This window comes from Lutra lutra, chromosome 11 (assembly GCF_902655055.1).
Source record: "Lutra lutra chromosome 11, mLutLut1.2, whole genome shotgun sequence".
Lineage (NCBI taxonomy): Eukaryota > Metazoa > Chordata > Mammalia > Carnivora > Mustelidae > Lutra > Lutra lutra.
This window is the reverse complement of record NC_062288.1, coordinates 97389558-97513127: the sequence shown is the minus strand read 5'-3', so window position 1 is coordinate 97513127 and position 123570 is coordinate 97389558. Positions and strand designations below refer to the sequence as shown.

Below are 123570 nucleotides of genomic sequence, written 5' to 3'. Positions count from 1 at the left end.
GGCAAGGGATGTGAAAAACTGGAATGCGTGGACTGTCCTGGAAATGTATCTACAGGTACTGGGCAAGAGAGATGTGGATGGGGAGACCCCACTGTGGGGGACCGTCAGCACATCTCATTAGAGGACACCCTACTGACCCCAAAGTGGACTTGTCTCAGCTGCACCCTCACAACATAATTTTGAGAAGATTATGAAAACACCAAGACAGAGGCAAAGAGAGTACTGTAAAGCCAGACATACCTGAGACTGAAGCCAACCATGTCATGGAATAGCGATCTCACTCCAAACATCCTGCCCATTCCCCCCACGACCCCACACACACCGTTATGGCATGGGACCCATTGTTTCCCTTAGAAACTGCCTGAGTTTCTCCCTCAGAAGCAATCCAAGATGCCTCACTTTTCTCCACATTAGGTTTGCCTCTGCCTTTGAATGAATGTCCGGCACCCCAGTTCCCTCACCCCAGTCCCTAGAGCAGCTCCCAGGCCACCATGCAGAGTCTCACCACCTGGATTCTGGAAACTCACTCTCCAGCTGGGTTCTTCCACCTGCCCAAATACCTCTCTGTGTATACCCACTGCCCTGGGAATGAGAGTGAACTGCCTGGAGGCTCTAAGCTCCTCACTGGGGCCGTTTCACCCCAGGGACAAAAGCTGCTCACCTGTGAAATCCAGCTAAGGGCGTTTCAGAGAACTGCTAGTGTCGTCCTAACTGTAAGGAGCCATAACCGGGCCTCACATGGGCTATTCCCTGTGGCCTCAGGACAGCTGTTTTTTCCTAAAATCTGTCTTACTTAACTTCATTCCATCCACCTAGACTGTACATCGTCTTGTGTTTCTACCGAACTCACATTTTTTTTCCGAGAGGCCACACCAGTAGCCTCACAGATTGGCACAGACCTGTGACTGATGCAGGTTATGTCAGGGTAAGGGAGAGAGGGACAGTTCCCCAGTTTGGGGGGTTTAACGTTGCAGCTGTGAAAGATACAAGGATTTTTTTTCACTTTGGCCAGCTTTAAATCCTTGTGTGCTACCCTGCCGACACTTTGACGATGGAGTGAGCTACATGAATAATGACATAGGTGGTAATACTGAGAATAATCCTAACAGGTATTTCCGCAGCCATCCTTTCTTGCGGTCTGCTCTGGGCTGAGCACCGTGCTTATCAGACGCCCTACTGAGATAAGGCAGAGCGAGTAGCCCATGAGGCCAGCAGCGAGAACTGCAGAGATGGCCACTGACAGAAATAAAGCCAGTGCTTTAGGGGTTAAATACATTATATTAGTTGATTACAGTGTTTGTTGGGACTTCCTTCTGTGGATTAATGTCTTTTTATGCTGCTGCTTTCTCTCCCCAGCTACAGGAGGCCTTTGGTGGGAGCCATTCATCCGTCTCTTCACTGAGTATAGGAACCAGACCACTTGCCCACAGACAACGTGGACAAAAATGAATCTATGGGTGAAGATGTTCTCCCACCAAGTGCAGAAGAATCTGGCTCCGTTCTTTGAGGCCTGGGCCTGGCCTATCCAGAAGGAAGTGGCTACCAGCCTGGCCTATCTGCCTGAATGGAAGGAAAATATAATGAATATACCTCCTCACACAGATGTAAGGAGTGCCCAGCGAGGTGGCAGGTAGAGAGGTTTGGGGAGGTAGGCAGAGATGGGGATTCACTCCTCGACCTCTGTCTCTTAGGGTTCTAGCCTTGCCCTCATGGCTCATTGCCCCCATAATCTTAATACCTAGAGGTATAGCTCCATCTCTAGAAAGTGGGTTAAGAACACAGCCAAAATGGGGAATCAGAATTTCTTAGGAGACAGAACTTCTGTTTATGAGTCTCGTTCCTCTGCTCTCAGCTATCAGATTCCCTCCTGGCCCCATACTGGCCTGGTTCTGAGAGCTTTGGCATCTGCTTCTATGCCAGCCCTTGGTTCACCACTGTGGGCCATGGCCCTTGGGGGTGGTACTCATTCTGACCTGCCGAGGACTTTTGTTTTTTGACAAGTTTTTCCAAAAATCTGACCATAGAATCCACTGAAACACAAATTTACCAGGATACTCAGACAGTTCCTTGATATTCTGTGTCTTGGGCAGTACTCAAAGAGCTTGAAAAGCAGTCTGGTATAGTAGAAAGAGCCCATAGCTAGCATTAGCTCTTGGGAAAGTCATTGTTATCTCTACTCACATTTCTTTCTCTGTGAGATGAGGACAAAAATGCCTTCCTCTCAGGGTTGTCCTGAAGACTCAGACTGATAGTTCTGAAGAGGATTGTGAATGGAGGGGATTCTTCTATGTTCTGCTGGTCCATGGAGTAGTGAGCTGTGTACAACCCTTCTCTCGCCATAGCTAGGAGGTTAGGACCATCATCCTCTCATAGTGGATTCCCTGCATCCAAAGCCTGGTTCTTCCATCTCTTGTCACATGATTCTGGACAAAATCCTTATCAAATGGGATCTATTTCATAGAATTATTGTGAGGATTAAATTTTAGTCCCTGTAAAAGAAATCAGAACAGTACCTAGCAGTTGTTGGTATTGAGAAAATGCCGTCTGCTGTTATTACTAATTAACATTAATCAATCATTTCAGAGCTAGACTGTCCCTTTAGATGGCATTACAGATGCAATGTGATCCATTCCATCCTACACTTTATACACCAGCCTCTGAAAGGATTGGGGTCTGTTGCTTTATAAGCTCTAGGATCGACAGGATCCACAGGCACTAAAATCATAATGGGGCTCTTAATAGCTTCTTGGAGTTTGGTCTCTTTCTTCAATTCCATCTTTCAGGCAGAATTCCTTCTTTGATTAAATCATGAGTGGGAGTCACTTGAAAAATCAGAACAAATCCAGGAGAGCATTTGTCTTAGAAACAATGGGCATCCGGCTTAGGCGGGGTGTTTATGTTTCCGTGGTGACACAGACTCCTAACACTGCCCAGAGTTTCTCTCCAGTTTGGCAGATGAGGTCTCACACACAGAGAGAAATCTTGACTTCTGAACCAAATAACTGGATAAAACTGACCCAAATTTTATTTGATTACAATGCAAAATACTATACTCGTTCTTTCATATAGATTGTTTCATTTAATCTTCACAATAATCTTATGAGATGGAAATTTATTGCTTCCGTTTTAGGAATAAGTAAACTGAGTTTTATGGAGATCAAGTACTTTGCCTAAGTCTACACTGCTAATAAATGGTAGACCTGGTATTTGAACCTGGGCACTCTGATTACAGAATGGGTGTTTGTAACTACAGTACTCTGCATGTGCAATGAATGAGTCAATGGAGAAACCAGCCAGCAAACACAAGGATCTTTATGTCCCTACTTGCCAGCTCTTTGCCTGCTTGTACTCACCCCTCATGTAGTTTTACCAGAACAGAAAGTCCCTTGATTCTCCCAAATGCCAGTTCAAAGAAAGAACTTGAGGTAGGCTCCTAAGGTACTTTGCAAAGACAGAGACCACTTTAGCATCATGAGGTCTTTTAGATTCCAGTTTCGTCAGGTTTCATTTATCATCACCAGTGCACCATGAAAGCATCTAGTAGTGCACTGGGATTTGAATGATGGGTCATTTTGGTAAAGCACCTGACTCCCAGAACAGACATTGCATATTCTCAGCAAGGAAATCAGATTCTTAGTGCTCTAGAATAATATTTGTATCCATCCTGGTCCTCTTTAGTTCATTCTTAGCATTATGGCCCCTGGGACCTTTTTAAAATAGGAAGCTATTCATGTCACTCCCCTGTTTGACAGCTTCAAATGAGACTTTGAATATAAGATGATGAACTGAGCGTATAAGTTTACCTCCCCTCCCTTCCCAGGCCCCACTGAAATTGAAGTCAAGAAATGCAAAAGAGAAGTGAAAACATCTCGGCAAAGAAAACTGAACAGATTTGATTATAAGTGAAGAACACCTCAACACATTTCTGGAAGAGGGAAAGTGGATGAAGCATGACAATGAATGAAAGACTAAAGGTATCTTTCAGACAGAAGAGAAGCTGATCTGAGCAACATAACCCCAAAGCAATATGAGCACCTGAAAAGTCTATAAAGAGTTATACTAGTTGTAAAGTGAAACCCATCCTACCCTGCCCCAACCATTGTGCTTAGAACACAGGCAGACCATTATTGGTACCCATTAAAAATCTACTGTTCTTGTTATTGTTTGTATAGAAATTGAATAAGCTGCCTGAGGAGAGGTAGGAGTTGGTGTCCCAGAATAAAATTTCTCTTTTTGTCGAAATAAGTGACCCTCTAGCCTATCAGCTAATTCTCTGACTATAGAAACCCCTTTCTCAAGTGACCCAAGTGCTTCTAGTCCTAGAAGAGGCTTATTGGAGAAACAGACCCAACCATACACTGCCAACCCCCGGTAACAGTTAACAGTTACTTGATTCTTAAATGCAAATAGTCAGCTAGGAATCCCAAGTCTCTGGGCATCGGGGGTTGAAGGGAGAGGACACGGGAGGAGCAGGTAAGAAAAATTACCAGTTAGAATTTGGAGACTGGAGAAGTACAACAAACACTAGAGGAAACAAAGTGAACGTGGAAAGAATAACTTTAAAATCTGTATCTTCAGAGAGATTGCAGGTATAATTGTAAGACGAGTTCAGAATGCTACAAACAAAGGAGAAACTGAGCATAAAAGAGGCCTTGAAAGTGAAATTAAACTGTCAAAAATATCCAATAGGCAGGCTGGAAAATAAAGTTGAAGGAAGCCCTTTAGATATAGAACAAAAAGAAATAGCAGAGAAGATGAGGAAAGGAAAAGATCTAGACAATCAATATCTAAGCATTAGGACTATCTGGAAAAAAGAACACACAAAATATAGGTGAAGAAGTAAAATGGACAAAAAATGAAGAACAGAAAGAACCAAGTCTCCAGATTGAGGGGTCCCAATGAAACCTATATCTTGACAGAATCTTGTGAACTTTTGGAATATTAAGTCCACAGGGAACATATTAAAAGTGTCCACAGAGAAAATAAAGTTAAGTCATCACCATTATCTCAACCCAAAAAGGAATAAGAAATAGACTGGCATCAGACTTTTCATTAGCTACACTGAATGCTAGAAGCCAGTGGAGCAACTTCTTCGCTTATGGAAGATTTTTGTACTTGGAATACTATTGCAAGCCAAACTGTCACAGGTAGTGTCAAAATAAAGACATTTTCTGACATGCAACTTTTCAGTCGACCGACTTCGAATCCTTTCTGTGGAAGTACATTGACGAAGTTCTCTGACAAAATGAAAAGGAAACCCAAGGAAAGAGGAAAATATAGAACCCAGAAAACAATGGATCTCACCCAGGATGTCTCACTCTAGAGTGACAGTTGTCCAGCAGGATGTGTCATTCTAGCAGACCCATTGAGATGAGGGTACACCGTCTCAGCCTCTTTGGAGAAAGTATGCATTCTGTTCCATAGTTTCCTTGAGAAGCTGGAATGTTTGAGAGTATGGAGACATACATTCTTTACTCAGCAAAAAGAAAACGGAAATGTGTCAAGACGTTCAGGTCCAATTGTGAAACAACAAAAACTCATGGGATGTAAGAAGAGCCTCAGTTGGACATTGGCGGTAGGTACCTCTCCTTACAAGTAGCACAGGCTTCATGAACACTGAATATGTATGGGAGAAAATGTCTCTCCCATATGTTTCTACTCAGCTCTCAGGAAACACGATGTACTTAGCCAAAGTAATGCAGTGGCTATTTGTTGGTATTCAGTGTTCTGATCAGCCTAGAGACGAAACATGAATGGCTTACTGTTTTGTTCAGAACTGAAATGGAAAATAATTAATCCTGACAAGTTAAGAAACAAGAGAGCAGAAAGAGGTTGAGAATTGGTTGGGGAAGGGAAGTGGCAGCAAGACTGGGGCTACTTAGATAGTCACAGTAGGAATGAGAAGATAAAGTCTGCAGTTAATGGGACAAGAACTGGAGGATAGTATACTGTCCAAAGTTATAAATTAAATCAACAGAAGTCTTAAAATGACATATCTATCAAAAATTTGGGAAAGGATAGGCAAAGGAAAGCCAGGGGTAGTGTCAGTTAAATCCTTATCTTTTGTAATGGGAAATTATTAAAGATTGTCTAAAGTTAATCAAGAATTATGGTTCAGACATATTATTTAATGTTAGCAAGTTAGTCAACAGAAGATCTAAAAATAGAAATTGTTAATGCATTGCCTCTAGGGAATGGGTCTAGGGTTAAAAGGGGTAGGGTGGGAAACAGTGTTTTCCATTTCAAGTCCTTCTGTACTATTTAATTTTTTTACCTTGTGCATGTATTCGAAAACTTTTTAATAAACTCAAATAAAAATTCTCCAGTGACCTTATTTGTCTAAGATATGCCCCAACCAAAACATTTAAAGTGGCTTATCATAAGCCATTGATATCATTGATATCTGATTGCTATCTTAAGCCCTCTGATACTGGGATCCACCTGTGTATGTCCAGGATCATCCTATCTCCCCATTACTCTCTGGTTCTAGCCATACTAAATATCTCCCAGCTATTCACACTTCACCCTCTCAGTTCTACCGGTGTTCCACAAAAAGCAAAGCCTGCCTCTGATCTCACCATGTACCTGAGATTAAGCTTACTCTCTGGCAGATTTTCACTATTTTTGAGTGAAGGAACACTGAAAGGGTGCTGCCTGAAGTTGGCCGACCACTGTTCTTTCCCAAAAAGGTATATGATAGTTGTCCCTATTCCAGGAAGCATTTCAAGATCATAATGGGTTTGTATGTTTGCCTGCATTCTTATTCATTTACAATTTTAGAAAGTTTCAGTTCTATATAAGACCAGATGGTGTCCGAAGATTTATATCCATTTGTCAGTCTCCTTGTTATGTTCTTGCCACTTTGCCTGAATGTCATAATCTGCTTTCTGCTATTTAGCCCCTCCTCTCCGACCATATTTTGGATAAACAGTCAACTATCCAGGGGAAATCTTCAGGCTCCTAGATTCCTTGTTTCTTGCTATTCGTAGCCTCTTGGTGGCTCTTCCTTCTCCATCTGTTTACTTTCTTCCATTGTCTAACCCCCAAGGCCAGATAGAACTCCCTGAGGAAGAATGGCCTTATGTTCTTACCTTTTGGCCTTACAGATCACTCTGATATATTTAGTCCCTAAACCAATGTCCCCACCTGGTGTCCCAACCTCTCCTAATGTATATGTTTAGCAAGCCAACCAGTAACCAGATAATGTCTTAGATACTGACTATTTTTGCTGACAGAAGTAACACATGCTATCCCTTCTTTGAACACTACACATATCTATGCTCTTTATTCCTTTAAAGATTTTGGTCCTCCACTCAGCTTCCACTTTTGAAAAGGATTTCTTTCTTTGACATTTGTCATTGAAGTCAGTCTTCCAAGGGTGGTAGAGAAGGAGTGCTGGGTGATCCTCTACTTTTCAGACACCTTCTCCACACACACACACCAACAGACTGCACATCTAATTCAAGAGAGCTATAGAAATTCTATTTATGCATTTGGATTCTTGTAGACTTGAACACTATAGAAGCATTTCTTTGTGACAAATGGTAGTGTAGAGTAAGTTATTGTCAATGTTCTATTGTCATGTTGGTGGTTAGTTTTGTAGGTATTCAGTATATTAGGAAAAATAGAAAAAATGAATGAGTAAACTAAGAAGAAATTATTTTTAATAATTTAATCATTTATTTAATTAATAATTTAATAATACCTAGTTTTATAGGTATTCAGATTATTAGGAAAAATAGATTAAATGAATGAGTAAATTAAAAGGAAATAAATTAAAAATAAACCATGCATTGACCAATGATGACAGTACCAGGAGCCAAGGATTATGGTAATACAAATATGTGTACATGAGGGCTCTTAAATGTTACTTCTATTCATCTGAACTCTAAAAGAATTCAAACATACATAATTAAGAAATACACATAAGTACCAAAAATTTCTTTGCATGAACGGCCTAAATTTTAACATAAAATTCACTTTCACAGAGTACCAAAATTATTTAGTATAATTTGAGATCTAAAATAGTATAGGTGGGAGGCAGACAGTAAAGGTGGGAGCCAGGAGGGCAAAATGATCAAAGGTACAACATAAATACAATGAAATCACGCAGTCCAGAAGAGACCGCAAAGCAGACATCCCTCCCTTGCTCAACACAACTTGTAATCCAGGGCCAAGTACATGTAATGGGCTAAACCAATGCCTCGTCCTGTTATCTACAAAGTGTCTGGGTTTAGGTAGGGGCCAAGTACCTGACAGAGTTCATAAACTCTTCCCTTAGCCTCCATCAGATATGGAGACAGAGGCAACGCCAACTTTTTGTTTTTTAACATCGAGTTTCTCCTTTTGTTCTCACTGTCAGAGCAGCCTTGAGACCAAACTGGTACCCAGGAAACAATACTAAGCCTCAACCAAGGCTTTGGACATTCATTCACAAGAACCTGTGGCACTGTGAGTTTGACCACTGGTAGCGAACAATCAAAATGCAGAGCGGACTTAAATCTCATCCTCATAGGAAACTGAAATGAAACTATAAAAAGGCAAGAAGCTGACTTGTGTCAGTACTGTTGGAGCAACCATCGGATAACACCTGGTGGATCTCTGGTACTGGATAAAGAAGAGCGTCTAATGGGATGGGGAGGAGAGAATGTCCTCAGGTATAACAGATGATGGAATTCCTGCCCTCCAGCCAGAGCCCACCAGCAACACAGCTATAGTTCAACAGGTTAGATTGCAGTGAGGGTTAAACACAGCAGGAACTGGGCATCTCAGTAAAAGGGTGTAAAAAGAAACTACTAGAGAATTGGGGCTTTGGCTGGATAATGTGGAGGAGAGTCTAAGGAAGCAAAAAGCAATTCTACGATCATCTCAGTAAATCTCATCTGTTGGTGGGGCTAACTGAAGTGCCCATAAAGCTATAATTGCTTCCTGAAAAAAGTAGCAGGTCCTCATTTCAGCCAAGAAAGAGGGATTTGGTCTTGTGTGGTTGCCCAGGGATTTTGCTCGTCTTGCTTCATCCTGGTATCAAGAGTGCTCTTGTTTGAGGTGGATGTTCTATGAAATTGTTAATGCACAAGGGATTGAATAACAGTGCCTCGCTGTGAGTGTGTCAGACAAGCTCTTGCATGTCCACAGCTGCTTCTGTTTTCTTTCTCACCCCAAAAGAATGGATGAAGAGCCCCTGTTCCTCCTACACGATATGAAATATGCATTGCTCTTGATTGAACACAGGGATAAATTAGGGAAAAATTAATCTCACACAAGGTACCCAAGAGTGACCCCTGAAAAGGATGACTCCCTAATGCTCCCCTAGACCAGATGGAAGCCTTGGTTGCAATTCAAGATGAAGTTGGGACCACAAGTCAATACTGATGGGTCACTTACTTACTGTCTGAAACATCCCCCCGTGGGACAAGCAGATTCCCTGAGCCCTTCCCAGGAGGAACAGAAAGTAGGCACGAGGGCAACAGTTTGCTTTTACCTAGCAGGAATAACGCAACAACAATATACCTTCACAGTTTGTTTAAATGCACTTGCTAATTGAGCCTTACAAGGGGGAAAAAAAAAAACAACTGGAATTTAAAACAGAAACTAGGGGGCGCCTGGGTGGCTCAGTGGGTTAAGCCGCTGCCTTCGGCTCAGGTCATGGTCTCAGGGTCCTGGGATCGAGTCCCACATCGGGCTCTCTGCTCAGCAAGAAGCCTGCTTCCCTCTCTCTCTCTCTCTCTGCCTGCCTCTCCGTCTACTTGTGATCTCTCTCTGTCAAATGAATAAATAAAATCTTTAAAAAAAAATAAAATAAAACAGAAACTAAAGATGCCTGTACATTCGATACATAATGCTTCGATAAAAGGGGTATCGGAAACCATTTTCTCCACTGTTCAAATTCCCCCTTTGCATTTACAGTCTCTGTGAGACAGGGAGTAAGGTAATAAAGATCTGTGGCCTCACGGAATTTTAAATATTTTTTAACACTAAAAACTAGCTGAAGCCACTAGGAAAATACTTTTCCAAGTTAAATTAAAATCCCTTATGTTTTATCTGCCCTCTTTTAAGAAATGATCATGGAAAAGTCACCTAAACATTCATAAAATCACCATAAAATTTTTATAAAATTCGTAAGATATATGTCACACATTGGGCATCCTTTTCCAAGCAGGTCATTGGGTCACCTATAAATTCATTCAATCAACATTTATTGAGCACATACTACAATGCTAGTTCCAATTATAGAGTCTGGAAATACACAATAAACATAATAAGACATCTGCCTTCATAGTGCTTATTTCCACTTTGAACATTAAAATGAAAAAAAAATAGAGGCTCCTGGGTGGCCCGCTGATCAAGCATTTGACTGAGGTCATGATATAAGGGTCATGAGATCGAACCCCGTGATGGTCTCTGTGCTGGGCATGGAGCCTGCACTTTACAGGAGATTTTCCCTGTGGAATTTAGGAGTAAGAAGAGCTCATCTCAGCAGTTGCTGTGCCCTCTACCAAAGGTATTGAATGAAGATGTTCCTCGAAGTTCTGGCCCCACTTGATGGCCTGATGGATCCAGTAACAAGTGGAATCTGGAAGCACATTCATATGGAGAAAATTGATGTGGAAACAACTGACTAAATTTGTACAGCAATGGGGGTCTCAGACTTACATATGGCTGTCCATTACTACAAATGTGCAGGGAGTCATGAGAAACAGCTTCAGGAATCCTTGACTTCTTACTCCATTTTCCCTCTTCCCTCATTAAGCTACATAATTCAACGTCAATCAAATTTAAAGACACTTGGATCACAAGTCTCAGCATAAAATGAAAAACCTCGAGAAGGAAGACCTTGATGTTATATAACTCTGAAATAATCCATTTGGAAATAATTGTCTACATTATAGAAAAACATAAAAAATAATGATGCTGGTCCCACAGGACTAGGAGCTTTGAGACTCTGTAAGAATTTTGTTGTTGAGAGATTGGCCTTTACTCACTCCCAACTCCCAACACGAGCCCCTCTGACATCCTGACAACATGTGTGGGTTTGTGTGTGAAGACATCTAAACTACACTGGTGTGCGTGCAATTGTACAAACTGGGTCTGTTGTGTGCCTACCCAGTGGCTCTGATATTTCAGAGCCAGAGGAAAAACATCCACACTCAGCCTTGGACTAAGTTAGCTCCCCTGGCTCCCAGACAACTGAACTCTACTTTCAAAAACCAACTTTATGTCTGACCTGGAAATGGGACAAGTTTGGAAACAAGAAAACTCCTTGCTTTTTTTTTTTTTTGCAAAATTACCCACTCCTACCATATGTGTTCCAAACACTTTTGATCCAAAAAGAAACAGAGTTCCAGGTTAATTCCAAAAATATACCAAAGGAGAATATGAAAGCCTTCCTGAGTCTGATTAAGCGCTGGCCACCAGTCAAGAGCGGCAGCGATCTATAGCTCCATTGCTTTAGGTAAACAGGCAGGCCGGAACTTGCCCAGGGGAAAGACCATGTTGTAATTTGAACAAAGGTTATCATAAATGTACCAAAGAATGAAAATGTAGTGGGTGAGGCTTCTCTAAGTGCTCTCAAGGGAATGACATTCCTCTTCACTGCCATTATAGCACAAATTTAATACATGCACTTGAGCACGTGAACTTCAGGAGATATAATTGTGACACTATATGTGTCAGCCTGGACCCTCCAAGGAGCAGACGCCACGATGAGATCAGATGTGCAAGAGCTTTATTAAGGGAAACATCCCTGAGAGAAAACAGAGAGGGACCAGAGGAGGCTGAGAGGGCCAAGAGACACTGAGGTAGTTGTACCTCTCATGAAGGACGCAGTGAGGGAAGGAAAGGCTCACACTGCAGGCCAGGTCTCAGAAAGTCTCGTCAAGGCCAGTGGGAGGGAGTCCCTCAGCCACAGTCTCCCATCAGAAGAGTCCCGTCTCTCCCACAAATGGGCCTGCTTCCTCCCCTTAGTCCCTTAATCACCAGCCAGGAGAAGCCAGGAGAGGCCCAGCATGGCCCCAGCACCAGGATGCAGAGGCACCAGCTGGGGCTGTCTGTCAAGTACATACCCGCTCCCCGCAGTTGGAGATCTGAGCGGAGCATTCTCATGGCCACCACAGTACTTACTCTTAAGACAGCTGTAGGCACCTGTTCTGGGTCATCTTAGTGACTTAGTAAACCTCTCCAGTGACTCATCCCAGCAAATGCACATAGGTAGATGCCACCCACCCCGATTCCTAAATTAGACGCTGGCTAATCCCTTCCAGATTCTTGGGGCCCTTCAGGGAAAGGATATGTGGGACCACATTAAGTTTAACTCATAACTAAAAATAACTGAAGAAAGCCCGTGACTCTTAATGCTAGCCCATAATCAGAAAGCTTATGTATGAAGTTACCCCCGCATTTGGCTTAGTGAGAAAGTGGAATTACTGCAAGCATTTTCGTCTGCTTGAAGAAAATGGGCTGATGTACCACGGGTTAATAGGAACAGTTGTGATTTGTGTATGCCTCTTGCTGAGGCCCGACAATTAAGTATCATATTGTTCGTGCTTATTTATTTTGTATGACCCAGAAAGAGCCAGTCATGGCAGTACGGAGGAGAGAGACTGGCATGCTTGGCTTCAGCTAATACATACCTACCCTTGCAACTGGATCTCGTAAGGGTCAGGTAGATTATCTGAACAAAACTGGGATCTGCTTAGAAAGGGCAGTAGAGGTGAGGAAGGGAATAGATGCTGAAGAGGGAAACTCAGTGTTTACTACCTGGCATTTCTTAAAAAGTTCCCTCCAGACTACAAACTCCAATCCAACCTCCTGGGATGTCATCCAAATTCGCTCCTACAAGCACTGTTACCAAGTTTCGGTCACAATGAACATTTGCATGTTTTTCTCAAATCAAGCTTCACACTGACATCTCCATGCTGTGGTCTCATGGTGTAACGCCCTCCACTTTTATCTGCCCGCACACAACATTCATGATTTTCCAAAGCTAAATGTTAGCGCCCCCTTCCCTGTAAGTTCATCTCTGATGACTAGAAACCACTCCTTCTTTCCCTCTCTTCCCTGGAACTTATTTTGCAGCTCATTTTCACACCTACATAAATCCTAGTGGTATTACAGTTCTATCACGTCTACTGTCTCCTGAGAATGACTGACTGCAGGACCATTTGCATCTCCCAGAGCACCTCACAGAACTCCTGCCCGATGAGAATATGCTGACCTTCATGGAGGAGTCTCTGTTTTCTCCAGGTTGTAGCAAGGGTCTGAGGGCTGCACCTACACACCCTTCAGTCAGACCCATGCCAGCCAGCATCTATGATTTGCCACATCTTAAATGGACCTTTAAGAAAATAGCAGCCATGTCCACAATAGCCAAAATATGGAAAGAGCCCGGATGTCCATTGACAGATGAATGGATAAAGAAGATGTGGTTTGACTCAGTCATCAATAAGAATGAAATCTTGTCATTTGCAATGATGTGGATGGAACCAGAAGGTATCATGCTAGGCAAAATAAGTCAGTCAGAGAAAGATAAATGCCATATGAGTTCTCTCATATGTGGAATTTAAGAAACAAAATAGTCGAACACGGGGGATGGGAAGGAAAAATAAAATGAGATAAAGACAGAGAGGGAGGCAAACCATAGAAGTGTAGGAAACAAACTGAGGGTCGCTCGAGGGGAAGTGGGTGTGGGGGGGGATGGGGCTACTGGGCATTGGGCATTAAGGAGGGCACGCGATGGAATGAGCACTGGCTGTCATACACAACACCGAATCACTGAATTCTACCTCTGAAAATAATAATACACTCCATGCTAACTAAAGTGAATTTAAATAGAAAAGCCCTTTCTTCTATTAGATCAACACCAAAATACTCTCAGGAGTCCTTCTAGAAGAGTGCTACTTTACCATAAAACAGTGATGTAGGGAGAGTGTGGTTAAAACCATAGAGGCCCTCCCTAAAGTCAGCATTTGACATGGCACTGTCCTGACACACTCCCCCAGCATCCCACTCCACTTTCCTTCCCAAAGGCTTGTTTCCTGGTCTGAAACCTAAGAATTCAACTAACCTCAGCTCACACTGGGCTTCTACCTGGCCAAACAGATTTCCCCTTGGGCTCCAAAGACTCGGTTATTTACTAATTCAGCAGACATCTCCTGAACATTCTCCAGATGCTTATTCATTTATCCAACCACACATGTTTACGTATTAAGCAACCACAGCCTACTACATGACAGAAATGAAACTAGCCATGGTGGACACAGCGGGGACAGACGCTACACTCTCGACAAGAGAGCCTATGAGAGAAACCGACGTAATCGGAGCTCGAACAAGTAAGTGTGGCGTCGTAACCTGGGGAAGAATCAGAAACAGGGTATTTGATGTCGTCGGGTGGAGGATTTGGAATAGTCTGGAGGTTCTGAAATTCTTTTCTAGGCCAGTGATGGCTGAGTCGCTTTCTAGGAGAAGGAAATCTCACCCTGATAGGAAGCAGTGTTGCGTTGAATAAACTTGAAGAAAACCCCTGTGGCACCGATTTCTATTATGCTCGCAGACCCAGTCCTGTAGCTTGAGTTCCCAGGACAGCTTCCAATCTCGGTCTATGGGCAGGTGTTGACCACCAGGGAACAGCCCTACAATGCAGTAGCCCCTGTTCTCAGAGGCTGCACCCCATGACCAGAGTCGGGGGCGCCCAATTCCCCGTGATGAGACTTTGGCTGCGCGTTATGTTGGGGTTGGGCATTGTTTACCTTGAATCTGTTTTACCAGGAACTTGGCATTTGCTTTCCGCATCAACTGTGAAAAAGCAACTTTGCAAACTTCGGTCTACTACCCCAGAACTCTAGGATGGCCCGAGAGCCAATCTGGGTCCCAACCCCATCACACTGGGGAATCCCGCCTTCTGGGAGGACCAGCCACCAACCCCAATGGAGCCCGGCAAGCCCAGATACCACCCCAAGAACATTGGGTTCGGGGGGTCTCTCCAGGGCTTCTCCTTGTGAGTATCACCCCCGCCCCGACTGCACCCTCAGCACCCTTTGCCCTGCCTGGTGCTCCCTGCTGGTCCTAACAGCACAGCGCCAGGTCCTCCTGGGCTCTGGAACTCCTGCCTGCGCCGCAGCCCTGGATTGCCCCAATCCCATGATACTCCGCTTCGCCCGCCCCCTCTACCAGGTCTCCAGACCCCCAGCTGCACCACTGCAGAAGTCCACAGAGCCCAGAGCCAGTGCGGCACAACCAACTACTGATCATGAGTTTGCCGATCCCAGAGTATTGCGGTTGGGGCGGGGACCCAGCACCTGGGCACACGAGTGCGTCTCGAGGTGTCAGAAGCATGTCCAAATACCTGTCCTCAGACCGTGTGTTTCTTTCTTCTTAGGTGCAGGGTTTCGTTTCCTTTAGCCAATCTGGTGCTGTTTGCTCTTTGTCTCAAAACACCTTTCTTTGCCTCTTTGAACTTGTGAGTCAGGAATCTGATGGATGTGAGCGTGTCTGCGTGCTCGCCCACACCTATTTCTAGAGAGTTGTGGTCAGAGTCGGGGGAACTGTTATTCATCTCCTGGGTTTTGTTTTGTTTGTTTGTTTTGATGGTTTTGCTGTTAAACTGAAGAGATCAGATGAGTGGAAGATTTCTCTTTCAAAAGTAGTTACCATGATCCTGACCTCAAGCGTCCTGACCTCTTTCACTGCTTTTCCCCACGGCTGCACCAGAAGGCCGAGATCACCCACCAGCGCCACGATGCTCCATGTGGGTATTGGTTCTCTTTTGTGAGTTCCCTTTCCTGGGAGCATTACTGAGAAGCAAGCGGCTGGATGGGAAAGGAAGTTAGGGAATGGAAAGGAGCTGTCCTTGTACAGGAAATATGGGGGATGCTCAGGGATGCCAAGCCCGCTAGAGGTTTGCGGAGAATGCAGCAGGAAAAACATCTGGAAAACGGCGGAGAGCCCAGACCCTGGATCCAGAGTGAGGCACTCAGCTTTTACCTTATGGGGAGAGGATGAAATTGGACGGTTATTACGAAGAGGAGTGGGTAAGGTGGCTTGAGGAAGAGTGTGGATGAGAATCCATCCTGGCACTAAAGCCAGATCCACTTAGTCTAGATGCGACTACAGGCTGAAGGCACTGATGTTTGAGAGACCCCGGCGACAGACGATGCAAAGTGAGGTAGGCGGCTGGCTGCGTATGGAAACAGGAGAGAGGCAGGAAGGAACCAAAGGTAGAGGAGAGCTTTGATGTTTCAGTTGAGTTTCTTCCCCCAAAGTGAGGCCTGCTACAGGGACTTGAGTCGGGTGGTTTGTTTGGGAAGTGGGCCCAGAATGCCAGAGTGAGGAGGTGGGGAGGGAGGAACAGGAAGGAGGGAAAGGCAGTGAAGCGTGCATGGCTGAGCCTTTTACCACTGCGGGCAGCTGGATCTCAGCTTCTCCTGTGAGGAACTCCAGAACGCACCTGAGGTCCACCACCATGGCGTGTGTCCCCGACACCCCCCACTTCCCCCGGGTGTCAGCTCCTCACCACTTCAGAGCTGCCCCTGTGCACCTGCACCAGGGTGGAGCCATCTGAGCGCTCAGGAAATTCCTTCATGGCGACTGCTGAAGTTAGAAGTCAGGTGACCGGAAGCAACAGGGGACCCAGGACATGGCCCTTGTCACTTGGGGAAGCTAGAAAGGTCAACATAGGGGCAGCCCCATGTGTTTCTTCCACACTCACTGTGTACTCACAACAGGGTGTTTTTCTATGCATTCTCTTAATCTTCAAAAACAATCCTCCCAGGGGTGTACGATTCTCTTTTTATAAATGGGGAAACTGAGGCTTAAGTCATTTATCCAAGAGGAGCTGCTTTAAGGGAACAATAAGCTCAATTTTAGGCACACTGAATTTTAAAAGACCTCTGGAAACCACAGAATGCTACCCACATACAGGTTAGGGCACACATGATAAATCGGGAGGTGTTTCAACTCCCCAAAATGCAGTTTCTGAAAGGTCGCCTGATCTTTCTGTCCACAGAGATGCAGTACAGTATTAAGTCAACTTCGGCACACCAGTTCTGCAGCCCTGCAGCCCTGAAGGACCCAGCCCCTCCGTCAGCCACTCAGGTCCTGCCCGGTGCTTCCCACCCTGTCTGGTGCTCTCCTACCACCCTGCTTGGTGCCCTGAACCCCGCCCTGTGCTCTCTGGGTGCCCTGCGAAGTGCTCTGGGTGCTCTCTGCCCTGACTGGCACTCTCCACCCACACAGCTCGTTGTCCTTCACCCTGCCCGGTTCTCCCCGGCCGCCCAGCCCCGTGCCTCTTTGGACTGGGTGTGTTCTTCTGAAGCATATCAGTTCTCAGCTGAAATGTTATTTCAAGCTTCATGGTCACGTCCTCATCTAGGCGTTCCTGTCCCCCAATCTATATTCTCTTCTGCCTGATAACATATCGCTGGTTTATTTTCATCATAAAAGTTACTAATTGCTGCATTTCATTTATCTGTTTATCTTCCTATTTACACATTGTCCTTCCCCTTCTGAAATATCAGACTCAAGAGAGTGGGGCTCTTATCTGCGGTGTTCCTTGCTGCAACCCCAGTGGTTGGCACAGGGTCGGAAACCGATAAATGGTTTTCGTTTGCATGCTTTTAGTTGTGTTTCCACTCAGTCCTTCATCAGTTCTGACCAAGCTGAGTCTTTGATTTTCTCTGCAGCAGCTAGTTGAACCATGGCAACAACTCCGGCCAGTTCTTTCGAGGCCCTCATGAAAGGAGTGACCAGCTGGAATGTCCCTAAAGATGCCATCCCGTGTGAACTGCTTCTTACTGGGGAGGCTGCCTTCCCAGTGATGGTGAATGACAAGGGCCAGGTCCTCATTGCTGCCTCCTCCTATGGCCAAGGCCGCCTGGTGGTGGTGTCCCATGAGGGCTACCTGCTGGATGCTGGCTTCGCTCCATTTCTTCGTAATGCGGTGGGCTGGCTCTGTCCCTCACCTGCGGCTCCCGCTGGAGTGCACCCCTCTCTGCCATCACTAGTAAGTATCCTGCAAGCCTCTGGGGTTCCGGCACAAGTTCAGCCAGAAGTGGGGGCCCCCGTGGGAGTTTACTGCATCAGTGCCTACGTTGACACGATGACTGCAGAGCTGATCCAGTTTGTGAAGAGTGGAGGCGGCTTGCTCATCGGGGGCCAAGCCTGGTATTGGGCCAGTGAGCACGGTTCTGACAGAGTGCTGTCCCGGTTTCCCGGGAATGAGGTGACAAGTTTGGCCGGAGTATACTTCACCGACATCTATGGGGACATAGACCACTTCAAGGTCTCTAAGAAGATACCCAAGATCCCACTCTACACCAGGTGAGTGCTATTTCCCAACAGAGAGTCTGACACATATTAACAATAGATTCAATCTCCCTCTTGAATGTCCTATTTTTTCTTTTTTTTTTTAATGTTCCATTCCCAGTGTGGAGCCCAACACAGGGCTGGAACTCAAGACCCTGAGATCAAAACCTGAGCTGAGATTAAGAATCAGACACTCGGGCGCCTGGGTTGCTCAGTGGTTTAAGCTGCTGCCTTCGGCTCAGGTCATGATCTCAGGGTCCTGGGATCGAGTCCCACATCGGGCTCTCTGCTCAGCAGGGAGCCTGCTTCCCTCCATCTCTCTGCCTGCCTCTCTGTCTACTTGTGATCTCTCTCTGTCAAATAAATAAATAAAATCTTTAAAAAAAAAAAAAAGAATCAGACACTCAGGGGGGTGCCTGGGTGGCTCAGTGGGTTAAGACTCTGCTTTCGGCTCAGGTCATGATTTCAGGGTCTTGGGATCGAGCCCCACATCAGGCTCTCTGCTCAGCAGGGAGCCTGCTTACCACCTCCCACTGCCTACCTCTCTGACTACTTTTGATCTCTGTCTGTCAAATAAATAAATGAAATCTTAAAAAAAAAAAAGAGTCGGAATCTCAGGGGACCCTGGGTGTCTCAGTCAGTTGACTGGCCATTTATTGGTTTTGGCTCAGGTCGTGATCGCAGGGTCGTGGGATCAAGCCTGGCATTGGGCTCTGCACTCAGCATGGAATCTGCTTGGCTCTCTCAATCATACGCTCAACTAACTGAGCAACCCAGGCACCCGTCAGGGTTCATTTCTTTTCTTTTCTTTTCTTTTTTTTTTTAAGATTTTATTTATTTCTTTGACACAGAGAGAGAGATCACAAGTAGGCAGAGCAGCACAGAGAGAGAGCATGGGGGGGGGGGGAAGCAGACTCCCCGCTGAGCAGAGAGCCATGTGGGGCTTGATCCCAGGACCCTGAGATCATGACCCGATCTGAAGGCAGAGGCTTAACCCACTGAGCCATCCAGGCACCCCCAGGGTCCATTTCAATACACATACTTCTCCACTCTGTTTTGGAACCACCACAAGCCAAAAATGGGACTCTTAAAATGCACTGAGGCCCAAAGAGGGCTGAGTTCTGACTGCTACTCTGTCCTGCAGCCAAATAGAAGACCTTAAGTCTCATTGACCTCTCTGTCTCCCGGGTCCAGTGCCTGGGTTGGTGAGAGTGTGTATCTGTGTCTCTCAAACAGATGAAAGAACACTGATTTATCTGTGTGAGCACTACCCTGGGCCTGGCCCCATTCAGTGGGCCAAGCCCTACTACCTGCTCATTTATACTCCAGTGGAGAGTTAGGCAACTGAGGAAACCAATAAATAGAAAATCTAGCAGGTGTTGATAGGAGCTACAAGGAAAGCACAGCAGAATAAGTGGTAAGAGTAACAGGGAAGGGAGTGGAGGGTATTTAGGTCATCAGGAAAGGCTTATCTGTCACACAGTCAGGACTAGCTGGTGTTCCAGAGGGACTTAGTACAGGAAACTAACTAAGCATGATTCAAGGACTGAAAACCCTTAGGAGAGACAGAAGGGTACCCAAAGGCTTAGCAATAGCGCCACCTGCAGAGGAAGGTGGTAGTGTCACTGGAGCCCAGGAGCCGAGTCACCTGGTGGACACTGGTGCCTTGCTAGGACACTGCCTAGGACCTGGGGTCCAGGCAGAGGAGGAGTGATCGTCCAGAGGAGACATAGTGATCGTCAGAAACACAGCCTGAAGGTTGAGACAGAGACCTCGACTCCTTCTCTCTGCCTGCCTGTCTTCAGGCTTCTACCCATAGGATGGGACACAATGTCTATTTCTCTCACTGTGATATTAGCAGTCATTAATCATCATTGCCTAGCCCTAGATCTGTTGATTCATTAGTGGATATAACATGGTAGGTTTAAAGTTCTAGCATTTTTTCATTTAGTATTTAGAATGCTTCTATAAAAATGAACTTCCCTGGGATGCCTGGGTGGCTCAGTTGGCTAAGCACCTGCCTTTGTTCAGGTCATGATCCCAGAGGCCTGGGATCTAGTCTCACATCAGGCTTCTTGCTCAGCAGGGAGCTTACTTCTCCCTCTGCCTGCCACACCCCAGCTTCTGCTCTGTCTCTCTGACAAATAAATAAAATCTTTAAACAAAAAATGAACTTCCCTTCTTCCACTATTAGCTTGCCCTGGGGTACAGTCTGTATAGGGAAGGCACAATTAAATGCTGGATTCTCCCTCTTCTCCCCTTTTTAACCAGTGTTTTCAAAACACTGGTTGCAGTGGATCCCTAGAATCTTCCAGAGGTCTCCACTGTGAAAGCATGGATTGAAACACTCACATAATAAATGTGTTTCATTTATTTTTATCAGTGCTACTGATGAAGTAGCTTTGTCGGTCATCTAATGTTTGGCCATTGTGAGCCGAGTCACAAAAAGGCTCCCGAACTCCTGAAATTTTTGACCCAACCCTAATGGACTTCCTTGTTTAGGTCTCACCTTACACATTCCTGCCCCAGACCCAAGATCAGCCATTTCTCCAAGGAGCCTGCCCTTCTTTGAGTGGGAAATGGTGTTTAGGAGCCAAAGTCTGCTGAGGTGCTCACTGCTCCTGGGTTGATCATTGCTCTCAGGGCTTTTGAGAGATTTGTATGTCATATAAATTAATGAATACATAAGTGAGTACACATCCAAAACCATAAAACCATAAAAAAGAAGGGGTGGCTCAGTATACAGTGTTAACCCCACAGTTAACTTCATGTTAAGGAATGTTTTGCCAGGAGAGCTCAGCCAAGAACTGAGCTGGAGCTGGTAGACCGGATCAGCTCAAAGTCTAAGAAGGCCCAATTACTTTAAGCCCAGGCCCTCAGCTTACATCCATTCTTCTGCTACCTGGCCTCCCCGCAGGGGTTTCGTTTTGTTTTATGAGTTTATGTTTTATTTTGCTTTAAGATTTTATTCTTTATCTGATAGACGAGTACAAGTAGGCAGAGTGGCAGGCAGAAGAGGAGGAGAAGCAGGCTCTCCGCTGAGCAGGAAGCCTGATGTGGGGCTCGATCCCAGGGCCCTAGGATCGTGACCTGAGCCAAAGGCAGCCAGTTAACTGACTGAGCCTCCCAGGCACAATCCCTTAGAGGTTTTGGGGGAACGTTCCTGCCAGCAAATCTTGGTCAATGTTCCTGGACTGACGCAGGTGGTTTGCTGAGTTCAGATTCCTGCTGGAGACAGGAAATACACTGTCTGCCAAGGGGAGGGGCATTACTAAAAGCCAACAGAAGATACTCTCCCTGTCCTGTCCCCAAGGGCAAGAGCTGACTGCACACCTATGCTTATAAAGCTGAGGAGGACTCGGCACTTGCTTTAGGATGCAAAGTCAGATCCAAAGGCTCTCAGACGCAGCATACCAAGACACAGAAGAGTCTAGCAAAAACACCACTCCTAGAAGAACGCCTCAATACATTTACATGTGGCGTAACCTATAAGGTGGAGAATATGTTAGGAACTGCTTACAAAGCAGCAAACAGCCGCCGGCAGCTTACGCGTCTCTTGAAGAGTTCCTGTTCAGTCACGTGATCCTCACCACAGTCCCAAAGAGTCTCCACGTTGTGTGAAGTGAGGCTGGACCCTGGAGTTGCCGTCTCCACCAATCTGACCAATGAATGAACAATGCTGAGTAAAGAGCTGAAGGTGGCAGTTGTGGGGCTGACAGGTACATGGCAGGTATGCAGCATCGCCTGACCCCACCCCCACCCCAGAGGCGAGAAAGAAGTGGAAACCACAAATCCTAGAACTATCATTAATGTCTTCTCATGTTCTAGAAGAATGAACACATTGGGTGAGATTCCACACAAGCACAAAAGCAGCAAAGCTACTTCAGGATTTGGTGGAAGCCGAAAAGGATGCTGGAGCTGCCATCTTCCCCGCACGGTGGTGGCTGGAACTCCTCTCAGGCGTGCTCCACCCCTGGTGGGTGGAGTAGGTCTACCTCGGGTCCCCAAAGAGTGGAGGGACTAGCCCCCAGCGAGCACAGCAGCGGGCCCAGGTGACCTTTGTCCTTCAGTTCATGCTACAACCCTCAGGCCACAAGGAAGTGGAAAGCAGAAACACATCAACCTCCATGTTATCTGGGAAGATGGATGGATGCGGGGTGTGCGTACAAACACACGGGTCCTGAGCAAGTTAGAAAGCACAGGAAGGAAAAACTTCCGGCAGAATGTGGAAAAGGGGGGCGCCTGGGTGGCTCAGTGGGTTAAGCCTCTGCCTTCGGCTCAGGTCATGATCCCAGGGTCCTGGGATCGAGCCCCACATCGGGCCCTCTGCTCAGCAGGGAGCCTGCTTCCTCCTCTCTCTCTGCCTGCCTCTCTGCCTACTTGTGATCTCTCTCTGTCAAATAAATAAATAAAATCTTTAAAAAAAAAAAAAAGAATGTGGAAAAGGTCTGCTGACGCGAATCAGGGAGAAAAAATCCATACACTGACTCTATAAATAAACACTGCAATAAATTTAAAAGGGAAGCAGAAGAGAGACAGAAATTTAGTATGGAAAGACAACAGAATCAGTCATGCCTGAAGAAACACGTGACCCAGTGAGCAGAAGCAGATTCCCTGAATGTTCCGTTTAGAACTTTCTAAAACTAAATGTTAAATAAAACAAGTGGCAGAATAAGATGACAAGGAGGATTTTAGAGCAAAGAAAATAAATTAAGAAACAAACACTTCAGGAAAAATAAGCCAGTTAGGCAACATGAGGAATAGAATAGACAAGGCCAAGGCATGGTGAAGGGGATGGTGACTCACTTCCCACCGAGCCTTCTTGTCATAGCTGCCATGACTGGGAGAGCTCTTAAGCTGCATTCACAAAGCCATTCCCTGTATCACCTGCTTGTTCAGGTGTGCTCTGGTATCTTTTCTGAACACCACTGCCTCTCTCTTCCCTTCTCTTCCAGTGGCTCCTGCACTGTCCGCTTTGAAGGGACATTTATGTTTTCGTTTCCATAAATACTGTATTACTTGCACCTTCGTACCTATTATTTTAAAAATTTATTTATTTATTGGGGGTGCAGAGGGAGAGAATCCTCAAGCAGACTCCCTGCTGAGCATGGAGCCCAATGCAGGGCTCAATCCCAGGACCCTGAGGTCATGACTTGAGCCAAAATTCATAGCCAGACACTCAACCTACTGAGCCACCCAGGCACCCCAACCTTCACAACTATTTAAGGCCTCCTTTGCACAAACTGCATGTGTTGCCTGCCATATACCCACTTGTGGGCTTACTCCAAAGACTCAGTTGAAGGAGACTTTCTGCTGTGTGGACAACATTGGCTTTAAAGGCAAACCACCCTGGATTTGCTTCCTGTTCCCACCAAGTATGAGCTAAGAACCATGGACGAAGCTGCCCAACTTTTCTAAGCCTCGTTTGTAAAGCAAGAACAACATATTTCAGGTTTATCATGATTAAGAGAGAGAATCCATATGTGTAAGTGCCTACCATGTATCAAGAGCCTTATTAAGTAATAGCTACTCTCATTATTTTTCAGACCTCAATATTGCAAACAGATAGTATACAAGGTTTTAAATATTGGTAAATAAATATCTAAGATCACTAATACTGCCCTCATAACATTGTCAATCGGTTGAAAATTACTTGGTGTTTCATCTACTATGCTCTGCTATGCTTGTCCTTCCTTCCTTCATTTTTCTTTTGAGAAACATCCCGTTTTTTTTACAAAAGTATTTCTAAAGGAATGCAAGGCTTTCAGAGAAAACATACAGTCAATGGAGAAATATATAGAGAAGAATGGCAGGTTGTCTTCCATCCCACACCACCATCCCATTCTCATGCCACTGGATTATTGGTAGCTACCACTCTGAGAAGCTTGATACAGATCATCTAATCTGCTCTTCTGTGCATGTGTGTGAGCTGAAAATTGACATTTTACTTAATGTATCATGTTTGAGAAAGTTTTTTTCCCCCATATATTTATGCCACAAATTGGTGAAATACAGCATTATGACTCTCTGTTGCCATCAGAGTCTGGGAGCTGTTGCACCATTGTCCTTTGGTTGTAATCAAATTATTTCTCATTCTGCTCCATCACGTCTACACCCCCACTCTTTTTAATATAACTGACCCATTGGATGCTGAGACAGCCATTACCTTCCCAAACACAATTATGAGTTCATCAAATTTTAATTTGCTTTTTAGTAGTTTTTGCTTTCAGCACTTTGTTTTGATGAAAATGATATCTTTGGTAAAGTGTGACTTTTACCCATGGAAAATATTCATCCTTGTGTATTTTAATTCTTTCCTCCTCGAATTCAGTTGCATCTCATATTAATACTGGCACCTCTGCTTTCTTTTTGCTGTGTTTTCAGATACAGTTCTATTGATATGTAGATTACCTCATTTTCAGTCCATCTGTGTCAGTTTCAAGTCTGTTTTCACAGGCAGCTTATACCTAGATGATCTTAGCCCAGTCCAGGAGCCTCTATCTTTTCATATAGAAATTTAACCCATTCATATAGAGTGATAACTTCAGTTTATCTCTTACTCTTGCCTTCTTTCTTATTTTCTGTTTTTATGCTTTCTTTCTGCATTCTTTCTGGACTGAGTTTTCTCTACTCCTTTAATTCCCCAACACATCTGTAGATCATACATTCTATTTCTCGTTTTGAAGCAGTTATATTTTAATGTTTTAAATTTAATTTTTAATTACCTGAAAAATTATATTCATATATGATCCTTATTTAAAAAGAAAAAAAAACCAACCAATGAGGTATAAGCCCCTTTGACTATCTCTTTCAATACCAATAATCTCTATCCCACAGTCTAAAAGTTAATTGTGGTTTAACCTGACAGTCTTGACATTTACACTAACATATATTAACTTTGGTTATTTTTGTCTCACATAAACTGCATCATGAAGTTCTGCTATTTTAGAAATCTTTTTGCTCTGTAGAATGTTCTGGACACCTGTCTGTAGTAATTCAAATGGATCTACCTGTCATTTTTAACCAATAAGTAGTAAGCCACGGTCTGACTAATGCCTGTTTTTTACTTGCTCCCTTTTATGCTGAAGAGAAATTAAGGAGAAACTGTACAAGAGGTACTTTTTCCATTAATGTTTGCTACTTGAATGAACTATTTTTAAGAATATTTGGTTTTTATTATGAGACAATCAAGTTTTATAAAGTTAATTAAAATAGCCTATAATCTCAGTAGCCAAGAGGGTCACTGAAGGCATTTTGATAAACATGCTTTAGATTCTGCTTCTATGTCAGGTTTCTGTGTTTTCTATTTTTTTGTTTTTGTTTTTGGTGGTTTGTCTCACCAACTGTGGTTTATTTAAGGTACAGTATCTTGGAATCTGATTTTTAAATTTTTTCCATTAAGCTTTTTCCAATATTATATTAAAATTACATTAATTACCATATGGTATGCCATCTATAGTTAACCTGTAACTTATTTAAGCAATCTCATGTTGTTTGACATATAGAGGATCAACAAATTGGATGGAGAGGAGAAGGGAGTTGAGGGAAATTGGAAGGGGAGGTGAACCATGAGAGACTCTGGACTCTGAAAAACAATCTGAGGGTTTTGAAGCGGCAGGGGGTGGGAGGTTGGGGGAACCAGGTGGTGGGTATTGTAGAGGGCACGGATTGCATGGAGCACTGGGTGTGGTGCAAAAACAATGAATACTGTTACTCTGAAAAGAAATAAAATATTAAAAAATAAAATAAAATAAAAATAAAATTGAATAAATAAATAAATATATAAAATAAAATTTAGCCCTAACAATTGCAAAAAACAAAACAAAACAAAACAAATTGGCTTTATTTAAAAAAATTTGAAATACAAAACTTTTTCTCAATTTCTTACATTTAGACCATTTCTCAATAAAAAGTGGTAAATATTCTTATCACATTTAAGTGACCATTTTAAAAGAGTGTGTATTTGCATACATGTTTAAGTGTAGTATTAAACAATTTACTTCATTTCTAGCTCAGAGCTAGCAATTTGATGTTTTTACACTTTTTTTTTTTTTTTTGCCAAAATTAGCTCTGAGAAATGTAGAACTACTTTCTCTAGGAATGGACTATTTTTTTTCTGACTTACTTATATGGGTATTTACTTAAAAAGACATAAAAGTCAAGTCAGAATATCCACCACTCAGTTGACTACCATACGAAGAATTCCTGAAAAGGGTTGACGACTTGGAGAACATGGATTTTAAGATTTGCACGTAAGGCCACTACCACACTCCTCAGTAGCCCATCAAGTCTGTGACCTGGTCAGTTATAAGAAGCACCGTATTCTTATGTGTCACAAAGTAAGAGCAAACACTGTCAATTAGACAGGCGTACGCCATCAGTCAGTTGTTAAACAGTGAAAAAATCTGCCTTAGACGAAATAAGTCAATCAGAGAAAGACAATTTCCATATGATCTCCCTGATGTGAGGAATTTGAGAGGCAAAGTCGGGGGTTTGGGGGGTAGGGCAGGAAAAAATGAAACCAGATGGGATCGGGAGGGAGACAAACCATAAGAGACTCTTAATTTCACAAAAGAAACGGAGGGTTGCTGGGTGGAGGAGGGTATGGAGAGGGGGGTGGGGTTATGGACATCGGGGAGGGTATGTGCTATGGTGAGTGCTGTGAAGTGTGTAAACCTGGCGATTCACAGACCTGTACCCCTGGGGCAAATGACATACAGTGTATGTTAATTTTAAAAAATTTAAAAAGATGTTCCTTAGACTCGATAAAGTAAATGGCATCACATACTCCAACCCTGGCAGTTATTAGTGAGAACGAGGAGATGGGTATGAACAAGGTCATCTTTGCACCCCCACACAGATTTCCCCAACCAGTGAGCTTGCTTCAGTGCTTCTCCGACTTGACTGTAGCCCCTCTGTCCCCTGTCACTTTGCAGATGTGGGGAGGATCTCAGGCAGGATCAGCAGCAGCTCCTGGAAGGGATCTCAGAGCTGGACTTCAACACGGATGCAGTCCCCTCCCAGCTGCTGGTTCACGGGGCCCTCGCCTTCCCGCTGGGGTTAGATGCCTCACTCGGCTGCTTCCTGGCAGCTGCCCGCTATGGCCGGGGCCGGGTGGTCCTGGCTGCCCATGAGTCCATCCTCTGTTATCCCAAGCTGGGGCCCTTTCTGCTCAATGCTGTGCGCTGGCTGGCCAGAGGTCAGACAGGTAAACTTGGGGTGACCACAGGTCTAGAAACCCTGTGTGCCCTCCTGTCGGAGCATGGCCTAGAGTGCAGTCTGCAGCCCCATCTGACGCAGGACTTGCGTGTCTACTGCTGCACGGCGTACAGTGACAAGGAGGCTAAGCAGCTGCAGGAGTTTGTGGCCGAGGGTGGGGGCTTGCTGATCGGGGGCCATGCCTGGTGGTGGGCCAGCCAGAATCCAGGCCGCTCTGCTTTGGCTCATTTCCCCGGTAACATCATCCTCAACTGCTTTGGCCTCAGCATCCTAGCTCAGACTCTCCACGCAGGCTGTTTCCCTGTCCCCACTCCCGAGATGCAGAGCTACCACTTCCGCAAGGCGCTGTCTGAATTCCAGGCTGCACTGAGCCATGGGGCTAGGAACTTGGAAAAGCAATGGCTGGCAAAGCTGGGAGCAGATGGTGCAGCCTTCCTACAGATCCCAGCAAATGGAGTCCCTGCTTACAAATCTGTGCACCGACACATGAGGAAGATACTGCGTCTGTCCGGCCTCCCAGCTGTGAGCCGGGAGCACCCTGTGGCTGGCGACTCCTTTGAGGCTGCAGTGCTCTGCCTGGCCACAGAGCTGGCACGCTCTGGGACTGACTGCTCCCAGCTGGCACTGGAACTTGGAATCTGCACCTGCAGCTCAGGACACCCCATCACTGTGGAGATCGATGGGAACAACCCAGGTACAGAGTGGGGAGTGCATACAGAGCACCAGAACCTGGGGGAAGGTGGGGTCCCGGGCTCACAGGACACTGCAGGTACTGAAGCTCCGGTGGGCCAGCTTCATTGTCTATGGTGCACTTTGGGGAAGACAGGGTTGAGGTTCTGCTGAGGGTTTTCGAGGGACGTGTGCCCAAAGCGTGGATGAGCTGAGGTAGGCAGGGCAGGGGCTGTGCCTCGGGGAGGGGCTCTGAGGCTCCAGGAGCAGCAGAGGCAGGTGAGTAAAGAACTCAGCCTTTCCTATGGCTTTTGTCAGGCCACTGTGATGCCTGGGTGAGCACGGGGCTCTACCTCCAACGTGGAGAGAGTGCAAAAGTCTCGCTGTCTGAAGCTGCAGCCTCTGCCGGCCTGAAGGTAAGGCCAGAAACCCCGCTGCTGACACCCCAGACCACACAGCCACTTCCTTTTCCTCAGCCCTCAGCAGTGCTACCAGGAGGCCAGGAAGGGACTATTCGCCCATTTCAGATTTCATAGACAAAGCAGCTCAAGTTGTCCTCCCGTACCTCTGAGGGTCACTTCCTATTACAGGGTACCTTCCATGTCAGCCCCCTGTCTGGTGCTCGCTTACATTAAACCTAAGAAAAGCAACCTCAGGACTCCAGACAAAACAGCCCTCAACCCATCTGACCAGGAAGGGGAGTCCTCGACAAAGGCAGAAGCAGGAATCAGTCCCCCCAACTCAGGCCAGATCCTGCCGCCTCTGGATGGGTGGTCTCCTGTCTGTGCACAAATGGTGACCAGGATCCCCTCTGGCTCATCCTGCCTTTGGAATCAGCACACTGGCATCGGCCCTGCCACAAGAGCCTGGATTCCACCCAGTACAGGGGCTTTGTGGGGCCCTAGTAGGTAACAGCCTCAGGGTTATCCTGTCTGGTCTGTCGACAGTTCTTTGCGGAGCCATTTAAATCCCTGGTTCCATATGCTTTTCAGTCCCGATGACTTTCAGAGTACTAAAATTTCATAGGTTTCCATGCACAGCTCATCGAGGAAGAGAGCTGGTATTCTTCTAGTACCTACCATTCACCCAGCACAACACAGCCACCGACCCCACACACAGAGCCCGCCGCCCTCACACAGCATCCCACACATGTACCCCCCCCACACACACACACACCATAGGGACCTAGTTCCTCCTACATATGGTGGAATCTCCTCCCCAGGTACAGGTTGGCTGCCACACAGATGACTTGACCAAGGCCAGCAAGCTGTCTCGAGCCCCTGTGGTGACTCATCAGTGCTATCTGGACAGGACCAAACAATCCATCTGCAGCCTCTGGGGTGGCCTTCTCTATGTCATTGTGCCAAAGGGCAGCAAACTGGGCCCCGTATCTGTCACCATCAAAAGGATTGTGCCTGCCCCTTACTACAAGCTGGGTGAGTGGCCTGAAGGAATATTTTGAAGGAACATTTCTGTTTCTCCTTGAAACAAGGAAGAGATAGCTCATTGCTATCTGTGAACTCCTAGTAGCACTATTTTAATATCATTCTACCATCCTGTGAAATCTTACCTTGTAGATATATAAATGATCCACCTTTTCATATGGGAACATCTTTGCACCCCCATCAAGGTCTACGTCTGTTACGTCTCTATGTCATCGTGCCAATGCTGAGGGAATGTTCAGGGAAGAGGATGCACTGGGGATGCCACCATAGTTATGGGTTCAGTGGCTAAAGAAGGGTGGGGTAGAGACTGGCAGACAGAAGGGGAAGAACTGTTCAAGATGTAAGCAGAGGCAGCAGCTGTGGAGTACCATGTCCGTGGAGACTTCGGGCAGAACTGCGGGGAGGTCTGGAGGCCTGTGCTTCACTTCATAGAATAAGAACCCACATGTTAATAGTTCATTATTTCAGTGTCCTCCTCCTGGAGTTCAAGGTAAGTTGGGGAAAAGCGAGATAAGCCCGTGATATTTATTCCCAGGTAAAACATCTCTGAAGGCGTGGAAAAAGTGTATCCAGAGGAGCCAGGTTCCCTGGGGAGAGCTGGCAACAGACAATATCATCTTGACGGTGCCGACGGCAAACCTGCGAGACCTGGAGGACCCCGAGCCTGTACTCCGCCTCTGGGATGAGATGATGCACGCTATAGCCCAGCTAGCAGGCCGGCCTTTCCCCTTCTGCTGTCCCGAGAGGATTGTTGCTGATGTGCAGATCTCAGCTGGTGGGTGCTCCTAGTCAGCGGACGCTATTTATTCACTCTTTTGTCTTTTTTAATGCCCCATACGTGAAAGGCATAATCTTACCAGTAAAGGAAAAAGACGTAACAGACGTAGACCTTGATGGGGGTGCAAAGATGTTCCCATATGAAAAGGTGAATCGTTTATATCTACAAGGTAAGATTTCACAGGATGGTAGAATGATATTAAAATAGTGCTACTAGGAGTTCATAGACAGCAACGAGCCATCTCTTGTTTCAAGGAGAAACAGAAATATTCCTTCAGATGGAAGTCAGAGCTGGCAATGGAAGGAAAGACGTTTATGTTAAGTATTGATGGGTTTACATGAAAAAAACAAAAACAAAAACAAACAGAAACATAGTTCTGACCTAGAGAACATTGCGTTGGACCTCAATTTTTTTCTCTTTAAAAAAGGAGATTATCTGTGCTAAAGAGCATAAATCTGTACAACAGTGGCTAACATGGGAGAAGAAGAACTGACATTGCTCTAGCCTCAGGGGTCTCAAACCCAGACACAGGACATAGTGTCACAGACTCGCATGAAGCAAAATCACAGAAAATGAAGCCCTGAACTGTAGTGAGAGTAAGTGTATTCATCTTGCTCAGGGCCAGAGCAAGGAGGAGGGCATAACCCTGACATGAAAGGCTGGGAAGGGGCCTGGGGACCATTCAGTTCCTGACTAAGCAGAGCAAGCCATCTCCTTTCCAATCAGCATGGAGATTCTGGCATTGCTGGGGGCACCCAGGATGGTGAGGAAAAGTGACTCAGTAGAGAGGCATGAAGGAAGATGGTTTGTGTCCCCTCCACCTCTGCCATGCCTCATCTCTAACTTCTGCATTCCCAGGCTGGATGCACTCAGGATACCCCATCATGTGCCACCTGGAGTCGGTGCAAGAGCTCATCAGTGAGGCACACATGAGGAGCAATGGTCTGTGGGGACCCATCCATGAGCTGGGTCACAACCAGCAGCGAGAAGAGTGGGAGTTCCCGCCACACACCACTGAGGCCACCTGCAACCTCTGGTCTGTCTATGTGCATGAAACGGTCCTGGACATCCCCAGGGCTAAGGCTCACCCTGATCTAAGTCCTCCAGAACGAGAGAAGAGAATCAAAACGTACCTGGAAAAGGGAGCCCCCCTGAATGACTGGAATGTGTGGACAGCTCTGGAAACATACCTACAGGTACGGAGCAGAAAGGCAGGGAGGTGAGGGCCAGCAGACCCCTCCATTGTGTTGCATCCTGGACCCCATTCGCCACCCCCTCCAACCTGGGCACGGTGGGCCTGACTGCATGGTAGAACATCCATAAGTTGGAGGAAATAACACCTGTCTCACTGGCTCCTGTACTTTGTGTTGTTAAGTAAGAGGAAATAAAAAGTACCTAGAAAACAAGTAGAGAAAATACAGCCTACTGGTCCACCCGTCATGAACGGAAGTTCCGAGTTAGTCTTTCCTGAGGCTGGAGCCCAGCACTTCCACTCACCAGTCTTGACCATGGCCACCTAATAAGTGCTTCAGAAGTGGGTGTTGTTTTGTTGTGCTTTGTTTCTCTTCACCTTAGTTCTGTGATCAAGTGAGTGTTGCATCCCTTCATCCCTTCCTAACAGTGGTGTGTCTCTGGGACAACTAGATTACAAGAAGCTTTTTAGGAGATAACTGTAGTCAGGGTTTTCTGAATTCAGTTACCCTACATGACCCTGAAATATTTTTAGAGCGAGTAAACAAATAACCAACCAACCCAATGGGAGAATACCAAGGTTCTGAACCATGCGGGCTTCCTGGGAAATATGCACAAAGCCCTGGCCCCTCCCCCAACCTATTATGACATTAATGTTTCTGAGTTGGCAAAGCTGTTCCTCAATTAGGATCTCCTGTGCGGTCTACCACAGCCCTGTAGGAGAATGGTGTGGCCCACTTTTCACAGAGGCAAATGCCAGATTAAGGATTTTCAGCAGCCTGTCCCATATCACTCATTTAAATGATGGACCCAGACCCTAAAATCAGGAATTAATGACAAGTCTTGGGCTTTGGCACAGCCACACCATCTCAGTATTGTTCTTTCTGGTATTTTCTAAGAGGGAACGGAGACAGCCCCAATCAATGAGATGACTTTGCATTGTCTCAGTTCTGTATGCCTAAGGAGACAGTCGGAGGGTCCACTGGAAAACAGACTGTAAATGGCAGCTTGCCACTGAAGTGTAGGTGAAAGCCACAATTGTGCCCTCCTTACTTACTCACTCACTCACTCACCAGGGAGCCCTGAAGATCATTTTGCAGAAGCTGTGGAGAGACCCATCATCCTGGAGTCTGAGAGTCCGTCTCAGGACAGGCAGACACCTTCTGACCCTCCACCTGATCCCCACCCTACCTCCCTCTGTTGCCTTCACGCAGGTTCTCACTGCCCTTCTCTCTCTTGGGGAGAAACTCCTAGTTGTTCCAGCATCTTGCCTCAAACCCCTACTGTCCATCTTCCACTTTAATTCCAAAAGAATCTTATGATTCCATGTCCAGAACTCTAAAAGTGGTCTCTTCCACATACAGAGTGAAGTCAAAGCCACCTGGCAGGGTGTAAAAGGCCCTACATGGCAGGTTGCACCAGCTCCAGCTCCCATTCCCGGTCCTCCCTAGTTAACCTTCCCTGCTTCCTGCCATGACACATCCTCTGCCTCACGTCTTGTCCCCGATCCACCATGTTTCCTTCTGGTGGCTGAAGCATGCTGAAAGCAATGCCTGTCAAGTCGAGTCACCTGTCACAATTCAGCTCTATTGCCCTCTTCTCCTGACATCACATTCTTGATAAGCCTTCTTTTTTGGGAATTTATTTACACATCTGTCTCTCCCACTGACCCGTGGGCTCTGGAAAGACAGGAGCTCTAATCACTTTTGTTCAGTGCAACACCCTGCACTCTGTCGATATATAATGAATGTTGTGTGTGTAACAAGTGTTCGATGTGTTGATGTACTAATTAACAGTGATGCACAGGAGGACTGGCAGAGGCTGAGGCAGTGAGATCAGAGGGAGGCCTGACGGCAAGGTGTCAATTGTCCTTACGATTTAAACCACAAAGTCAGAATTCTCCTCCAAATACGGCGAGTGGTATGGGACACCCCAGGATCCCTGCTCATTCTGCACCTCTATTATCGTAGCTGACAAGGGCCTCCTGCTTGTGGCTTTCTGGTGGGCTATCCCTCCATGAACAAGAGACTCTCCTTCTGAGCCCCTTGTAGTGTGTCTGCTTCTTCCTGGTTTTGCCCCAAAGGGAATGTTCCACAGAACAAAATAGTAGCCTTGAAAACCATTACAGATCTGAGGTGGCTGTATAAAAACAGTGATTTTATTCTGTCTGAAATGTGTTGGACGTTCCCAGCCTTTAGGGTCCCAAAGACCAAACATGTGAGATATCAGGGTTTCCCATCTCAATCAGACTCAGACCCATCTGAAAACACTTCAGAAAACACTTGGAACCTGGGAATATAATTTTTTATGTTAGAGATAATTATAATAACTGTCATTTGCTGAGAATTTATGTCTATTCAGATATTCGCTTCCCTGTAAAGTCTCCTAACAAATTCAGGGGTACAGGTTCTGAGGTCAAGAGATGGATGGAATGAGCCAATGGGATTGTCTTGATGTGCAGGGGTAGAGTGGAGACACAGGGGCAAATCATAGGAGGGAAGCTCATGAATGATCAACGGGAAAGAATCACTATGACTGAAATACACTGGAAGTGCGTGTTGCAGGTACTTCCACAAACTGGTTCCTCATCCTGTCCCTTCTTTCTCTTCTCAGCTCCAGGAGGCCTTTGGGTGGGAGCCATTCACCCAGCTCTTTGCTGAGTACCAGACACTCTCTGGCATCCCCAAAGACAACACTGGCAAGATGAATCTGTGGGTGCAGAAGTTCTCGGAAAAGGTGCAGAAGAATCTGGCTCCATTCTTTGAGGCCTGGGGGTGGCCTGTCCAGAAGGAAGTGGCGACCAGCCTGGCCCGTCTGCCCGAGTGGCAGGAAAACCCCATGCTGGCGTACATGCATCGTTAGGAGGAAACGATGTGCAGCAAGGTGGTGGGGGGAGAGGCAGTTAAGTCATAAGACAAAGTGACACCAACATTCTCAGGAAAATCCCTTGTTACTGTTCCCCGGTTTATACTTTTGCTCTTACTGACTCGTTTCAGCACCCGAATCCTCCAGCAGAGGCTCTTACATCTGTGTGTCTTACGGTCCCGCGGGCTCTCGGCTCCTACTTTTTTTTTTTTTTTTAAAGATTTTATTTATGTATTTGACAGAGAGAGAGAGACCACAAGCAGGCAGAGAGGCAGGCAGAGAGAGAGGGAGAAGCAGGCTCCCCGCCGAGCGGATACCCCGATGCGGGGCTCGATCCCAGGACCCTGAGATCATGAACTGAGCCGAAGGCAGAGGCTTAACCCACTGAGCCACCCAGGCGCCCCTCGGATCCTACTTTTGACCAACAGTGTTGTTGTTGTTGTTGTTGTTGATGTTTTTTAAGATTTGATTTATTTGAGAGAGAGAGAGAGCACAGGAGAGCAAGCATGAACAGGGGGAAAGGCACAGGGAGAGAGAGAAGCTGACACCCCAAGAGCAGGGAGTCAGATCATGACCTGAGCCAAATGTAGATGCTTAACTGACCAAGCCACCCAGGCGCCCCCTGACCAACAGTTCTAAAGACTATGGCTTTACCTAATAATGTGATCTCACCCCTGCCAGCCCTAAACATGGCTATTAATTGCTGATGTTTGGGGAACTTTTCTAATAGCAAGAGAGACAGGCTGGTATAGAGAGCCCTGAACTTGGCTTTGGTTCTATGGAAAATCTCTTAAAGTCTCTGTGCTTCTGTTCTCATCCATGACATGAGAAGGGGATAAAAGTCTGCTGTTGGATAACGGTAAACGTGTTCGTCCACTGCAATATGCATACTCACGCAAGGGAATATTCTTTAGCTTTTGCCAGGGCCCGTGGTGGCCTGTCTGTGCGGACAGCCTGCAAACTGGATCCCATTTCAGAGTTGGCCCCCTGGAGGTGGGCACGCACTCTCTGTCTGTGTAAGAGTTTTAATGCATTATCAGTGTTCTTCCAATTATGACCGTTACTGAGATCCTAGCCTGTCTTGTGTCCCTTCTCCCACTCTGGAAGGATTCTTAGGTGAGACCTAACCCAAATAATTGTGTAAACTCAAAAGAGACGGTATGAAGAATACCTGGGTGGCTCAGTTGGGTAAGTGTCTAACTCTTGATTTCGACTTAGGTTTTGATCTCAGGGTCGAGAGATCAAGCCCCGCATCGGGCTCCACGCTCAGCACGGAGCCTGCTTCTCCCCTCAATCTGCTCCTCTCACTCGCCCTTTCTCTCTCTCTCAAATAGATAAAATCTTAAGAAAGAGAGAGACGCTATAAACTCAGACTGGATGGCACAAAGCCTCTTCATCTTCTCGCTTACTTCCATCTTCTAATACTTTTGTTTGAACCAAAAGTAAACGTCACAGTAGCAAAGCCTATCAAGTCCACCAACCTGTTTGTTCTTTGCACAGAAGAGGCGACTGACCCCTCTGGTCACCACAGAATCAAGGCAGTGTCTGGTGTTAAGAGCAGCCGAGATGAGAAGTCCGCCTGCACGACAGGCCTCACTCGGGACCAGGATTATTCTGGGTGCAGCAGACCAAATTAACTCACCATGCAGCCTCCCTGCGCTTTCACATTATCCATTCCAACCCATCCCAACTCTTTGCCTAGATGGAGTTCTCATTAGGGCTCTGTCTCCAGGATTATCCATGGGGTGTGACCATTTTTCTCTAGCTTGCTTTTAAACCATGTTTTTGTTCTGTTGACTATCACTTCATGAGCTGCATTCAGAGCAGAATAGCTCCTCCGAAGGAGAAATGACTTACAGAATGTCTTTCTGAATCCCTTCCTCCTCCTCTTGATTCTAGGATAATTTCCTTTTATTCCACTATTATCCTTTGCTGAGGGCTTTTCACATGAAAGGCGCTCAATAAACATGTGGATGGAAAGAACAGTGATGACACCGAGCATACAATGACAGTCAGTCCCAGGCATTGTGTGTGGTGTTTTCTATGCATTATCCCATGGAATCCTCACAACAGACCTTGGAAGTAGGTACTATTATTATCCCACATCACAGTTGAGGAGATGGATGTTAAGGGAAAGTAAATAACTTCGGAAGTAATGAAGCGAGTAAGAGGAAGAGTCAGGGCTTGAGTGAAAACCCCAGCAATTAGAAAAATCCTCCGTGAAGACTTCGAATTTAAAAAAAAATTTACCTAGAAAATGGAAGCTCACCAAACTTCTGATTTATCTCATGTTAACTACGGAATTTTTATTAAATATCAGGTTCAACCTCCAAAGATACTGGTACCTGATTTTGCTGGTTGTCTCAGCATATGATTAGCCTCCCTATAGGCAGAGGAAGGATTTGAGCCCAGGAAATTCAACTTCAGAACTGGAGCTCTTCACCAGGATGTTAAGGAGGATTGCATGGATGGATCAATCTGGGTTTAAGAGGTTGCCTTAGAGACATAGCCAAAAACCTGACTCCTCCCCACACTCTCTGTAGTGGAAACTGGAGCCTTCCCCTTCTTACAAGTGGTTCTACTGCCTGTTTCTAAGTTCACAGTTACTTGTCACTGTGACAATCTCAGGGCATTCTGTATTCCAGAGTATATTTGCTCACAAGGATGTGAATGTAGCCACAGTGAATTATCAATAAATGCTGTTTTCCATAAAATTAAAAAATAATTAATTTTTAAAAATAAATGCTGTTTACCAGGAACTGTTTTAAGTGTTTTTATTTATTTATTTATGCTCACAACAGTCCTACAGAATAAGTACTATTACTGTCTCCCCTTTGCAGAGAAGGAAGCACAGATACAAAGCTAAGTGGTGAAGCCAACCCTGTTCCCTGGGACTCCAGAGCCCACATTTTCTGCCAACACACTACACAGGCTTACCAAATCTGCTGCAACCTGAGCTCTACTTGCATGAATCTTACGTGTATATGGCTACTGACCACAAATGGCCAACCAGATTCAAACTGCTAAAAACCCAACATGGTATTGCTATTCACTCAAAAAGAAATTACTCAATGATAAGGGTCATTCATCCAAGGTACACACCCTTTAATACCACAATCCTGCCCTGCCTAGTCTGGAGGATTTTAAGATCCGATCTTCAAAGGCATAACTTGGTGCAGTCTTGTCTTAAACACAGGACTTGTATCCACGTGTCCTTTGTTCATTCTTAAGGATACCCCAGCTTCCATCATCACTTCTCAGAGTGTGGGGCAAGGAACCACAAATGCTCTTACACGTTATTAGATCCAATATCTGAAATACCCACGTTCCTAGAAAACTAGATAAATTCCAAAGGAAAGACATCACCCTGGGGTAATTTAGGGAAGTAGTAATGGCTGCCTTACAGTTTTAAAGGCAATAAGAAGGACTCTGCCTACATCTCCCCTCAGCACTACGTAGCCACACCTTATTAGAAGAATGGGCAATTAATTTCAAAACCACTGAAGCTCTAGTGGTTGGTCACACTGAATCACCATAAAGACTCCTACTTCTGGCAAATAGTGTTAAAATGAAATAACAAGCCCCGCTAAAGGGAATTAAAGTAATTTCTATCTCTTTTTTTTTTTTTTTTTTTTTTTTTTTTTTTTTTAAAGATTTTATTTATTTATTTAACAGAGAGAGATCACAAGTAGACGGAGAGGCAGGCAGAGAGAGAGAGAGAGAGAGGGAAGCAGGCTCCCTGCCGAGCAGAGAGCCCGACGCGGGACTCGATCCCAGGACCCCGAGATCATGACCTGAGCCGAAGGCAGCGGCTTAACCCACTGAGCCACCCAGGCGCCCAAAGTAATTTCTATCTTGAATGGACCTTGGGCAGTGCAGAGTCTGCGGTCACCTATGTTGCTCTTTGTCTCCTCCTTGTGGCTACGTAGGAGCATTACAACTACTATCCTTGTAGCGGCAAACTCTGTCCCTGCCCTAGTTCTGCTTTCAAAGAGCTATCCAGACTCCTCTTCCCATAAAGCAACTGACAGTCGATATGCTCTTCACCTTTTACAAAATATTCTATGAATTTTTTATAGTCAAGGAATGAAACTTTTAGAAGACGACAAATACACCAATTTCCTGAAGGTGTAATTGGAACCTACTATCCAAATCTTTCTTTAAGGCCTTTGAGGGTTTATCTTTATTACCAAGGCAAATGTCTCACCAAAAGACCCCATGGCTTCTGATCTTTGAATAGAGACACACAAAGGAAGTCATCTTTTGCTTGTCTTATCCATGAAAAATCTCCCAAATCCATTCACTCCTACTCAAAAGAAACAAATTCTTTCTACTGTTTAGCTGGGAATATTGTTAGAATGGGTTTAGATTCCTGGCATACAACAGAGTCACTGCCTTTATCAATTACACATACGAAATTTTAGTTAATACCTCTTAGCAAATCTATGACTTTCATAAAATAGATGATCATTAGAACAAGCCCAACAACCTTCCTAAAAGATACTATTTTGGCCATAAAGGCATCTAGACCACAGAGAAATATCTTTCCAAAGTAAACACTACCTTTGTCTCACTTAATCCCCCCCTCCTAAGAAAGAGGTTTAGAGATGAGTAGCCTTTTCAACTGATGGAGTTAATCCATTCGACATAGGGCAGGCTTCTTTAGCCTAATCATTTAGGACATATATGAAACAGCGACCACCCACTGGGGAAAAGAAACAATAAGATACTCTTCGGATCCCAGTATAGTCTGCCTTTCCACTTGGCTCATACCACACAGAGAAGGAAACTTGGCCACTTAGTTAAAAAATAAAATGCACAAAAGAATATCAAGTGGTACACACTACTTATCAAAAAACGAATAATGATACAATAGTCAGTCGCAAGATAGTTAAGACTAACAAGAGTCTGCCAAAAAAAAAAAAAAACTTTTGTAAAGGCATACTAGGAAACAAAACTCAATTTACCAGAGATTTCACCCATACCTGGGTCAAAATCACATCACCAAATGGGGCCGCAATCAGGGAATTCTGACTCTATCCTGAAAACCAGTCTCATGAATCTTTATTTCTTTTGAATCTCTGTTCTCAAGCTTCCTGTCAAGGATTCTGACCCTGCTGTAGGACTAAATGAGGGCTCTTAAAGGCAGCAACTATGTCAGGCCTGAAGATCTTGAAGGGCTCCAGGATAAAATATTTAGTGCACAGAGAACTCCTGAACCACTTCCAGTAACTTGGCCGGGGTCAAGCTCTGGGCCATGGGAACTGGTATACTGGATCCAAAGTAATACAGAGCAAATCAATCTGAAAACAACCGGCCAAATAACCGGATGGAGTAAAATTTTAGTCTCATATATTGATGACAACCGTGTGTGTGTGTGTGTGTGTGTGTGTGTGTGTGTGCACATGAGGGTTTTAAAGACTCTAAGCAGGGGCGCCTGGGTGGCTCAGTGGGTTAGGCCGCTGCCTTCGGCTCGGGTCATGATCTCAGGGTCCTGGGATCGAGTCCCGCGTCGGGCTCTCTGCTCGGCAGGAGGCCTGCTTCCTCCTCTCTCTCTCTCTCTCTGCCTGCCTCTCTACTTGTGATCTCTCTCTGTCAAATAAATAAATAAAAAATAAAATCTTAAAAAAAAAATAAAGACTCTAAGCAGAATTATTCAGTGCATACTTTAATTAGAGTTGCTGTCCCATTGGGAGCTCTAGCTACTCCTGTAATGGCAGGAAATTGGTTTATGAATGTGGATAGGTGGTTGCCCTTAAAGGATTAGGGCCAATGTATCCCTCTAATTACATCTAAATCCTACATTCAGCAGGGAAAAAAAAAGAAAAGAAAAACAGTGTTTGGGGAGATTCTACCCTATTTTTCTCTGAAAACACTTGAAGCAAGATTCCTTGGTGCAGGCACTTCCGAGTTGCAAGTAATAAGTGATTTAATTTAACGTGACTAGGATATTATGATTTTTCTGTCAAAAAGATTCCACCTTCCTGGACCCTTCCAGAAATAATGAGATCTGCGGTTGGAGTTGGGACACTGTCTTAAGGCTTTTAAAGATCGAATTAAAAGGAAACATGGATGTTGTCTGAATCCCTGCTAAACCCAGACAATTTGACAGAAGAAGCAACACGTTACAACTCAGAAGCAGGCAGAACTTTGAACTTTACTTGCCATAATCCATTTGTTATAATACAGACTTTAAAACTGAAAAAAGAAAGTCGTTTTAGGAACACCGTCATGTTATAATCTACATAGTTAGAATGTGCTCTAGTAACTGAAGTTGGGTCTTTTAGAGTCAGAAGATGCAACCCCACAACATTCTTGCTATTTTGGAATATGTCACGTTCACCAAAAAAAGGGCATAAGAGATATGTACAATTACATATGTAATGACTGTAAAGTGAACCTTCAGACTTAGCACCAGGCTAAGAAAGAGAGTATGTATCACCAGGAATTGAAGCCCCTCCCATGTCCTTCTAAGAACAAAACACCTCCTTTGCCTCAGGGTGGAACACTAACCTGACATCTGTGATCCTCCTTTGCTTTCCTTTATAGTTTTCCTGCCCTTTATGCACAACCTTCAACGATATAGTTTATTGGCACCTGGGTGGCTCTGTTAGTAAGTGTCTAACTCTTGCTTTGGGCTCAGGTCACGATCTCAGGGTATGAGATCAAGCCTGCCTCGGGTCAGTGCTCAGGGTGGAGACTGCTTAAGATTCTCCCTCTCAGGTGCCTGGGTGGGTTATTCTATTAAATATCTGCCTTCAGCTCAGGTCAGGATCCCAGGGTCCTGGGATAGAAGCCCTCAGTGTGCTCCTTGCTCAATAGGAAGCCTGCTTCTCCCTCTCTCATTCCACCTGCTTGTGTTCCCTCTCACTGTCTTTTTCTGTCAAATAAATAAATAAAATCTTAAAAAAAAGAAAGATTCTCTCTCTCCCTCTCACCCTACTCCTCCTCCATCCCCATACACACATTTGTGCACTCAAAAATATATATATTATACTTTAAATGATTTTGAAGTTTATGTAAATATAATAAGATTATATTTTATGTAACTTTTATGGCTTCCCTCTTTTATACAATATTATGTTTGTGAAATCCATCTGCACTGGTATCTGTAGCTGTAGTTTATTTTTATTTCTGCCTAATACTCTACTGTATGAATATAGTACACGAAACATAATCTGTTTTGCTGTTGATAGCTATTTGATTGGTTTTATTTGTGTCCATTTACTACTATGAACGTCTATGTGTCTCTACACATCTGAAAGGGTCTCTCTGGTATTCTGTAAGAATGGAACTGCCGTGCCATAGTATTTGCACAGGTTCAACTGTACTAGATGAAAACAAGTTACAAACAATGGCGAGTTCAAGTTGTACCACTCTGAATATAAGGGGAGTTTCCATTGCCCTAGATCCTGTGGACACTTACTAGCACCGCCCCCCCCCAATTTTTTGCCAAAATGAGGGTGCGTAATAGCGTATTAGAGTGGTTTTAATTTACGCTGTCCTTGTTACTAATGACGTTAGGCAGCTTTGCATAGATTAAATTCACATTTGGATTTTGTTTCTTCCTCTAGTGTATTTTTCTGTTGGATTTCCTGCATGTCATGATATTCTGTTTATATAACCATGGTCAGTTACAGGTGTACCGATAGCTTCTCTCACTCTGGGTTACCCTTTCTTCTTCTGGTATCATCTGATAAACATTACTTTTTCTGATAAACATTATAAGTCAAAGTTGTTAATCTCTTCCTTATGGTTAATGCTCCTAGTAACTGGAGTAAAAATTATTTTGTTTCTCCAAAGCCCGTGAAGTTATTTTTCTATATTATCTTCAAAGAGTTTGGCAATTTTCCTTTCAAGTTCACATGTTTTTTGGGTCACATGAAATAGAAACACAACTTTATTGTCTAAAAATATGGATTCCCAGTTATCATAGCACTGTTCATTGAAGTCTACTCTTTTCTTCTCATCTGCTGGGCCAAGTATCTATATACGGTGGGTCTTTTGGAGGGTCTCTGTTTTTTTCTATTGATTTATTTTTCTATCTCTGTGTCAGTGCTACAATATTGTAATATTTTTATATTTGTTCTTCCTTAATTTTCTTCTAGAACACTATTCATGGTTCTTTGTTGCTTCCATTTCCATTTTAAAGTCAGCGGTGTTCTACCGAAACAAAGAAGCAAACAACTACTACTACAGCAAACCTTGCTGTGATTTGATTCTAAGCATTTTTTAAAAATTAGATCAATTTGTGGGGAATTGACAACTTTTAAGAAATTAGTGTTCCAGTCTATGACCATGCTTTATCTCAGCATCTCCTTAGGTACCCCCAGGGATTCTCTGTATACTTTTCTAATTTTTCCCATAAAACTGTAGAACATTTTCTAGATATGTTACATCATTCTTGAATCCTTCATAATTTCTTTAAAGATTTTAATTATTTCTTTGACGGAGAAAGAAGCAGTGAGAGAGGGAACACAAATGGGGAGTGGGACAGGGAGAAGCAGGCTCCCCGCTGAGCCCCATGTGGGGCTCAGTTCCAAGACTGGGATCATGACCTGAGCAGGAGGCAGATGCTTCACGACTGAGCCACCCAGGTGCCCCTTGAATCCTTCATCATTTTTAGTGTAAGTGGATTTTTCCATTATTCCAAATGAATATTCATTTCGCAACTGGAATATTGATTCTATATAGGAATACAGTTAATGTGAATATGTTAACTTCAGCAATATCACAAAATATTAGTATTTGTGTTAACTCTGGCAACACTGCTAAACTCCATAGCTTTCAAAAATGAGAATTTTCCACATGCACACTCTTATGACCTGTTAGTACTAAACATTTTAAAAAGGTATTTCCAGTCCTCATAACACTTATTTGTCTCTTTCTTTATTATTTCTTTATATATTTTCACCTTAGGGGTCTGTACTGGCTAGGACTTTACTGTTGAAAAAAAATGGTACCAGTGCACATTCTTCTCTTGCTCTGATCTCAAAGGGAAATGTTTCAATATTTCATCACATAATCAATGTCTAACAATAGGTTTTGTACGTATCCATGATCAGTTTAGGAAAGTTTGTTTTCATTCCTTATTTTCTAAGACATTTTTACTGAATGAACTTGGAGTTTAATAAAAAGCATTTGTTCAACTACTAAAATGATGGTGTACCTTTTCTTTTTTCATCTGTTAACCTATGTGAGTTCATAAATTGAATTTCTAATGTTTAACCAATATGGGATCCTGGTATCAACCTAACTAGTCATGTCCATTAAGATAGGACATGGAGGTCCTTACTAACACGTGAAGAAAAATAGACAAACTGAAAAAGGAAGAAACAAAACAGTCACTATTTTCAGAAAATACAGCCTGCTATATTTTGGGGCTGAACTTAAAAGACTTGCCTGAGGAATCAGATGTGGCAGGGACAGGGAAGAGAGATCAAGCATGATACCTGGGCTCCTGGCTTGAGCCTTCTGTGTTCTTCATATCTTTAACTGTTATAGTGGGAAATGGGAGTATGGGATTAAGAAAAGTGTCAACTAGGCAGTCTGACAGAACAGAAGAGGTCAGGTCTGGAATATAAGTTTAGAACTCATCCGACTATGGATGGTACTCAGAGACTTAGACCACACTGAACTCCTTAAGAAAAACATTGAGAATGCTACCAGCCAACATTTTGAGACAAGCGGATGAGATTGGGAAGGACTAGCCTGGTAAGATAAGAGAAAAACCCAAACTTCTTCTAGTATCACAGACCTACAAGAAATTTAAAAAAAAATTTTTTTTAAGCAGAAAAAGAGGGAGACATCCACAGTTATGGGGTGTTGACTGCTCATGAAAAAGTTGTGTAAAAGGAGGGTGGAGAGGTGACTTTGGGATCAGTCCTGGTGGAGATGATCTTGTCAAGGGAGGTGGTGGCTGAGTCAGAAACCCAAATGTGGTAGCTTGAAGGAGTGGGAAGTGAAGAATTTGACCCCCTATATTCAAAATGCTCTTGATAAATTTTTCTTGATAAGGAAACAAAGAAAGAAGTGACAACTGGAGGGATAAAAGATTAAGCAAAGAGTTCTTTTGTTTGATTTCTTAGTACGGGTCACACACGATGTTGTATTGGTTTCAGGTGTACACCATAGTGGTTCAGCTTCTCTATACCATATGCGGTGCTCACCACAAGTGCAGGTGCCATCTGTCACCACACAACACAGTATCACCGACTGCATTGCTTATGCTGTGCTTTATTCCAGTGACTTATGCATTTCATACCTGGGAGCCTGTACCCCCCATTCCCCTTCACCCATTTCACCCATCACCCCTTTGCCCATCCCCTACCCCTCTCCCTCCAGCAAGCATCAGTTTGTTCTCTGTATTTGTAGGTTTGAGCCTGATTTTCATTTTGTTTATTTATTTGTTTGGATTTCTGGATTCCACATGTGAGTAAAAGCATGTGGTATATGGCTTCCCAGTCTCATTTATTTATTTAGCATAATACCCCCTGGGTCCATCCATATTGTTGCAAATGGCAAGATCTCATCCTTTTTATGGCTGAGTAATATTTCACTATATATAATAACAATAAACATAGGGCTGCATATATCTATCCAAATTAGTATTTCTGTTTTCTTTGGGTTAATACCCAGTAGTAAAATCACTACATCATATGATATTTCCATTTTTTTAGTTTTAGGAAAGCCCCATTCTGTTTTCTACGTGGCTACCCGCAATTTTTGTTCGTTCCCACCAAGAACACACGAGTGTTCCCATTTTTCCACATACTTGCCAACACTTGTTATTTCTTATCTTTTTTTTAATTTTAGCCATTGTGACAAGTACAAGGTGACATCTCACTGTGTTTTTGACTTGCATTTCCCTGATTATTAGTGATATGGAGTATCTTTTCATGTGTCTAAAGAGTTTTTTTTAAGACAATGCACTACTAGAGAATATTTGTATGAAGATGTCACTAATCCAGTACGGAGGGAGAAAGGCTGTCTTTAAAATTATGTATTTCAAAGGGGTGGGGAAATAAATTCATTTGGTTTTATATGAAATTATAAAGTAGTTTTCATATAAAGGGAAAGAGATTAGACAGAACTTGATCCACAGCACAGCCAAACTGATTTTCATCTTGACTGGACTTAAAATTTCTTACATGCTTGCTGCTCAGGAGACTAATGTCTAAAAGATATTTTTTCTTTCAAAGACATATAATTAGCTCAGATGATCTTCATGACAATAAACTATCTGGGGACATTCCCCCTAATAGTAGTAACACCTTACTTCTCAATGTATCCTTGGGTATCTAGGATGAAGCCATATTGACAATAGACTTACTAATTATTTCTACAGATGAAGAAGTGGAAACCTGACCAGATTCATACAGATTGACTATTATTCTCAACTCATTCAGTGCTGTTTAATTTTAAACAGACACAGGGAATGTTTAGTTGTTTGGGGGTTTCATTTTGTTCTGACTGATCAGCATTCGGATCCTGGTTCTGTCTGGGGTCCCCCTCAAACTGTCTATGTCTGAGTGGAGGATAAGGTCCTCCTTCACAGTACACTAGGTAAAAATGCCAAATACATATCTCTCTACCTCTCAACCCTGAAGCTAGAGTAGTCAGTCACGTCCACTGGGACATTGAATACCAAGTGGATGGCACCAGGGGAGGATAAAAGTATGGAATTAATTCTGTTGGTAGCATCCGGTGGCTAGTGGTCACAGCAGCTGCAACCTAAACAAACTTCCTGAGGTAGAAATTGTGCTGCAGTTCTGAACATCTAGCTCCTGGCTCTCCAAACGCACCATTAATTATGACAGCTGCCCAAATTACTTCCTCTGAATCCCCTTCCTCCAGGAATCAGCCAAGGTTTCCTTTCCATTGCCTTACAACAAGGATCCCTGAGTGCTACACTAGATACACTCCCAACTGTAGCATCCTCTAGACAGCGTGGCAGCCTCTTCCTCCAAGAATTCATACAGTTCTTGGAATCTCTGCCAGCCCAAATGTACTCACAGTTTCTCCTGTGCATTAGGTCTCATTCGGCTCACAAGGCCCTAAATCTTGGCCACCTAAGGTTGGTCTTGGAGTCACAGGAAAAAGACTAAATGTGTCAGTGTAAGAATACTTATATCCTGAGCACACATCTAAGAAAATAGAATTCATTTTTGTTTTACCTTTGTGTGCCATTTTCCTCAATGGATAACCAGTGCAATGCACATTGGTTTTCAGTGAGTAATTGTCAAATAAGTAAATCCAGGGAAAAAATCATAAAGCAGTAGAGAAGCATGAAGAATAAGCTGAAATAGGGTCAGGAAGTAATGCTTTCTCTTCCTTTCTCTATAATCTTGAGGTCCTCCCTCTGGCATCACTTTCCTTATTTGTAAAATGAGGAGACAAAGTAGCTGAGTATCTTTTAGACCAGGAACTCTTGGATTTGGGAATAAATATACTTAAGATTGGGTTCTAGGACTCAGAGCTCCGTTGTGCAAGTTTTTGTTTGTTTTACTTTAATCTTTCTTTAGTGAGAAAAAATGGGGTCTTATTTATTTTTTCTCAGCACTCAGCAGAATAAATGTAGGTTTTATTAATTAGGAAGATGGTAACTTCCAGTGTGGTCATGGTCGCTCACAGAGGTGTGAGTTCCCACAGGAAGGTGCCAAGAACCTGCCAGGAGCTGTACATCTATTGAAATGTTACCACCCTGGGGACCAGCACACCCATATTCCCACAGCACGTCCTTAGGCTAACCTGTCCTTCTCAGGGTTAAACTCACTGCCACAAATTGCCCAGCTGGGTTTTAATAAAGCTCTGCTCCCACTTTCCCTAGAGTTTTTCCATCATATATCCTTCTCTCCCCTCCTTCTCCTTAGTTACGTCTCTCCTTTCCCTTAACTCCATCCACATAGGCCCAGAATGAAGACAGCAAACAATAATGAGGCCCCAAGAACTGGCTGAAAGCCTGCTGTAGGGGCACCTGGGTGGCTCAGTGGGTTAAAGCCTCTGCCTTCGGCTAAGGTCATTGACCCAGGGTCCTGGAATCGACCCCCATATCGGGCTCTCTGCTCGGCTGGGAGTCTGCTTCCCCGCATCCTGCCTGCCTCTCTGTCTACTAGTGATCTCTGTCTGTCAAATAAATAGATAAAATCTTTAAAAAACAAAGAAGTCTGCTGTAAAGCTTTTTAAATTAAACCCTCGAAATTTTAAGGGTCAGAATTAGAATGCATGATTTGAAGTAAACTAACACAAAGCTGGCATAACCCTATGCCTGTGGGTCTGCCGGGCTCTGGGTGCTGAAGCCTGGCGAAGAACTATTTTCCACCATTGGCCATCCTGTCCTGAAAACGGGCAAAGTTTTCTTGAACCTTTTAGGAAGGGTCCCAAATTCTCCTCTTGTTGAACAGTTAGCATGTGCTTAATTTTCCATTACTGACATCAGTTGCTTTGATGACTGTCTATAGAGATAAGTCTTAGCATCTGTGAATATCCCCTCAAAAGATTCCTAGAATTGGAATTAGAGGTTGGAAGGGCAGAAATATATTAAGGACTCAATATAGAGGCCAAATTCCTTTCTTCTTACTCATTCATAGAAGCAAATATTGATTGAACATTTGTATTTCTCAGGAATTCCTCTGGGTGCTGGAGTACAGCTGTGAACAAGAGAGACAAGTCTCTGGTATTATGGAATGTCTGCTCGAGTAGTTAAGGAAGACAATAAACAAATAAGAAAAAAGTACATGATATAACTACAAATGATAGTAAGTGCCATAAACCTACATTAGGTGGGATGATGGAGAGTGAAGGTTGGGTTCTTCCCTTCTTTTATACCCCAATACAATTATCAGCAGATTTGGTCAGTTTTATCTCCTAGACAATCAATTCAAGCTCTCACACTACCTTCCTGCTACCTCCCTAATGCCAGTCATTACCACCTTTTGCCTGGACTTTCCCAATACCTTCCTTTGCCTCATTTTACCCCTCTATGTTTTGTTCTCCCTACAGCAGCCTGATTGAGTCTTTAAGGGATATGCCATAGGACTAGATAATATGCCTTTTGTTGTTCTTCACTTTTATCACTGACATAGATCAAGAATTAGTAGAGGAGAGGAGGAGTCAAAATGGCGGAGAAGTAGCAGGCTGAGATGACATCAGGTAGAAGGAGGTCAGCTAGATACCTTATCTAAACATTGCAAACACCTACCTACAAATCCAACAGGAGATTGAAGAGAAGAAGAACAGCAATTCTAGAAACAGAAAATCAACCACTTTCTGAAAGGTAGGACTGGCGGAGAACTGAATCAAAAGCGATGGGAAGATAGACTGTGGGGGGGAGGGGCCAGCTCCCCGCAAGCAGTGGAGCAACGGAGCACAAAATCGGGACTTTAAAAAGTCTGTTCCGCTGAGGGTCATCGCTCCAGAGGCTAAACCGGGGTGAAGCCCACGTGCCGTCAGTGTGGCCCCAGGTCCCACAGGGACACAGAAGGATCGGGAGTGTCTGAGTGTTGCAGAGCTTGCAGGTATTAGAATGGGGAAGCCGGCTACAGAGACAGAGCTGAGGAGTGAACTCTCAGCTCGGGGTTACCTTAAACCGGTCGCAGGCTCAGTTAGCTGGGAGCATGGCCAGAGGCCAGGGAGATGGGAGTGATTGGGCGCTATTCTCTGAGGGCGCACTGAGGAATGGTCCTGAGCTCTCAGCTCCTCTGGGCCGGAGACAGGGAGGCTGCCATCTTCATTCCCGTCCTCCAGAACTCTACGGAAGGCATTCAGGGGACAAAAGCTCCCAAAAGCAAACCCAAGCGGATTACTAAGCCCGGCCCCTGGTAAGGGCGGTGCAATTCCACCTGGGGCAAAGACACTTGAAAATCACTACAACAGGCCCCTCCCCCATAAGTTCAACAAGAAATCCAGCCAGGACCAAGTTCACCTACCAAGGAATGCAGGTTTAATACCAAGGAGAGCAGTGGAATTCTGGACGAGAAAGCAAAGCACAGAACTCATGGCTTTCTCCCCATGATTCTCTAGTCTCGCAGTTAACTTAATTTTTTTTTTCAATGTTTTTTCTTCTTCTGCTAAATTTTTTTTAACTTTTACCCTTATCCTTTTTAACGTTTTTTAACTAGTTTATCTAATATATATATATATTTTTTTTTCTTTTTTATATTTTTTCTTTATTTCTTTTCTTTTTTTATTTGTTTCTTTTTTTTCTGAACCTCTTTTTATCCCCTTTCTCCCCCTCCCCTACGATTTGGGGGCTCTTCTGATTTGGATAAAGCATATTTTCCTGGGGTCTTTGCCACCCTTTTAGTATTTTACTTGCTCCTTCATATACTCTCATCTGGACAAAATGACAAGGTGGAAAAATTCACCACAAAAAAAAAAGAACAAGAGGCAGTACCGAAGGCTAGGGACCTAATCAATATAGACATTGGTAATATGTCAGATCTAGAGTTCAGAATGATGATTCTCAAGGTTCTAGCCCGGCTCGAAAAAGGCATGGAAGATATTAGAGAAACCCTCTCGGGAGATATAAAAGCCCTTTCTGGAAAAATAAAAGAACTAAAATCTAACCAGTTGAAATCAAAAAAGCTATTAATGAGGTGCAATCAAAAATAGAGGCTCTCACTGCTAGGATAAATGAGGCAGAAGAAAGAATTAGTGATATAGAAGACCAAATGACAGAGAATAAAGAAGCTGAGCAAAAGAGGGACAAACAACTACGGGACCACGAGGGGAGAATTTGAGAGATAAATGACACCATAAGAGGAAACAACATTAGAATAATTGGGATTCCAGAAGAAGAAGAAAGAGAGAGGGGAGCAGAAGATATATTGGAGAGAATTATTGGAGAGAATTTCCCCAATATGGCAAAGGGAACAAGCATCAAAATCCAGGGGTGCAGAAAACCCTCTTCAAAATCAACAAGAAGAGGTCCACACCCGTCACCTAATAGTAAAATTTACAAGTCTTAGTGACAAAGGGAAAATCCTGAAAGCAGCCTGGGAAAAGAAGTCTGTAACATACAATGGTAAAAATATTTGATTGACGGCAGACTTATCCACAGAGACCTGGCAGGCCAGAAAGAGCTGGCATGATATATTCAGAGCACTAAACCAAAAAACATGCAGCCAAGAATACTATATCCAGCTAAGCTATCATTGAAAATAGAAGGACAGATAAAAAGCTTCCAGGAAAAACAAAAGCTGAAAGAATTTGCAAACACCAAACCAGCTCTACAGGAAATATTGAAAGGGGTCCTCTAAGCAAAGAGAGACCCTAAAAGTAGTAGATCAGAAAGGAACAGAGAAAATATACAGTAACAGTCACCTTACAGGCAATACAATGGCACTAAATTCATATCTCTCAAAAGTTACCCTGAATGTTAATGGGCTAAATGCCCCCAATCAAAAGACACAGGGTATCAGAATGGATTAAAAAACAAAACCCATCTATATGTTGCCTACAAGAAACTCATTTTAGACCCAACGACACCTCCAGATTTAAAGTGAGGGGGTGGAAAACAATTTACCATGCTAATGCACATCAGAAGAAAGCAGGGTTGGCAACCCTTATATCAGATCAATTAGATTTTAAGCCAAAGACTATAATAAGAGATGAGGAAGGACACTATATCATACTCAAAGGGTCTGTCCAACAAGAAGATCTAACAATTTTCAATATTTATGCCCCTAACGTGGGTGCAGCCAACTATATAAACCAATTAATGACAAAAATCAAAGAAATACATCAACAATAATACAATAATAGTAGGGGACTTTAACACTCCCCTCACTGAAATGGGCAGATCATCCAAGCAAATGATCCACAAGGAAATAAAGGCCTTAAATGACACACTGGACCAGATGGACATCACAGATATATTCAGAACATTTCATCCCAAAGCAACAGAATACCGTTCTTCTCTAGTGCACATGGAACACTCTCCAGAATAGATCACATCATGGGTCCTAAATCGGGTCTCAAACGGTATCAAAAGATTGGGATCATTCCCTGCATATTTTCAGACCACAATGCTCTGAAGCTAGAATGCAATCACAAGAGGCAATTTGGAAAGAACCCAAATACATGAAGACTAAACAGCATCCTTCTAAAGAATGAATGGGTCAACCAGGAAATTAAAGAAGAATTGAAAAAATTCATGGAAACAAATGATAATGAAAACACAACGGTTCAAAATCTGTGGGAAACAGCAAAGGCAGTCCAGAGAGGAAAATATATAGTGATACAGGCCTTTCTCAAGAAACAAGAAAGGTCTCAAGTACACAACCTAACCCTGCACCTAAAGGAGCTGGAGAAAGAACAAGAAAGAAACCCTAAACCCAGCAGGAGAAGAGAAATCATAAAGATCAGAGCAGAAATCAATGAATAGAAACCAAAAAAACAATAGAACAAATCAACGAAACTAGGAGCTGGTTCTTTGAAAGAATTAATAAGATTGATAAACCCCTGGCCAGACTTATCAAAAAGAAAAGAGAAAGGACCCAAATAAAATCATGAATGAAAGAGCAGAGATCACAACTAACACCAAAGAAATGCAGACAGTTATAAGAACATACTATGAGCAACTCTACGCCAACAAATTTGACAATCTGGAAGAAATGGATGCATTCCTAGAGACATATAAACTACCACAGCTGAACCAGGAAGAAATGGAAAGCCTGAACAGACCCATAACCAGTAAGGAGATTGAAACAGTCATCAAAAATCTCCAAACAAACAAAAGCCCAGGGCCAGATGGCTTCCCGGGGGAATTCTACCAAACATTTAAAGAAGAACTAATTCCTATTCTCCTGAAACTGTTCCGAAAAATACAAATAGAAGGAAAACTTCCAAACTCATTTTATGAGGCCAGCATCACCTTGATCCCAAAACCAGACAAAGATCCCATCAAAAAAGAGAACTACAGACCAATATCCTTGATGAACACAGATGCAAAAATTCTCGCCAAAATACTAGCGAATAGGATTCAACAGTACATTAAAAGGATTATTCACCACGACCAAGTGGGATTTATTCCAGGGCTGCAAGGTTGGTTCAACATCCGCAAATCAGTCAATGTGATACGACACATTAATAAAAGAAAGAACAAGAATCATATGATATTCTCCATAGATGCTGAAAAAGAATTTGACAAAGTACGGCATCCCTTCCTGATCAAAACTCTTCAAAGTGTAGGGATAGACGGCACATACCTCAATATTATCAAAGCCATCTATGAAAAACCCACCGCAAATATCATTCTCAATGGAGAAAAACTGAAAGCTTTTCCGCTAAGGTCAGGAACACGGCAGGGATGTCCGTTATCACCACTGCTATTCAACATAGTACTAGAAGTCCTAGCCTCAGCAATCAGACAACAAAAGGAAATTAAAGGCATCCAAATCGGCAAAGAAGAAGTCAAACTATCACTCTTCGCAGATGATATGATACTATATGTGGAAAACCCAGAAGACTCCACTCCAAAACTGCTAGAACTTGTACAGGAATTCAGTAAAGTGTCAGGATATAAAATCAATGCACAGAAATCAGTTGCATTTCTCTACACCAACAACAAGACAGAAGAAAGAGAAATTAAGGAGTCCATCCCATTTACAATTGCACCCAAAACTATAAGATACCTAGGAATAAACCTAACCAAAGAGGCTAAGACTCTATACTGAGAAAACTATAAAGTACTCATGAAAGAAATTGAGGAAGACACAAAGAAATGGAAAAATGTTCCATGCTCATGGATTGGAAGAACAAATATTGTGAAAATGTCTATGCTACCTAAAGCAATCTACACATTTAATGCAATTCCTATCAAAATACCATCCATTTTTTTTCAAGGAAATGGAACAAAGAATCCTAAAATTTATATGGAACCAGAGAAGACCTCGAATAGCCAAAGGAATATTGAAAAAGAAAGCCAAAGTTGGTGGCATCACAATTCCGGACTTCAAACTCTATTACAAAGCTGTCATCATCAAGACAGCATGGTACTGGCACAAATACAGACACATCAATCAATGGAACAGAATAGAGAGCCCAGAAATAGACCCTCAACTCTATGGTCAACTCATCTTCGACAAAGCAGGAAAGAATGTCCAATGGAAAAAAGACTGCCTCTTCAATAATTGGTGTTGGGAAAATCGGACAGCCACATTCAGAAAAATGAAATTGGACCACTTCCTTACACCACACACGAAAATAGACTAAAAATGGATGAAGGACTTCAATGTGAGAAAGGAATCCATCAAAATCCTTGAGGAGAACACAGGCAGCAACCTCTTCAACCTCAGCCACAGCAACTTGTTCCTAGGAACATCACCAAAGGCACAGGAAGCAAGGGCAAAAATGAACTATTGGGATTTCATCAAGATCAAAAGCTTTTGCACAGCAAAGGAAACAGTTAAAAAAAAAAAAAAGAAAAGAAAACGGACAGAATGGGAGAAGATATTTGCAAATGACATATCAGATAAAGGGCTAGTGTCCAAAATCTATAAGGAACTTAGCAAACTCAACACCCAAAGAACAAATAATCCAATCAAGAAATGGGCAGAAGACAGGAATAGACATTTCTGCAAAGAAGACATCCAGATGGCCAACAGACACATGAAAAAGTGCTCCACATCACTCGGCATCAGGGAAATACAGATCAAAACCACAATGAGATATCACTTCACACCAGCCAGAATGGCTAAAATTAACAAGTCAGGAAATGACAGATGCTGGCGAGGATGTGGAGAAAGAGGAACCCTCCTACACTGTTGGTGGGAATGCAAGCTGGTGCAACCACTCTGGAAAACAGCATGGAGGTTCCTCAAAATGTTCAAAATAGAACTACCCTATGACCCAGCAATTGCACTACTGGGTGTTTACCCTAAAGATACAAACGTAGTGATCCGAATGGGCACGTGCACCCGAATGTTTATAGCAGCAATGTCTACAATAGCCAAACTATGGAAAGAACCTAGATGTCCATCAACAGGTGAATGGATAAAGAAGATGTGGTATATATACACAAGGGAATACTATGCAGCCATCAAAAGAAATGAAATCTTGCCATTTGCGACAACATGGATGGAACTAGACGGTATCATGCTTAGCGAAATAAGTCAATCGGAGAAAGACAACTGTCATATGATCTCCCTGATATGAGGAAGTAGAGATGCAAATGGGGGGGTAAAGGGGGTAGGAGAAGAATAAATGAAACAAGATGGGATTGGGAGGAAGACAAACCAGAAGTGACTCTTAATCTCACAAAACAAACTGAGGGTTGCTGGAGGGAGGGGCGTTGGGAGAGGGGGGTGGGGTTATGCACATTGGGTATGTGTTATGGTGAGTGCTGTGAAGTGTGTAAACCTGGTGATTCACAGACCTGTACCCCTGGGGATAAAAATACATTATATGTTTATAAAAAATAAAAATAAAAAATTTTTTAAAAATTAAAAAAAAAAATTAGTAGAGGGTTTCACAAAATAGTATAGAACAATAACCTGTTATCAAAAGTATCTGCAGCAATGTTTAACTGCACATCAGTAACCACTAGTAGGCAATAAATACAGTTTAGCAGGTTGTGAATAGCTTTTTAATAATGAGAATACATCCAACTGGAACAGAATGCAATTGAATTGGGGGGAAAAACAAAACGTATCATATTTAATACAGGCAAGTGTTATTTCGTGAAAGTTTAAGTATATGTATGTGGGCTTTCATGAACATAGTTCAGTACAATGTAAAATGTATTCAGGATAAGTCATAACTTTTTTAAAATTTAAAACATAATGACCTAGAGTGCTGACTCTTGGAGATTGACCCCGAATTCCCAGGATTTAGAAAAAACAACAGCAGGGAACAATAAAAAGAAAAAGCCATAAAAGAGAAAGGAAGAATCAATAAAATATAGATCAAGTCCTTCTGAAACATCAATAAATTAATACCTGACCAGCTATACAGGCCAGGATAAGAAGAGAAGACATAAATTACCAATTTTAGTAATGAAGGAGGAGACATCATTGCAGAGCCTAAAGATATCTATAATCATAAAGATTAAACAGACATGTTCTTTGAAAGAAATACTAGCAAATCTCACTGAAAAAGAAACAGACTTCTAAAAGAATCTTATATTCTTTTTTTAAAAAATTGAATTTGTGGTTAAAAACCTTCCAAGAAAAGAACCTCCAGGCTCAGGTGGCTCCACTGGCAAGTTTTCTCAGATATTTCAGGAGAATAATACCGATTCTATACAATTTTACTCCAGAAAAAAAAAAAAAAGGAGGGAATGCTACCTAGATCATTTTATGAGACCAGCATTACCTTACATTAAAAACAAAGATAATAAATAAAACTACAGACCAACTATCCCTCATAAGCAGAGATATAAAAATCTTTGATAAGATAGTAGCAATTGCAATCCATCAATATGAAAAAGTGGTAAGACATCATGACTAAGTAAGGTTCATCTTGGCAAGCAAGGGTGGTTAAACATTCCAAAGCGGACTTCAGAGTAATTCACCACACTAGTAGACAAAAGAAGAAAACTCATGTTTATCCCTAGAGATGTAGAAAATCATTAAACAAAATCCAGCATCTACTTGTAACAAAAATTCTCAGAAGTTAATAATGGAAGAGCACTGCCTCGACCTGAGGAACAGCAACTATAAAATGGCTTGCTAACATCACAGTTAATTGTAAAAGGGATGTTTTACCTCTAAGATCAGGAACACTGCTAGGAGGCCACTCTCACCATTCTTATGGGACATCACGCTGGAAGTTCTATTCATTGCAGCAAGACAAGACAGAAAAAAGACATAATGAAATACTGATTGGAATGAAAGAAATAGAAATGTGTCTCTTCACAGGTGACATGATTGCATATTTAGAAAATTCCAATCTGTAAGAATTGTATTAGAACTAAAAAGTAAGTTGAACAATGGGTAGAAGGCCAATATATGTTCAAGCTCCAAAATGAATTGTATTTCTGTATGTATTGTTTATGTTACCAATGGAAATTGAAAAATTTCCAGCAGTAGCATTATAATAGCACAAAAAAATACCAAATATTTTGGTATACTTTAGTACCAAAACATTAAGAAAACGTGTATATGATCTATATACTGAAAACTACAAAACACTGATGAAATAGGTCAAAGACCTCAAAAAATTTAAGATATGTCTCCTTCATGAGTTGAAAGTCTCCATGTTGCTACGATGTCAACTCCTGCTCTGCTGTTGTATATATTCAGTGCAATCTTAATATCATAGCAGAAATTTTTGTAGAAAAAGAGGAGCTAACTCTCAACTCTCTAAGGAAAAATCAAAGGAACCACAGAGGTGAAAGAATTTTGAAAAATACAAACTTGGGGGGGGGGCTTAAATGACCTCATTTCAAAACTTACCATAAAGCTACTTCAATGAAGAGAGTATGGTATTGGTGAAAGGACAGACACATAAATCAATGTAAAAGATGGAGTCCAGGTATAGACTTATTCATAAATATCAACAGATTTTTCACAAATACATAAAGGGAATTCAATGGAGAAAGAATAATCTTCTCATAGGACACGGAGATTTGTGCTTGTTTGTTACTCAGCAACAGCTGACTAGAACACAAATTTGTGCAGAAATGTAGGCTACTGCCATAACAGACTTGAAATAAGCAATATTGGCTTTGGGCTTCAAAGGACTGTTAGTGGGAGCTGGAAAAAACTTCTGGTGTCATTATATAGAGGCAAAACATTTAGCATAAGTGTTGCCTGTGAGAACTTGCAAAGCAGAAACTGTAGCTAATGAAATTATCGCATTTCGCAAAGAGGTTTTGAAAAAGAGTGTTGAAAGACGAGCTGGCTGCTACTAACTACATTGTTAAGGTACTGCCTGAAAGAGCTGAACTGAGGAAAGAACTAATCAGTTTGCAAGAATTTAGAGGGAACTGAGCGAGTTGTGAATGTGTGGGGTTGAATGATGAAGCAATTTCTCACCATATCAAAGATATGACAACTAATACACAGTCTCAAACTAAACACCAAATCAAGAGTGAAATTGAGTGAAGTGTATCAGAGGTAATAGAATTGACTGGAAGCTTATAGAATCAGATTTGAAATCAATAGGAGTGAAGATAGTTTCTGGAGTCTAGAAGGCAAGAAAATCAGGAATTGTTTAGATTTTTTTTTTATTTGACAGAGAGAGACTGATCACAAGTAGACAGAGCAGCAGCCAGAGAGAGAGGGGGAAGCAGGCTCCCCACTGAGCAGAGAGCCCAATGCGGGGCTCGATCCCAGGACCCTGAGATCATGACCTGAGTTGAGGGCAGAGGCTTAACCCACTGAGCCACCCAGGTGCCCCAGGAATTGTTTAATAGATGAAGGGATCTCCTTAGGATGCCATGGATAGGATGAATGAATACCAATTATCTACAGACTTGTTTTACATCTTCTGAAGATTTGATCCTGAGCAGGAAGAATCAAACTAGCTGAGCATGGCTCATATGCCCACCCCTTGAGTAGGCGAGTGCAGGACCCGTGGTTAGTTTCATCTGACTATGGAAGAGTTAAACACTAAGACCAAATCTGGCCATTGTCAGGAAGTAAAATTTTTGAAAAGAAGAAAAAAACTATCTTCCATACGTGGTAACTACACGTGCCTTGCAGAAGACGGTAAAGAAGCGGCTCTCAGGAATATTCCACTTACCACACGAGTTCTCTTCAGCTTCCTCTCAAACCTCTCTAAAATGACAAGTAAGGGACTTAAAGGTATAAGTCATCAAGAATCAAGAAAATAGGGATGGCGATGAAAGTAACAAAATTTTAGACTTTGCAAAACGAACAGGTGGGTAACCAACTTAGCAGACTGAGGAATCAGCTCAACAATGAGAAGCTCATCAGAACCAAGGGGTTGTGGGGCCCCGTCCATGAGCTCGGCCACAACTAGCGGCGGCAGGAGTGGGAGTTTCCCCCGCATACCACTGAGGCCGCATGCAATCTGTGGTGTATTTACGTGCGCGAAACAGTCTTGCACATCCCTTGAGGTTGTGCCAGTATTGCTCTGTGGCCTCCAGTTCGGGAGAAGAGAGTCCGAATCTACCTGGGCAAGGGATGTGAAAAACTGGAATGCGTGGACTGTCCTGGAAATGTATCTACAGGTACTGGGCAAGAGAGATGTGGATGGGGAGACCCCACTGTGGGGACCGCCAGCACATCTCATTAGAAGACACCCTACTGACCCCAAAGTGGACTTGTCTCAGCTGCACCCTCACAACATAATTTTGAGAAGATTAATGAAAACACCAAGACAGAGGCAAAGAGAGTACTGTAAAGCCAGACATACCTGAGACTGAAGCCAAACCATGTCATGGAATAGCGATCTCACTCCAAACATCCTGCCCATTCCCCCCACCACCCACACACACCGTTATGGCATGGGACCCATTGTTTCCCTTAGAAACTGCCTGAGTTTCTCCCTCAGAAGCAATCCAAGATGCCTCACTTTTCTCCACATTAGGTTGCCTCTGCCTTTGAATGAATGTCCGGCACCCCAGTTCCCTCACCCCAGTCCCTAGAGCAGCTCCCAGGCCACCATGCAGAGTCTCACCACCTGGGATTCTGGAACTCACTCTCCAGCTGGGTTCTTCCACCTGCCCAAATACCTCTCTGTGTATACCCACTGCCCTGGGAATGAGAGTGAAACTGCCTGGAGGCTCTAAGCTCCTCACTGGGGCCGTTTCACCCCAGGGACAAAAGCTGCTCACCTGTGAAATCCAGCTAAGGGCGTTTCAGAGAACTGCTAGTGTCGTCCTAACTGTAAGGAGCCATAACTGGGCCTCACATGGGCTATTCCCTGTGGCCTCAGGACAGCTGTTTTTTCCTAAAATCTGTCTTACTTAACTTCATTCCATCCACCTAGACTGTACATCGTCTTGTGTTTCTACCGAACTCACATTTTTTTCCGAGAGGCCACACCAGTAGCCTCACAGATTGGCACAGACCTGTGACTGATGCAGGTTATGTCAGGGTAAGGGAGAGAGGGACAGTTCCCCAGTTTGGGGGGTTTAACGTTGCAGCTGTGAAAGATACAAGGATTTTTTTCACTTTGGCCAGCTTTAAATCCTTGTGTGCTACCCTGCCGACACTTTGACGATGGAGTGAGCTACATGAATAATGACATAGGTGGTAAATACTGAGAATAATCCTAACAGGTATTTCCGCAGCCATCCTTTCTTGCGTGTCTGCTCTGGGCTGAGCATCGTGCTTAATCAGACGCCCTACTGAGATAAGGCAGAGCGAGTAGCCCATGAGGCCAGCAGCGAGAACTGCAGAGATGGCCACTGACAGAAATAAAGCCAGTGCATTAGGGGTTAAATACATTATATTAGTTGATTACAGTGTTTGTTGGGACTTCCTTCTGTGGATTAAATGTCTTTTTATGCTGCTGCTTTCTCTCCCCAGCTACAGGAGGCCTTTGGTTGGGAGCTTTTCATCCGTCTCTTCACTGAGTATAGGAACCAGACCAACTTGCCCACAGACAATGTGGACAAAATGAATCTATGGGTGAAGATGTTCTCCCACCAAATGCAGAAGAATCTGGCTCCATTCGTTGAGGCCTGGGCCTGGCCTATCCAGAAGGAAATGGCTACCAGCCTGGCCTATCTGCTGAATGGAAGGAAAATATAATGAAATTATACCTCCTCACACAGATGTTAAGGAGTGCCCAGCGAGGTGGCAGGTAGAGAGGTTTGGGGAGGTAGGCAGAGATGGGGATTCACTCCTCGACCTCTGTCTCTTAGGGTTCTAGCCTTGCCCTCATGGCTCATTGCCCCCATATCTTAATACCTAGTAGGTATAGCTCCATCTCTAGAAAGTGGGTTAAGAACACAGCAGAATGGGGAATCAGAATTTCTTAGGAGAGAGACCTTCTGTTTATGAGTCTCGATCCTCTGCTCTCAGCTATCAGATTCCCTCCTGGCCCCATACTGGCCTGGTTCTGAGAGCTTTGGCATCTGCTTCTATGCCAGCCCTTGGTTCACCACTGTGGGCCATGGCCCTTGGGGGTGGTACTCATTCTGACCTGCCGAGGACTCTCTGGGCTTTTGTTTTTTGACGAGTTTTTCCAAAAACCTGACCATAGAATCCACTGAAACACAAATTTACCAGGATACTCAGACAGTTCCTTGATATTCTGTGTCTTGGGCAGTACTCAAAGAGCTTGAAAAGCAGTCTGGTATAGTAGAAAGAGCCCATAGCTAGCATTAGCTCTTGGGAAACTCATTGTTATCTCTACTCACATTTCTTTCTCTGTGAGATGAGGACAAAAATGCCTTCCTCTCAGGGTTGTCCTGAAGACTCAGACTGATAGTTCTGAAGAGGATTGTGAATGGAGGGATTCTTCTATGTTCTGCTGGTCCATGGAGTAGTGAGCTGTGTACAACCCTTCTCTCGCCATAGCTAGGAGGTTAGGACCATCATCTCTCATAGTGGATTCCCTGCATCCAAAGCCTGGTTCTTCCATCTCTTGGTCACATGATTCTGGACAAACTCCTTATCAAATGGGATCTATTTCATAGAATTATTGTGAGGATTAAATTTTAGTCCCTGTAAAAGAAATCAGAACAGTACCTAGCAGTTGGTTGGTATTGAGAAAATGCCATCTGCTGTTATTACTAATTAACATTAATCAATCATTTCAGAGCTAGACTGTCCCTTTAGATGGCATTTACAGATGCAATGTGATCCATTCCATCCTACACTTTATACACCAGCCTCTGAAAGGATTGGGGTCTGTTGCTTTATAAGCTCTAGGATCGACAGGATCCACAGGCACTAAAATCATAATGGGGCTCTTAATAGATTCTTGGAGTTTGGTCTCTTTCTTCAATTCCATCTTTCAGGTAGAATTCCTTCTTTGATTAAATCGTGAGTGGAGTCACTTGAAAAATCAGAACAAATCCAGGAGAGCATTTGTCTTTAGAAACAATGGGCATCCGGCTTAGGCGGGGTGTTTATGTTTCCGTGGTGACACAGACTCCTAACTCTGCCCAGAGTTTCTCTCCAGTTTGGCAGATGAGGTCTCACACACAGAGAGAAATCTTGACTTCTGAACCAAATAACTGGATAAAACTGACCCAAATTTTATTTGATTACAATGCAAAATACTATACTCGTTCTTTCATATAGATTGTTTCATTTAATCTTCACAATAATCTTATGAGATGGAAATTTACTGCTTCCGTTTTAGGAATAAGTAAACTGAGTTTTATGGAGATCAAGTACTTTGCCTAAGTCTACACTGCTAATAAATGGTAGACCTGGTATTTGAACCTGGGCACTCTGATTACAGATGGGTGTTTGTAACTACAGTACTCTGCATGTGCAATGAATGAGTCAATGGAGAAACCAGCCAGCAAACACAAGGATCTTTATGTCCCTACTTGCCAGTTCTTTGCCTGCTTGTACTCACCCCTCATGTAGTTTTACCAGAACACAAAGTCCCTTTGATTCTCCCAAATGCCAGTTCAAAGAAAGAACTTGAGGTAGGCTCCTAAGGTACTTTGCAAAGACAGAGACCACTTTAGCATCATGAGGTCTTTTAGATTCCAGTTTCGTCAGGTTTCATTTATCATCACCAGTGCACCATGAAAGCATTCTAGTAGTGCACTGGGATTTGAATGATGGGTCATTTTGGTAAAGCACCTGACTCCCAGAACAGACATTGCATATTCTCAGCAAGGAAATCAGATTCTTAGTGCTCTAGAATAATATTTGTATCCATCCTGGTCCTCTTTAGTTCATTCTTAGCATTATGGCCCCTGGGACCTTTTTAAAATAGGAAGCTATTCATGTCACTCCCCTGTTTGACAGCTTCAAATGAGACTTTGAATATAAGATGATGAACTGAGCGTATAAGTTTACCTCCCCTCCCTTCCCAGGCCCCACTGAAATTGAAGTCAAGAAATGCAAAAGAGAAGTGAAAACATCTCGGCAAAGAAAACTGAACAGATTTGATTATAAGTGAAGAACACCTCAACACATTTCTGGAAGAGGGAAAGTGGATGAAGCATGACAATGAATGAAAGACTAAAGGTATCTTTCAGACAGAAGAGAAGCTGATCTGAGCAACATAACCCCAAAGCAATATGAGCACCTGAAAAGTCTATAAAGAGTTATACTAGTTGTAAAAGTGAAACCCATCCTACCCTGCCCCAACCATTGTGCTTAGAACACAGGCAGACCATTATTGGTACCCATTAAAAATCTACTGTTCTTGTTATTGTTTGTATAGAAATTGAATAAGCTGCCTGAGGAGAGGTAGGAGTTGGTGTCCCAGAATAAAATTTCTCTTTTTGTCGAAATAAGTGACCCTCTAGCCTATCAGCTAATTCTCTGACTATAGAAACCCCTTCTCAAGTGACCCAAGTGCTTCTAGTCCTAGAAGAGGCTTATTGGAGAAACAGACCCAACCATACACTGCCAACCCCGGTAACAGTTAACAGTTACTTGATTCTTAAATGCAAATAGTCAGCTAGGAATCCCAAGTCTCTGGGCATCGGGGGTTGAAGGGAGAGGACACGGGAGGAGCAGGTAAGAAAAATTACCAGTTAGAATTTGGAGACTGGAGAAGTACAACAAACACTAGAGGAAACAAAGTGAACGTGGAAAGAATAACTTTAAAATCTGTATCTTCAGAGAGATTGCAGGTATAATTGTAAGACGAGTTCAGAATGCTACAAACAAAGGAGAAACTGAGCATAAAAAGAGGCCTTGAAAGTGAAATTAAACTGTCAAAAATATCCAATAGGCAGGCTGGAAAATAAAGTTGAAGGAAGCCCTTTAGATATAGAACAAAAAGAAATAGCAGAGAAGATGAGGAAAGGAAAAGATCTAGACAATCAATATCTAAGCATTAGGACTATCTGGAAAAAAGAACACACAAAATATAGGTGAAGAAGTAAAATGGACAAAAAATGAAGAACAGAAAGAACCAAGTCTCCAGATTGAGGGGTCCCAATGAAACCTATATCTTGACAGAATCTTGTGAACTTTTGGAATATTAAGTCCACAGGGAACATATTAAAAGTGTCCACAGAGAAAATAAAGTTAAGTCATCACCATTATCTCAACCCAAAAAGGAATAAGAAATAGACTGGCAGCAGATTTTTCATTAGCTACACTGAATGCTAGAAGCCAGTGGAGCAATTTCTTCGCTTATGGGAGATTTTTGTACTTGGAATACTATTGCAAGCCAAACTGTCACAGGTAGTGTCAAAATAAAGACATTTTCTGACATGCAACTTTTCAGTCGACCGACTTCGAATCCTTTCTGTGGAAGTACATTGACGAAGTTCTCTGACAAAATGAAAAGGAAACCCAAGGGAAGAGGAAAATATAGAACCCAGAAAACAATGGATCTCACCCAGGATGTCTCACTCTAGAGTGACAGTTGTCCAGCAGGCTGTGTCATTCTAGCAGACCCATTTGAGATGAGGGTACACCGTCTCAGCCTCTTTGGAGAAAGTATGCATTCTGTTCCATAGTTTCCTTGAGAAGCTGGAATGTTTGAGAGTATGGAGATATACATTCTTTACTCAGCAAAAAGAAAACGGAAATGTGTCAAGACGTTCAGGTCCAATTGTGAAACAACAAAAACTCATGGGATGTAAGAAGAGCCTCAGTTGGACATTGGCGGTAGGTACCTCTCCTTACAAGTAGCACAGGCTTCATGAACACTGAATATGTATGGGAGAAAATGTCTCTCCCATATGTTTCTACTCAGCTCTCAGGAAACACGATGTACTTAGCCAAAGTAATGCAGTGGCTATTTGTTGGTATTCAGTGTTCTGATCAGCCTAGAGACGAAACATGAATGGCTTACTGTTTTGTTCAGAACTGAAATGGAAAATAATTAATCCTGACAAGTTAAGAAACAAGAGAGCAGAAAGAGGTTGAGAATTGGTTGGGGAAGGGAAGTGGCAGCAAGACTGGGGCTACTTAGATAGTCACAGTAGGAATGAGAAGATAAAGTCTGCAGTTAATGGGACAAGAACTGGAGGATAGTATACTGTCCAAAGTTATAAATTAAATCAACAGAAGTCTTAAAATGACATATCTATCAAAAATTTGGGAAAGGATAGGCAAAGGAAAGCCAGGGGTAGTGTCAGTTAAATCCTTATCTTTTGTAATGGGAAATTATTAAAGATTGTCTAAAGTTAATCAAGAATTATGGTTCAGACATATTATTTAATGTTAGCAAGTTAGTCAACAGAAGATCTAAAAATAGAAATTGTTAAATGCATTGCCTCTAGGGAATGGGTCTAGGGTTAAAAGGGGTAGGGTGGGAAACAGTGTTTTCCATTTCAAGTCCTTCTGTACTATTTAATTTTTTTACCTTGTGCATGTATTCGAAAACTTTTTAATAAACTCAAATAAAAATTCTCCAGTGACCTTATTTTGTCTAAGATATGCCCCAACCAAAACATTTAAAGTGGCCTATCATAAGCCATTGATATCATTGATATCTGATTGCTATCTTAAGCCCTCTGATACTGGGATCCACCTGTGTGTGTCCAGGATCATCCTATCTCCCCATTACTCTCTGGTTCTAGCCATACTAAATATCTCCCAGCTATTCACACTTCACCCTCTCAGTTCTACCGGTGTTCCACAAAAAGCAAAGCCTGCCTCTGATCTCACCATGTACCTGAGAATAAGCTTACTCTCTGGCAGATTTTCACTATTTTTGAGTGAAGGAACACTGAAAGGGTGCTGCCTGAAGTTGGCCGACCACTGTTCTTTCCCAAAAAGGTATATGATAGTTGTCCCTATTCCAGGAAGCATTTCAAGATCATAATGGGTTTGTATGTTTGCCTGCATTCTTATTCATTTACAATTTTAGAAAGTTTCAGTTCTATATAAGACCAGATGGTGTCCGAAGATTTATATCCATTTGTCAGTCTCCTTGTTATGTTCTTGCCACTTTGCCTGAATGTCATAATCTGCTTTCTGCTATTTAACCCCTCCTCTCCGACCATATTTTGGATAAACAGTCAACTATCCAGGGGAAATCTTCAGGCTCCTAGATTCCTTGTGTCTTGCTATTCGTAGCCTCTTGGTGGCTCTTCCTTCTCCATCTGTTTACTTTCTTCCATTGTCTAACCCCCAAGGCCAGATAGAACTCCCTGAGGAAGAATGGCCTTATGTTCTTACCTTTTGGCCTTACAGATCACTCTGATATATTTAGTCCCTAAACCAATGTCCCCACCTGGTGTCCCAACCTCTCCTAATGTATATGTTTAGCAAGCCAACCAGTAACCAGATAATGTCTTAGATACTGACTATTTTTGCTGACAGAAGTAACACATGCTATCCCTTCTTTGAACACTACACATATCTATGCTCTTTATTCCTTTAAAGATTTTGGTCCTCCACTCAGCTTCCACTTTTGAAAAGGATTTCTTTCTTTGACATTTGTCATTGAAGTCAGTCTTCCAAGGGTGGTAGAGAAGGAGTGCTGGGTGATCCTCTACTTTTCAGACACCTTCTCCACACACACACACCAACAGACTGCACATCTAATTCAAGAGAGCTATAGAAATTCTATTTATGCATTTGGATTCTTGTAGACTTGAACACTATAGAAGCATTTCTTTGTGACAAATGGTAGTGTAGAGTAAGTTATTGTCAATGTTCTATTGTCATGTTGGTGGTTAGTTTTGTAGGTATTCAGTATATTAGGAAAAATAGAAAAAATGAATGAGTAAACTAAGAAGAAATTATTTTTAATAATTTAATCATTTATTTAATTAATAATTTAATAATACCTAGTTTTATAGGTATTCAGATTATTAGGAAAAATAGATTAAATGAATGAGTAAATTAAAGGGAAATAAATTAAAAATAAACCATGCATTGACCAATGATGACAGTACCAGGAGCCAAGGATTATGGTAATACAAATATGTGTACATGAGGGCTCTTAAATGTTACTTCTATTCATCTGAACTCTAAAAGAATTCAAACATACATAATTAAGAAATACACATAAGTACCAAAAATTTCTTTGCATGAACGGCCTAAATTTTAACATAAAATTCACTTTCACAGAGTACCAAAATTATTTAGTATAATTTGAGATCTAAAATAGTATAGGTGGGAGGCAGACAGTAAAGGTGGGAGCCAGGAGGGCAAAATGATCAAAGGTACAACATAAATACAATGAAATCACGCAGTCCAGAAGAGACCGCAAAGCAGACATCCCTCCCTTGCTCAACACAACTTGTAATCCAGGGCCAAGTACATGTAATGGGCTAAACCAATGCCTCGTCCTGTTATCTACAAAGTGTCTGGGTTTAGGTAGGGGCCAAGTACCTGACAGAGTTCATAAACTCTTCCCTTAGCCTCCATCAAGATATGGAGACAGAGGCAACGCCAACTTTTTGTTTTTTAACATCGAGTTTCTCCTTTTGTTCTCACTGTCAGAGCAGCCTTGAGACCAAACTGGTACCCAGGAAACAATACTAAGCCTCAACCAAGGCTTTGGACATTCATTCACAAGAACCTGTGGCACTGTGAGTTTGACCACTGGTAGCGAACAATCAAAATGCAGAGCGGACTTAAATCTCATCCTCATAGGAAACTGAAATGAAACTATAAAAAGGCAAGAAGCTGACTTGTGTCAGTACTGTTGGAGCAACCATCGGATAACACCTGGTGGATCTCTGGTACTGGATAAAGAAGAGCGTCTAATGGGATGGGGAGGAGAGAATGTCCTCAGGTATAACAGATGATGGAATTCCTGCCCTCCAGCCAGAGCCCACCAGCAACACAGCTATAGTTCAACAGGTTAGATTGCAGTGAGGGTTAAACACAGCAGGAACTGGGCATCTCAGTAAAAGGGTGTAAAAAGAAACTACTAGAGAATTGGGGCTTTGGCTGGATAATGTGGGGGAGAGTCTAAGGAAGCAAAAAGCAATTCTACGATCATCTCAGTAAATCTCATCTGTTGGTGGGGCTAACTGAAGTGCCCATAAAGCTATAATTGCTTCCTGAAAAAAGTAGCAGGTCCTCATTTCAGCCAAGAAAGAGGGATTTGGTCTTGTGTGGTTGCCCAGGGATTTTGCTCTTGTCTTGCTTCATCCTGGTCTCAAGAGTGCTCTTGTTTGAGGTGGATGTTCTATGAAATTGTTAATGCACAAGGGATTGAATAACAGTGCCTCGCTGTGAGTGTGTCAGACAAGCTCTTGCATGTCCACAGATGCTTCTGTTTTCTTTCTCACCCCAAAAGAATGGATGAAGAGCCCCTGTTCCTCCTACACGATATGAAATATGCATTGCTCTTGATTGAACACAGGGATAAATTAGGGAAAAATTAATCTCACACAAGGTACCCAAGAGTGACCCCTGAAAAGGATGACTCCCTAATGCTCCCCTAGACCAGATGGAAGCCTTGGTTGCAATTCAAGATGAAGTTGGGACCACAAGTCAATACTGATGGGTCACTTACTTACTGTCTGAAACATCCCCCCGTGGGACAAGCAGATTCCCTGAGCCCTTCCCAGGAGGAACAGAAAGTAGGCACGAGGGCAACAGTTTGCTTTTACCTAGCAGGAATAACGCAACAACAATATACCTTCACAGTTTGTTTAAATGCACTTGCTAATTGAGCCTTACAAGGGGGAAAAAAAAAACAACTGGAATTTAAAACAGAAACTAGGGGGCGCCTGGGTGGCTCAGTGGGTTAAGCCGCTGCCTTCGGCTCAGGTCATGGTCCTCAGGGTCCTGGGATCGAGTCCCACATCGGGCTCTCTGCTCAGCAAGAAGCCTGCTTCCCTCTCTCTCTCTCTCTCTGCCTGCCTCTCCGTCTACTTGTGATCTCTCTCTGTCAAATGAATAAATAAAATCTTTAAAAAAAAATAAAATAAAACAGAAACTAAAGATGCCTGTACATTCGATACATAATGCTTCGATAAAAGGGGTATCGGAAACCATTTTCTCCACTGTTCAAATTCCCCCTTTGCATTTACAGTCTCTGTGAGACAGGGAGTAAGGTAATAAAGATCTGTGGCCTCACGGAATTTTAAATATTTTTTAACACTAAAAACTAGCTGAAGCCACTAGGAAAATACTTTTCCAAGTTAAATTAAAATCCCTTATGTTTTATCTGCCCTCTTTTAAGAAATGATCATGGAAAAGTCACCTAAACATTCATAAAATCACCATAAAATTTTTATAAAATTCGTAAGATATATGTCACACATTGGGCATCCTTTTCCAAGCAGGTCATTGGGTCACCTATAAATTCATTCAATCAACATTTATTGAGCACGTACTACAATGCTAGTTCCAATTATAGAGTCTGGAAATACACAATAAACATAATAAGACATCTGCCTTCATAGTGCTTATTTCCACTTTGAACATTAAAATGAAAAAAAAATAGAGGCTCCTGGGTGGCCCGCTGATCAAGCATTTGACTGAGGTCATGATCTAAGGGTCATGAGATTGAACCCCGTGATGGTCTCTGTGCTGGGCATGGAGCCTGCACTTTACAGGAGATTTTCCCTGTGGAATTTAGGAGTAAGAAGGGCTCATCTCAGCAGTTGCTGTGCCCTCTACCAAAGGTATTGAATGAAGATGTTCCTCGAAGTTCTGGCCCCACTTGATGGCCTGATGGATCCAGTAACAAGTGGAATCTGGAACCACATTCATATGGAGAAAATTGATGTGGAAACAACTGACTAAATTTGTACAGCAATGGGGGTCTCAGACTTACATATGGCTGTCCATTACGACAAATGTGCAGGGAGTCATGAGAAACAGCTTCAGGAATCCTTGACTTCTTACTCCATTTTCCCTCTTCCCTCATTAAGCTGCATAATTCAACGTCAATCAAAATTAAAAGACACTTGGATCACAAGTCTCAGCATAAAATGAAAAACCTCGAGAAGGAAGACCTTGATGTTATATAACTCTGAAATAATCCATTTGGAAATAATTGTCTACATTATAGAAAAACATAAAAAATAATGATGCTGGTCCCACAGGACTAGGAGCTTTGAGACTCTGTAAGAATTTTGTTGTTGAGAGATTGGCCTTTACTCACTCCCAACTCCCAACACGAGCCCCTCTGACATCCTGACAACATGTGTGGGTTTGTGTGTGAAGACATCTAAACCACACTGGTGTGCGTGCAATTGTACAAACTGGGTCTGTTGTGTGCCTACCCAGTGGCTCTGATATTTCAGAGCCAGAGGAAAAACATCCACACTCAGCCTTGGACTAAGTTAGCTCCCCTGGCTCCCAGACAACTGAACTCTACAGTCAAAACCAACTTTATGTCTGACCTGGAAATGGGACAAGTTTGGAAACAAGAAAACTCCTTGTTTTTGTTTTTGTTTTTTTTTTTTGCAATATTACCCACTCCTACCATATGTGTTCCATACACTTTTGATCCAAAAAGAAACAGAGTTCCAGGTTAATTCCAAAAATATACCAAAGGAGAATATGAAAGCCTTCCTGAGTCTGATTAAGCGCTGGCCACCAGTCAAGAGCGGCAGCGATCTATAGCTCCATTGCTTTAGGTAAACAGGCAGGCCGGAACTTGCCCAGGGGAAAGACCATGTTGTAATTTGAACAAAGGTTATCATAAATGTACCAAAGAATGAAAATGTAGTGGGTGAGGCTTCTCTAAGTGCTCTCAAGGGAATGACATTCCTCTTCACTGCCATTATAGCACAAATTTAATACATGCACTTGAGCACGTGAACTTCAGGAGATATAATTGTGACACTATATGTGTCAGCCTGGACCCTCCAAGGAGCAGACGCCACGATGAGATCAGATGTGCAAGAGCTTTATTAAGGGAAACATCCCTGAGAGAAAACAGAGAGGGACCAGAGGAGGCTGAGAGGGCCAAGAGACACTGAGGTAGTTGTACCTCTCATGAAGGACGCAGTGAGGGAAGGAAAGGCTCACACTGCAGGCCAGGTCTCAGAAAGTCTCGTCAAGGCCAGTGGGAGGGAGTCCCTCAGCCACAGTCTCCCATCAGAAGAGTCCCGTCTCTCCCACAAATGGGCCTGCTTCCTCCCCTTAGTCCCCTTAATCACCAGCCAGGAGAAGCCAGGAGAGGCCCAGCATGGCCCCAGCACCAGGATGCAGAGGCACCAGCTGGGGCTGTCTGTCAAGTACATACCCGCTCCCCGCAGTTGGAGATCTGAGCGGAGCATTCTCATGGCCACCACAGTACTTACTCTTAAGACAGCTGTAGGCACCTGTTCTGGGTCATCTTAGTGACTTAGTAAACCTCTCCAGTGACTCATCCCAGCAAATGCACATAGGTAGATGCCACCACCCCGATTCCTAAATTAGACGCTGGCTAATCCCTTCCAGATTCTTGGGGCCCTTCAGGGAAAGGATATGTGGGACCACATTAAGTTTAACTCATAACTAAAAATAACTGAAGAAAGCCCGTGACTCTTAATGCTAGCCCATAATCAGAAAGCTTATGTATGAAGTTACCCCCGCATTTGGCTTAGTGAGAAAGTGGAATTACTGCAAGCATTTTCGTCTGCTTGAAGAAAATGGGCTGATGTACCACGGGTTAATAGGAACAGTTGTGATTTGTGTATGCCTCTTGCTGAGGCCCGACAATTAAGTATCATATTGTTCGTGCTTATTTATTTTGTATGACCCAGAAAGAGCCAGTCATGGCAGTACGGAGGAGAGAGACTGGCATGCTTGGCTTCAGCTAATACATACCTACCCTTGCAACTGGATCTCGTAAGGGTCAGGTAGATTATCTGAACAAAACTGGGATCTGCTTAGAAAGGGCAGTAGAGGTGAGGAAGGGAATAGATGCTGAAGAGGGAAACTCAGTGTTTACTACCTGGCATTCTTTTTTTTTTTTCTTTAAGATTTTATTTATTTAACAGAGACAGACACAGCCAGAGAGGGAACAGAAGCACTGGGAGTGGGAGAGAGAGAAAGAGGCTTCCTGCTGAGCATGGAGACTGATGCTAGGCTCCATCCCAGGACTCTGGGATCATGACCTGAGCCAAAGGCAGAAGCTTAAGGACTGAGCCACCCAGGCACCCATTACCTGGCATTTATTAAAAACTTCCCTCCAGACTACAAACTCCAATCCAACCTCCTGGGATGTCATCCAAATTCGCTCCTGCAATCGCTGTTACTAGGTTTCAGTCACATGAACATTTGCATGTTTTTCTCAAATCAAGCTTCACACTGACCTCTCCATGCTTGGATATAATGTGGTCTCATGGTGTAACGCCCTCCACTCTTATATGCCCGCACACAACATTCATGTTTTTCCAAAGCTAAATGTTAGCGCCCCCTTCCCTGTAAGTTCATCTCTGATGACTAGAAACCACTCCTTCTTCCCTTCTCTTCCCTGGAACTTATTTTGCAGCTCATTTTCACACCTACATAAATCCTAGTGGTATTACAGTTCTATCACATCTACTGTCTCTTGAGATTGACTGACTGAAGGACCATTTGCATCTCCCAGAGCACCTCACAGAACACCTGTCCGATGAGAATATGCTGACTTTCATGGAGGAGTCTCTGTTTTCTCCAGGTTGTAGCAAGGGTCTGAGGGCTGCACCTACACACCCTTCAGTCAGACCCATGCCAGCCAGCATCTTTGATTTGCCACATCTTAAATGGACCTTTAAGAAAATAGCAGCCATGTCCACAATAGCCAAAATATGGAAAGAGCCCAGATGTCCATTGACAGATGAATGGATAAAGAAGATGTGGTTTGACTCAGTCATCAATAAGAATGAAATCTTGTCATTTGCAATGATGTGGATGGAACCAGAAGGTATCATGCTAAGCAAAATAAGTCAGTCAGAGAAAGATAAATGCCATATGAGTTCTCTCATATGTGGAATTTAAGAAGCGAAATAGTCAAACATGGGGGATGGGAAGGAAAAATAAAATAAGATAAAGACAGAAGGGGAGGCAAACCACAGAAGACTCTTTTTTTTTTATTATTTCTTTTCAGCGTAACAGTATTCATTGTTTTTGCACCACACCCAGAGCTCCATGCAATCCGTGCCCTCTCCAATACCCACCACCTGGTTCCCCCAACCTCCCACCCCCCGCCCCTTCAAAACCCTCAGATTGTTTTTCAGAGTCCAAAGTCTCTCATGGTTCACCTCCCCTTCCAATTTCTCTCAACTCTCTTCTTCTCTCCATCTCCCCTTGTCCTCCATGCTATTTGTTATGCTCCACAAATAAGTGAAACCATATGATAATTGACTCTCTCTGCTTGACCTATTTCACTCAGCATCATCTCTTCCAGTCCCGTCCATGTTGCTACAAAAGTTGGGTATTCATCCTTTCTGATGGAGGCATAATACTCCATAGCGTATATGGACCACATCTTCCTTATCCATTCGTCCGTTGAAGGGCATCTCGGTTCTTTCCACAGTTTGGCGACCGTGGCCATTGCTGCTATAAACATTGGGGTACAGATGGCCCTTCTTTTCACTACATCTGTATCTTTGGGGTAAATACCCAGTAGTGCAATGGCAGGGTCATAGGGAAGCTCTATTTTTAATTTCTTGAGGAATCTCTACACTGTTTTCCAAAACGACAGAAGACTCTTAAGTGTAGGTAACAAACTGAGGGTTGCTGGAGGGGACGTGGGTGGAGGGATGGGGTAACTGGGTGATGGGCATGAAGGAGGGCACGCCATGGAATGAGCTCTGGCTGTCATACACAACGCTGAATCACTGAATTCTACCTCTGAAAATAATAATACACTCCATGCTAACTAAAGTGAAGTTAAATTAAAAATTTAAAATAAATAAACAAATAAACGAAAGGACCGTCATGCAGTCTCCTATGTTGTTTTGTTTCCATTCTTCAGCCAACTCCTACTCCCAAATGGCAGATACCTGGATGACCACAGGTACTTTTTGCCCTCTGGCCCTGGAAAAACCACCTTGGTTTAAAGCCCTTTCTTCTATTAGATCAACAGCAAAATACTCTCAGGAGTCCTTCTAGAAGAGTGCTACTTTACCATAAAGACAGTGATGTAGGAAGAGTCTGGTTAAAATCATAAAGCCCCTCCCTAAAGTCAGCATTTGACATGGCACTCTCCGGACACACTCCCCCCGTGTCTGACTCCACTTTCCTTCCCAAAGGCTTGTTTCCTGGTCTGAAACCTAAAAATTCAACTAACCTCAGCTCACATTGGGCTTCCACCTGCCAAAGAGATTTCCGCTCATCCACCAAAGACTCGGTTATTTACTAATTCAGCAGACATCTCCTGAACATTCTCCAGATGCTTATTCATTTATCCAACCACACACGTTTACGTATTAAGCAAACACAGCCTACTACATAACAGAAATGAAACTAGCCATGGTGGACACAGCAGGGACAGACGCTACACTCACGACAAGAGAGCCTATGAGAGAAACCGACGTAATCAGAGCTCGAACAAGTAAGTGTGGCATCGCAACCTGGGGAAGAACCAGAAACGGTATTTGATGTCGTCGGGTGGAGGATTTGGAATAGTCTGGAGGTTCTGAAATTCTTTTCTAGGCCAGTGATGGCTGAGTCGCTTTCTAGGAGAAGGAATCTCACTCTGATAGGAAGCAGTGTTGCGTTGAATAAACTTAAAGGAAACCCTGGAGCAAGACTATCTTGTGGCACTGATTTTTATTATACTGGCAGACGCAGTTCTCTAGCTTGAGTTCCCGGGACAGCTTCCATTCTCCGCCCACACGGGGAGCACGGGCAGCTGCTGACCTCCAGGGGGCAGCCTTGCAACGCAGGAGCCGCGGTTGTCTGCGGGGCACCCCACGACCGGACTTGGGAGCGCCTGATTCCCAGCGACGAACGCTGGGCCGCAGGTTACGTTGCGGTTGGGCGTTGTTTTCCCCGAATGTGGTTTACTGGGGACTTGGCATTTGCTTTTCGCATCAAGCGTGATAGCAACTTTGCAAACCTCCCTCTTGTATCCCGGAACTCTCGGAGGGCCACTTTCGGCCCTGAAACTTGCGGACTGAGAAACCCTGCCTCCTGCGGGGACCAGCCACGCACCCCGAAGGAGCCCCGCAAGCCGCGACACCGCCCCAACTGCATCCGGTCGGGAGGCGCCTCGCGGAAGCGATTCCCAGGGGTAGCGCCCGCCCTCTGCTCGGTGCCGGCTCCGCCCGAAACCACCCCAACCGCGCCGCTCCCCAATCCGCCGGCCTCAAAACTTCCCGGCGTACTCCGCCACCCCGGACTGCCGCAGCACCCTGTCTGCCGGGCTCTCCGACCTCTCGCTGCACCCCGCCAGCTCCACCTCCAGACCCAGCGCGGCTTCCCGCCCCGCCCCGACGCGCCCCCTCCACCTGGAACCAGGACCGTCCCAACTGCGCGCCACCCAGCCCGTCCACCCAGCTTCCAGACCATCCACTGCGCCACTACAAAAGTCGACAGAGCCCGGAGCCAGCGCGGCACAACCAACTACTGATCGTGAGTTTGCCAGTCGCACAGCTTTGCGGTTGGGGCGGGGACTCAGCACCTGGGCAGGCGGGCGCGCCCAGGGTGTCAGAAGCATGCCCAAGAACATGCCCTCAATCCGCGTGTTTCTTTCTTCTCTGGTCCAGGGTTTCGTTTCCTTTGGCCAGCCCGGTGTTATTTGCTGTTTGTCTCAAAACACATTTCTTCGCCTGTTTGAACTTGTGAGTCAGGAATCTGATGGATGTGAGCGTGTCTGCGTGCTCGCCCACACCTACTTCTAGAGAGTTGCAGTGAGAGTTTGGAGGAACTATTATTCACCTCCTGGCGGGGGCGGGGGTGGTTTTGCTGTTAAACTGAAGAGATCAGATGAGTGGAAGATTTCTCTTTCAAAAGTAGTTACCATGATCCTGACCTCAAGCGTCCTGACCTCTTTCACTGCTTTTCCCCACGGCTGCACCAGAAGGCCGAGATCACCCACCAGCGCCACGATGCTCCATGTGGGTATTGGTTCTCTTTTGTGAGTTCCCTTTCCTGGGAGCATTACTGAGAAGCAAGCGGCTGGATGGGAAAGGAAGTTAGGGAATGGAAAGGAGCTGTCCTTGTACAGGAAATATGGGGGATGCTCAGGGATGCCAAGCCCGCTAGAGGTTTGCGGAGAATGCAGCAGGAAAAACATCTGGAAAACGGCGGAGAGCCCAGACCCTGGATCCAGAGTGAGGCACTCAGCTTTTACCTTATGGGGAGAGGATGAAATTGGACGGTTATTACGAAGAGAAGTGGGTAAGGTGGCTTGAGGAAGAGTGTGGATGAGAATCCATCCTGGCACTAAAGCCAGATCCACTTAGTCTAGATGCGACTACAGGCTGAAGGCACTGATGTTTGAGAGACCCCGGCGACAGACGATGCAAAGTGAGGTAGGCGGCTGGCTGCGTATGGAAACAGGAGAGAGGCAGGAAGGAACCAAAGGTAGAGGAGAGCTTTGATGTTTCAGTTGAGTTTCTTCCTCCAAAGTGAGGCCTGCTACAGGGACTTGAGTCGGGTGGTTTGTTTGGGAAGTGGGCCCAGAATGCCAGAGTGAGGAGGTGGGGAGGGAGGAACAGGAAGGAGGGAAAGGCAGTGAAGCGTGCATGGCTGAGCCTTTTACCACTGCGGGCAGCTGGATCTCAGCTTCTCCTGTGAGGAACTCCAGAACGCACCTGAGGTCCACCACCATGGCGTGTGTCCCTGACACCCCCCACTTCCCCCGGGTGTCAGCTCCTCACCACTTCAGAGCTGCCCCTGTGCACCTGCGCCAGGGTGGAGGCATCTGAGCGCTCAGGAAATTCCTTCATGGCGACTGCTGAAGTTAGAAGTCAGGTGACCGGAAGGAACAGGGGACCCAGGACATGGCCCTTGTCACTTGGGGAAGCTAGAAAGGTCAACATAAGGGCAGCCCCATGTGTTTCTTCCACACTCACTGTGTACTCACAACAGGGTGTTTTTCTATGCATTCTCTTAATCTTCAAAAACAATCCTCCCAGGGGTGTACGATTCTCTTTTTATAAATGGGGAAACTGAGGCTTAAGTCATTTATCCAAGAGGAGCTGCTTTAAGGGAACAATAAGCTCAATTTTAGGCACACTGAATTTTAAAAGACCTCTGGAATGCTACCCACATAGAGGTTAGGGCAGACATGATAAACTGAGAGGTTTTTCAACTCCCCAAAATGCAGTTTCTGAAAGGTTTCCTGATCTTTTTGTCCACAGAGATACAACACAATAGTAAGTCAACTTCTGCACACCAGCTGTCACCTCATACCAGGCCCTGCAGAACCCAGCCCCTCCCTGGGCCGCTCCTGTTCTGCTCTGCCCTGCTCGGTGCTCTCTGGCCACCCTGCCAGGTGCTTCTTTGGACTCGGTGTGTTCTTCTCCTATAGCACTTCGATCTTAGTTGAAATGTTAGTTCCAGCTTCATAGTCACATCCTCATCTAGGCTTTTCCTGTCACACAATCTAAATTCTCCAGATGCTTGATAACACATCACTGGTTTACTTTCATAATGGTTATTCATTGCTGCATTTATCTGCTTCTCTACCTATTATTGTCCTTTCCCTTCTGAAATATCTGACTCATGATAGTGGGGCCCTCATCTGCGGTGTTCCTTGCTGCACCCCAGTGGTTGGTGCACAGTAGAGAACCCAGAAAATGGTTTTTGTTTGCATGCATTTAGTTGCTGTGTTTCCACTCAGTCCTTTATCAGCTCTGACCAAGCTGAGTCTTTGATTTTCTCTGCAGCAGCTAGTTGAACCATGGCAACAACTCCAGCCTGTGCTTTTGAGGCTCTCATGGAGGGAGTGACCAGCTGGAATGTCCCCAAGGGCCCCATTCCATGTGAATTGCTTCTTACTGGGGAGGCTGCCTTCCCAGTGATGGTGAATGACAAGGGCCAGGTCCTCATTGCTGCCTCCTCCTATGGCCAAGGCCGCCTGGTGGTGGTGTCCCATGAGGGCTACCTGCTGGATGCTGGCTTCGCTCCATTTCTTCGTAATGCGGTGGGCTGGCTCTGTCCCTCACCTGCGGCTCCCGCTGGAGTGCACCCCTCTCTGCCATCACTAGTAAGTATCCTGCAAGCCTCTGGGGTTCCGGCACAAGTTCAGCCAGAAGTGGGGGCCCCCGTGGGAGTTTACTGCATCAGTGCCTACGTTGACACGATGACTGCAGAGCTGATCCAGTTTGTGAAGAGTGGAGGCGGCTTGCTCATTGGGGGCCAAGCCTGGTATTGGGCCAGCCAGCATGGTCCTGACAGAGTGCTATCCGGGTTCCCCGGGAATGAGGTGACAAGTGTGGCCGGAGTATTCTTCACCGACATCTATGGGGACAAAGACCGGTTCAAGGTCTCTAAGAAGATACCCAAGATCCCATTCCATGTGAGGTGAGTGGTATTTCCCAGCAGGGAGTCCTACATGTTAATGATATATCCATCTCACTATTCGATGAGCTTTTTTTTTCTTAAAGATTTTATTTATTTGAGAGAAAGCTCAAGCATGAGCCAGGGAGAGGGGAAAGGGAGAGGAAGAAGGAGAATCCCCCCAGAGCAAGGAGCCCGACAAAGGGCTCCATCCCAGGACCCCGAGACCATGACCTGAGCTGAAGGCAGACACTTGACCAACTGAGCCACCCAAGCACCTCCATTTTTTTTTTTTTTTTTTTTTTTAAGTAGGCTCCATACCTAGCATGGAGCCCGAACAGGGCTTGAATTCACAACCCTGAGACCAAGACCAGAGCTGAGATCAAGAGTCAAATGCTCAGGGGCGCCTAAGTGGCTCAGTGAGGGGGGTTAACTGGTGGGGTCCTTATGATGATATTAGTGGCTTTATAAGAAGAGAGAGATTGGGAGAAAGAAGAGAGAACAGTCAGTTGAGTGTCCAGTTCTTGGTTTCAGCTCGGGTTGTGATCACAGAGTTGTGGGATCAAGCCTGGCATTGGGCCCTGCACTCAGTATGGAATCTGCTTGGTTCTCTCAATCGTACACTCAACTAACTGAGCAACCCAGGTGCCCTTCAGGTTCCATTTCAATACACATATTTATCTACTCTGATTTGGAACCACCACAAGCCAAAAACAGGATTCTTAAAATGCACTGAGGCCCAAAGAGGGCTGAGTTCTGACTGCTACTCTGTCCTGCAACCAAACAGAAAACCTTATCTCATTCACCTCGCTGTCTCCTGTGTCTAGTGCCTGGGTTGGTGAGAGTGTGTATCCATGCCTCTCAAACAGATGAAAGAACATTGGTTTATCTGTGTGAGCACTACCCTGTGCCAGGCCCCATTCAGCAGTCCAAGCCCTGCTACCTGCTCGTTTATACTCCAGTAGAGAATGAGGCAACTGAGGAAATCAATAAATAGAAAATCTAGCAGGTGTTTATAGGAGCTACAAGGAAAGCACAGCAGGATAAGTGGACTGAGTAACAGGGAAGAGAGTGGAGGGTATTAGGTCATCGGGGAAGGCTTATCTATAAGGCCCAGTCAGGACTAGCTGGTGTTCCAGAGGGACTTAGTACAGGAAACTAAGGGTGATTCAAGGGCTGAAAACCCTTAGAGACAGAAGGGTAACCAAAGGCTTAGCAATAGGGCTACCTGCAGAGGAAGGTGGTAGTGTCACTGGAGCCCAGGAGCTGAGTCACCTGGTGGACACTGGTGCCTTGCTAGGATACTCTCTGGGACTTGGGGTCTCAGAGGAGACATAGTGATTGTCAGAAACACAGCCTGAAGGGTGAGACAAAGACCTTGGCTCCTGCCTGCCTTCAGGCTTTTACCCATAGGATGGGACACAGTGTCTATTTCTCTCACTGTGGTATTAGCAGTCATTAATCATCATTGCCTAGCCCTAAATCTGTTGATTCATTAGTGGATTTAACATGGTAGGTTTAAAGTTCTAGCATTTTTTTCATTTAGTATTTAGAATGCTTCTATAAAAATGAACTTCCCTGGGATGCCTGGGTGGCTCAGTTGGCTAAGCACCTGCCTTTGCTCAGGTCATGATCCCAGAGGCCTGGGATCTAGTCTCACATCAGGCTTCTTGCTCAGCAGGGAGCTTACTTCTCCCTCTGCCTGCCACACTCCAGCATCTGCTCTTTCTCTCTGACAAATAAATAAAATCTTTAAACAAAAAATGAACTTCCCTTCTTCCACTATTAGCTTGCCCTGGGGTACAGTCTGTGTAGGGAAGGCACAATTAAATGCTGGATTCTCCCTCTTCTCCCCCCCTTTTTTTAAAATCTTTTTTTAAATTTATTTTCAGCATAACCATATTCATTGTTTTTGTACCACACCCAGTGCTCCATGCAATCCGTGCCCTCTCTAATACCCACCACCTGGTTCCCCCAATCTCCCACCCCCCCACCCCTTCAAACCCTTCAGATTGTTCTTCAGAGTCCATAGTCTCTCATTGTTCACCTCCCCTTCCAATTTCCCCCAACTCCCTTCCCCTAACTCCCCCTGTCCTCCATGCTATTTGTTATACTCCACAAATAAGTGAAACCATATGATAATTGACTCTCTCTGCTTGACTTATTTCACTCAGCATCATCTCTTCCAGTCCCGTCCATGTTGCTACAAAAGTTGGGTATTCATCCTTTCTGATGGAGGCATAATACTCCATAGCGTATATGGACCATATCTTCCTTATCCATTTGTCCGTTGAAGGGCATCTCGGTTCTTTCCACAGTTTGGCGACCGTGGCCATTGCTGCTATAAACATTGTGGTACAGATGGCCCTTCTTTTCACTACATCTGTATCTTTGGGGTAAATACCCAGTAGTGCAATGGCAGGGTCATAGGGAAGCTCTATTTTTAATTTCTTGAGGAATCTCCACACTGTTCTCCAAAGAGGCTGCACCAACTTGCATTCCCACCAACAGTGTAAGGGGGTTCCCCTTTCTCCACATCCCCTCCAACACATGTTGTTTCCTGTCTTGCTAATTTTGGCCATTCTAACTGGTGTAAGGTGATATCTCAATGTGGTTTTAATTTGAATCTCCCTGATGGCTAGTAATGATGGACATTTTTTCATGTGTCTGATAGCCATTTGTATGTCTTCATTGGAGAAGTGTCTGTTCATATCTTCTGCCCATTTTTTGATATGATTATCTGTTTTGTGTGTGTTGAGTTTGAGGGGTTCTTTATAGATCCTGGATATCAATCTTTTGTCTGTACTGTCATTTGCAAATATCTTCTCCCATTCCGTGGGTTGCCTCTTTGTTTTCTTGACTGTTTCCTTTGCTGTGCAGAAGCTTTTGATTTTGATGAAGTCCCAAAAGTTTATTTTCGCTTTTGTTTCCTTTGCCTTTGGAGACATATCTTGAAAGAAATTGCTGTGGCTGATATCGAAGAGATTTCTGCCTATTTTCTCCTCTAGGATTCAAGCTTTACTACAAAGCTGTGATCACCAAGATAGCATGGTACTGGCATAAAAAACAGACACATAGACCAGTGGAACAGAGTAGAGAGCCCAGATACGGACCCCCAACTCTATGGTCAGTTAATCTTCGACAAAACAGGAAAAAATATACAGTGGAAAAAAGACAGTCTCTTCAATAAATGGTGCTGGGAAAACTGGGCAGCTATATGTAGAAGAATGAAACTCGACCATTCTCTTACACCATACACAAAGATAAACTCAAAATGGATAAAAGACCTCAATGTAAGACAGGAATCCTCTTCTCCCCTTTTTAACCAATTTTCAAAACACTGGTTGGAGTGGATCCCTAGAATCTTCCAGAGGTCTCCACTGTGAAAGCATGGATTGAAACACTCACATAATAAATGTGTTTCATTTATTTTTATCAGTGCTACTGATGAAGTAGCTTTGTCGGTCATCTAATATTTGGCCATTGTGAGCCGAGTCACAAAAAGGCTCCCAAACTCCTAAAATTTTTGACCCAACCCTAATGGACTTCCTTGTTTAGGTCCCACATTACACATTCCTGCCCCAGACCCAAGATCAACCATTTTTCCAAGGAGCCTGCCCCCACTTTGAGTGGGAAATGGTGTTTAGGAGCCAAAGTCTGCCTAGGTGCTCACTGCTCCTGGGTTGATCATTGCTTCCAGGGCTTTTGAGTGGGCAGAGCTAAGAAGTATTTTAAAAGATAAACACATCAAGAGTTCATACTGATGCTTCAAATTCAACTTCTGGGCTACAAGGTTTTATTTTATTTCAACAATCTTGTATCCGTCTCCTGTTTTCCCGTGATGAGAAAGCCTAGCTCTGACAGAAAGCACCTTAATAACTCATTGACTTTATGCCACAACACACACGTAACAGTTGCAAAATAACAGTACTACCAGCACAGTTAAGGATTATTTCCAATTCCTTTCATCCCTATGATATTTTTTATGAGGTATATAAAGTCAAATTACCAGCCTTTAATGACATTTAGATTAGCCCTTCTCTTTGTGGTTAACCACTGAGTGGATACACATGTAGATTCATTTGGGTATTTTACTGTTGCTTTTGGGAGTTGCTTTTGTGAATTAATATTATTTTATAATTATGTAACACAGCTGTGTGGATCTAAAGTAAAACCTTAAGAAGTCAATTTCTGTCCCTATTCCCTTTATATAATTTTCTTCTCTCCCTTTCTAAAAAAAATTATCTTTATTTCACTGTTGGTTTATATATGTACACACACACACACACACACACACACACACTTGAAAAAGATAATAGTATGCTACACATACTTTCTCCATCTTACTTTTTTTACTTAACCTTACTTTCTGGGGATGCCTGGGTGGCTCAGTTGAGCATCCACCTTTGGCTCAGGCCATGATCCCAGGATTCTGGGATCCATCCCCTTGTCGGACTCCCTTCTCAGTGAGGAATCTGCTTCTCCCTCTCCTTCTGCCCCTCACCCAGCTCACGCTCACTCTCTCTCTCACTCTGCTCTCTCCCCCTCTCAAATAAAAAAATAAAATCTTTAAAAAGCAGATTATATTATGGTTTCATAATAACCGATAGATATGCACTACATATTTTATTACACTGAAATGTACAGGTGCAGCACAGTTTATCCAGTTGGTTTTTTACTGACAGACATTCGAGTTTCTAATATTTATTTTTTTCCCAGTATTCTTACTATGACATCTATACTACAATATCTGCCTATGTCTTTGTATTTTCGCCATATCACTGGAAATGAAATTGGCAAGTCAAAGCAGAAATGTAAATGTAATTTCAGCTAAACATTACCAAATTACCCAGAACTGGGTTCCCTAGGAACCCAAGTCAAAGACCAATACAATGTGCAAGAAGTTTACAGGAAGGGACTCTCCAAATCAACGTCTCTGGGGGAAAGGAAGATGGAAGGATCAGACAGAAGTTGGGCCATGAGGTGGATACTTAGTAGCAAATATTCTTAGTGATATTTTCACTGTTAAGTAAAACACTGAGAAAACTCTTAAGTGTCTAGTAAATGGAACATTGCTTAAATTACTATGGCATATCTTACTCTTCAGCTCCTAAAAGACTTATTACAATAAGGAATAAGAAAATACTCATCATAGACAAAATTAAGAAACAAAACTATATTCAGCTGATGCCAAATATATTAAAACATGTGTACATACATAAGTAGAAAAATCACTAGAAGAAAATACAACAAAATATTAATAGTGATAGGTGATTATTTTATCTTTAAACATTTCTGTATTCTTCAAATTATCTATAATTATAACCCAAAGAAGACTTTTTTACATTACTTTTATGCCTTTTTATAAAATCTTAAACAACAGAGAAATTCCTCAAATTATACTATGTCTTTCTTTGAACTCACATCTTGTATTGTTTTATTAAATTGGCAACGAAACAGACAAAGAAGCAAATTTCCCTAACATATCAATTTTCCTTCCCTCTTTCTAGTACCTGTCCAGTCTTTCATTCATATAAAATGTATTTTGGGGCTCTGGGTGGCTCCAATTCTTGATTTCAACTTGGGTCATGATCTCAGTGTCATGAGATCAAGCCCCATGATCTTCTTGCGGGACAAGAAGTCTACTAGGGATTCTCTCTCCTCCTCTCCCTCTTTCCCTCCCGCCATGCACACACACTGTCTCTCTCTGTCTCTCAAAATAAATAAAAATTGATAGGTATATAGATAGATAGATAGAACGTACTATGTGCCTGTTAGGTTCTAGACACTATTTTGGGCAGGGCTTACAGTAGTGTTAACTATAGTTTCTATAGTTCATTATGGTAGTGTTTAGTCTCTACTTGAACGACCAACAGAAGTGCTAGGAATATTCAGGTAATGTATGAAAATAACTCTTCCACGTTATCGGAGTTCCTTGTTTGCAAAACTACTACTGAAATAACAATATGACATTAAAGCATCTGAATATGTTTGTTTCTCATTATCTCCTCAACACAATCTTTACTTTTCTGTAACTTCCATCATCATACATCAATTTTGCTACTTGTGATTGTATACTGCTATTCTGTATTTGTTTAAAACCATTTCTCTATTTTTTTTTAAAGATTTATTTATTTATTTGACAGAGATCACAAGTAGGCAGAGAGGCAGGCAGAGAGAGAGAAGGAAGCAGGCTCCCTGCTGAGCAGAGAGCCTGATGTGGGGCTCATTCCCAGGACCCCTGGGATCATGACCTGAGCCGAAGGCAGCGGCTTAACCGACTGAGCCACCCAGGCGCCCCAACCATTTCTCTGTTTTTAAAAATAATCCTTTTAACGGGAGTTTCTAGTCACAGTATATGTGCCATCGTTTGTTTAACTGTGTCCTTTTGTTGAGTACTTAGGTATTTCCTAATTTGGGTACTTCAAGGAGGAGCTGTAGCTGATACATCAGCCACACACATTCAAAAATTCAAAGACCACAAGTATAACATTAGGTTTCTTCTGTTACATACTTTCAGGAGATTTGCAAATCCAGTTATTCAAAAAATAACATTGGCAATTTGAAGGCAAAGTTATTTTTTTTTAAAGATTTTATGTATTTATTTGTCAGAGAGAGACAGAGAGCACAAGCAGGCAGAAGCAGAGAGAGAGGCAGGCTCCCCACTGAGCAAGGAGCCCAATGTGGGACTCGATCCCAGGACCCTGGGATTATGACCTGAGCCAAAGGCAGCAGCTTAACCGACTGAGCCACCCAGGTGTCCCAACAAAGTTATTTTTAAACCCTGGTTTTCATACTTCTCTTCCTACTCTGGGTCTTCCCTCAGCTCTCAAAAGCCAGTTTATTCTCCTTATTCAGTTTCAGCTCAAACCCCCTCCTCAAAAGGAGCCTTTCCCATGACCATACTGAATCGAGGACTGACCTTCCAGTGTCACTCTTCCCCATTTATGGCCTAAACATCAGTGATCACAATCCATACATCATATCCCACCTGTGCCCTTGTGAGTGCCTTCTCAGCAGCCAGCACATAAAGCTGCATGAATGCCTTGATCTTGCCTGTCCTGTTTGCTGCTTTATTCTCAGTGCCTTCTGTGTGAAACGTAGTAGAGAGCAAGAGATTATTTGTATGCTATATAAATTAATGAATATAAGTGAGTACACAACCAAAACCATAAAAAAGAAAGGGTGGCCTATTATACAGTGTTAACCCCACACTTAACTTCTTGTTAAGGAATGTTTTGCCCGGGGAGCTCAGCCAAAAAATGAGCTGAATCTGGTCAGCCAGGTCAGCTCTGAAGTCTAAGAAGGCCTGATTACTTTAAGCCTAGGCCCTTGGCTCAGATTTGTTCCTCCATCACCTGGCAACCCCTTAGAGGTTTTGGGGGAACATTCCTGCCAGCAAATCTTGTCAAATGCTCCTGGACTGACCCAGCAGGTTTGCTAAGTTCAGATTCCTGCTGGAGACAGGAAATACGCTGTCTGCCAAGGGGAGGGGCATTACTAAAAGCCAACAGAAGATACTCTCCCTGTCCTGTCCCCAAGGGCAAGAGCTGAATGCACACCTATGCTTATAAAGCTGAGGAGGACTCGGCACTTGCTTTAGGATGCAAAGTCAGATCCAAAGGCTCTCAGACGCAGAATACCAAGACACAGAAGAGTCTAGCAAAAACACCACTCCTAGAACAACGCCTCAATACATTTACATGTGGCGTAACCTATAAGGTGGAGAATATGTTAGGAACTGCTTACAAAGCAGCGAACAGCCGCCGGCAGCTTACGCGTCTCTTGAAGAGTTCCTGTTCAGTCACGTGATCCTCACCACAGTCCCAAAGAGTCTCCACGTTGTGTGAAGTGAGGCTGGACCCTGGAGTTGCCGTCTCCACCAATCTGACCAATGAATGAACAATGCTGAGTAAAGAGCTGAAGGTGGCAGTTGTGGGGCTGACAGGTACATGGCAGGTATGCAGCATCGCCTGACCCCACCCCCACCCCAGAGGCGAGAAAGAAGTGGAAACCACAAATCCTAGAACTATCATTAATGTCTTCTCATGTTCTAGAAGAATGAACACATTGGGTGAGATTCCACACAAGCACAAAAGCAGCAAAGCTACTTCAGGATTTGGTGGAAGCCGAAAAGGATGCTGGAGCTGCCATCTTCCCCGCACGGTGGTGGCTGGAACTCCTCTCAGGCGTGCTCCACCCCTGGTGGGTGGAGTAGGTCTACCTCGGGTCCCCAAAGAGTGGAGGGACTAGCCCCCAGCGAGCACAGCAGCGGGCCCAGGTGACCTTTGTCCTTCAGTTCATGCTACAACCCTCAGGCCACAAGGAAGTGGAAAGCAGAAACACATCAACCTCCATGTTATCTGGGAAGATGGATGGATGCGGGGTGTGCGTACAAACACACGGGTCCTGAGCAAGTTAGAAAGCACAGGAAGGAAAAACTTCCTGCAGAATGTGGAAAAGGTCTGCTGACACGAATCAGGGAGAAAAAAATCCATACACTGACTCTATAAACACTGCAATAAATTTAAAAGGGAAGCAGAAGAGAGACAGAAATTTAGTATGGAAAGACAACAGAATCAGTCATGCCTGAAGAAACACATGACCCAGTGAGCAGAAGCAGATTCCCTGAATGTTCTGTTTAGACCTTTCTAAAAATAAATGTTAAATAAGTGACAGAATGAGATGAAAAGGGAGGATTTCAGAGCAAAGAAAACAAATTAAGAATCAAACACCTCAAGAAAAATAAGCCAATTAGGCATCACAAGGAATAGAACAGATGAGGCCAAGGTATGGTGAAGGGGACAGTGACTCACTTTCCATTGAGCCTTCTTGTCCTTGCTGCCAGGACTGGGAGGGCTCTTTGAGCTACATTCACAAAGCCATTCCCTCTATCAGCTGCTTGTTCAGCTGTGATCTATAATGAAGGAGCCAAAGGCAAGCTGAGGCCAAATCACAAGTTCATACCCCACAAACCCCCTCCCCACTTCCAGGGGTGATCCATGTGACATTCTTCAGGCACTCCTGCCCACCCTAAAACTAAGGAAAGGGAAAAACAAATGGTTAACTAATAGAGATCTCAGTCCAACAGAACTGAGTCTCCCTCAGTTTACAAATGTCTTAGTGATTTTCAAGAAAAAAAGCATTCTTACCAATAACCCTACTTCCAGAAGGAAACTCCCAGTGGTCTTAATATTAATGCTTGACTAGAGGGAAAAATAACCTTAACTTGACAATGGCAAGGCCTCCAGTATCTTGTAGGTCCTCTTGAGCTTATGAGATTTCTTTTGAAAACCTCCCTTTTCCCTTACCTCCTTAACTCCAAGTATATTATCAATTGCTTCTCACAACCCCAGTGCAGCTTTGTACCCACAGGTCCTGTCCCCACGCTTTAATAAAACCATCTTTTTGCTCCAAAGACATCTCAAGAATTCTTGAAAAGCCGTCAGCTTCTAACCCTCACATCTTTCCTGCACCAATCTGTTGTCTTTCCTGAGCACCAGGACGTCTCACTTCCGTTCTTCCTCAGTGCCACCTGTGCTGTCAGCTGTGAGGAAACAGTGTTTCCTTTTTCATAAATGCTGTATTGTTTGCACCTTCACATCTATATATCTATTATTCATTCGTTTGTTTGTTTATAGGTTTTATTTATTTATGTGAGAGAGAGGAAGGGGGTGGGGCAGAAGGAAAGAAAGCCAAGCACACTCCCTGCTCAGCCTGGAGCCCAATGTGGGACTTGATCCCGGGACCCTGAGATAAAATCAATAGCCAGACATTCAACCTACTGAGCCACCCAGGCACCCCAACCTTTGCATCTATTTAAAGCCTCCTTTGTACAACCTATATGTGTTGCCTGACATATACCCACTTGTGGGCTTAATCCAAAAACCCAATCATTAAAGGAGAGTTTCTGCTGTGTGGGCAACAACGACATTAGAGGCAAACCACCCTGGATTTGCTTCCTGTTCCCACCAGGTATTAGCTAAGAACCATTGAGCAAGCTGCCCAACTTTTCTAAGCCTCATTTGTAATGCAAGAATAATATATTTCAGGTTTATCATGATTAAAAGAGATAATCCATATGTGTAAAAGCCTAGCATATATTAAGCCTCATTAAGTAATAGCTACTTTATTTTTCAGACTTCAATATTGTAAATAGATCATATACAAGATTTTAAATATTGGTAGATAGATACCTAAGATCATTAATATTGCCCTTATAACATTGTCAATCTGCTAAGAATTACCTGGTGTCTCATCTACTATGTTCTACTATGCTTGCCCTTCCTTCCTTCATTTTTCTTTTGGGAAACACCCCATCTTTTCACAAAAATATTTCTAAAGGAATGCAAGCTTACAGTGAAAACATACAGACCACAGAGAAATATATAGAGAAGAATGGCAGGTTGTCTTCCCTCCTACACTGCTGTCCCCATTCTCACACCTCAGGACTGAGGTAGCTACCACTCTGAGAAGCTTGATACAGATCATCTAATCTGCTCTTCGGTGCATGTGTGTGAGCTGAAAATTGGTATTTTACTTAACGTATCCTGTTTGAAAAAGTCTGCTTTTTCTGTATATTTATGCCACAAATTAGTGAAATATGGCATTCTAGGCTTTCTCTTTCCTCAGAGTCTAGGAGAATATTGCCCATTATCCTCTGTTCTAATCATTCTGTTTAGAATTCTGATTAGAACACATTCTGTGTTTTTCATTCTGCTCAATTCATCTCTATCCTCTTTTTTTTTTTTAATGTAACTGACCCACTAGAAACTAGAGAGCCATTACCTTCCCAAACACAATTATGAGTTCATCAAATTTTAATTTGCTTTTTAGTGGTTTTGCTTTCAGCACTTTGTTTTCAGGACCCTAAAAACTGATGAAAGTTTTATCTTTTGTAAGGTATAACTTTTACCCATGGAAATTATTCATCTTTTTGTACCTTAGTTCTTTCCCCCTCTAATTCAGTTGCATCTCCTATTAATACTGGTACTTCTGCTTTCTTTATGCTGTGTTTTTCAGATACAGTTTTGTTGATATGTAGATTACCTCATTTTCAGTCCTTCTGTGTCAGTTTCAAGTCTGTCTTCACAGGCAGCTTATAGCTAGATGATCTTAGCCTAATCCAGGTGCCTCTGTCTCTTTATATAGAAATTTAATCCATTCATATATAGTGATAACTACAGTGTATCTCTTACTCTTGCCTTCTTTCTTTTTATTTTTATGTTCTCTTTGTTTCCTTCTTGACTAAGTTTTCTCTATTCCTTAAATTCCCCAACACATTTGAGATTATATATTTCATTTCTATTTTTCTAGCGTTACCTTAACACTTTAAACTTAATTTTTAATTCTTAATTACCTGAGAAATTACATTTGTACATTCTCCTTATTTGAAAAAAGAAAAAATACCAGTGAGGCTAAAGTTCTTTTGACCATCACTTTCAATAACAGCTCTCTCTATCCCATAACCCAAAAGTTTACTGTGGTTTTTACCCTGAGTTTTTTGACATTTACACTAACATATATTGACTTTATTTTTGTCTTATATAAACTGCATCGCCAAGTTCTGCTATTTTAGGATTTTTTTGCTCAGCAGAATGTTCTGGACACCTGTCCACATTAATTTATATGCATCTACCTGTTTTTCGCTGATAAACAGCGAGCCATGATATGATTGATGCCAATTTTTTATTTGCTCCTGTTTTATGCTGAAGGGAAATTAAGGAGAAACTGTACAAGAGGTACTTTTTTCAGTAATGTTTTTGCTACTTAAATAAACTATTTTTTAACAACATTTGATTTTTATTATGAGACAATAAAGTTTTACAAAGCTAATTAAAATTGGGTGTAATCCCACTAGACAAGATGGCCACTGAAGACATTTTGATAAATATTCTTTAGATTCTGCTTCTGTGTCTGGTTTTGTGTTTTCTATTTGTTTTAGGTTTTGTTTTTGATGGTTCATTTCACAAAAATTGGCTTATTTAGGGCACAGTATCTTAGAATCTGATTTTTGAATTTTTCCATTAAGCATTTTCCAATATTATCTAATAGTTAATTGATTTACCATATGGTGTGCCATTTATAGTTAACCTGTAACTTATTTGACCAATCTCCCATTGTTTGACATTTAAGGTATCTACAAATTGGTTTTTAAAAAAATCTTGATGGGTGTCTGGGTGGCTCAGTTGGTTAAGCATCTGCCTTTGGCCCAGGTCATAATCCCAGGTCCTTGAATCAAGTCCCTCATCAGGCTCCCTGATCTGCATGGAGTCCACTTTCCCTCTCCTTCTACCCCTACCCCTGCTCTCTCTCATAAAATGAACATCTTTTTAAAAAATCCTGAAATACAACTTTTTCTGAATTACACTTAGGCAATTTCTCAATAAAAGTGGTAAATATTCTTATCAGATATAAGTGAGAATTTTAAAAGAGTGTGTGTTTCCATATATCTTTAAGTGCAGTATTAAACAATCTACTTGTGTTTCTAGCTCAGAGCTAGCACTTTGATGTTTTCACAGCTTTTTTTTTTTTTTTTTTTTTTTTTTTTGCAAAAAATTAGCTCTGAGAAATGTAGAAGTAGAACTACTTTCTCTAGGAACGGGCTATTTTTTCCTAACTTGTTTATATGTGTAATTACTTTAAAAGACATAAAAGTCAAGCCAGAATATCCACTACTCAGTTGACTAGCATGGGAAGAATTCCTGGAAGGGTTGACTTGGAGAACATGGATTTTAAGATTTGCACGTAAGGCCACTACCACACTCCTCAGTAGCCCATCAAGTCTGTGACCACATCAGTTATAAGAAGCACCGTATTCTTATGTGTCACAAAGAGCAAACACTGTCAATTAGACAGGCGTACGCCATCAGTCAGTTGTTAAACAGTGAAAAAATCTGCCTTAGACGAAATAAGTCAATCAGAGAAAGACAATTTCCATATGATCTCCCTGATGTGAGGAATTTGAGAGGCAAAGTCGGGGGTTTGGGGGGTAGGGCAGGAAAAAATGAAACAAGATGGGATCGGGAGGGAGACAAACCATAAGAGACTCTTAATTTCACAAAAGAAACGGAGGGTTGCTGGGTGGAGGAGGGTATGGAGAGGGGGGTGGGGTTATGGACATCGGGGAGGGTATGTGCTATGGTGAGTGCTGTGAAGTGTGTAAACCTGGCGATTCACAGACCTGTACCCCTGGGGCAAATGACATACAGTGTATGTTAATTTTAAAAAATTTAAAAAGATGTTCCTTAGACTCGATAAAGTAAATGGCATCACATACTCCAACCCTGGCAGTTATTAGTGAGAACGAGGAGATGGGTATGAACAAGGTCATCTTTGCACCCCCACACAGATTTCCCCAACCAGTGAGCTTGCTTCAGTGCTTCTCCGACTTGACTATAGCCCCTCTGTCCCCTGTCACTTTGCAGATGTGGGGAGGATCTCAGGCAGGATCAGCAGCAGCTCCTGGAAGGGATCTCAGAGCTGGACATCAAGACGGGGGGAGTCCCCTCCCAGCTGCTGGTTCACGGGGCCCTCGCCTTCCCGCTGGGGTTAGATGCCTCACTCGGCTGCTTCCTGGCAGCTGCCCGCTATGGCCGGGGCCGGGTGGTCCTGGCTGCCCATGAGTCCATCCTCTGTTATCCCAAGCTGGGGCCCTTTCTGCTCAATGCTGTGCGCTGGCTGGCCAGAGGCCAGACAGGTAAATTTGGGGTAAACACACATCTAAAAAACCTGTGTACCCTCCTGTCAGAACATGGCCTGGAGTGCAGTCTTCAGCCACATCTGACGCAGGACTTGCGTGTCTACTGCTGCACGGCGTACAATGACAAGGAGGCTAAGCAGCTGCAGGAGTTTGTGGCCGAGGGTGGGGGCTTGCTGATCGGGGGCCAGGCCTGGTGGTGGGCCAGCCAGAATCCAGGCCGCTCTGCTTTGGCTCATTTCCCCGGTAACATCATCCTCAACTGCTTTGGCCTCAGCATCCTAGCTCAGACTCTCCACGCAGGCTGTTTCCCTGTCCCTACCCCCGAGATGCAGAGCTACCATTTCCGCAAGGCGCTGTCTGAATTCCAGGCTGCACTGAGCCATGGGGCTAGGAATTTGGAAAAGCAATGGCTGGCAAAGCTGGGAGCAGATGGTGCAGCCTTCCTACAGATCCCAGCAAAAGGAGTCCCTGCTTACATATCCTTGCACCGATTCATAAAGAAGATGCTGCGTCTGTCTGGCCTCCCAGCTGTGAGCCGGGAGCACCCTGTGGCTGGCGACTCCTTTGAGGCTGCAGTGCTCTGCCTGGCCACAGAGCTGGCACGCTCTGGGACTGACTGCTCCCAGCTGGTGCAGGAACTTGGAACCTGCACCTGCAGCTCAGGACACCCCATCACTGTGGAGATCGATGGGAACAACCCAGGTACAGAGTGGGGAGTGCATACAGAGCACCAGAACCTGGGGGAAGGTGGGGTCCCGGGCTCACAGGACACTGCAGGTACTGAAGCTCCGGTGGGCCAGCTTCATTGTCTATGGTGCACTTTGGGGAAGACAGGGTTGAGGTTCTGCTGAGGGTTTTCGAGGGACGTGTGCCCAAAGCGTGGATGAGCTGAGGTAGGCAGGGCAGGGGCTGTGCCTCGGGGAGGGGCTCTGAGGCTCCAGGAGCAGCAGAGGCAGGTGAGTAAAGAACTCAGCCTTTCCTATGGCTTTTGTCAGGCCACTGTGATGCCTGGGTGAGCACGGGGCTCTACCTCCAACGTGGAGAGAGTGCAGAAGTCTCGCTGTCTGAAGCTGCAGCCTCTGCCGGCCTGAAGGTAAGGCCAGAACCCCCGCTGCTGACACCGCAGACCACACAGCCACTTCCTTTTCCTCAGCCCTTAGCCATGCTACAAGGAAGCCAAGAAGGGACTATTCTGCCCATTTCAGATTTCATAGACAAAGCAGCACAATTTCAGTGAACCTAAAGGAGGGACTGAATGCCAGAGCTAATTTCAGGTACTCAAACCTAAGCCCCTGGATTTCCATGTGTGGTGATGATACCTCCCTCTGGTGATGTGAGGGGGGCCAGGAGTACCTGTCATAGCCTCAGGACAATCACTGGCTTGGCCACCAGCACATGGCCATTCTGCTTTGTACGTCACTTCCTTCAAACCTGAGGGGTGAGCTTCATTTGGTCACAAAGATAGGCTCTAGAGGCAAAATTAAAATTGTCCTTAGCTCTGAGGGTCACTTCCTATTACAGGGTACCTCCCATGTCAGCTGCCTTTCTGGAGCTCACTTACATTAAATCTAAGAAAAGCAACCTCAGGAAACAGCCCTCAACCCATCTGACCAGGAAGGGGAGTCCTCGACAAGGCAGAAGCAGTAATCAGTCTTCCCCACTCAGACCAGATCCTGCCGCCTCTGGATGGGTGGTCTCCTACTGGTGCACAAATGGTGACCAGGATCCCCTCTGGCTCATCCTGCCTTTGGAATCAGCACACTGGCATCGGCCCTGCCACAAGAGCCTGGATTCCACTCAGTACAGGGGCTTTGTGGGGCCCTAGTCAGTATCAGCCTCAGGGTTATCCTCCCTCATCTGTCTGGTGACATTCCGTTGTGGAGCTATTTAAATCCCTGGAAAAATGGCTCCATACACCTCTCAGTCCCGATGACTATCGGAGTACTAAAATTTCATAGGTTTCCATGCATAGCTCATCAAAGAAGGGAGCTGGTGTTCTTCTAGTACCTGCCATTAACCCAGCACAACACAGCCGCTAAACCTATGCATACAGCCCGCCCCCCTCATGCAGCAGCCCACACACGAACCCCTGCCCCTACACATACACCATAGGGACCTAGTTCCTCCTACACATGGTGGACTCTCCTCCCCAGGTACAGATTGGCTGCCACACAGATAACTTGACCAAGGCCAGCAAGCTGTCTCGAGCCCCTGTGGTGACTCATCAGTGCTGTTTGGACAGGAGCATACAATCTGTCTCCTGCCTCTGGGGTGGCCTTCTCTATGTCATCGTGCCAAAGGGCAGCAAACTGGGCCCTGTATCTGTCACCATCAAAAGGGTTGTGCCTGCCCCTTACTACAAGCTGGGTGAGTGGAATGAATGCTGAGGGAAGAGGATGCACTGGGGATGCCACCCTAGTTATGGGCCGGTTGCGAAGGAAGGGTGGGGTAGAGACTGGCAGACAGAAGGGGAAGAACTGTTCAAGATGTAAGCAGAGGCAGGAGCTGTGGAGTACCATGTCCATGGAGACTTCGGGCAGAACTGAGGGGAGGTCTGGAGGCCTGTGCTTCACTTCATAGCATGTAGATCCACATGTTAATAGTTCATTATTTCAGTGTCCTTCTCCTGAAGTTCAAAGTAAGTTGGGGAAAAGCGAGATAAGATCGTGATACTTGTTCCCAGGTAAGACATCTCTAGAGGAGTGGAAAAAATGTATCCAGGAGAGTCAGGCTCCCTGGGGAGAGCTGGCAACAGACAATATCATCTTGACGGTGCCAACGGCAAACCTGCGAGACCTGGAGGACCCCGAACCTGTACTCCACCTCTGGGATGAGATGATGCACGCTATAGCCCAGCTAGCAGCCCAGCCTTTCCCCTTCTGCTGTCCCGAGAGGATTGTTGCTGATGTGCAGATCTCAGCTGGTAGGTGCTTCTAGTCAGCGGACGCTATTTATTCATTCTTTTGTCTTTTTTAATGCCCCATACGTGAAAGGCATAATCTTACCAGTAAAGGAAAAAAGACATAACAGACATAGACCTTGATGGGGGTGCAAAGATGTTCCCATATGAAAAGGTGAATCGTTTTTATCTACAAGGTAAGATTTCACAGGATGGTAGAATGATATTAAAATAGTGCTACTAGGAGTTCATAGACAGCAATGAACCATCTCTTTCTTGTTTCAAGGAGAAACAGAAATATTCCTTCAAATGGAAGTCAAAGTTGGCAATGGAAGGAAAGAGGAAAGAAGTTTTGTTAAGTATTGACTGGTTTACATGAGAGAAAAATAAGGAATGTGGTTCTAACACAGAGTACATTCCTTTAGACTTCAGTTTTCTTTTCCTTAAAAGAAGAAGATTATTTGTGCTAAAGAGCATAAATCTGTACAACAGTGGCTTACATGACAGAAGAAGAACTGACATTGCTCTAGCCTCAGGGGTCTCAAATTCAGACACAGGACATAGTGTCACAGACTCGCATGAGAGGAAACACACGTAAAATGAAGCCCTGAATGTACTGAGCATGGCTATGTAATGTGTATTCATCATCTTTAGGGCCAGAGCGGGGAGGGCATAACCCTGACATGAAAGGCTAGGAAGGGGGCTGGGACCACTGAGTTTCTGACCAAGCAGAGCAAGCCAGCTACATTCCAGCCAGCATGGAGACTCTGGCATTAATGGGGGCAACCAGGATGCTGAGGAAAAGTTATTCAGCAGAGGCATGAAGGGAGATAGTTTGGGTGCTCCCCACTTTCACCATGCCTCATCTCTTCCTTCTGCATTCCCAGGCTGGATGCACTCAGGTTACCCCATCATGTGCCACCTGGAGTCAGTGCAAGAGCTCATCAATGAGGCCAGCATTAGGAGCACAGGTCTGTGGGGACCCATCCATGAGCTGGGTCACAACCAGCAGCGACAGGTGTGGGAGTTCCCACCACACACCACTGAGGCCACCTGCAACCTCTGGTCTGTCTATGTGCATGAAACGGTCCTGGACATCCCCAGGTCTAAGGCCCACCCTGCTCTGAGCCCTCCAGAACGAGAGAAGAGAATCAAAACACACCTGGGAAAGGGAGCCCCCCTAAATGACTGGAATGTGTGGACAGCTCTGGAAACATACCTACAGGTATGGAGCAGAAAGGCAGGGAGGTGAGGTGCCTGGGTGGCTCAGTGGGTTAAGCCTCTGCCTTCGGCTCAGGTCATGATCCCAGGGTCCTGGGATCGAACCCCACATTGGGCTCTCTGCTCAGTGGCAAGCCTGCTTCCCCCCTCTCACTCTGCCTGCCTCTCTGCCTACTTGTGATCTCTATCAAATAAATAAATAAAGTCTTAAAAAAAAAAAAGGCAGGGAGGTGAGGGTCAGCAGAGACCTCCATTGTGTAGCATCCTGGAACCCTTTGCCACCCCCTCCAGCCTGGGCATAGAAGACCTGGATAGTGGGATTTCTCTAAGTTTGAGGAAATAACACCTGTCCTATTGGCCTCCTGTACTTTGTGATATTAACTAAGAGGAAATGAAAATTATCTAGAAAACAAGTGGAGAAAATACAGCCTACTAGTCTACAAGTTATGAACAGAAATTCTGAGTTAGTCATTCCTTAGGCTGGAGCACAGCGCTTCCATTCACAAGTCTTGACCATGGTCACCTAATAAGTGCTTCAGAAATGGGTGTTGTTTTGTTGGGCTGTTTCTCTTCACCTCAGTTCTGTGGATCAAGTGAATGTTGCATCCATCCATCCCTTCATAGCAACAGTGGTTGCTTTATAGCATTATAGGAGGCTTTTTAGGAGATAACTGTTGTCAAGGTTTTCTACTTCAGTCATCCCATTTGAACTTGAAAATGTTTTTAGAATGAATAAATGAATAACCAACCTATCCAACTGAAGAACACTGAAGTCCAGAAGAAATGGGCTTCCTGTGAAATATGCACAAAGCCCTGTTCCTCCAACAAACTGCTCTGAACGTTAACATAAATGATTTGTCAAACCTGTTCCCCAGATGTCATCTGTCCTTAGGATTTACACCCCAGGGTCAGAATTCTCCTCCACAAAAAGGCAAGTGGTCTGACACCCAGGATCCCTGCTCATTCTGTACTCTATTATCGTATCTGACAAGGGCCTCCTGCTTGTGGCTTTCTGGTGGGCTATCCCTCCATGAACAAAAGACTCTCCTTCTGAGCTCCTTATGATGTGCCTGGTTATACTGTTTTTGCCCCAATGGGAGTGTTCCAAAGAGCAAAACAGTAGCCTTGAAAATCGTTACAGATCTGAGGTGGCTGTATAAAAACAGCGATTTTATTCTGACTGAAATGTGTTGGACATTCCCAGCCTTTAGGGTCCCAAAGACCAAACATGTGAGATATCCGGGTTTCCCATCTCAATCAGGCTCAGACCTATCTGAAGCCTAGAAAAACACTTGGGGCCTGGGAATATAATTTTTTAAGTTAGAGGTAATTATAATAACTGTCATTTGCTGAGAATTTATGTCTATTCGTGTATTTGCTTCCCTGTGAAGTCCCCTAAAAAATTCAAGGTGTACAGGTTCTGTGGTCAAGAGATGGATGGAGTGAGCCAATGGGATTGTCTTGATGTGCAGGGGTAGAGTGGAGACACAGGGGCAAATCATAGGAGGGCAGCTCATGAATGATCAAGGGGAAAGAATCACTATGACTGAAATACACTGGAAGTGCGTGTTGCAGGTACTTCCACAAATGGTTCCTCATCCTGTCCCTTCTTTCTCTTCTCAGCTCCAGGAGGCCTTTGGGTGGGAGCCATTCACCCAGCTCTTTGCTGAGTACCAGACGCTCTCTGGCATCCCCAAAGACAACACTGGCAAGATGAATCTGTGGGTGCAGAAGTTCTCGGAAAAGGTGCAGAAGAATCTGGCTCCATTCTTTGAGGCCTGGGGGTGGCCTGTCCAGAAGGAAGTGGCGACCAGCCTGGCCCGTCTGCCCGAGTGGCAGGAAAACCCCATGCTGGCGTACATGCATCGTTAGGAGGAAACGATGTGCAGCAAGGTGGTGGGGGGAGAGGCAGTTAAGTCATAAGACAAAGTGACACCAACATTCTCAGGAAAATCCCTTGTTACTGTTCCCCGGTTTATACTTTTGCTCTCACTGACTCGTTTCAGCACCCGAATCCTCCAGCAGAGGCTCTTACATCTGTGCATCTTAAGGTTCCGCGGGCTCTCGGCTCCTACTTTTGACCAACAGTGTTGTGTGGTTTTTTTTTTTTTTAAGATTTATTTAAAAGAGAGAGAGCACAGGAGAGCAAGCATGAACAGGGGGAGGGCAGAGGGAGAGAGAGAAGCTGACACCCCAAGAGCAGGGAGTCAGATCATGACCTGAGCCAAATGTCATGCTTAACTGACCAAGCCACCCAGGCGCCCCCTGACCAACAGTTCTAAAGACTATGGCTTTACATAATAATGTGATCTCACCCCTGCCAGCCCTAAACATGGCTATTAATTGCTGATGTTTGGGGAACTTTTCTAATAGCAAGAGAGACAGGCTGGTATAGAGAGCCCTGAACTTGGCTTTGGTTCTATGGAAAATCTCTTAAAGTCTCTGTGCTTCTGTTCTCATCCATGACATGAGAAGGGGATAAAAGTCTGCTGTTGGATAACGGTAAACGTGTTCGTCCACTGCAATATGCATACTCACGCAAGGGAATATTCTTTAGCTTTTGCCAGGGCCCGTGGTGGCCTGTCTGTGCGGACAGCCTGCAAACTGGATCCCATTTCAGAGTTGGCCCCCTGGAGGTGGGCACGCACTGTCTGTGTAAGAGTTTTAATGCATTATCAGTGTTCTTCCAATTATGACCGTTACTGAGATCCTAGCCTGTCTTGTGTCCCTTCTCCCACTCTGGAAGGATTCTTAGGTGAGACCTAACCCAAATAATTGTGTAAACTCAAAAGAGATGTTATGAAGAATACCTGGGTGGCTCAGTTGGGTAAGTGTCTAACTCTTGATTTCGACTTAGGTTTTGATCTCAGGGTCGAGAGATCAAGCCCCGCATCGGGCTCCACGCTCAGCACGGAGCCTGCTTCTCCCCTCAATCTGCTCCTCTCACTCGCCCTTTCTCTCTCTCTCTCAAATAGATAAAATCTTAAGAAAGAGAGAGACGCTATAAACTCAGACTGGATGGCACAAAGCCTCTTCATCTTCTCACTTACTTCCATCTTCTAATACTTTTGTTTGAACCAAAAGTAAACGTCACAGTAGCAAAGCCTATCAAGTCCACCAACCTGTTTGTTCTTTGCACAGAAGAGGCGACTGACCCCTCTGGTCACCACAGAATCAAGGCAGTGTCTGGTGTTAAGAGCAGCCGAGATGAGAAGTCCGCCTGCACGACAGGCCTCACTCGGGACCAGGATTATTCTGGGTGCAGCAGACCAAATTAACTCACCATGCAGCCTCCCTGCGCTTTCACATTATCCATTCCAACCCATCCCAACTCTTTGCCTAGATGGAGTTCTCATTAGGGCTCTGTCTCCAGGATTATCCATGGGGTGTGACCATTTTTCTCTAGCTTGCTTTTAAACCATATTTTTGTTCTGTTGACTATCACTTCATGAGCTGCATTCAGAGCAGAATAGCTGCTCCGAAGGTGACGTGACTTACAGAATGTCTTTCTGAATCCCTTCCTCCTCCTCCTGATTCTAGGATAATTTCCTTTTATTCCACTATTATCCTTTGCTGAGGGCTTTTCACATGAAAGGCGCTCAATAAACGTGTGAATGGAAAGAACAGTGATGACACTGAGCACACAATGACAGTCAGTCCCAGGCATTGTGTGTGGTGTTTTCTATGCATTATCCCATGGAATCCTCACAACAGACCTTGGAAGTAGGTACTATTATTATCCCACATCACAGTTGAGGAGACGGATGTTAAGGGAAAGTAAATAACTTCGGAAGTAATGAAGCGAGTAAGAGGAAGAGTCAGGGCTTGAGTGAAAACCCCAGCAATTAGAAAAATCCTCCATGAAGACTTCGAATTTAAACAAAAATTTACCTAGAAAATGGAAGCTCACTAAACTTCTGATTTATCTCATGTTAACTACGGAATTTTTATTAAATATCAAGTTCAACCTCCAAAGATACTGGTACCTGATTTTCTGGTTGAGCCAGGATTTGAGGAAGGATTTGAGCCCAGGAAATTCAACTTCAGAACTGGAGTTCTTCACCAGGACGTTAAGGAGGAGTGCATGGATGGCTAATACTGGGTTTAAGAGCTTGCCTTAGAGACAAAGCCAAAAACCTGGCTCCTCCCCACACTCTCTGTAGTGGAAACTGGAGCCTTCGCCTTCTTACAAGTGGTTCTGCTGCCTGTTTCTAAGTTCACAGTTACTTGTCACTGTGACTATCTCAGGCATTCAGAGTATATTTGCTCACAAGGATGTGAATGTAGCCACAGTAAATGCTGTTTGCCAAAAATTAATTAATTAAAAAAATAAATGCTGTTTACCAGGAACTGTTTTAAGTGTTTTTATTTATTTATTTATGCTCACAACAGTCCTACAGAATAAGTATTATTACTGTCTCCCCTTTGCAAAGAAGGAGGCACAGATACAAAGCTAAGTGGTGAAGCCAACCCTGTTCTCTGGGACTCCAGAGCCCATACTTTCCGCCAACACACTACACAGGCTTACCAAATCTGCTGCAACCTGAGCTCTACTTGCATGAATCTTATGTGTATATGGCTACGGACCACAAATGGCCAACCAGATTCAAACTGCTAAAAACCCAACATGGTATTTCACATCTCAGAGTGTGGGGCAAAGGACCACAAATGCTCTTATAGGCTATTCGATCCAATATCTGAAATACCCACGTTCCTAGAAAACTGGATAAATTCCAAAGGAAAGACATCACCCTGGAGTAATTTAGGGAAATAGTAATGGCTGCCTAGCAGTTTGTTTTTTTTTTAAGATTTTATTTATTTATTTGACAGACAGATATCACAAGTAGCAGAGAGGCAGGCAGAGAGAGGGGGGAAAGCAGGCTCCCCGCCGAGCCGAGAACCCGATGTGGGGTTTGATCCCAGGACCCCAGGATCACAACCTGAGCCAAAGGCAGAGGCCTTAACCTACTCAGCCACCCAGGCGAGTCCAGCCTAACAGTTTTAAAGGCAATAAGAAGGACTCTGCCTACATCTCCCCTCAGCACTACAGAGCCACGGCCTTATTAGAAGAATGGGCAATTAATTTCAAAACCACTGAAGCTCTAGTGGTTGGTCACACTGAATGCACCATAAAGACTCTTACTTCTGGCAAATATTGTTAAAATGAAATAATAAGCCCTGCTAAAGGGAATTAAAGTAATTTCTATCTTGAATGGACCTTAGGCAGTGCAGTCTGCGGTCACCTACATCGCTCTTTGTCTCCTCCTTATGGCTATGCAGAAGCATTACAACTACTATCCTTGTACTGTTCCCATAGTGGCAAACTCTGTCCCTGCCCTAGTTCTGCTTTCAAAAAGCTATCCAGGCTCCTCTTCCCATAAAGCAACTGACAGTCGATATGCTCTTCACCTTTTACAAAATATTCTATGAATTTTTCATAGCCAAGAAATAAAACTTTTAGAAGAGGACAAATACACCAATTTCCTGAAGGTGTAATTGGAACCTACTATCCAAATCTTTCTTTAAGGCCTTTGAGAGTTTATCTTTATTACCAAGGCAAATGTCTCACCAAAAGACCCCATGGCTTCTGATCTTTGAATAGAGATACACAAAGGAAGTCATGTTTTGCTTGTCTTATCCATGAAAAATCTCCCAAATCCATTCACTCCTACTCAAAAGAAACAAATTCTTTCTACTGTTTAGCTCGGAATATTGTTAGAATGGATTTAGATTCCTGGCATACAACAGAGTCACTGCCTTTATCAATTACACATATGAAATTTTAATTAGTACCTCTTATCAAATCTATGACTTTCATAAAATAGATGATCATTAGAACAAGCCCAAGAACCTTCCCAAAAGATACCATTTTGGCCATAGAGGCATCTAGACCACAGAGAAATATCCTTCCAAAGTAAACATTACCTTTGTCTCAATTAATCCCCCCCTTCTAAGAAAGAGGTCTAGAGATGAGTAGTCTTTTTAAATGATGGAGTTAATCCATTCGACATAGGGCAGGCTTCTTTAGCCTAATCATTTAGGACATATATGAAACAGCGACCACCCACTGGGGAAAAAAAACAATAAGATACTAGTCGGATCCCAGTATAGTCTGCCTTTCCACTTGGCTCATACCACACAGAGAAGGAAACTTGGCCACTTAGTAAAAAAAAAAAATGCACAAAAGAATATCAAGTGGTACACACTACTTATCAAAAAATGAATAATGATATAATTGTCAGTCACAAAATAGTTAAGACTAACAAGAGTCTGCCAAAAAAAAAAAAAAAGCTTTTGTAAAGGCATAGGAGGAAATAAAACTCAATTTACCAGAGATTTCACCCATACCTGGGTCAAAATCACGTCACCAAATGGGGCCGCAATCAGGGAATTCTGACTCTATCCTGAAAAACAGTCTCATGAATCTTTATGTCTTTTCAATCTCTGATCTCTGTTCTCAAGCTTCCTGTCAAGGATTCTGACCCTGCTGTAGGACTAAATGAGGGCTCTTAAAGGCAGCAACTATGTCAGGCCTGAAGATCTTGAAGGGCTCCAGGATAAAATGCTTAGTGCACAGAGAACTCCTGAACCCACTTCCAGTAACTTGGCTGGGGTCAAGCTCTGGGCCATGGGAACTGGTATACTGGATCCAAAGTAATACAGAGCAAATCAATCTGAAAACAACTGGCCAAATAACCGGATGGAGTAAAATTTTAGTCTCATATATTGATGACAACCGTGTGTGTGTGTGTGTGTGTGCGCACGCACATGAGGGTTTTAAAGACTCTAAGCAGAATTATTCAGTGCATACCTTAATTGGAGTTGATGTCCCTTTGGGAGCTCTAGCAACTCGTGTAATGGCAGGAAATTGGTTTATGAATGTGGATAGGTGGTTGCCCTTAAAGGATTAGGGCCAATGTATCCCTCTAATTACATCTAAATCCTACATTCAGCAGGGAAAAAAAAGAAAAGAAAAACAGTGTTTGGGGAGATGCTACCCTATTTTTCTCTGAAAATACTTGAAGCAAGATTCCTTGGTGCAGGCACTTCCAAGTTGCAAGTAGTAAGTGATTTAATTTAACGTGACTAGGATATTATGATTTTTCTGTCAAAAAGATTCCATCCTCCTGGACCCTTCCAGAGATAACGAGCCTGGGGTTGGAGTTGGACACTGTCTTAAGGCTTTTAAAGATCGAATTAAAAGGAAACATGGATGTTGTCTGAATCCCTGCTAAACCCAGACAATTTGACAGAAGAAGCAACACGTTACAACTCAGAAGCAGGCAGAACTTTGAACTTTACTTGCCATAATCCATTTGTTATAATACAGACTTTAAAACTGAAAAAAAAAAGGAGGTTTAGGAACACTGTCATGTTATAATCTACATAGTTATAATGTGCGCTAATAACTGAAGTTGGGTCTTTTAGAGTCAGAAGATACAACCCCACAACATTCTTGCTATTTTGGAATATGTCACGTTCACCAAAAAAAGTGCATAAGAGATATGTACAATTACATATGTAATGACTGTAAAGTGAACCTTCAGGCTTAGCACCAGGCTAAGAAAGAGAGTATGTATCACCAGGAATTGAACCCCTTCCCTGTCCTTCTAAGAACAAAACACCTCCTTTGCCTCAGGGTGGAACACTAACCTGACATCTGTGATCCTCCTTTGCTTTCCTTTATAGTTTTCCTGACCTTTACGCACAACCTTCAAAAATATAGTTTATTGGCACCTGGGTGGCTCTGTTAGTAAGTGTCTAACTCTTGCTTTGGGCTCAAGCCTGCCTCGAGTCAGTGCTCAGCATTGAGAGTGCTTAAGATTCTCTCACTCAGGTGCCTGGGTGGATTATTCTGTTAAATATCTGCCTTCAGCTCAGGTCAGGATCCGGGTCCTGGGATAGAAGTCCTCAGTGTGCTCCTTGCTCAATAGGAAGCCTGCTTCTCCCTCTCTCATTCCCTCTGCTTGTGTTCCCTTTCACTGTCTTTCTCTGTCAAATAAATAAATAAAATCTTAAAAAAAAAAAAAGATTCTCTCTCCCTCTGTGTTCCCCCACCCTACTCCTCCTCCACCCCCATACACACATGAGTGCACTCAAAAAAAAAAAATATATATATATATATACTATACTTTTAACTGATTTTTGAACTTTATGTAAACATTAAGATTATATTTTATGTAACTTTTATGGCTTCCCTCTTTTATTCAATATTATATTTGTGAAATCCATCTGCACTGATATGTATAGCTATAGTTTATTTTTATTTCTGCTTAATACTCTACTGTATGAATATAGTACACGAAACACAATCTGTTTTGCTGTTGATAGATATTTGATTGGTTTTATTTGTGTCTATTTACGACTATGAACGTCTATGTGTCTCTACATATCTGAAAGGGTCTCTCTGGTATTTCGTAAGAATGGAACTGCCATGCCATAGGATTTGCACAGGTTCAACTGTACTAGATGAAAACAAGTTACAAACAATGGCAAGTTCAAGTTGTACCACTCTGAATATACGAGGAGTTTCCATTGCCCTAGATGCTGAGGACACTTATTAGCATTCTCCCCACCCACTTTTTGCCAAATGAGAGTACATAATAGCATATTAGAGTGGTTTTAATTTATGTTGTGCTGGTTATGCAGCTTCACAAGATTAATTTGACATTTAGATTTTGTTTCTTCCTCTTGTGCATTTTTCTGTTGGATTTTCTACATGTCATGATATTCTGTTTATATAACTGGTCAGTTATGTGTGTACCAATAGCTTCTCTCACTCTAGGTTGCCCTTTCTTCTTCTGGTATCATCTGATAAACATTTACTTTTTCTGATAAACATTACAAATCAAAGTTATTAATCACATCCTTATGTTTAATGCTACTTTTATCTTCATTAAAAATTATTTTGTTTATCCAAACTCCATGAAGATACTTTTCTATATTAATTTCCAGGAGTTTGGCAATTTTCAAGTTCAAATGTTTTTTCAATCACAAGAAATAGAAACACAACTTCACTGTCTAAAAATATGGATTCCCAGTTATCATAGCATGGTTCATTGAAGTCTAGTCTTTTCTTCTCATCTGCTGGGCCAAGTGTCTGTATACTGTGGGTCTTTTGGAGGCTCTCTGTTTTTTCTATTGATTTTTCTATCTCTGTGTTAATCCTATGATGTTATTATATTTTTATATTTATTCATCCTTATTTTTCTTCTAGAACACTATTCATGGTTCTTTGTTGCTTCCCTTTCAATTTTAAAATCAGCTCACTGTGTTCTACCAAAACAAAGAAGCAAACAACTACTACTACAACAAAACCCTGCTGTGATTTGATTCTAACCAATTTTTTAAAAAAATATATAGATCAATTTGTGGGGAATTGACATCTTTTAAGAAATTAGTTTTTCAGGGGCACCAGGGTGGCTCAGTGGGTTGGGCTTCTGCCTTCGGCTCAGGTCATGATCTCAGGGTCCTGGGATTGAGCCCCACATCGGGCTCTCTGCTCAGCAGGGGGCCTGCTTCTCTCTGTCTCTCTCTCTCTCTTTCTGCCTACTTGTGATCTCTGTCTGTCAAATAAATTGTTTAAAAAAAAAAGAAATTAGTTTTTCAGTCTATGATCATGCTTTACCTCAGCATCTCCTTAGGTTTTCTAGATATGTTACTTCATTCTTGAATCCTTCATAATTTCTTTAATGATTTTATTCATTTTTTAGATGGAGAGAGAGGTAGTAAAAGAGGAAACACAAACAGGAGGAGTGGGAGAGGGAGAAGCAGTCTCCCCACTGAGCAGGGAGCCCCATGTGGGGCTCAATCCCAAAACTGGGATCATGACCTGAACAGAAGGCAGATGCTTAATGACTGAGCCACCCAAGTGTCCCTTGAATCCTACATCATTTTTAATGTAAGTGGATTTTTCCATTATTCCAAATGAATAAAATATTCATTTCACAACTGGAATATTGATTCTATATAGGAATACAGTTAATGTTCATATATTAACTCCAGCAATATCACAAAATATTAGTATTTGTGTTAACTCTGGCAATACTGCTAAACTCCATAGCTTTCAAACTGAGAATTTTCCAAATTCATACTCATATCACCTGTTAGTACTAAACATTTTAAAAATATATTTCCAGTCCTTATAACACTTACTTGTCTCTTTCTTTATTGTTTATATATTTTCACCTTAATGGTCTCTACTGGCTAGCACCTTTAATGTTGAATAAAAATGGTACCAGTGCACATCCTTCTCTTACTCTGATCTCAAAGGGAAATGTTTGAATATTTCATCACATAATCTATGTCTAACAATAGGTTTTGTACATATCCATAATCAGCTTAGGAAACTTTGTTTTCCTTCCTTATTTTCTAAGAGATTTTTACTGAATGAACTTGGAGTTTAATATAAAACATTTGTTCAACTGCTGCTACTTTTTCTCTTTTCACCTGTTAACCTATGTGGGTTCATAAATTCAATCTCTAATGTTTAACCAATACGGCATCCTGGTATCAACCTAACTAGTCATGTGCATTATGATAGGCTAAAGTTATTATTTATAAGTTTAATAGTGTTCTTAGGATTCTCACATCTCTATTCACACCTTCGACTGGGCTACAATTCTTTTTTTAGTGTCCTTGACACATTTTCTTATCAAATTAACATCCACATCATAAAATAAGTTATTGAACATTCCTACTTTTGTTTTCCTTCGATAAGACTAAAATTATTTGTTCCTTGAATGTTTGAAAGAACTCACCAGACACTGTGTCTGGAATTTTCTTTTTAAGAAGTTTTCATAAAATTTCCTTGATGGTTACAGAATTATTAACTTCCTTCTCAATTCAGTTTTGAAAGTTATGCTTTCCAACAATTTATGTATGTAACTTTTCCAGTGTGTTGGCTTCAAGGTGTTTAGAACATCCTTGTGTGATTACTTATTCTCCACATCCCCTCTCCTTTTCTTGTCCTTTTCATTCCTGGTGTTATTATTTGTCCTTCACTCACCTCTTTTGTCTTTGATCAGTCTCACCAAAGACTCATCTTTTCAGACATTCAAGTTCGGTTATTTCCACTTTTTTTCTATTTAAATAATGTCTACTCCTAGTTTCATTATTTCCTTTCTTCTGCTTCTTGGGGGAGGCATATTTTGCTACCACTTTCTAAGTTCTTAACTTGATGTTTTGTTCAATTTATTTTCAGTCTTCCTTCTCTTTTATTAATATTAAAGGATGTGCATTCTTCAATGATCACTTTTTCACTCCATCTTTCCCAAGCAAAGTTCATTCTCTCTGCCCTGTCTCCCTCCATTACAGCAGCAAGGCTTTGGCAAAAAGGACAAATGAAAATGCTTTCAGATGCTGTCATAAACTAAAATAAAAACTAACCAAACCTTAATCTAGACAGATTTCTTTGTAATCCATTAAAACTCATCCCCATCTGATACAAAATGCTGCACACTGTACTAACAGCTACAAGAAACAGATAAATTCACCAAACTCATCACTCAGCACCCTGGCTTCCACTGAAACATTAGCTCTGGGTGAATCAGCTTTCAGCTCTATGGCTCTTCCCAAATCAGCAGCACTAAGCCCAGGTATCTGGTGAGGCCTCACAGCTGCCTGAGCCCTGCATCAGGACGCACTGCCTTGCCTCTCACCAGAAGCAACTTGCCCAACACAGAATGTCCACTCTGAACTCATATGGTCAGTAGTGGTCTTCCAAGTTCCTAACCCAGGATCAAAGAACAAAGATGAAAACTCAAATCTCCAAGGAGACTCTCTAATGGGGCCTGCCAAGAGCAGTTGCTGACCTCTGCTTTCACTCATTTTGTTTTCCTCAGCCACTCACCATTTCCACCATTGTGGATCATGTTTCTCATTGAAATGACAGAAGTTTTACAGAGACCCTCACAGACCTCCCTGCTCAACACAGGGAAATACTATCATGCAGAGCATGATGGTGACATACAGAGAACACTTGAGGACACTGGGAAGGTCTCAGCCTAAATCATTTCAGTCTCACTTACAGACCCAAACCCAACAAGAACCACCTGAGTGTCATTCAAATGTTCAGGGATGTTGTCTACCCAAGCACCACTTTCCCAAAAGGAAGCAGGAAGGATATTCCAAAAGATAATCACACCTTCTTCCCTATGTATAGCATCTCCAGACCATCCATCACCCTTCTACACAGATGACTCCTCTCCTTCATACTAGACCTCAGCTATAGTCACAAGATGACCAGGTGAGCTTCTCTGGCTGTTTCTGAAATGTGAATGTCCCAGGCATGAGGAGGGAGGTGTTATTGAACTTCCTTCCCTGTGTGTTGGAACTGGGATTGTGTGCCTAGAGCTTATGGTAACACTGAGAGGATGTAGCTATTGGGTGCTTGTACTGATCAAGGACATAATTGTGTGTGTTTGAATTGGAGCCTCCGGTATCTGGAGCGCATCAGAGAAGATTCCTTGCTGCTGATCTGTTTTCTGTTTCCGATTCCTTGTACTCTGATTCTTTTTCTTTGGCGTACTTTTCAGAGTCAAGTGGCGATTAGAGTATAAAACTCTAAGGAACTTGGAAGGAGACCAGTTAGGTTGCAAATAAACTTGGGCAGGGAGATTTTACTTTAGTCAAATGCATCTCTGATTAATCTGGGATTGTTCAAGATGTTTTAGGTCTCCTGGACTAGGCAGGGAGATGTACTCTACAAATATTGGACATCACATCATCTCTTCTTTCCTCTTCTTTTCTTCACGTTGGATGCATTCAGGATATCCCATCATGTGCCATGAATGGTCAGTGCCTGTGTTCCCTGATGAGAGGATCATAATGTCCGAAGGCATTTGGGTTCCCTTTCACATGCTGGACCACAACCAGCAGTGATTGGATGGGATATCTGGTCCCCCACCACTGACGCCATGTGCAACTTCTCCCCAGTCTATATGCATGAGATGGTCCTGGATATCCCCAGCTCAGACTAACTGTACCCTGAGATCTAAGTGGGGAGCCAAGGATCAAAATCCACATGGACAAGGGAGACTCCTGCATGACAGAACATATAGATAGCTCTGGAAACATATCTTCAGGTATTGAGTAAAAATAGGGGCATGGGAACCTTCAAACCACCCCCCCCAGGAATATAACCTCTCTGTGACCTCAGAAGCCCCACAGCTCCTGCGTCACCCATGCTAGCCATCGGCACACAACCTCCCTTTGACAAGGGAGTCTGGGATGCATGGTGGTGTCTCTTTGTGGTCCAGGTTTTAAATGTCTTAAATGGATAATATCTATCCTGCTCCTCTCCTCTACCTACAAACTCTGTGGAAATAAATGTAAGTGGGTGGAGTTACTGAAAATATACCATAATATATCACAGCCCTGACCAGACAACTTTCAGGTAGAGTCTCAGCTTTGCCAAATACAAGATCAGTGGTTTCTCCTGAGTTATCTTTATAGCTCAGAAGATGATGACTTCACCTCACTATCACAATGCATTACAAGGGCGTATTTTGGAAAGAGGAACCTTGTAGCAAGTTTCTCAAAATGGTATCTTTCCTCAAATCCCAAGTTCTGGTTTCACTATAAAATAAATAATATTTACGCAGTGTTTTGGAGCATTCTGAAACAGTCCCTTCCATTTTTCAATGCAATCCTTGCCGGCTGTAGAAAATACAATCCTCATTTTACAGCTGCAGGAACTGAAGGTTAAGAGCATAAGCAGTTTGCCATCAACCTTTTAACTAACCAGAAAGAGACAGTGTTCTGACTCTTGATCCCATGCTTTTTGTCTTACAGGAAACTGTCTCTGGATTTTCACTGCCTTCACAGTTCCAAAGAGTCTGGGATTACTTCAGACAGCCATGTAGCTTTGGACTTATACCATCTCCCCTGGCAGTAAGGAATCTGAGCATCAGCGGGAAAGAGTCCCAGTCCCAGCCAGAAGATTGACAGGCAAGTGCAATTCAAAGTCCTTGGGGGCAGACTTCCTTCAGTGCTCTCTCTCTAGACTCCCATCACTCGGGCTGAGACTCCTGTGCACGGCCAGGTCACCATCAGTCTGACTCCCCACCTTCCACTCCCTCTACCATGGTCAAAATTCAAGTCTCCATATCCTTCATCTGAACTATTCCAGTAGCCTCATCCCTGGACTCCTACCTCTAGGCATGATCCCAGCTGACATGTCTTCCAAACTGTTGCCAAATAAACCACACACTTCAGTTAAAAGGCCCTCAGTGACTCCCTGTTGCCTTCAGGTAGAATGTCAGATGCTTCATTTTCTGGCTCCTATCTTCCTCCCTCGAGTTCTGGCTCCCACCCTCTCATTCTCCAGAAAATCCAAATTGTTTCTACTCTTCAGAACACATCACCATGGTTCACATTTCTGTATGGTTATAGATATTTGCTCCTTCTCCCTGAAATAGTTTTGCCTTCTTTATACACCAGGAAAGCTCCCGTTCATCTTTCAAGCTGAGCTCATTTGTTACCTTCTCCAAAAAGCTTTCCCTGAATGTGTTCCTTTGAGATATTATTTACTTCTTCCCCATGTTACTTTTGTGTCCTAATGACACCACATTATCAGTTGCTTGTTTAAGCAGTGGTCTCTCTTGTTAGACAGTATAACAGAGACTTCTCCTTTTCCATTCCTGGGACCCTTCTATTTTTCCACCTCCATGACATGGAGTCCTGTAGATGTTCAATGAAGGCTTGGTTATAATTAGTATGAGATATCTCCTAATGACACAGACTGATCACAGCTGAGCAATAATGAAGAATGACAGTGGTGCCAGTTGAGACACTCCATTTTCACTTGTCATAGGATTTTGATTCTCCAGGGTCCCTAAGGATATTGTTCCAGGGCCTAGGACCAATAGTCCACCTAAACTCGCTTACTTCTTTGTTTCCTAAACAAGCAAGTTGCTTCCTTTTGCTTCTTCCACTTTGAGTTGCGTTCCAATCACCTGTCCTCCTAAAAGTCCAACTGAAGTATTTGCTCTTTCCTCCAATTTGCTGACAGAGCAGTGTGACTCCCGTCTTTTGTCACCAATGATTTGCTCTGGTGTCACATCTCTTTCCTCTACTCACAGTGGATGTACGCCACCACAACCTCAGTCCGGACTGTGAAAACACAAGCCAGTTTTTTACTGATAGTAAAGAAAGACAATGAGGAACATGGGTTCCACCTCTAGAATTCCATGATTCTGAAACGAGACACTCTTGATTTTAACCCAATGAGCCACCCAGGAGCCCCTAGAGACACTCCTGATTTTAAAGGTAGCCTTGGATAGAGAGAATCTTCAAACAGGTAAAGATTTTTTTTTCCTGCTTTGTAAATATAGGAGTCTGGTCAGTAAGGCTAGCCAATGGTTCTGTCTCCTCTTATAGGCCTTAATTTAAAAACCACTTCTTAGAGCAAAGTCTACACCCAGCTGTGTCCTGACTATAGACACTCATATCTACAGTCATACCCTGATTCCTTTCTTACTTCTCATCACATTTGAAGCAATGTTCGTTTGATATTCTCTCCCCTAACTGGCTTGTACATTTCATGAAGGTGGGGCTGATATCTGTACTTCTCAGAGCTTTACCCCCAACTCATACCACAGGACCTTGCACACCAAAAGGTATTTCTTGACTAGATGAAGCTAAACAAGACTGAGTTTCCCAACTCCCACCTCCACTTAATATCCTATACAGGCCTATGATATTTAATGAAATTCAAAGACATTCTTCCATTCCTCTAGAAGGGGAGCTTCAATATGACTTTAGTATTTCTCCTATTTTTTTCTACCTCATTCCTTGCTACATAGATGTTGGTCATATTGGCGATCAGATCAGATGAGAAGTTAACTTTCCACTGATTTCCTCCTCCACCCCTTCTATATATTCAAGATTCAGTACCAATAAGAATGATTTCAGCAAAAATTTTGTGGGGGATAATGATGGAAACTTTTAAGGGAAATCATCAGCTTTTTAAAAAAAATATTTTATTTGTTTATTTTACAAAGAGAGAGAGTGCGCTCCTGCACAAGAGCAGGGGGAGGGGCAGTGGGAGAGAGAATCCCAAACAGACTCTGAGCCCACCCCAGAGACACACGCGAGGCTCAATCTCACAATCCCAAGATCACAACTTGAACAGAAACCAAGTGTCAGATGTTTAACCAACTGAGTCACCCAGGCACCCCAAAATAATCAGCTCTTAATTAAATTCCTTAGGTCTTCACATTTTTATAGTGTCTTTCCTTCTTCCCAAACCTGTTTCTCCTCACCTGAACTACAACCAACTTTAATTTTGGAGAGGCTCTTCTTTTTTCTGAATTGTCACTTTCACTGGTCCTGCTGTAGGTCTTTAGATTGTGGATCAAAGGCATTCCTCTAAATGAGGATGATTCCCAAATCTCTTTAAGGCATAAACCAAAAAGCTCCAGTCCTTCCCTCTCTGTCCTCAAGATGGCACGCTAAGCACAGGCTCCAACCTCTCCAAAAAAACGTGGCTCTAAATTACTAGAAAGACAAGATCTTTTCGAAAACTCCAACACATTATTGGAAAGCCAGAGGTTGGCTCCCCACTAAAAGACTCAGGAAGATATTATCACATGGTAAAAGATAACCAAGAACCTGCCTGGCGCAAAGTGCTTTTACAGAGTAGGAGGGGCCATAGGAATTCTCCAAGTCTAGAAAAAATAGATTGGGAGAATTGATAAATCTCAAGAACGCAGAATGATACAATTCTATACAACTAATGTGTTCACTGACTTCAAAGATTATAAGAGAAAAATGTCATGACCTTGAGACAATATAACTTGAAAAACTGAAGACCGGCTCAGGATTAAACATTTGCAGCACAGTAGAGTAGTAAGAAACTTTCTATAAACAAATAGAAACAAATATCTACCAGAAACCTCTGGCAAAACATTAACAGTAGTGAAAAGTCAGAAGAATTCACATTAAATTCAAGAAAACAAGAATGCTCACTCTTGGTACTACCATCAGCATATCCCTGGAGGTCCTTACTAATGCATGAAGAGAAGAAAAATACACAAACTGGAAGGAAGAAACAAAATAGTCATTATTTTCAGAAAATACAGCCCACTATATTTTGGGGCTGAACCTAAAAGACTTGCCTGAGGAATCAGATGTGGCAGGGACAGGGAAGAGAGATCAAGCATGATACCTGGGCTCCTGGCTTGAGCCCTCAGTGTTTTTCATATCTTTAACTGTTATAGTGGGAAATGGGAGTATGGGATTAAGAAAACTGTCAACGAGGCAGTCTGACAGAACAGAAGAGGTCAGGTCTGGAATATAAGTTTAGAACTCATCAGACTATGGATCGTACACAAAGACTTAGACCATACTGAACTCCTTAAGAAAAACATTGAGAATGCTACCAGCCAACATTTTGAGACAAGCAGATGAGATTGGGAAGGACTAGCCTGGTAAGATAAGAGAAAAACCCAAACTTCTTCTAGTATCACAGACCTACAAGAAATTAAAAAAAAAATTTTTTTAAGCACAGAAGAGGGAGACATCCACAGTTATGGGGTGTTGACTGCTCATGAAAAAGTTGTGTAAAAGGAGGGTGGAGAGGTGACTTTGGGATCAGTCCTGGTGGAGATGATCTTGTCAAGGGAGGTGGTGGCTGAGTCAGAAACCCAAATGCGGTAGCTTGAAGGAGTGGGAAGTGAAGAATTTGAACCCCTATATTCAAAATGCTCTTGATAAATTTTTCTTGATAAGGAAACAAAGAAAGAAGTGACAACTGGAGGGATAAAAGATTAAGCAAAGAGTTCTTTTGTTTGATTTCTTAGTACGGGTCACACAGGATGTTGTATTGGTTTCAGGTGTACACCATAGTGGTTCAGCTTCTCTATACCATATGCGGTGCTCACCACAAGTGCAGGCGCCATCTGTCACCATACAACACAGTATCACCGACTGCATTGCTTATGCTGTGCTTTATTCCAGTGACTTATGCATTTCATACCTGGGAGCCTGTACCCCCCATTCCCCTTCACCCATTTCACCCATCACCCTTTTGCGTATCCCCTAACCCCTCTCCTTCCAGCAAGCATCAGTTTGTTCTCTGTATTTGTAGGTTTGAGCCTGATTTTTGTTTTCTTTATTTATTTGTTTGGATTTCTGAATTCCACATGTGAGTAAAAGCATGTGGTATATGGCTTCCCAGTCTCGTTTATTTATTTAGCATAATACCCCCTGGGTCCATCCATGTTGTTGCAAATGGCAAGATCTCATCCTTTTTATGGCCGAGTAATATTTCACTATATATAATAACAATAAACATAGGGCTGCATATATCTATCCAAATTAGCATTTCTGTTTTCTTTGGGTAAATACCCAGTAGTAAAATCACTACATCATATGATATTTCCCTTTTTTTTTTGTTTTAGGAAAGCTCCATTCTATTTTCTACATGGCTACCCGCAAATTTTGTTTCGTTCCCACCAAGAGCACACGAGTGTTCCCTTTTTTCCACATACTTGCCAACACTTGTTATTTCTCATCTTTTTTTTATTTTAGCCATTGTGACAAGTGCAAGGTGACATCTCACTGTGCTTTTGACTTGCATTTCCCTGATTATTAGTGATATGGAGCATCTTCTCATGTGTCTAAAGAGTTTTTTTTTTTAAGACAATGAACTACTAGAGAATATTTGTATGAAGATGTCACTAATCCAGTACAGAGGGAGAAAGGCTGTCTTTAAAATTATGTATTTCAAAGGGGTGGGGAAATAAATTCATTTGGTTTTATATGAAATTATAAAGTAGTTTTCAAATAAAGGGAAAGAGATTAGACAGAACTTGATCCACAGCACAGCCAAACTGATTTTCATCTTGACTGGACTTAAAATTTCTTACATGCTTGCTGCTTGAGAGACTAATGTATAAAAGGAGGACCTTTTATTATTATTTCACAGTACCCTAGGTAAAAATGCCAAATACATATCTCTCTTCCTCTCAACCCTGAAGCTAGAGCAGTCAGTCACGTCCACTGGGACACTGAATACCAAGTCGATGGCACCAGGAGAGGATAAAAGTATGGAATTAATTCTGTTGGTAGCATCCGGTGGCTAGTGGTCACAGCAGCTGCACCCTAACCAAACTTCCTGAGGTAGAAATTGTGCTGCAGTTCTGAACATCTAGCTCCTGGCTCTCCATACACACCATTAATTATGACAGCTGCCCAAATTACTTCCTCTGAATCCCCTTCCTCCAGGAATCAGCCAAGGTTTCCTTTCCATTGCCTTACAACAAGGATCCCTGAGTGCTACACTAGATACACTCCCAACTGTAGCATCCTCTAGACAGCCTGGCAGCCTTTTCCTCCAAGAATTCATCCAGTTCTTGGAATCTCTGCAAGCCCAAATGTACTCACAGTTTCTCCTGTGCATTAGGCCTCATTTGGCTCACAAGGCCCTAAATCTTGGCCACCTAAGGTTGGTCTTGGAGTCACAGGAAAAAGACTAAATTTGTCAGTGTAAGAATACTTATATCCTGAGCATACATCTCAAGAAAATAGAATTCATTTTTGTCTTACCTTTCTGTGCCATTTTCCTCAATGGATAACCAGTGTAATGCACATCGGTTTTCAGTGAGTAATTGTCAAATAAGTAAATCCAGGAAAAAAATCATAAACAGTATAGAAGCATGAAGAGAAAGCTGAAATAGAGTCAGGAAATAAAGCATTCTCTTCCTTTCTCTATAACCTTGAGGTCCTCTCTCTGCCATCACTTTCCTTTTTTGTAAAATGAGGAGACAAAGTAGCTGAGTATCTTTTAGACCAGGAACTCTTTGATTTGGGAATAATTATACTTAAGATTGGGTTCTAGGACTCAAGTGTTCCATTGTGCAAGTTTTTTGTTTTGTTTCTTTTTAATCTTTCCTTAGTGAGAAAAAATTGGGTCTTATTTATTTTTTCTCAGCACTCAGCAGAATAAATGTAGGTTTTATTAATTAGGAAAATGGTAAATGCCAGCGTGTTCATGGTTGCTCACAGAGGTGTGAGTTCCCACAGGAAGGTGCCGAGAACTTGCCAGGAGCTGTACATCTATTGAAATGTCACCTCCCTGGGGACCAGCACACCCATATTCCCACAGCACTTCCTAAGGCTAACCTGTCCTTCTCAGGGTTAAACTCACTGCCACAAATTGCCCAGCTGGGTTTTAATTAAAGCTCTGCTCCCACTTTGCCTAGAGTTTTTCCATCATATATCCTTCTCTCCCCTCCTTCTCCTTAGTTAAGTCTTTCCTTTCCCTTAACTCCATCCACATAGGCCCAGGGTGAAGACAGCAAACAATAATGAGGGCCCAAGAACTAGTTCAAAGCCTGCTGTAAAACTTTTTAAATTAAACCCTTGAGATTCTAAGAGTCAGAATTAGAATGCATTATTTGAAGTGAACTAACACAAAGCTGGCATAATCCTGTGCTCACGGGTCTGCTGGGCTCTGGGTGCTGAAGCCTAGCAAAGAACTATTTTCCACCATTGGCCATCCTGCCCTGAAAATGGGCAAAGTTTTCCTTGAACCTTTTAGGAAGTGTCCCAAATTCTCCTCTTGTTGAACAGTTAGCATGTGCTTAATTTTCCATTACTGACATCAGTTGCTTTGATGACTGTCTATAGAGATAAGTCTTAGCATCTGTGAATATTCCCTCAAAAGATTCCTAGAATTGGAATTAGAGAGTGGAAGGGAAGAAATACATTAAGGACTCAATATAGAGGCCAAATTCCTTTCTTCTTACTCATTCATAGAAGCAAATATTGATTGAACATTTGTATTTCTCAGGAACTCCTCTGGGTGCTGGAGTACAGCTGTGAACAAGAGAGACAAGTCTCTGGTCTTATGTAGTATCTGCTCGAGTAGTTAAGGAAGATAATAAAGAAGTAAGAAAAAAACACATGATATAATTACAAATGGTAGCAAGTGCCATAAATATACATTAGATGGGATGATGGAGGGTGAGGGTTGGGTTCTTCCTTTCTTTTATACCCTCATACAAGTATCAGCAGATTTGGTCAGTTTTATCTCCTAGACAAACAATTCAAGCTCTCTCACTACCTTCTTGCTACCTCCCTGATGCCAGTCATCACCACCTTTTGCCTGGACTTTCCCAATACCTTCTTTTGCCTCATTTTACCCCTCTATCTTTTATTCTCCCCACAGCTGCCTGATTGAATCTTTCACAACGTAAGTCAGATCTTATAACTCAGCTGCAAAAGTACTTCAAATAACTTCCCCTTTCTCAGAGTAAAATCCAGTCATTGTCATGGCCTGTAAAACAAGACCCAGCCTAGACACTGCTACCTCCACTACTGTTTCCACCACTGCCTCCTTTCATGTGTTCTTTTCCAGTTCCAGGTGTGATCCTGCCCCAGGGCATTTGCAATTGCTCTTTCCACTGTTTGGAATGCTTGGTCTGCAGCTATTTCTTATTTCTTCAGTTATTTGCTCAAATGTTTCCTTTAGGAAAAAGTAATCACTGACCATCCCAATCACATGGCTTCCCCATGTCTTTCTTCTTTGTCTTATTTTTATGTTTATGATCATGATTATCATCACTTGACAAACTTATTAGTGTATTTCCTTTATTCACTATTTTCACTCACTAAAATGGCAATTTCATAGGTAAAGGACTTAGGCGTTTTATTCACTGCCGCCTCCACAGTGCCTAAATTGATACCTGGGTTCCATATTTGTTGAATGAATGAACAAACCACCACATTCAAAGTCTGTTCCTGGCAGGAGACTTCAGGGATATGCCATAGGACTAGATAATGTGCCTTTTCTTGTTTTTTCATTTTTTATCACTGATATAGATCAAGAAATAACAGAAGGTTTCACAAAATGGTATAAAAAAATGACCTGTTATCAGAAGTATCTGCAACAATGTTTAACTGCACATCACTAACCATTAGTAGGTAATAAATACAGTTTAGCAGGTTGTGAACAGCTTTTTAACAATGAGAATACATCCAGCTGGAACAGAATGGAATTGAATTGGGGGTAAAAACTAAACATATCACATTTAATACAGGCAAGTGTTATTTTGTGAAAGTTTAAGTATATGTATGTGGGCTTTCATGCACATAATGAGGTACAATGTAAAATGTATTAATGATAAGTCATAACTTTTTTAAAATTTAAAACATAACGACCTAGAGTATTGACTCTTGGAGACTGATCCAGAATTCCCAGGATTTAGTAAAAACAACAGCAGGAAAACAATTAAATGGAAAAATAAAAAGGAAAATGGAAGATAAAAATGCAAAAGAGAAAGAATCAATAAAATACAGAGCTAGTCCTTCTGAAAATATCAAAAAATTAATACCTGACCAGCTACACAGGCCATGATAAGAAGAGAAGACATAAATTACCAATTTTAGTAATGAAGGAGGAGACATCATTACAGAGCCTAAAGATATTTATAATCATAAAGATTAAACAGACATGTTCTTTGAAATAAATATTAGCAAATCTCACTGAAAAAGAAACAGACTTCTAAAATAATCTTATATTCTTTTTTAAAAAATTGAATTTGTGGTTAAAAACCTCCAGGCTCAGGTGGCTGCACTGGCAAGTTTTCTGAAACATCTCAGAAGAATAATACCGATTCTATACAATTTTTTTCCAGAAAATAAAAAAGGAGGGAATGCTACCTAGATCATTTTATGAGACCAGCATTACCTTACATTAAAAACAAAGATAATAAATAAAACTACAGACCAACTATCCCTCATAAGCAGAGATATAAAAATCTTTGATAAGATAGTAGCAATTGCAATCCATCAATATGAAAAAGTGGTAAGACATCATGACTAAGTAAGGTTCATCTTGGCATGCAAGGGTGGTTAAACATTCCAAAGCGGACTTCAGAGTAATTCACCACACTAGTAGACAAAAGAAGAAAAAAACATAGGCTTATCCCTAAAGATGTAGAAAATCATTTAACAACATCCAGCATCTATTCATAACAAAAATTCTCAAGAAGTTAATAATGGAAGAGCACTGCCTTGACCTGAGGAACAGCAACTACAAAATGGCTTGCTAACATCATAGTTAATGGTGAAAGGAATGTTTTACCTCTAAGATCAGGAACGTGGCTAGGAGTCCACTCTCACCACTCTTACATGACATCACACTGGAAGTTCTATTCATTGCAGCAAGACAAGACAGAAAAAAGACATAATGAAATACTAATTGGAATGAGAGAAACAAAAATGTTTCTCTTCACAGATGACATGATTGCATATTTAGAAATTTCCAATCTGTAAGAATTGTATTAGAACTAAAAAGTAAGTTCAACAATGGGTAGCAGGCCAATATAAGTTCAGGTTCCAAAATGAATTGTATTTCTGTATGTATTATTTATGTTACTAATGGAAATTGAAAAATTTCCAGCAGTAGCATTATAATAGCACCAAAAAATACAAAATATTTTGGTGTATTTTAGTACCAAAACTTTAACAAAATGTGTTTATGATCTGTGTACTGAAAACTCTAAAACACTGATGAAAGAAGTCAAAGGCCTCAAAAAATTTAAGATATGTCTCTTTCATGAGTTGAAAGTCTCAGTGTTGCTATGATGTCAACTCTCCCTCAGCTGTTGTATACATTCAGTGCAATCTTAATATCATAGCAGGAATTTTTGTAGAAATTGAGGAGCTAATTCCCAACTCTCTAAGGAAAAATCAAAGGAACTGCAAGAGGTGAAACAATTTTGAAAACTACAAGCTTGGGGGACTTAAATGACCTCATTCCAAAAATTATCATAAAGCTACTTCAATGAAGACAGTATGGCATTGGTGAAAGGACAGACACATAAATCAATGTAAAAGAGTGGAGTCCAGGTATAGACTTATTCATAAATATCAATAGATTTTTCACAAATATGTAAAGGGAATTCAATGGAGAAAGAATAATCTTCTCATAGGACACTGAGATTTGTGCTTGTTTGTTACTCAGCAATAGATGACTAGAACACAAATTTGTGCAGAAATGTAGGCTACTGCCATAACAGACCAATCACTTGAAATATGCAATATTGGCTTTGGGCTTCAAAGGACTGTTAGTGGAAGCTGGAAAAAACTTCTGGCGTCATTATATAGAGGCAAAACATTTAGCATAAGTGTTGCCTGTGAGAACTTGCAAAGCAGAAACTGTAGCTAATGAAATTATCACATTTCGCAAAGAGGTTTTGAAAAAGAGTGTTGAAAGACGAGCTGGCTGCTACTAACTACATTGTTAAGGTACTGCCTGAAAGAGCTGAACTGAGGAAAGAACTAATCAGTTTGCAAGAATTTAGAGGGAACTGAGCGAGTTGTGAATGTGTGGGGTTGAATGATGAAGCAATTTCTCACCATATCAAAGATATGACAACTAATACACAGTCTCAAACTAAACACCAAATCAAGAGTGAAATTGAGTGAAGTGTATCAGAGGTAATAGAATTGACTGGAAGCTTATAGAATCAGATTTGAAATCAACAGGAGTGAAGGTAGTTTCAGGAGTCTAGAAGGCAAGTAATCAGGAATTGTTTAATAGATGAAGGGATCTCATTAGGATGGAATGAATGAATGCCAATTATCTTCAGACTTGTTTTACATCTTCAGAAGATTTGATCCTGAGGAGGAAAAATCAACCTAGCTCAGCATGTCTCATATGCCCACCCCTTGAGTAGAAGGGTGCAGGACCCATGGCAAGTTTTATCTGACTATGGAAAAGTTAAATAGTAACATCAAATCTGGCCATTATCAGGAAGTAAAACATGTGAAAAGAAGAAAAAAACCCCTATTTTCCATACTTAGTAAGTTCCCATGCCTTGCAGAAGATGGTAAAGAAGTGTCTTTCTGAGAAACAAACTGAAGGATTTAGAGGAGAGGAGGGTGAGGGGATGAGGGAGCCTGGTGGTGGGTATTAAGGAGGGCACATATTGGATGGAGCACTGGCTATTGTACATAAACAATGAATCTTGGAACACTGCATTAAAAACTAATAATGTATTTTATGGTGACTAAAATAACACAATTAAAAAAAGGAATATTCCGCCTTGTGAGGGTTGATGGGGGGAGGGGGTTGGGAGAGGGGGGTGGGGTTATGGATATTGGGGAGGGTATGTGCTATGGTGAGTGCTGTGAAGTGTGTAAACCTGGCGATTTGCAGACCCATACCCCTGGGGATAAAAATATATGTTTATAAAAAATAAAAAAAATTATTTAAAAAAAAAAGGAATATTCCATTTAGCACATGAGTTCATTTCTGCTCCCTCTCAAACCTCTCTAAAATGACAAGTAAGGGACTTAAAAGGTATAAATCATCAAGATTAAGAAAGGAGGGATGGTGGTGACAGTAACAAAATTTTAGACTTTGCAAAACAAACGGATGGGTAACCATCTTAGCAGACTGAGGAAATAGAAACCTGAACTGGAAATATGTAGTCCTGAAGCCTAGATTTATACTGCAGAATATTAGGACATCTTGAATTAGGAAGAGTTGGGGTTTGAGGGTTGGTTTAAAAGTCTGCACAGAAGGAGTTAGGTCCCTATTAGTCATGAGCTACTCCTACTCTACCCAAGGAATAGAAGGAGATAGGAGACGTTGAACTGGCAGTGCTCTATACTCAAGGATACCATACATATCCCAGAACAGGGGTGGTATGCTGAAAACAGCCACTGGGTGAGGTTTCTTTCCCATCTCACCCTCAGATCACCTTCCCTATTGGATTTCCAGAACACTGGCAGGCAGATATGTATATACCCTACTGGCTGAGATGAGGGAATTCCTTTCTGAGTACACTGACGAGTCAGCAGAACAGACTTACAGACCCCAACATTTAGAGGTCTCCCATTAAAGAAACAGAGGCCTCACTCAATTGCTGACTCCCACCAATGAACAAGATTTGTCTGTACATATTGTGATTCCAGATAGCTTTTATTGACCTCATGAACAAAAAGTTAGGAAGCTCCTGTCATTTAAAAAACCTCCATTAAGGCGCCTGGGTGGCTTAGTAGGTTAAGTGTCTGCCTTCAACTCGGGTGATGATCCCAGCGTCCTGGGATGGAGTGCCGCATTGGGCTCCCTGATTGGCAGGGAGTCTGCTTCTCCCTTTACACTCCCCCACTGCTCATGATCTCTTTCTCATGCTCGCACTCTCTCTCTCAAATAAATAAATAAAACCGTAAGAAAAAAAAATACCTCTACTACTAGAGAAAATATATGCACGAAAAGAAATCTCAGGAGAAAAAATATATTACCTCAAAAAAAGATACTACAAAATATACATAAAAGATATTACAAAATATATATTTCCTCAAAGAAATTAGAAAAGGTATGCATCTATCAAATAAGAACAAATAGATTATAGCACAGAGTAAAAAAAAAAAGGAAAACCAGAGAACACAATGTTCTCTAAAATCAGCAATTTGACAGTAGAAATTAAAAATTCAATGAGAGAATTGGAAGATAGTCAAGAAAATCTCCTACGAGCAAAGCAAAAAGAGAGGGAAGACTAGAAAAAAAGACTCTAAAAAAAAGAGAGAGAGAACGAGAGAGCAGTCCAGAAGGCTCAGTGCCTGAATGAGTTCCAAAAAGAAAGAACAAAGAAAATGGAGGGGGGCGCCTGGGTGGCTCAGTGGGTTAAGCCACTGCCTTCGGCTCAGGTCATGATCCCAGGTCTTGGGTTCGAGCCCCACATCGGGCTTTCTGCTCAGCAGGGAGCCTGCTTCCTCCTCTCTCTCTGCCTGCCTCTCTGCTTACTTGTGATTTCTCTCTGTTAAATAAATAAATAAAATCTTTAAAAAAAAAAAAAAAGAAAAAGAAAATGGAGGGAACATTATCTAAAACCTAACAAATAAATATTTCCTTGAATGAGGCCATGAGTTTCAAGATTGAATGGACCCACCAAAGTGCTCATGATCCATTTTAAAAAGAGCCTACACCATGCCACAGTGTCATGATTTGGGTTACTCTGGAAAAAGATAAGATACCAAATGTTCTCAGAAAGAAAAATATAAATAGGTTAAATGAAAAGAACTTACCAACAAAATAAGATTGTACTTCTCCAAAGCAACACTGGCAGGCAGTACCATGGAATGAACTTTCGAAATTCTAAGAAACAAGGTTTTTCAGCACAAAATTTTATACCCACCCAAAATAGTAATCCATTGTTTGGGCAGATAAAGACATTAACAGACATTAAAGGCTTCAGCAACTTTTTAAAGTAAGTTTCCAGGGAAATACTTGCCAGCCGATAAGAGAATAAAGGAGGGAGAGAAAACCCAGTACCCAAGCAACAGGGATCCAACAGAAAATATAAGTAATGTTCAGTATGGTACTAAAGAAAGATGCCAGGAAGACAGCAGTGATGTGAGCAAAGACCAAGTAGTCCATGTTGGAGCAGGAGCTTTGAGCTCCAGGACAGATGTCTCCATAACATATGATGAATTGACAATTTGCAGATATGCCCAAATGCATTCCACGATTCACACTATTGGCTCATGCTCCATGTTCCAGGCAGAGGTAGTGATAGATACATAGAAAGCTAAGAAAACAAAAGATGATGTAATTATTGACTCTGGGGGGAACAAAAGTTTTACAAGAAAGGAAATATAGTAATTGGTGATAATGGTATAATCACAGCTCATCCATGAATAATATTAATATAATTACAATAATGTATACAGCAAATATCATCCAAACCAAAATCATGATGTAACTATTATACAGGGAAAAGTAGTACTTGTGTTTGTCTCTTAATGTGTTTGTTTTGGGGAGGAGTATAAGAAAGCCAAATTCCCACCTTCCCCGTGGAAAGCTGAGAAATAATATGTGAAACTGGAAAAAAAAAATCAACCAACAATAGATTGAGATTGTTTTTTAAGTACACTGCCAGAATAAATAATTAAAAGACTTAACACTGAGGAGA

General features: G+C 42.9%; 3 protein-coding genes across 7 annotated transcripts; all 3 read left to right on the top strand.

The window, feature by feature from the left end:
- Positions 1–17689: 17689 nt before the first annotated feature.
- On the top strand, positions 17690–34661 carry LOC125080774 (TRPM8 channel-associated factor 2-like). Of its 2 annotated transcripts, none has more exons than XM_047694867.1 (7): positions 17690–18312; positions 27234–28210; positions 28504–28601; positions 29408–29621; positions 30166–30405; positions 31267–31604; positions 34213–34661. In XM_047694867.1, exons 1-7 carry the CDS (start codon positions 17690–17692, stop codon positions 34459–34461), a joined length of 2739 nt encoding a protein of 912 aa, XP_047550823.1. In that variant the 3' UTR covers positions 34462–34661. The 2 variants fall into 2 exon arrangements, with proteins under 2 accessions (XP_047550823.1, XP_047550824.1); XM_047694868.1 differs by having other exon boundaries at positions 27234–28219; positions 28513–28601.
- A 7260-nt stretch (positions 34662–41921) lies between these two features.
- TCAF1 (TRPM8 channel associated factor 1) lies at positions 41922–60148 on the top strand (the record flags this gene model as incomplete). Its single annotated transcript, XM_053447782.1, is given in 5 exon segments — positions 41922–41927; positions 58291–58556; positions 58558–58603; positions 59907–60108; positions 60111–60148. Coding segments are annotated over 5 exon segments (558 nt in total), but the record flags the coding sequence as incomplete, so codon positions are not given.
- Positions 60149–74323: 14175 nt separating this feature from the next.
- LOC125080773 (TRPM8 channel-associated factor 2-like) lies at positions 74324–97764 on the top strand. 4 transcript variants are annotated; one of them, XM_047694865.1, is made up of 9 exons: positions 74328–74942; positions 76676–76826; positions 77204–77840; positions 91244–92220; positions 92514–92611; positions 93672–93885; positions 94202–94441; positions 95305–95642; positions 97262–97764. In XM_047694865.1, exons 3-9 carry the CDS (start codon positions 77218–77220, stop codon positions 97508–97510), a joined length of 2739 nt encoding a protein of 912 aa, XP_047550821.1. In that variant the 5' UTR covers positions 74328–74942; positions 76676–76826; positions 77204–77217; the 3' UTR covers positions 97511–97764. The 4 variants fall into 4 exon arrangements, with proteins under 4 accessions (XP_047550822.1, XP_047550821.1, XP_047550820.1 ...); XM_047694864.1 differs by lacking the exon at positions 76676–76826 and having other exon boundaries at positions 77207–77840; XM_047694863.1 differs by lacking the exon at positions 76676–76826 and having other exon boundaries at positions 74329–74942.
- The last annotated feature ends 25806 nt before the right edge of the window (positions 97765–123570 follow it).

Excerpts from the sequence above, each read along its gene's own strand:
- LOC125080774 (XM_047694867.1), top strand. The coding sequence starts at position 17,690 with ATGGCAACAACTCCGGCCAGTTCTTTCGAGGCCCTCATGAAAGGAGTG. Across the intron at positions 18,313-27,233 it reads AAGATCCCACTCTACACCAG|ATGTGGGGAGGATCTCAGGC; the intron begins GTGAGTGCTATT and ends GTCACTTTGCAG. Across the intron at positions 28,211-28,503 it reads GATCGATGGGAACAACCCAG|GCCACTGTGATGCCTGGGTG; the intron begins GTACAGAGTGGG and ends GGCTTTTGTCAG.
- LOC125080773 (XM_047694864.1), top strand. The coding sequence starts at position 77,218 with ATGGCAACAACTCCAGCCTGTGCTTTTGAGGCTCTCATGGAGGGAGTG. Across the intron at positions 92,221-92,513 it reads GATCGATGGGAACAACCCAG|GCCACTGTGATGCCTGGGTG; the intron begins GTACAGAGTGGG and ends GGCTTTTGTCAG. Across the intron at positions 95,643-97,261 it reads CTCTGGAAACATACCTACAG|CTCCAGGAGGCCTTTGGGTG; the intron begins GTATGGAGCAGA and ends TTCTCTTCTCAG.